The sequence below is a fragment of the Pleurodeles waltl genome, chromosome 5, assembly GCF_031143425.1.
Source record: "Pleurodeles waltl isolate 20211129_DDA chromosome 5, aPleWal1.hap1.20221129, whole genome shotgun sequence".
Classification (NCBI taxonomy): Eukaryota; Metazoa; Chordata; class Amphibia; order Caudata; family Salamandridae; genus Pleurodeles; species Pleurodeles waltl.
In genome coordinates, this window is record NC_090444.1 from 1,009,514,902 (window position 1) to 1,009,659,080 (window position 144,179).

At 44.0% G+C, this 144,179-nt stretch overlaps 1 protein-coding gene across 1 annotated transcript; it reads right to left on the reverse strand.

The window, feature by feature from the left end:
- Positions 1–11,044: 11,044 nt before the first annotated feature.
- Positions 11,045–107,884, reverse strand: LOC138296248 (pantetheinase-like). Its single transcript, XM_069235178.1, has 7 exons — positions 107,559–107,884; positions 67,551–67,681; positions 61,718–61,910; positions 58,992–59,280; positions 55,702–56,072; positions 36,823–36,993; positions 11,045–11,298 (listed from the first exon to the last, which is right to left on the reverse strand). Exons 1-7 carry the CDS (start codon positions 107,763–107,765, stop codon positions 11,191–11,193), a joined length of 1,470 nt encoding a protein of 489 aa, XP_069091279.1. The 5' UTR covers positions 107,766–107,884; the 3' UTR covers positions 11,045–11,190.
- Between the last annotated feature and the right edge of the window lie 36,295 nt (positions 107,885–144,179).

A 144,179-nucleotide genomic window follows, 5' to 3' on the forward strand; every position in this document is an offset into this window, starting at 1 on the left:
GGGCCTAAAAGAGATCTTGGAAAGCATTGAGAACCGGGTCACAAGGAACAATATCAGAAAAATTATAATTTTGCTGATAGGCGATTGGAATTACTTCAGTAGATCAAGTGCTCTTTGGTTTAACTGACTCGAACACGATTTTTGAGTTTGCGAGTCACCCTTGATGACATGAGCTTTTATGATGAAGTCTCATAATAGATTATAATTTGGCATTGTCATTGTTCATGGCTTCAAAGTCATGGTCCATGGACTGCAACATGCATGACAGGATGCTTGGAAGAGAGCAGTTGCAATTAGTTGTAGTCTTTGTTTGTTTCTAAGTTTCTTAAACTACAAGACTGTAAAGAGTTGTACTTCCATTTCACAATTGTCTGATTGCCACTTTATGACCCTATTTATGCCATCTAGAACCTGGGAAAGTGTGGAAATTGTAAGTGTTCCTTCTGGGGTGTCCTCTCGTGTGGAGTTTGAGTCTCTGTGGGGAGCTATTTGCTCGAGCAATTTATGAAGACATTTACATTGGGAGGGCAATTTATCCCAACCATTAATTGAAGGATCTTCGATGAGGACATTCTTGAGACAAACACCAGAGAGCTTTATAAATCTACCCGTTCATTAGCTGCCACTTATGGGTCTAGGAATGTTTTGTGTCTCGATGTCCAATACTTCGAGTTATTTTGGTGGTGGAGTTCTCCTGGTATGTTACCTAAACCCTGGTGTATTATGAATTTGAGCTTTTACAAGAAACAGAATTTTCATTAAATATGGCCACAAATTTGTTCCTTCGACTACTTAAAGGAGTTGTTGTTGTTAAAGCTATTGTTAGATCAGTAATCTCTGCCGCATTTGCCACTGTTGGCTAAAGAACCTTAAGAAAGGAAACAGTGGTGGCGGAAATAGGGGTATGGTAGGTGCTGAAGCACTCCCACGGAATCTGGAAAGATGTCAAGAGGATAATAGTAAATACTGGGGCTAAGTATTTGTTTTCTATTGCAGCTGTTTCTCTGAGTTTAAAGGCTGCCAAATGTCAAATAGGCACTGGTTTGATTGCAAACTGGGACCTATTCCTGTTTCATTTACATCTTTATTTATGAGTGTTGCAGTAAAGTGAACACATTTTACAGTCTGTTCTGTAGTGACAGATGCTGAGAGCAAGAAGAGGGTGAAAGCAGAAAGCACAGTTTTCCAAAACTTCCCTCATGTAAAAAAGTATTTGTTAGCATCCTTTTAACATGTTTAAAATTATTCAAAATATAGATTTCCAGTATGGGACGTACACTCTCCTAGCTGGCATAAAATATGTATCACTAACACAGGGCCAGGATTGATGGAAATAAATGTATGTGCATTTGTCAAACAAAATTTCACTCATTAATAGATAAATCAAGTTTCCAAAATCAGGATCTGAAGAATTTATGACTTTGAAATTTCCACTCAGTACATGGAAATTCAACAGTTGTGAATGATAGATAGTATGTGTTCCGACTGTCAGAGGTGCTGTTGTTGCAAAAATAGTGAATACCACCAGTCAGATGTTTGTGGATATTCACAGATATGCCTTCCTTACACGTATCAGCACTTCTGAATTGCTCCTAAATTACTCAGGAGTGAGTCATTTCGTAAGTGTGGAAAGGTACACAAAAGCATAGGGCTTCATTTATAAGGGCTTTGCACCACCATTTCGTAATTTTTTTGTATGAAACGGTGGCGTAAGCAGTGCTTTACACAGCTCCATGTATACAAACTGACACATTGGGGTCAATGCATTTGTTGGTAAAGCCTTGCACAACATTAAACCTGCGCCATGTATAATGCGTGCAAGGTAGGGGTTCCCTCGGGAAAAACCACTAGGAACTGACACAGTGAACATTTCACTGCATCATTCTGCAACTTCACTGCATCAGAATTTTAATGCCTGCTCAAAGCTGGTGTTAAACTGATGCAGGTTTTTTTTTTCTATGGGAGCCTTCCTCGCATTGCTGGAGTAGCATGATTTGTTTGGCACTAGTCCATCAGTGCATCAGTTTAGTGCCATAGATGCATCAGAATTTCTGACGCATGTGAAAACAAGCGCATCTTTAGAGTAAATACAGCACATTAATGGCGTTGTTAGGGAATCGTTGGGCAGAGCAAGAAATCTGACGCATCGGGCCGATGCATCAGATTCTTGTAAATAAGGCCCATAGTTTTTTCACAGGAAGCTTGGAGAGTGGATAGACCTTTGTGACAAATAACTTGCCCTGTAAAGAAATGTAGAACAAAAACTATAGTCTTTGATTTCTTTAATCTTCATACTCTCTAGTTTGAAATGAATTATAAATTGAAAAATAATTGTTTCTTTCTAGTACGGAACACTTTTCCACTAAAAGTCTTTCCCTCAAAATGATCCCTGTACAATGGATTGGTAGTAGGTTTTAGAAAATGTGCAAAAATGGTAAGTAATTGGCGAATTAATGATGTTGCAGTTGAACCAAATCTATTATGTCACTTTGAAATATATTTAATTCTGTGAAGTAGTTATGCTACATTTTCATGCGAGGCACCATTTATTTGAATATGGATTCAGTTTCTGGTATTCTGCTCAACTAATTTTTCCCCTGCTCATTCCCTCTACCAACCAGTGTTCCACTGCAAACCGTCTCTCCTGTTATTTCTGTGAAGCACCAAGTGAATGACGTCAAGGATTCAAAGATGAACAACTGTGTTAGGAAGTGTGTATTGTGAATGAAACTTCCATTGTACACCCAAAGTATCATATTCATGGACTTCCGATGGAAGTTCAGCTGAGGGCATGTAAAACCTATGAGCCATTGTTTAAGGAATGTTTCATTTTCTGCTGTACAACTTAAGATTGCAGTTGCGGATGGAGTAGGTGGAAATGTTCTCATACCTTAAGAAATGGTTTAGTACCAAAGATTTAAAATATACATTGTAGTTTCTGATTTGCCACTGCAACTCTAACAATGATCATATCATGCTGAATTTGCAGAATCTATTCATAAGTTGTGTTATTTGTGTATAAAAACGTTTGGGGTTTGGAAGTGTAGTGGTCATTTTCCCAGTTATTTCTAGGATCTCTGTAGCATCAGCTGCTGACCGTGAGATTTTTCGTTTTTCTTCTGAGATTAAATCCATTTGACTTAGATTTTCTTGTGCTCTGTATAGTTTAACTTAGGGTTTTGCCTAGACTTGTCTAATTGGGGCTATGTTTTATGACTGTATAACTATATTTGGGCCTTCAAGACAATACATACATTTTTTTTCTGTACCTTACTTATTAATAATTCTATAATAAATTAATTTTTGCCTTATTGTGTTGTGGAACTCAGTTATTAATGCTTGAACATTTAATTTGTTTTATTCTGCTGAAATCTATATTTTTACAAGTGTAGTCCCACAAGATCTATTAGAGATTTTGGATTTTGGACTCAAATTAGTTGTATTAAAATCAGGATGTTTGAAATATTGGAGTTCAGATGATTATTGGGGCTCGGGTCCCACAGCTACAATTTATGCACCATCTCACATTTATACTTTTGAACTAGAATTGCTTAGGTTCAGGGAGCTATGAAAAGTTGAAGACATCACCATATTTTGATTTATAACCCCTAATACTACAACTTCAAAAAGTCCTGCTTCACACTAACTGGATAGCAGGGTTTTGGTTTTAAGCTACACAATAACAACACATGAATTTGTAAATCTCCCTATGATTGTAGTGGGATGAGTCATTTCATGGCCTGATGCTCAAGCTCTTCAATTTGCCTGCCCAATATGTACGTTCAGGAGAGATCAAGTCTATGAACAGTATTTTACAGTGGCTAGAGGAGGCAGTGAGATACCTTTCTTTGCCAGCTCTCTAGTCTTATCTGAGCTGCTTCTAATCCACTTTAGGATACTGAATTTTTATTTTGGTTTGATGTTATTAAGTTGCATGCTTTTTTGATTGTTAGCTGTGAATTATTGTCTTTCTTATGACACAAGTGGTCATTAACTGATCACTAATCACCTCTGGGGAAGATTTATGAGATGATGAGCTCCAACTTCAACTGCATTAGGTGAGACAAGGGGTTGGTCAGGATCCCTTATATTTCATTTCAGGAATTTCTGGGAGGTTAGACTAGTGGCTGCTTCAGCCGTGAACTTTCATTTCAGTTCTTCTCAGTCCTTTCGTTAACCTCTAGAACCTATGACATTGGTTATAACAGACTTACCACGCTTACCTGGCCTGTGGCTTGGGGAATGGGTCTGGATATCTGTATGCTTCTACCTCGTCTCCTATCCTTCCATCTCTCCTTCATTCAGGCTCCAGGAGCATAAGGAGGGAGAAAGTAGGTGGCATGGGTACTGTGGCAAGCCACATTGAGAGCTGCCTCTTCCTCCTGGCCAGGGCCGAAGGCTGCTCTGACTCTCACTCCAGCTGACTGATGCAGTAGTAAGCCACCATGCCAAGGTGCATTTGCTGTGCTCCCTTTGGCTTCTCAGCTTTCAAATCAGCCTAGAGTGGAGATTGGTGGTCCCTAAAGCAGCCTGCAGCAATCTACGATAGACCACTGGCAACTGAGTGCAGGTGAGTCACATAGGAAGGAGCACAATGGCACGCAGATGTACATCATTATGATCCACCTAGTGTCCATTGGGAATTACTTGAACACGTATACAGAATCCTTCTGTACTCATCACATTAAAGGTATACTACAACTACATTCTTGCAGTCAATTCTCTGATTGAGTATCAGTTCCAGTACCAGTGATCGTGTCTTGTTTTCTTTGTCCTAAGAAAACAATACAGATTAATGGGTACTGGAGCTGTTACTCAGGGAATTGGCTGAAGGACTGTTGTTGTAGTATACCTTTATTGTGGCATTTTCAGATTTTCAAAAAATCTCTCGCCCCTCTCCAGAGTAGTCAAGGATGTGAGCTAGTCACTGCTGTTGTGAATCCTTCTATACTTCCAGTGATGTTCATCAACATCTGAAAACCTGATGCACTTGTTCCCATGTCCAGACACCATATGGTCTCTCGGGATATCAACCTGGTGCCAGATTGATGCAAAAGCCTTTTTGGTCCCTGGCATCTTGTGAAATATGACACCCTAGCTTATGAAACACCCCAAAATGTCAAGGTCATGTACACCTTATTGTTTGATTTGGATAGCACTAGGCTTCTGCTTTTTAAATTCCACCTATTTGTATCTTTTGGAAGGATTGATGCTGACTCATTGTCAGGTACACTTAACATTTCCAGAATGCTCATTACTACATTTCTACTACTGCAGTCCACGGGGGGGGCACTCATCATCCAGTGTCAAAGCACAATTCACCAAATCAAAGACATTTAGTGGTCACATAAGTATAATGAACTGCTGAGTGGGCTACCACAAACTTCAATTCAGTTTATTATTATTTGTTAACAGCACTTAAATGAAGGACACATATACACAATCATATATCATTGCTTTCTAATCAGTATTATGTATCATAACATGCCATGGTAGTCAATGGAGCATATTTTGCATTAAATAATTTTTTTGGGAAAAAAGAGGATTCAGTATGGGGCATCTGGGACAGATCTGATGAGGACAAACAAATATGTCATGATAGTAACTTCCACATTGAACTTTTCACATAAATACCATACTGCTCAGCAATGGCCACGTTTTGCCAAAACCTTTCTACCGCTTCTTATTGGGAGAAACCCCAGTTTAAAATTAAGATAGAAGCACCATAGTTCTCGAGCAGAAGTATTCATCCTTTAAGAACAGAGTTCTAGCAATCTTGATTTGCAGAAATGACCACCAGTTACCCCTTTCTTTCACAAGCCTCAAAAAGGGCAAAATAGCAAGTCATTCCCAATCTTTCAGGAATTAGTATTTTGGGATTATTTTTTTTAAGTAGTGCTTTCTAAATTCACACTCACTAGAAGATTTACACTATAAATCACTGCAGAAACCATAACCCTATGCAGTGATATATTTTCTTTTTGTCTTCTCTCCTCTCAAAAGTTGTCAGCTCTTCAGGATATCAGTAGTGGCTTTAAATGGTATACTAGTAATAACAGGTTTGTGTATTAAGGCTAGAAGAGAGGCTACTACACATGAAAGCAATATATTGAAAGGTTTCTTCCATGAAGTGATAACACCCATCGAGGAAGAAAGTTACTTGAAATTTGATTGCCTAGACCTACGCTGCAATTGCTGCCTATTCCTTCTCTACATTCTCAATGCTGTGAAATATACCTACAACCGAGGAATAAGAAAGAGACATATTTCTATGATGAAGTTACCTTTTTGATGACAAAGAACGTCAGATCATAGGAGTATGATAAGTTTACCTCTGTGGTGACTGAGATAACCAGATCATAGGAGTTCTACAAGGTTACCTTTATGATGATTTCGCCAAACCTAATTAGTAAGCACACTGACATTACCCTCAAATCAACTACGTAACCTTTGGCTGAAAATATATAACTATTGTCTTAATAATTACTGGGATAGTAACTGTCGAGGGTGTGCCCTTCCACAGAAAATAAGGGTGACCCCATGTGAATGTTTCTAGATGTACAAATCTCTATTACGAATGTCACATGGAAAATTTATACATCAGGTGAAAACTAGGTTAACTTTCTGAGAAAATAGTGCCAAATAAATAATTAAAATGTTCATTTTTCTGTTTTATATTTTTTATAAATTATTACAAGTATCTCCAAGCTCAAAGAGATTAACGTTTACCTTGGTTTGGCAGTACGTGCTCTACTGGCAAAAAAAAAAGGCAAAAACCCAGCATTCTCAAAACAACGTAACTTATGCATTGTGCTGATATGTTGTGGTTTAACCTTTTGCATTGCAGAGTTCAATCCTGAAAACTTATTTTTAATATGCTTACAAATACGGTTCCTTTGCAATGTATTGCTGCAGGTTTTCAGAATGTGTTAGGGTGTGGCCCCTTTCCAGGGCCTTCCAGAGAGTTTCCCTGCAACATGCCTGGGTGTGGTTCTGGGCTGGGCCAAGACTCTATAAAAGAGAGCCAGCCCAACTCCCAGTGCTCACTATTCAGAGGTCCTGGTGCAGAGCAGCAGCTTTTTCCTGAGCTCCTGTCCTGGCGGCCAATTTGGATCTTCCAGACTTCTGCCCTTCATCCTTCATTGATGATCATTGTTCCAGGCGGTAAGACGGTGGTTGGACTGTCCCGACACCGTTATTGAGAATTTTCATATTCTTGTTTTAATTCTTAAATGAGTAACAGATTACTTGCGCGCTACAATTTCTTGACATTTATATGGTAGTTCACAAATAGGCAAGACGCGCAATTTATTTCATAAAGGTTTGACTTTGTTATTCACTGCGTGCTACCATTTCTTGACATTGGCATGGTGGCTTAAGAATCGGCAAGACGCGTGATTCGTTTTATGGTGTTTAAACATTGTTGTCCATTGCGCGCTACTATTTCTTGACATTTACATTATGTTTTACGAATTGGCAAGACACACAACTCGTTTCATGAGGATTTAACTTTGTTGTTCATTGCCCGCTACCATTTCTTGACATTTACATGGTGGCTTAAGAATCGGCAAAAGAAGCGCGATTCGTTTCATTGTACTTTGATATTGTTATTTATTGTGAGCTGTTATTTTTTGACATTTACATTGTGTTTTATGAATCGGCAAGACGCGCGATTCGATTAATGATGATTTGACTTTGTTATTCATGGCATGCTACCATTTCTTGGTATTTTTGACATTGTGCCACTCGAATCGGCAAGACGCACGATTCTCTCCTCGAGTTTAATTCATGTTGTTTATTGTATGCCACTATTCTAAGATATTTATTATGTAATATTCGAGTTGACAAGTTATGTGATTTGTTTTCTAAATCCATATTGTGTTATTCATGGTGCACAATCCTTTTATGGTATTTATTATATATATATATATATATCTGCAATATGAGCAATTTGTGTTGAAACATTTTAAGAGTACACAGAAGGCCAGAGTTTCTAGATGCAATATTGTATGGTACTAGTATATATTCTCAAAACAGGATTTATATGACTGGTTTAAAATTTAGTCAGAATGTTTTTTTTGATTCTCATATAAAGGAAAGTACTTGAATAAGAAAGTTTTCATTTAATTCATATTGATTCCCCTACAGGTATCCGGCCATCTTGAAACTTAGTCATTTTAAACTTAACTCTTTGATTGTTCATGTTTTCAGAGTGACTAGGTTTAGAATCATAGTCTAGTATTGATTTCAGGAAATATAATTTTCATATTGTGTGTTCTAACCTTTTCCTTACTACAGGTCTCCTTCCCAGCTGTTCCCTTCCTAATCCCCTCTTCCCCTCTTGAACTCTCTCAGTCTCTGTGATTTATCTATCAGAGTCTTGGAGCTGCTCAGTGGTGGACGTGTTGGGAACGTGCACAGACCCCGAGGATCTGGTCACTCTGACAGAATAGTGAGCCCACAAATTATTATCCTCCTGGCTTGTGTATGTTCTCAGCATGGCCACGCTAGATGAGTTAGTCAAGGCTATCACCCAGCTCCAAGCAGAGGTGGTATCATCCAAAGAATTGACAACTAGCTTAGCAGAGAGAGTGAGTCAGTTGCAAGATAAGGTAGAGAAGAAGGAACAAAGTCCCACAGGTGTGTCTTGGCCAGGTACTTCTTCTCAGGCTTCTGGAAGTAATCCGATTTCCCTAAATGTTCCTTCTGCAATTCCTTTAGCTCCCCCAGAACGTTTCTCAGATGACCCTTTGAAAGCGCAATCTTTCCTGGTTCAAGTGGAACTACACTTCACCTGCAGACCAAATACTTTCCCCGATGCCCAGTCCAAAGTAGCTTTCTTGTTATCATAGCTGTCTGGGGATGCAGCTACTTGGGCAATTCCTCTTGTGCGTAAAAATAGTCCCTTGTTGTATAACTGGAGAAATTTTGTTCGTGAATTCGAGAGAGTTTTTGATCGTAGAACTGTAACTCAGTCAGCAGATCGTGAATTATTAGATTTACGCCAAAGAAATCAAGACCAAGTGTCGTATTTAGCCAACTTTAACCGGCTGGTTGCCGAGACATCCTGGCCTGAAGAAAAACAAGTGGTCTTATTTTACAAGGGACTCAAAGAAGAATTAAAAGATATCTTACCGCAAATCGACCCACAACCTACAGACTGTCAAGAATTAATAAATCTTGTTTTGAGACTTGATCATCGTTTAGCAGAACGTAAAGGAACACGCAAAAAGATTGAAAAATATTCATGGCGCGTTCATGATAACAGAGACTCAAGAACTCCGAAAGAAAGAATGCCGGAACCAATGGAAATTGGAACCATCAGAAGACCTTTGACCAAAGATGAAAAGGACCTACGCAGGAAAAATGGACAATGTATTTACTGTGAAGAGGTCATTTTGCCCAAAATTGTCCAATCAAACCAAAGAACAAGCAAGGTCCAGTTCAGAAGGTCGCAGTCAATACACCAGTTGAGTTGGAAAACTAAAACACCCGAGATGCAGAGAAGGGTTGCTCTTGGGTGTCACCGTGGACCCTTCACAATCGAGACATCTTAAACTGGAAATAAGAGTTCAGGTCAAGAAAAAGATCTATTTAAAAAAAGCTCTAGTCGATTCTGGGGCTACTGGGAACTTTGTTGATGTCCAATTGGTTCGTGCATGGGGGATTCCATGTATTGAAAAGAAGACCCCAGAAATCATCCAGGCTATCGATGGAAAACTTTTGACTGGAGGTCCGGTAAGTCTTCAGACTATCCCCTTGTCGATGATTTGTGAAGATAAGAATCAAAGAAAGAAACATAAAGAGAAAATCATCCTTGACGTGATCCATGCTCCCCAATATGGGATTATCCTCGGCTTGCCATGGTTAACTCATCACAATCCGGAGATCAATTGGGCAGAACAAAAAATTGTGTTCTCATCTGTGCTATGTAACAAACAATGTCTCCAAAAGATTCAAGTACCAAAAGTTTGCAACTCTTACATAGCTACTGCCGCGGAGAAAGAAATTCAGCTGCACAAACAGTATTCATCTTACAAAGATGTATTTGATGAGAAAGGAGCAGAGACTCTACCTCCTCATAGATCTTATGACTGTCAAATTGATCTAGCCCTGGTGCGATACTTCCCAACTGTCGTGTATATGCCCTGTCAGAACATGAAAATCAACATTTACGAAAATACCTAGATCAATTTTTGGAGAATGGCTTCATTCGCCCCTCTAAGTCTCCTGCAGCTTCGCCTTTGTATTTTGTTCCAAAAGCTAATGGAGAACTCCGAACTTGCATCGACTATACGGGTTTGAACAAAGTCACCATCAAGAATAAATATCCTTTATCCCTAATTCCGGTCTTATTGGAACAAGTAACCTTCCCCTTTGTGAATGATCACAAAAGTATTTTTTCAGAGCAGGCAGTGGTCCTATGGACTACTGCCTACTCTGAAAAATCCAAAACAAAAGGCTTCGGTATTTTTTCTTTAAGGAAAACGGGCTGCAGATAGAAAAAAAAAACTGCTTTATTGAAAAGCAGTCACGGACATGGTGGTCTGCTGTCTCCAGCAGGCCACCATCCCCGTGAGTGCCCAGACTCGCTATGGGGTTGCAATTTGCGACCTACCTCATTAATATTAATGAGGTGGGTCTTTGCAACCCCATAGCGAGTCGCAGAAGGTGTCTGAGACACCTTTCTGCATTGCAAATTGCGAGTTGCAATTTGCGAGTCGGAAGGGCTCGCAAATTGCAACTCGCAATTTGCCACCTACGTACATCTGGCCCCACATTTCTAATTGACTGGATTTAAGAAACGTACCAGTATAGTAAGAATGAGTTAAATAAACATGCATTTATATGCTGTGCCGGTAGTTCATTGATAACATGATCATAAATTGTTATAATTATTCTATGAAATAAAGTGATATATTTCCAACTGCTTCTCTTAATGAACATGGGTAGTTTTTTTTTATTACTGTCAACATCTGGAATACTACATTCCTGTTAATGAATGGTATCCTGATTTTAGAAAGACACAGATTGAACAACTGCTGAATGATGCTCATTTTATTGGAAAGGGTTTACTTTATTCTGAAAAGGACTATGATGTGCACAATGCATATTTGGTTGTACAGTATCCTGTTATTGAATTTATTTTCCACAATATTGTTTCGTAGTTGAAAGCTGTCATCAATAGTATCAAAGTATAGTTGGGTCCTTTTCATACCATCGGCCTAACAGTGTCGCTGTTAAAAGAGGCTTGTTAGACACTGTACTCCTGCTCACTAAGCGTCCATCTTTTAAAACCTGAATTAAAAAGAAATAGAGAATAAAGTATTAGTGAACTCGCTTATGTAATGGTCAAACCAATCTTCCTAAACATGCCTTGCATCTAGGAGGACTATGGGCCATAGGTACAAAAGCATTATTGCGGTCGGAAATGGGCCAATTCACAATTTGCAAACGCTTTTTCTTAAGTACCAAAACTAATTGTAATCCTGTAACATGTTACTGAATCTCTATTTTTGTTTAGCTATTCGGTATTTTGAACAGGGTGTGCTTAGGGCATCCTTTCCAAATACCAAATTATAGTGCTGTGTATGAATGTTTTGCAACCAAATTACGGTTGCCAAACAGTCATTTTTTACTGAAACCTCAAGTGGGTGATTCCCAGTAGACCCCTTCCCCTTTATGAATAATGAAAGAAATATTTTTTAAGAGCAGGCAGCGGTCCAAGGGACCACTGCCTACTATTAAAAAATGAAACATAACCCCATTGGTGCTGGCGTCGACCAGCGGCCGACACCAGGGAGTGAGTTAAAAAATCTTCTGGTGCAATGCACCAGAGGATTATTATTATTTTTTTTTAACACTAGGAGACGCAGAACAACTTCCCCATCTGTGATGTCGGCGCGCCGCAAGTCTCGCTGACATCACATTTTTTCCCCACTGGAGGATCAACGAGCAGGTAAGGGTCCTCTCCACACTCTGGTGGGGAAAAAAAAGGCCAAAACGGCCTCCCCAGATGCCAAGGAGGCATCGATGGAAAGGGGAAGAGTTTTTCCTTTCCATCAATGCCTTCCTGGCACCGTTTCCTAGACATGGATCGCAGCGAGATCTTGTTTGGGGGGGTTGGCCCCTGTGTAAGTGGGTCACCCCCGTGAGATACAAAAATAAGTTAGGGTTCTTCTGGGGGCGATCGCGCCCCCCTGAATATGAAATAATGTATATTTAAAAAAATACACCTAGGGGTAATTTTATCAAAATAGTTTTCCCTCGGGGAATATATAAAAAAAAAGAAAACGTTAGGGTAAACCCCCTGGGCTGACTCCCTATGGGGGCATTTTTATTTATACACATGTGTGCTTTGCCACAATCGAAGCCAGAGAAAGCACACATATATAAAAAAAAAGTGATGTAGAGAGTCAGTCTTTCTTATATATATATATAAAAATATATATATATATATAAATATATATATATTTAACAACAGACAAATCTCTATAGATATTTATGTGTGTGTGTATATATATATATATATATATATATATAAAAAAAATTTTTTTTTTTTTTTTACATGTGTTGGGAGCCAGAATCAACCCAGCCGGGAATCCACACATATAAAAGTGATATCTCTCTATATATATGTATGTATGTATGTATATAGATATATATTATTATATATATATTTATATATATATATAGAGAGAGAGAGAGAGAGAAATAGATCTGTCTTTTGTCTAGTGGCAGTTTTGATGCCATAAAGTAGCACAGATGGTGTATTTACCTGCTGCAGAGGATATACATGTATATGTATTTAGCTGAGGGGATTTGTGAAGCCAGGCATTACCTGTGCTTTAAAACAAATGAAATGGATGTGCGAAGGGGGCTATGGAGATATAAGGGGCACTTTTGCTGGGTGGTACTGAGGGAATTAGAAGAGGAGGTCATGGGAGGCGGAGCACCAAAAATGACTATCGCACTGAGTGCAACCAGCCTTGAAGGGTGCGATGATTGTTATGTGGTAAGGTGAAGTAATAGTGTGTCTTTTGTTATTTTTTTCAGTTTCTTCAGGGAATCTGCCGAATCGGAGAAGAATCAAAGGTAAGGTGATAACATTTACTATTGGACACATCACACAGACCCACGACTAATTTTGTGGCTCTACCTGCCTTCTATGTAGGCTAGTACTTTAGAGGGACAGTTTAGCCGGTAGCAGAGATGGTGTCTCATTGGAAGGCTGCTGCTCAAGCCATAACTCAGGTTATGGAGAATAGCTTTGAGGCAGCATCAGAGTCTGAGACAGCATCTGAGGGAGAGGACAATGTGGCAGAATCTGGGAGTGATTTTTCAGTCGGCGGAGTCCCATCCGACAACACCTCTTCCAGTGATTCTGAAGGTGACAACGAGGACAGATGTGCTGTCCCATCGTAAGCACAGTATGTGCAGTGTAACAACATCAGGTTAGCTGGACCCAGAGAGCAGGTGCATGCGGCCACAAGCACAGAGAGATTGTTCTCTTGGCAGCCCCCCTTTTTAGTTTAGCCCCAAATTCCACCTTCTACTGGTGATGCTGGATGTAAAGTCGATACGGCCAACATTTTGTCAGTCGACTACGTCCATCTATTTTTGGATGTTGACTAACTTCAAGAAATTCTGCAGCAAACAAATTTGTATGCAGACCAATTTCTGAGGGCGCATGGAGGCACTCTAAGGCCCCGTTCTTGGGCACGCCAGTGGACTCCCAACTTCGCTGGCGGAGTTAAAAATATTTTTGGGCCATACGTTCAAAATGGGGTTAGTGCAGAAACCCACCTTGCAGTCCTACTAGACGACTCGCATGGTTTTGGTAAACCACATCTTCGAACCATACAAGAGCAGAGATCGTTTTTGCTACTGCAGCGCATGCTGCATTTCAATGACAACTCTGCTGCATTGCCCCGGGACCATCCAGACCATGACAGGTTGTTCAAAACTCGGCCTGTTGTGGAACATTTGTCTGCCAGGTTTCCAGAGATCCATACTCCTGGAAAGAATATAGCAGTCGATGAGTCCTTGATCCTGTACAAAGGCCAGCTGCTGTTCAGACAGTACATTGCAAGCAAAAGAGCTTGCTATGGCATAAAGCTGTACATGCTGTGTGAGAGCTCCTCTGGCTATGTGTACAGCTTGAGAGTGTATACAGGGAAGGACTCTACCCTAAACCCTGTAGGTTGCCCTCCCGCTTTAGGGGTCAAAGGTAAAATTGTATGGGAACTAGTCCAGCTACTCCTTCACAAAGGTTATAACCTTTATGTGGACAACCTGTATATAGGAGCAGAGCTGTTCAGTGAGCTTTACAAAGCTGGCACTGTGGTCTGCGGTACAGTTAGTTGGAACAGCAAAGGATTCCTGCAGGAGCTTGTTTGTAAGAAGCTCCAGAAATCCCAGAGTACTGCAATGCGTTCCAACAAACTATTCTCAGTCAAGTTCTTGGATAGCCGTGATGTATACGTGCTCACTACAATTCATGATGAGAACGCTTCACCCATCACAGTTTGGGGTCAGATGGCAGAAGTCCACAAGCCCATCTGTATACTTGATTACAATAAGTACATGGGCAGAGTGGACAAGAACAACCAGATTCTTCAACCATACAATGCGCGTCGCAAGGCTTGCACTTGGTACAAGAAACTGTTTACCTACCTGATCCAGATGGCAACATACAATGCATATGTTGTTTACCACCTGACAACCACAGGAAGACTCTTGACATTCCTTGACTTCCAGTTGTCTGTAATTGAAAGCCTCACTGCTGTTTCAGAAGCAGCAGCAGCCTCCACCTCATATGTTCTGGAGGATGTGGCAAGGCTGCAGAAGCGACACTTTGCTGATGGCATTCCTAAAACACCCAAAAAGGATCGTCCATTTTGTCGCTGTAAAGTGTGTTCGAAGCATGGAAATCGGCAGGAGAGTCTGTATTACTGTCCCCATTGCCCATCTCAACCAGGCCTCTGTGTCCCTACTTGTTTATGTTGTATCATACTAAAGCAAAGTTCTGTGAAATCGACTGAGGTGGAGCTGCCGTGGGGTGATTCTTTCAGTGGCTGTGCATGGATACCGAACGTCCACAGGCCACTGCTTCATTAAGCAAGCAGCCACAGAATTTTACTTCATCTACTTCAGGAAATCATGGACTTCCTTATGGCCTGCTTAAGAGCTATACATCCACCATCAGAACATGGTAGGTGTTCTGCTCAATTAACGTGTGTTATAGTTCCCATACTGCATATACTAGTGGACAGAACATATGCTAGATTGTCACGGAGTAACCTGTTTGGCAAAAACTTAAAGGCATGACTGAATTTTGAAGTGCTTGTTAGGGAACTTATGTATGCTGTACAAGGACTACCATGCGAAAACCAGAGTAAGTGTAATAAGTCAAACAAACGTCCTGTGAGACATATTCACCAACATTTCTACTTGTTTGAAAGTGTGCAAATTCAATTTGTAGCTTCACTTTCAAAGCAAAAGTAGAAGTGTTGGTGAATGAGTCCCACAGGATATTTGTTTGACTTTTAACTTTAGAGAGTTTAGGATTTCTTTACCAGCATATCAGCCTTAGTTTCAACAGTAGATATGCTTGCTCAGTTCGAGGAAGAGGCCTCCCAAGGCATACTCCGATACCCCCAACTTGCATCCACAAACTAGTTTAGGTTCACTTGGCAATCATACAGGATTAGTCAGGACTCTGATGAGGACAGACATGAATGGGTAGGGAAAGCGTATGGTAGGTGTGCCTTCACAGGGATATTGCACAGGTAGAAGGCAGATAGTAAAGGTAGTACAGATGTACATCATCTACACCCATGGATGCAAGCCCATTGGTGCCATCCCAGTACTGAAGGACAATGGCACGTATGGGTCAGTGTCTGACCTGCTTTTCATGTTCATCCTCCATCAGAACTTAGCAGATGTTAATTTTGCTGTATGATAAGTGCAATACAGTCACAGCACTGCACATAATGTTGACTGGGACATATGCTACGTTCTCACAGACTCCCCTGTGTGCCAAACACTACCCTTTTTCATAGCCTATGACCTTCACTTTAGGGAATATCGTGAAAATTCCCAAGCATTTTTTTAATACAAATTCGGTGCAAAACTAACTCCACATTTATACTTTGGCGCTAGACCCATCTAGCGCCAACTTTATGGAGTTAAAGTCATTTTTGGGGCGTGAAACCTACTTTGCGTCAGTGAGATGCAAGTAGGCGTTCCCGTGCACAAAATGACTCTATGTATGGCCTTAGCACCATATTCATCCCCCCATTCTAAAATCACGCACTGAATGGAGGAGAGGTAAAAAAAATAGTGCAAAGCTTGCATTGCACCATTTTTTAACGCCTGGGTCAGAGCAGGCGTTAGGGGACCTGTGGGACTATTTTCAAGATGGAACACCATGGAATAAGCCCACAGGTGCCCTCCCCAGGCCCCAGGGACACTCCAACCCACACCAGAGGGACAACGGAGGATGGGGGACCCCATACCAGGTATAGGTAAGTACAGATAAGTGTTTTTTTTTAAGTACCATGGGGGCCCTGAAATGGGGCCCCCCAGATGGCACTGGGTGCAATGGCCATGCCCAGGGGACGATGGGGTGGTGGGCATGACTCATGTCTTTTCTCAGACAGGAGTCATGTGTTATGGATGGTTCTGCATCAGAAAATGACTCTAGGCAGGTTAGAGTCATTTATTTGTTTAACTCTAACCTGCCTAACATCATCTTTTACTGCAAAACCACCCTTCTTCCATACCGCCAGCCCCACCCGCCTAATGTCATTTTTTTTAATGCTAGCCTACCCTTTTCACCGGCTTGCCCCATTCCATAATATGGTGCCCGGCTGGTGTACAGACATGGTGCAAGCTGGTGCAAAACGTTTTGGTGCAAAACTGCTTTCGTGCAGTTTTGCACCAAAAAGTATAAATCAGGGCCTGAGTGCGCTAAAGGTGCATGAAAAACGTCTTCCTGAGCCACGGGTGGCTGTCATGGGAGTCATTAGTATAGGTTAGTTACGCATGCCTTCGGTAATGTTCAGGAAGGAGGCGGCAGTTACTTGACAGGTGGTAAAATGCAGTCAAACTTATTCCGTCCTGTGGCATATGAATTTGATGGGCCTTTGTCTGGCAGCGGTAAGGTAAGGTGAGCGCAATGAATGGTTGGATTGGGCCTGTGCCCGGCGGTATGAAAGAGTTGTTTGTTGTGCATGAATGGCGTGTGAATGGACTATAAAGAGGTTGGTGCCTGGACATGGCTTTATGGCCCACCTTCAGAAGGCTTGTTTTCAATATTCAGATACTCTGATAAGTATTCATGCTTTGAAACCATAATTTCTGGAGGTGCTAAAACCAACCAGTGTGCATTAACTTTACCATACTAGTTCCAGGGGAGTCCAAAGGTGCAGGACTTGTATGGCTCCCACCAGTTTTCCTTCACCCAGAATCCCCTTGAAATCACAAACTTTGCTTATAAAACACCTTTTCCTTGCGTTCCAGTGAGGGGAAGTCCTGGAATCTGCAGGCAGCTACAAATTTGCTACCACCCAGCGTTCCACTAAGTCTCCAGAGAAAAACATTGCCTCACTTAGTGGGTGGGCAATTGACCGCAACAGGAAAGTACCAAAACGCCTGGTTTTGTAAGACAGTCACCTGCGTGTTTGGTCCTGGGCTCGGCGGCCATGTAGGGAAACCTACCAAACCCAGACATTTCTGAAAACTAGACACCCCGGGGCAGTCCACAGAAGTGTGGCGTGTTTGGATTTCACAAAGTTTTCTTACCCAGAATACCCTGCTTTTTCAACACAGAAACTACAGGAATGTGCAGGGATCCACAAAATTCCTACCACCCAGTGTTTACCACTTGTCCCGATAAAAACACAACCCCACTTGTGTGCCTATGCCTAGTGCCTGCGTCAGGAATGGATCACTCCAGGGTTAACAGTAGCCCTAATGCATGACCCTTGTGTGATTCATTCCTGTCGTGGGCACTAGCCTACCCACACAAGTGAGGTACCATTTTTATTGGGCGACTTGGGGGAACGCTGGGTAGAAGGAAGTTTGTTGCTCCCCTGAGATTCCAGGACTTTCCATCACCGAAATGTGAGGAAAACGTGTTTGTTTTGCCAAATATTGGAGTTTGCAAATGAGTCTCAGTAATAGAACCTGGTGAGATCCCCACAAGTCACCCTATCCTGGATTCTCCATGGTGTCTAGTTTTGAAAAATGCACAGGTCTGGTAGGTTTCCCTAGGTACTGGCTGAGCTAGAGGCCAAAATATACAGATAGGCACTTTCCAAAAATACACGTCAGATTTCAATGTAAAAATGTGATGTGTCCATGTTTTTTTGGGGGGCATTTCTTGTCGTGGGCACTGGGCCTACCCTCACAAGTGAGTCCATTTTTATCGTGAGACATGGGGGAACAAAGAATAGAAGAACAAGTGTTACTGCCCATTGTCTTTCTGTACATTTTCTCCTTCCAAATGTGAGACAGTGTGTAATAAAGAAGTGCATTTGAAAAAAGCCCTGTAATTCACGCTAGTATGGGGACCTCCGAATTCAGAGATGTGCAAATAACCACTGCTTTTCCACACCTTCTCTTGTGCCCATTTTGGAAATTCAAATGTTTCCTTGATACCTATTTTTGACTCTTTATATTTCATCAAATGAATTGCTGTGTACCCAGTATACAATGAAAACCCATTGCAAGGTGCAGCTCATTTATTGGCTCTGGGTACCATGGGTTCTTGATGAACCTACAAGCCTTATATATCTCCGCAAATAGAAGAGTCCAGCTGAGGTAACAGTATATTGCTTTTGAAAATTTGGCATCGCAGGATAAAGCTACAGAGTAAAACGTGGAGAAAAATGGCTGTTTTTTTTCACCTCAATTTCAATATTTTTTTATTTCAGCTGTTATATTCTGTAGGAAAACCTTGTAGGATCTACACAAATGATCACTTGCTGAATTTAGAAGTTTGTCTACTTTTTTAGAAATGTTTAGCTGTGTGGGATCCAGCATTGGTTTCACTCCTATTTCTGTCACTAACTGAAAGGAGGCTAAAAGCACAAAAAAATAGTAAAAATGGGGTATGTCCCAGTAAAATGCCATAATTGTGTTAAAAAATGTGGTTTTCTGATGCAAGTCTGCCTGTTCCTTAAAGCTGAGAAGATTGTGATTGTAGCACCACAAACCCTTTGTTGATGCCATTTTCAGGGAAAAAAACACATGCTTTTTTCTGCAGCCCTTTTTCCCAATTTTTCAGAAACAAAAACAACATTTTTGCTGTATTTTGGCTAGTTTATTGGTCTCCTCCAGGAGAACCCACAAACTCTGGGTACCTTTAGAATCCCTAGGATGTTGGGAAAAAAGGATGCAAATTTGGCATGGGTAGCTTATGTAATCCAAAAGTTATGAAGGTCTAAGCATGAACTACCCCAAATAGCCAAAACAGCACCGGGTAAAGGGGGGGGGGGAGGGGTTGGGAAAGGGCCCAGAAGCTAAGAGCTTAAGCATTTCATTTTTTTTTTTTTTAAACACAACCTATTTTCCTTTAAGGAAAACGGGCTGCATTTAAAAAAATATATATATTGCTTTATTCATAGGCAATCAGATATTGTGGTCTGCTGGCCCCAGCAGGCCACCATTCCTTGGATGGCTGCATTTCCTACTGGGTACAATTTATGACCTACCTTATTAATATTCATGAGGTAGGTCAATTTGCAACCCTCGTAGAAATCGCTATCTGACGTTTAAAGTTTTCTTACATTTGGAATTGCGATTTCCTATTTGCAATTTGGTAAAAATCGCAATTAGGAAATCGCAATTCCTAGTTTTTGTACATATGGCCCTATATTTTTCTCTAAGATATCAAAGTGCTTAAAAATGTGCTTACAATCTTACAAAGTAAAAAAGATGTTTACATTCTTCTCCTCTATTTTCTATATTCTACATATTCTGCCTCTGAACTGTAGAGATTGATAGGTTCACAGTGTGAGGAGATTTGTGCATGATGAGGCATCTGAGTCAGAATGGCATTGGTTGCAACCAACACAAGGCCTCTGCTATACCAGCGTTTGACATCTGTCAGGCCTTAAGTAGGCCACTGATCTGGTGGGAGGGCGGACTACAGATATTACCTACGGTCCCTGCCTTTGCATAAACATTTCTGCGAAATGTGTGAGTTTTACTGTCCTTGCTTCTGCTATGTCCCGTAGCAACCTTCCTATGTCACTGCTCAGCGGCTGCAAGATCAAAAGCACTTTAGTATGATCATCCCAATAAATAGGCGTGAAGCCACAGATTCTGCCAAATGAATGTGGTGAATTGGTAACTGTTGTATGGTGCCTTACAGAGATGCTGGTATTTTGGGGGTTCCTAGAAAGTAACTGAAAGACACTGAAGCAATCATAAAGGCATTTTAACAACATAGAGCAACCATTCTTAAACTTTTGAATTCTATGGACCTTCACTGAATCACTACTGGAAGCCAGGAACCCGTCCTAAGTAATTTCTAGTATTTGAATCTCAAAACAATGCACAAAAATAAAGAAACAAGTATACATCAGAAAAATACAGATATTATTAATTATTTTATTAATTCACAAACAGAAAATATACACACACAAAATTTAATTTTTAAAGGGAAGGCTGGAGCTTGTCAAAGTTTGGTTTTATTTCTAAAAGATGAAGCAATATGCTATACTCCAACATTTCACTTTGTCTTAATTTGTTTCCTAATGTTACTTTTGTGTCAGCACTTGTCAGTGTCAATTGATGTCACCAATCGTTCATACCAGATGTTGTTCATTGTACTTAGACTGCTCCTATGAATCAAGCTAGGGGTATGAACTTAATTTTTAGTCTACAGTTTTAAATTCTCTCACATTTATATAGTGTTTCAAAAAGTAAAATGTTTACATTTTGCTTTTTATGCATACTTCATTAATCTGCTAATATTATTGTTTTCCTGAAAAGTCATGGGCCTCCTTGGTAGGCATTGAAAACCCCAGATTAAGAACTACTGTTCTAGATAACATGACATAATCTAAACTAGGCAAACTGAGGACAAGCATATTAAGCTGTAGGAGAAAACATCATGGCTACATTAAAAGATACTTAGTCAACGTTGATGGTGTAATATTAAATAAAAATGAAATTGCCCTATAGGTGTAAGAGGCTGGCTCTCTGTAGAGTGTACAAAAATGATGTGCACTGTGTCCAAGCAACCCCACCTTGGTATCCACAGGTAAACAGGAGACCACATAATGTTCTGTTTTTGGGGTAGTGTGAACGAACAGTTAGGCTTATCTTGGAGATGCACTAAGTATTTGCTCTACTCACAACATCAATAAATGTGGATATACACTCGGAGGAATAACTCAAGACCAATTTGCAAAAATACTTTTTATAAAATGTTAAAGACCAAGATCATCAATATACGGTAAGTACTTTTTTAGTTATGATTTTTCAAAGTTTAGAAAGTGTTGCTTTTCTGTGAGTAATTTTGCACCCTTGGGATCAATGGGGAAAACTTTAAAAATGCATATAAATCAGCCAATGCTCTCACAAATGTCACCTTATATTTTTAGGTTGAGGTCATCGAATTGCAGAATGGGACAGCCGGAGAACGTCAGGCTGTTCCCGGTTTAAGCAGGTGCAGCGGCTGAAGGTCTCGGAGCTATTGCCCAAAGGAGAACGGAACCACTTGGAAACACACTGCAAAGCTAGACTAAAGGTAAGTCTGGTGGGGTCCCTTGCTGGGTGGATGTCGCAAAGGGTTAGGAATGCAGGAGCCAGGGAGGCCGGGTGCAGCCAAATAGATCAGCTAGGAGTTGTGCATCTTGGAATCCTTGGAACCAGGAGCAGGTACTTTGAGGGTGGTTTGCAGGTCAGCATGGCCCCTCTGTGGGGTGGCTCTTGGGAGTCCTGGGCTTTTGAGAGTCCAGAGTGGACTTTCCTTCTTCGTTTCAGTCTGATGTTGGGGGTCTGGCCCCCCATCTGATAGTAGTACGCCACAGCCTTGGTGAGTCGTAGTGCCACCAGACTTGGCACAGTGGCAGATCCTGTCCTTATGGGCTGTTGTACGAAATTTGATTGGGTTGCTGAGTCCGGGTCATTGGTCAGCAGCTGGTCACTTTATTGGACTTCAGGGGTTCCTTGCCTGCTGGGCGCAGGGAGTGATACCTTCACTCAAAGGGAGGCTCTTGGCAATTTGTAGAAGGTTGGAGGTAACTAGGGGTTTTGTAGAGTCCTTCAGGTACCCAGGCGACACCTCAGCGACGATCGTCGAGTCCTTGGAGCAGCAGTTTCTTTCAGCACCAGGGCTTCAGTTTTCATGCCTTGGGTCTTCTTTGTCTTCGTCATTCTTGTGGCCGTCAAATCTAATCCCATGGTCTAGGGATGCCCTCTAAATACTACATTTAGAGGGTTCTAGGGGGGTACCCGGTAATGAGAAATGGGCCACCTACTTTAGGGTGGCTACACCAACTAAGTAACCACTTCCAGTGGGAAGGGGTCACATCCCTAACGCTAATGAACTATTTTCCTACCATCCAAGATGAGGGGTGGTGCAGGCTGGGGATGGCGCCTTCTATTCGTGCTAGGTTTCCAGCAGGTTTCCCTGCCTAAAATAGTGGCAAAACTGTTGAGTGGCCATCTGCTGCTAGCAGCAGAGTCCGGGTCAGATTTCAAAGTTGGTAAAGCCTTTAAAGCTGACCACTGGTGCTGAGTGCCTGCCTTGGGGAGGAGGTGAAACACCTCCACCCTGGATAGAGTTTGTGTTCTGGCAAAAGGCTCTCACCCCAGTTTGAAATTACATCATTTTCAGGACAAAAAGTGGGGTGCTACCATATCAAAAGAGGCCCTTTCTCACAATAGGCATTTTTATTTAAATACATATATATGATGTAAACCAGGGCTATGCAACATAGGCCCAGGGGACCAAGGTGCAAGCCAGATTTTCAGACTATTTGATGAAAGTCAAATTGTGCACGTAAGATCTCCAAGAATAATCTATTAAAGATGACAACAAGATAAGGTGAAACTAGGGACAACAGTAAGTAGAACCCCATGCTCAGCTCACTGTGACCCCAACTGGCAAAACATAGCCGTTATCAGGAATCCTGCTCATGAATGATCCTGATCGGAACCCTCGTGAACATGATTCAAACACAACACACCTCCCCCGTTTTCATCTCAACATACCTTAAACAAGTCTAAACAATATTAAAGCAATACATTCTACAAAAATAAATGAAAAGCTATGCTTTACACAAATACTGGCCCATATTTATACTTTTTGACGCAAAACTGCGCTAACGCAGTTTTGCGCCAAAAAAATTAGCGCCGGCTAACGCCATTCTGAAGCGCCATGCGGGCGCCGTATTTACTGAATGACGTTAGCCGGCGTTAGCCGCCGGCGCCGTCTGGTGTGCGTTAAAAAAAACGACATACACCAGGCAGCGCCGGCGTAGGGGAAAATGGAGCTTGGGCGTCAAGAAATGGGGCAAGTCAGGTTGAGGCAATTTTTGCGCCTCAACCCGATTTGCGCCATTTTTTTTTCACTCCCAACCCCCATAGAAATGACTCCTGTCTTAGCAAAGACAGGAGTCATGCCCCCTTGCCCAATGGCCATGCCCAGGGGACTTCTGTCCCCTGGGCATGGTCATTGGGCATAGTGGCATGTAGGGGGGCACAAATCAGGCCCCCCTATGCCACAAAAAAAAATAAAAAAAATACTTACCTGAACTTACCTTAATGTCCCTGGGATGGGTCCCTCCAGCCTTGGGTGTCCTCCTGGGGTGGGCAAGGGTGACAGGGGGGGTCCCTTAATGCCTGCCTTTTGCGGGCGCTAAAAAACGGCGCAAAAGCGGCCGTACGTCATTTTATTTGACCCGCCCACTCCCAGGCGTGATTTTTTCCCGGGAGTATAAATACGACGCACATGCCTCGGAGTCGATTTTTTAGACGGGAACGCCTACCTTGCATCTCATTAACGCAAAGTAGGTGTGCACGCAAAAAAATGACGCTAACTCCATGGACTTTGGCGCTAGACGCGTCTAACGCCAAAGTATAAATATGGAGTTCGTTTTGCGTCGAAATTGCGTCGAAAAAAACTACGCAATTCCGGCGCAAACGGAGTATAAATATGCCCCACTATACATACATAAACCTAAAACTGATGTATGAATATGCATGTTAAAGTCTCATAGGTAAAAACAAAAAAAGATACAAAATAATTGCACAGTGTGACTAGCACTAATACATCTCAAAGTTTTAACACTTAGCTGGCGCAAACTTAACTCTGCCTAGTCTACATTGGTTAGTCTAACCATCCGACATTTTGCTTGCACTTAAATAAGAATGATTGTTAACAATCTTCTGAGTGCACTCAGACTCACGATATCCAGGTTCTAACATTATCTCATCACATTCCCTGCTTACTTTCACAATTTTACCTCAATTCCACCACTGACCATTTTCCAGTTTCATAGCACTGGCATTTTTACTAACCTCCTGGACTTTATGAGGTTGACAAATCTCACTCCCCCTTTTCTCACAATGACTTTCGGTACCTTCACCTGCACCCAATCTCCTTTATTTGGAATCAAACCTAATTTTACTCTGACTACATCTGGAGATAATGGCCTATTTTTTTGATTGGTTAGTGTTGCTTTAGATCCATTTATTTGGCGCTAAAACGTTACTAACGTAACTCCATTTTTATATTTTGATGCTAGACCACTCTAGTGTCAAAATACTGGAGTTAGCGCCAGGTTTAGGATGCGCAAAACCACCTTGTGTCATTGAGATGCAAGGTAGGCGTTCCCGTCCTAACACAATGCTAACCCCCTAGCGCCATATTTATCTCCAGGCACAGAAACGACATGCAAGGAAGATCTGAATAATGGTGCTCAGCCTGCTAAGCACCATTATTTAACGCCTGGGTCAGACCAGGCGTTAGGGTGCAGGTAGACCCATTTCCACCCCAGGAACACTTACACCACAGGGACACTACAGGAGGGGGATGCCATCCCAGGTAAGTTAAGGTAAGTATAATTTTATTTTTTTTGTAAGTGCCATTGGGGGTCCCTTACATGGGGCCCCCTGCCTGGCACTGAGTATGTTGGGCTTGCCTAGGGGACACTAGTCCCCTGTGGTGGACATTGGGGTGGTGGTAATGCCTACTGTCTACACTTAGACAGGAGTCATTATTTGGCTACCTGGGCGTCATAAAATGACGCTAGGCTGGTTAGAGGCATATTTTTGTAGCTAACCAGCCTAACATCATTTCAGTCCCACTAGCGCCATTTTCCCTAACGCCATCCCTGACTGGCTAGCACCTTTTATTTTACACTAGCGATTCCTTAGCGCCATCTTGCGTCATTTAATAAATATGGTGGAAAGATGGCTCTAAGGAATGGCATTAGCCGGCATTAAGATAAATGAGGCAAAACTGTGTTAGCACAGCTTTGTGTCATTTTTTATAAATATGGGAAAATGATTTCCCAGACTCTCCTCCTCCCAGAACTGGCTGATGATAACCTGTCTTCCAAAACACCAGACCAGGATAACCACACTGGTTAGAGAAAACCGAAAGATTGCCTCCCTCTTAAAGCACAGAAGGGGTAATCTTTGTTTCCTTTTTGGGTGTGTTACGATATGCCCAAAGCACTGCCCTAATAGCACCTTCAACATCCATACCTCTCAAAGCTGCACCACAGTACACATTTTACCACTACCCTGTTCATATGTTCTACAAGACCATTTCTTTGTGGGTGGTACAGATTACAATGTTTGTGCTTAATACTAGCTCCATGCAAAAACTTCAATATTTCTTTTGAAGTTAACTGCACCTCATCGTGAAATATCAATGTGGCAGGAAAACCCTCTCTGGCAAAAATATTAGTCAAGAAAGTAAAAACACTTCTTGTGTGGGTTTCTCTTACAAATCAGACTTCCAACTATTTTGATACATGGGGGCATATATACAAGCCCCAAGCGCCACCGGGGGGGTCACTTTTTGTGATGCTCCGGTGGTGCTGTGTCTTGCACATATTTACAAGGTGGCTTAACGCCTCCTTGTAAATCTGGCCCCCCCCAAAGCAGTTTTCTGCGGCACAGAGATGTGGAATGGGTGTTGCTGTGGGCGTACCAATGCAACACCCATTGCTTTTTGACACTGCCTCAGATTTACAAGGAAACGTAAATCTGAGTCAGCGCCAAAAACTAATGCCACCCCAGGGGTGGTGTAAGCATGGCACAATGAGGAAAACTACTTTTATTTCTTCTTGTTTTTGCTTTTGCATTTTGCAGAACACTTAGAAAGAGAAAAAGGCCATTAATGATTGTTTATGTGCACAAAGTTGTCCCTTCATGCACATAAACAATCATGAAATAATTATAATTTGCTACTTCGATGTGTGTTGCATTCTGCAGCACACATAGGAGTAACAAATTGCCATTATTGATTGTTTATGTGCAGGAAGGGACACCTTTCTGGACATAAACAGTAAATCCCTGCAAGGTAGGGACTCTTGCACTATGGTGCAAGGGTGCCTGCGCCGGCGCTAGGGGAAACACAGGAGTGCGCCATATTTTTGTAAATACGGTGCATCCCTGTGTTTCTGAAGTGACGCAGCACGGCGCTGCCAATTATGGCGCTGCACCACTTCCTTGTAAATATGCCCCATAGTCTACAAAAACAAAAGCATATTGGTGTTGAGCTGGAAGATAATAAAATGGCCCCACAAAATCAATAGCCACTCTCTCCCATACATTCCTGGGTGAATGGACAGCCGTAAGACGTTGTACTCCTATTTTGAGTCCTTTGTCATTCAGCTCACAATTAACACACATGGAGACTCAACCCTCAACATCTCTGTTGATACTTGGCCATCAGTATAGAACTTTTAAACTTTTCTTATTGGAGGTCATGTCAAAAATGCCCTTGTGACTGACAGCAAATAAAGTGTCTCAACGCTGGAAAGTGGAATTAGTTTATCAGTGTGAAAAAGAAAATCTCCATCCACTGACAATTCAGCTTAAATTTTCCAAAAACTCTGTAATGCCAAAGATTAACTTTTTCTCTAGGCCAACCACGTGCCACATACGTTTTCACTTCCTTCAAACCGCTTTCTTCCTTCAAAGCATCCAACCACTCCTGTTCAGAAACACATCCTACATCTGACCAACAAATACTAGCCACCAAACATTCCACATCCTCTTCTTCCCCTTCAACCGGGTTGATCAGGAAACGGAAGACATGAAAGGCAATTTGTCTTCTTATACTTCCCTCCTGGGATATGCACAACCTCAAAATGATGTTCCAATAATTTTGAGTTGTGTTGAATCAATCTAGCAGCAGCTCTAATGGTATTAACATTGGAACCACTCAGAATGGGAATTAACTGGTTGTGATCCATTCTGATAACAAAATGAGTACCCCAGCCATAGCATTTACATTTTTCTATGGCCCAAATGCCAGGCAGCATTTCACGCTCTATGACACTGTTGGAGCGTAGCTCTTATATTCAAAATTAACATAAAAAAAGTTTGTGAGTTAATGCATATTAATGCCGCATAGAACATATTGCTGTGTTTTCCTAAACGTGTGTTTGAAATGTGCCCACGGGGAGTGGCTGCCAATATATACGGTGACTAATAAAATTGACCAATAAGAAATGATAATGTATTAATGTATGATTTTGTATTAGTATTAAGGGTTATATGTTAAGGTTTTGCTAATTAATCACTGGCCGTAGTTAGCATGAGTTGGGGCCTAACTCCCCGGTTGCATATTAAATGTGTTTTTCTAATGTGCAGTGTGCTGACTTGCTGAAGGACATGTAATCATATTTTTTTCCAGAAGCTAGAAGATGAGTGTAACTGTAGTAGATCCGTTCTCATGAAACTCGACTTGCTCGAGGAAACATTCTTGCTGAATGCAACAGTGTAGACTTGCACCAGGTACAAGGTCACCTAAACCAGTATAGACAATGGAACTACTGACTGGGGATGCGAGAGGACCACGAGAATATGAAATCATACCGGACATTCTACCCGTTGGAGACGTCAATCACAAGAACCAATGAACTACATGAGAACTGTTATGAGGTGACAATTTTGATAGGACGAGCAGTAAACTATTGGATGGAGATAGTGGTGCGCCAAACCTGCCCAATTGGAAATTAGGGTACTGTACAACAGAAAAGGGATAAAACCTTTTGACACGAGGAGCCATTAGAGATGCCATTGCGAACTATTTTTGCTGTTACCCAGCCACTTTGTCACTCTGCCTAAAGACTTTGTTGTTTGACTCTTCAACCCATCCTCACCCTTGCCTTGCCCGTTCTATACTTCTCCTCCTTATGAGGGAAGTGTCCCATCTTACCCCGTCTTGCTGAACTTTGCTGTGTTTCCTGGCTGACGGCGAATCAACTGATGTCCTGAGGACGAAGACTGACTCTGTATGCTGACCCATTACGGAGGGTAACTATATGATGATGAAATTGTAATTGTCTGTTTGCCTTTCCTTTCTAGGTACCAACTGCTTCTTTTGACAGAGACCATAGATAGATGTTTTCTAAATTCATGTTAATCAAATTGTTTAGCATGAAACCCAACATGCCAATGTTAATTCGAGGTTAGTTAAGGGGTTCATTAAACCGACGCAAATAGACAAATGACTGAATCTATGCCTTGTTGAGCAATGCGCTAATAATACTCTACTAAAGTTACTCCATGTTGACGTCGTGCTATGTTCTAATATTCATAATCTTTGCTTTGATGAAATCTTATTCGAGTTGCCATATTATGACAATGTTGATGTGCTTCTTGGTTTTGAGACTAATAAACTTGTTAGTAGAGTGTAATCAATAGGGAATAAACATCATAAACTTGCTAAAATCTGGTGTGGTTATTCATGACTGAAAGGTCATGGTGGTGTTCAAGTATTATTAATGTCATTGATTAATTTTGATTGAATTGCTAATGCGATTATTGACGGGACTATTGATTATTAATTGACATGTTGACTAGTTATTTTGTCTTAAGGAGACTTCAATCAGGGTCAAAAGATTCATCGGCCTAAAACGAGTCCCAGAGTGAATAAATTATCTAGATTGGGACGAGTTATCAACACATTCTTTGTGTCATTGTGGTTTCTATGTACGTGAAGTGAACGCAATGGTGTTCTCTTTGCCTGCACACTCCTGTGTTAATACCGCAAGCGTACTAGCACTACCATAATACAGCTCTTCCGTCCCAGTAAAAAGGGATTCCGTAAGGGAGCATTGCTAAATTTCTTCTTTATGACATCAAAAGCTACTTGCTGCTTCGCACCCCACACACATTTAACACTCACCTTCAATAACCTTAACAAAGGTTCTGCAACCGTGGCAACATTCTGAGTGAACCTGGCATAGAATTCACACATGCCCCTGAAAACACGCAGTTCATCATAATCTTTAGGTTTGGCCACATTCACAATGGCTTTGAGTAAACCGGGTCTAGGTGAAATTCCCCTGAAGGGCACAATATGTCCCAAGTATTCTACCTTCCTAACTCCGAACACACGTTTTCCTTACTTAATTTCAAACCTCTTGCTCCGATGGCTTTTAGTACCTTATTCAAGGTTATTGTGTTCACATTCATCCTTATCATGAACCAACACATCATCCTAAAAAATAGAAACTCTAGGAATGCCATCCAGTGCCTCCTCAATCACTCTCTGAAAAGTGACAGCTGCCAAACCAAATGGTACCCAGCAGAACTGGAAAACACCACCTGGAATATCAAAAGCAGTTAAATTCTTGGATTCCTCAATGAGAAGAAGCTGATGATAAGTAGAGCACATATCCAATTTGGAAAATAAGTGTACTCCAGATAGTGATACTATCAACTCAATCTTGAGAAGAGGATGCCCATTAACTCACATTGCCTTATTTAAACTCTTTAAAATCTGTGCACATATGTACTTCAACAACAGGAGACAACCATAACAAAGACTCAGTTGGTTCTAAAACACCCTCTCAACATAGATGTTTAAATAATTCAGTCAATTGCTTTCTGATGTTCAACAGAACACTATGTAACCTATTCTTGACAGGCAGTGTTCTCTCTTTTAATTTGATATAGTACTCAAAATTGCTTGCCGTACCTATTTGGGCTGTAAAATTATTTTTTTAGTGCTCTAAAATGTTATTCATACTTTTGAAAGATTCATCCACTTAATTTACACTTAGGACTTGAGGATAATATCCAGGTCTCAACTGAAGACCCAAACACCCTTGATGGTGCCACCCTAATATGTCTGGCCCTGTAACTGAAACATAATAGTTGCCCACAACTATATGATCCTTCAATTGTATAGATGATTCAAAATACCCTTCCAAATCAACCATGACTCCTTTGTAAGCTCCTAGATTAGCATCAGGGGCAAAAGATCTTGCATAAGGTCACTTTCCAACATTGTTTGCATTGAAATATTAGTAATTTTGGAGCCTGAATCAATCAACAAAGGTATTCTAATCCCATTCACCAAAAACTTTTCAACAGGGTATATCTTTTTTAGTGTACTTTTACGCACAGTGCCATATTTCTCAATTCATTACCTAAGTACTCAGATTCTTTTTCCATAGCAGAATTGACTTTAACATTTTTCAAACCTCTACATACTCGGTCATAGTGATTCATAACCTCACATTTATTACATTCTTTGCCTACCGCTGGGCACTGTTTAAAAGATGCAAGATGCATTTTTGAGCCACACCTGAAACACATGGAACCGTTAAAGACTTTAGTTGTTTTTTTGTGAACCAGTGTTAAAAGAAGCAGAAACTGAACCAGGCTTCTTATTTTTAACAACAACAACAAGAGTTGTTGATGATTTGTTAATTTCTCTCAAACATTCTTTGGAATCATGGATGGTATTGGCTATTCCAATAGTTTCCTCAAGAGATGGGTTCTTGTAAGTCAACCGGCATTCCTGAATTTTGTATTAAAGCATCTATTGACTAATTGATCTCTAATCAGCTGATCTGTGAAAATCCTAAATTCAACTTATGCCAATTGTGTGACCAAAGAAAGATGGCTACCCATCAGCGCAACATGCACAAAGAATTCATAGTGGGGTGGATCAATCAAGTAATGACGAATATTCCACTATTTTGGCATCCACTTTGCATTATGACGTGCATTCCACAACTTTGGCAGCCAATTTGCAGTGTGTTTCAGTCACGCTGACTAGTGTTCATTTTACTCCGGTCACACGCTTACCGATACACACACTATTATGGATGGCACAATATTAGTGTTTTCTACAACTTTGGCAGCAATTCCTGAGACAACAACTCAGCGAAACGCAATTCCATTAGCCACTCTATTTCTCTGTGCATTTTACAGCTTTGGTGGCCATTTTGTATTGGTTGTGGATTCAGCGATACGCACACTATTTGCGTTAACAATTATTTATTTGTGCGTTTCAGTCTATTTAGCGGTAACACGCACACCAGTCATAGAAATTAGAATTTTTGCAAAATTGAGTATTTATTTTGTGCATTTTGCAATCCACAATGGCGATACACACGCCAGAGGTAAAAGTCATCAGTTGTTTCGTCTATATGCAGTCATATTATGAAGTGAGCACAAAGTGGGTATCCCCGGCCAGGTTTTCACTCACACTGGTACGCACATCCTTACACTAATCTTCTTGACTATTTCTCGATGACATTGTGTATTTTACTGGCAGTACAGTTCTCTCTTACTAATATGTGTGTTTCTGTGTAGTAAGTGCATTCATTTTAGCGTATCATGAACCATAACTATTATCATTATGCAAGCTATTATGCCACATGTACCATTTTTACAACTGCTTGGTGAACCACTGATTAGAAGGAAAGAATGGTTCAGGGCATTTAATGCATATTCAGGGACCATAGATGGATTAAAATTCAAACCGGAAAGAAAAACATTGATTTTGGAGCATTCATTGGGGTTAGAAGGCCTTAAGTTGTGATTGATGTTTCAGAGGAAGAATTAGATGAATTCAAGAAGGCAGTTTGACGTTTGGAGACACATTTTGATAACCACTTAATGTAATTGTCAAAAACAACATTTTTTTCACAAGAACAATCTGGAGCCAAATCTATTGATATATATGTGGTATCTCTATGAGTAATAGCAGTGAAATGGCATGCGTATTGCCAATTGTGTGACCAAAGTAAGATGGCCACCCATTAGTGCAACATGCACAAAGAATTCAAAGTGGGGTGGAGCAATCAAGTAAACTCTATTCACACAGCAAGAATGTTGCCAATGTGCCCAATGTTACCCACTTCTAGGAGCAGTTGTAAGGCAACTTCTCAGATGCCTTGATGTAGAACTGAATGACAGCCAACAGCCGTGAAGGACAAGGAAAAGCAGCTCATTCTTGGATCTGCAGCACAGTTCGTCACCAGTGTTTACAGTCAAATTGCGTGGGTAAGATCTCAAAAATAATTTATTGGATATGACAACAAGATAAAGTGAAACAAGAAACAATGGTAAGTAAAACCCCCTTCTCAGCTTGCTGACACCTAACTGGCAAAACATAGCCATTATCAGGAATGCTGCTCACAAACGTCCTAAATGGAACTATCGGGAGCATGATTCCAACACAACACAATCCTCATAAATAATTGTACATAAAATTATTCCAAATGGAGATTATTCACATAGTGAGAGATTTTCCAGAAAACCTGCCATGGATCGGTCTTCGTGGACCTTGGTTGGACCCTCCACTTGTAAGTAAAACAAACATTGTCAGTTCCAGTCTTTTTGGCTTTTGTACATTGAAGGTGCAAGCTTAAGTAATACAAAGAAGAGGTATCAGCGGGGGAAGGTATTTTCTCCACATAATTACTGTTTGTGCTCTGTATGCTTTATTCCAAGCTCTACCTGTGTTGTCCGTTAACAAGCTTCAGTAAATACTTTTTCAGTAAATAAATGCAAAAATGACTGACACTATTTTGGTAGTGGAGGTAGAGTGGTCTGACAGCACTGGAGGGTTCAACAAAGCGGCACAATGTCTAAAAGGACTAGGAGGCTGGAAGAGTGCATGATACAATGTACAGAGTTTGGTAGAAAGTGGAACAGTACAAGGTCCCAGGTCAGTGCAGCACATGGTTTGGGGGTGGAGGAGGCAGGTTGGAGGAGGCAGAACTGCATATCATCAAATGTGCAGTACCAGGTCTCAGGAAGTAACATCCGGACTGGCGGTAGTGGTAGCAAATGTAAAATATTGAATATTGTCCTTCAATGTAAACTTTAAAAGGCATGTTATCTTGAAAAGCTGACACCTAATAATGATGTGCCAGATTTACAAAGAGTTCACATAGTTCAGAACAGCAAGTAAAGTTGCTACTTTACAAGAACAGGAGACCAGAACTGCATCTTCAGGCCTGGGCAACCACTAAGGGAACTATCCCATAAGAACAGGCAAGTTTCCGACCTAAACATTCGGTGATAGATAATATCACAATGGTTCAGGCATTAGTAGACAAATATGTGGTACGAAAACCTCAACTACTGTGATGTGCCTTCATCGATTTCTCAACGCAATTTGATAAAGTCGATAGGTCAACCCTCTGGAAGAAATTGAACTCAATGGCCATCCCTTCAAATCTACTGAGACTACTTATAGCACTGCATTCTTCTACATGGCGCACAGTGTTAATGGGAGGACATAAGGGCCTAACTACAAAAATAGAAATAAAGAATGACCTAAAACAAGGGTGGCTGTTGGCCCCATTACTTTTCTCTCTATATCTCACTGACCTTCCAATTCAATTTGTAAATGGGTGTAATTTTCCACCAGGTGTAGCATTTTGTAATCTGTATATTTTAATGTATGCGGATGATGTGGTCTTATTCAATCTCACTCCACTAGGCTTACAGTGTAATTTATAAGTTTTGAATGAGTAAGCAGAGAAAAAACTATTTAACAATTAACATCACATAGACCAAAATAATGGCTTTCAGAGGAAGAATGCACACCCAAGCATTTAGTGGCATATTTATAATGCCCTAGCGCCACCTTGCGCCACATTAACATAATTAATTTTTACGTTAATGTGGCCCTATGTGGCCGAAATCCCTGTGCTGAAATTACAGAGTGGCGCAATGCTTTGCGCTACATTAGGTCTGCACCAGGCGTAATGTATGCAAAAGGGGCACTCCCCCGTTAGGGGAGCTGGAAAAATGGCACAAGAAAATCAATGAGATTTCCTTGCACCATTTTTTAGGGCACTTTTAACGCCTGCTCGAGAGCAGGCATTAAAAGGAGGCTTACATTATCCTAAATGGGCCCCTATGTACTCTGCAGGAGTAGCGTCAATATTTTGGTGCTACTCCTGCAGAGTACATCAATAGCGTCATGAGAAATTATGCTCTCGCCCCCTACCAAGCGCCATGGTGTGCCATATTTTAAATATGGCGCACACATGTGGCTGTAGGGGGTGCTACGGGGTGCCGAGAAAGTGGCACTGCACTCGGTGAAGCCAAACTTTTCATACATCTGCCCCTTAGTTAGCCAATAGGGGGTACACCCTTGGAAATGGTAAAATCCTACATGTTTTTAGGAAAAGTATTTTGTGAATATTTTTACAGTAAATTACATTGTACACATGTAAGAAACAAGGCTTTAGGGCATGCAGCTGCTTTGAACCAATTTAATAAATCCATGGGAAATGGGCATTGTAAGCATTTATTAGAAATATACTCTGCAAAATTCTCACCATCTCTCAAATAGGCGCTTGAATATACACCTACAAGGCAGTGGTCATTTTTGGACCACCATGCGGAACAAATTCTCCGTAATTTGGTGTCAGTGAGTCAATCAGTTCCGGTTCAAGCTCTGCAACTTGAATTTGACCTTATAAGTGCTTTTGTTTTTGCAATGGCAAATATAATGCATTGGGCGTATAACCTATGACATGCAACAGAAGGCACTCTTTTAAAAAAATTCTGTAATGAGACTAATGGCCTGATTTACGTCTTGGTGGAGGGGAATACTCTGTTACAAACATGCCAGATTTCTCGTCCACCTTATTGCGATCCCATTATATCTTATGGAGATTGTAATAAGGCAGACAGGATATCTGTCACGTTTGTGACAGATATCTGTCACGTTTGTGATGGAGTATTCTCTGTGCTAAGATCTAAATCAAGCCTTATGTCGCATAAGGGACACTAATCACTGTACGAAGCTAAAAACTACATTTCAGCTGGCAGCTAGAGATAAAACATATACAAAAATATCTCACACTTAATCTACAACACAGTGTTAGGCGGTCTCTTAACTCAGGCTAGGGGTAGTTCTCCTCAAAGCCCATAAAAGTCACTAGTACAATTCAACAAGATTGTGTGATTTGTGTCAGGGAGAAATCCAGGTTCCAAGGCATATGTTTGTCATCTGTCCTGCAGTTTAAGTAGAGTGCCTTTGTTATATATTTCCATTATATTTCAGGTTTGGTATAACAAGTGAAGGTGAAATCTTAAGATTTATAAGTTCTCCAGCAAATGAATTTGTATGTTTCAATGTATTTAAAATTTGAAAATCTTTCTTGACATTCTATTAACTGATTTCTACCTTTAACTGATTTTGGTAATTTTTATTATTAATGTATTTTATATTGTTGATCCCTACTGGGGTCTTAGACCCTCATTTTGGACATGGCGGTGCAGACCGAACTGCCGGCGGTGGCGGTAATTACCGCCGACGGCATGGCAGTTCAAACTGCCATATCATAATGACAGTCAGTTTACTACTAGCCACCATCAGGCCAGAATCGACTGCCGGGCCGATGGTAGCCACTTTCGACCCAGCGGTGGAGGCCAGACCACCGGTGGGATAATGATAGCCATAGAGCAAGGGTACTTCTGTTGTGATCAGCATAGTTTTGTGTGGGATCCTTCCTGTACAAAAACTATGCTTCAAGCCATTTTTCTATTTGTGTGCTTCAGAATGCGCACACATGCAGAGGAAAACAAAATGAGGAGAAATTAAAACTCTTCTCTTTGTTACGTCTGCCTCAGGGAGGTGCAGCACTTTGGCGCAAATCGCAGTCTGCAGTTCTTTGTACATATGGATTTGCGTCAAAATCCTTGGATGATTGCCTGGGAATACCCATGCACCACCCCTGAAACTCCCTCTTGATGCAAAGTAACATTATGTTGGGTTTAAATCCAACACAAATCACAATTTGTGCTGGAATGTTCTCGTCTCATTGCCGAGAGAAGGTCATTTTAGCATTGAAAACGTGAATTTAAAAAACTCTTGCACTTGTAGAAACTCTGTATGTTTGTACTTTTTGAACGTTGTCGGTTCTAACTCCCATGAACTCACCCTTGCACCTGCCCTCTGAAGTAGTGATACTTTCGAACATTTAACAACGTCTAAAGTTAGTTGTAAAGGTGTGAACTGGCTGTCCCCAGGGAGCTTAAATCATTACCTCCTGGATCCCCCTGCTCAGTTGGTTCTAAAACACTGTACATAGATTTTTCAATAATTCACTCAATTCTCAGTTGTAATGCATGATTACAGACTCAAATAAATGGTCGATTCTGAGGTTTTCTTCAACAACTGATAAACCATGGATACACATGGTTTGTCCAAAAAAGATATCTGGAAGTACTGTTCACAAAATAAAATGCTGTTTAAATGCAGATGTTGAAAAAAACAGTGTTTCAGACACTCTGTCTTGTTGAAGCTGTCTCATTTTTGGGAGTGTTATAAAAGAGAAATATGCCTACCTGGAAGTCTTCAAGTCCTGGCTCAATGCCGCTAAACAGGACTTCTGGGAAAACATGCTTTGCACCAAAACTGCCCCACAGGGAGAATGATTCAAACTTTGTGGAACTTTCTTCTGCAGGTTGTCCACATGTTTTCAACTCAGTGCTTCTGCACTTCAATAAGGTGCAGATCTATAAGTAATGAAGAAAACAAATGAACTATATTACATCATATACAATAATGAAGCAGGTGAAAAAAATAATTTTGACATTTTTAACTACAATAACATTTTCACCTAGAAGTAGTCAAAAATATTTACTGAGCGTCCCATACAAGTAGGTCATAAAGTCTTTGTTTAAATAATTTTGACATCATAACCAGAATAAAGATTTCTGTTAGGGAGTCATATAAATGTAACTCCATTCTATAACAGTGTTTTCTTTAAATACTACAAATTTGGATATTGCTGTATTAATCCTGAAAACAAATTTTAGCTGGTTCTGAAGGCTATTGCTTTTTCATTTTTGTACAATATTTCGCGTTATCCAACAGTATAATAAAAATAACAACTTTACAAGCCCCCTGAATTATAATGTTTAGCACACTGTTGCAGAGTACACATCACTATATTAATGTACTCTTGGTTTTATGAAGGTTTCATTTTAAGTCTTTCAGCAATTAGCCTCCAAAGTCAACAGAAGATACTATGGCCCTCATTATGAGTTTGACGACTGCCATCTGACTGCCAGTGTGGCCAGAACACTGCAGGTCTTATTACAAGTTTCCCGCTGGGCAGGCAGGCAGACACAGCGTTTCCACCCACAAGCCCAGCAGGAAACAGGGCCTTAAGATTAACGCTCACGGCAATGTGGCGGTGCAGCGGGTGCAACAGCACCAGCTGTGCTCTTTAACTTCCCATAATTCGGGCAGTGGAAACCGCAACAGGGCTGTCCATGGAGGATCCTGCATTGCCCATGCAAGTGCATGGGCATTGCAGGGGCCCCTAGGGGGCCCCAACACCCTATCCCGCCAGCCTTTCCATATCAGTCCAACTGCCATGAAAAGGTTGGCGGATTGGGTAGTCGTTATCCCCACCGCAGTGCTGCATGCAGCGCCACCCTGGCGGATTACAACCGCCGAGACCATCAGGCTGTTGATTGGCGCCGGCGGCAGTCGGACTGTTGCGGCTCTGCCACAGTCGTAATGTGGTTGTTGGACCGCCAAGACCACAGAGGTCCAACCGCCACCACGAATCTGGTGGCCCCTAAGGCTGCCAGACTCGTAGTGAGGGCCTATATCTTGCTGTTTATTGTTCTGGTCGTTGTGTGTATTCCCATTTTGCTATTTTATTTTACTTTCTTACTTCACACATATTTTGGACACATTAGATAAGCAACCTCTTTCATATCTGTTGCCTTCTCCTATGGAACTCTCAAATTAAAACTTTAAAATGATAATGGCAGTGACATTTTGTTAACTGCAAGTAGAAATGAAAGAATGGGTTTTTGCCCAAGATTTGCGAGCTCCAAACCTAATAGGAATACAAACGTAGCCATCCTTAAAATTATATGGGATTGATCGACAGCCCATCCAAGCAATGGAAACACATAAAAACAACGTAAGGGTTAATGACTGAAGGGGTTGACCATGAAACCCACACATCTTACTTTTGGTCCGACCAGTATCCTATACTTCATGTATTTATTACAGAACTGAAGACATAAGGTCTATCAAATAATTTAAGCTGTCTGCAGTTAGACAAAAAACACTCAGGGGCCTATTTATAGGCCCCTAGCGCCACCTTGAGCCACATTAATGTAATTTATTCCAACGTTAATGTACCCAAACATGGCCAAAATCCCCGCGCCGTATTATAGGGTGGCCCAATGCATGTATTGGGCCACCCTGTAACCCTTTGCGCTACATATGCAAAGGGGGCGTTCCCCCATTAGGGGAGCCTGAAAAATGGCGTAAGAAAATCTGTGAGATGTCCTTACGCCATTTATTACGGCACTTTTAACACCTGCTCAAGAGCAGGCATTAAAGGGGGCCTTCCATTCTTTAGAATGGGGCCCTATGTACTCTGCAGGAGTAGCAACAATATTTTGACACTACTCCTGCAGAGTATATCAATAGCGTCATGAAAGATGACGGTATTGCCCCCTACCCTGCGCCATGGTGCGCAGTATTTTAATATACAAGGTGGTGGTAGGGGGGCGATAAGAGTCGCAGGGAAAGTGGCGCTGCACTCGGTGCCACTTTCCTAAGAAACCTAAACATTATTTTGTAGATGCACCTGGAATCAACTGGGGTTGTTTTTTGTTGCAGCTTAATAGATGATTAAAACTTCACATCTAGTCACCTGGAGTCATAAGAAAATACACATAAGTGGCCATCTCGATTTTGCACCAGAAAATGGGGGTACTAAGTGTGTCAAATCTCACTACATTCAGCAGTTATGAATCATGAAGTGATTTTGCTTACATGCTCCTTTAACCGGTTCTGTGCCGCAGACGTAACAGTTACGTCCTGCGGCACAGTGCTCGTGTGCCCAGGACGGAACCATTACGTCCTGGGCACAGAGCTAACGCTCCCTCTGTGTTCTTCCTCCCACCCTCCAAAGGCAGGGTTGGAAGGGGAAACCCTTCCCCTTCCACCCCAACACCCCCCCCGACTCCCTCACCCCCGTGACGTCAGCGCGTGATCGCACGCTGACCTCACAGAGGCCTCCTCCCATCGCGCTGGAAGATCATCTTCCAGCACGATCGGAAGAGAAATGCTCAGCATTTCTCTTCCGATCACGTGGAGGAGGCCTGAGAGGCTTCAAAGGGAAGGTAATGAATTTCCTTCCCTTTGAAGTCTCTCTGAGCATTTTAGCAGCCGGATTGCAAAGCGCTCCAACTGATAAAATGCCCACTAGACACCAGGGATTTATTTTTTTGTTGAAATTGGCATAAGGGGAGCGACCCCTTGGGCAAGGGTCGCTCCCCAGGTTGGCATTATTTTTTAAGGCGGGGGCAGAAACCTCTAGGCGCCAGGGATCTTTTATTTATTTATTTATTTATTATTATTATTATCATTTTTTTTTAGAGGTGGGGAGCGACCCCTTAGGCAAGGGTCGCTCCCCTAGGGGGCAAGTTATATTTAGGCCATTTCTGCCCCCCTTGGTGGCAGATTGGCCTATTTTTATGAGGCCAATCTGCCCCCAAGGGGGACAGAAACCACTAGACACCAGGGAGGTTTTTTTTAACGTGAATTTCATGCAAGGGGAGCGACCCCTTAGGCAAGGGTTGCCCCCCTGGGGGGCAAATTTATTTTAGGCCATTTCTGCCCCCCTGGGGGGCAGTTCAGCCTATTTTAATTAGGCCGATCCCACTAGGCACCTGGGATTTTGTTGTTGTTGTTGTTTTACAGATGGGGAGCGACCCCTTAGGCAAGGGTCTCTCCCCTGGAGGGGCAAATTGTATTTAGGCCATTTCTGCCCCCTTTTTGCTATGCCAATCTACCCCCAAGGGGGGCAGAAACCACTAGACACCAGGGATCTTTATTTTTTTGCATCAATTTCACGCAAGGGGAGCAACCCCTTAGCCAGAGGTCGGTCCAAGGGGGGCAGAAGCCTCTAGGCGCCAGGGATAAAAAAATAAAAGTTTTTTGGGGCATTTCCTGTCACGGGCGCTGGGCCTATCCACGCAAGTGAGGTACCATTTTTTTATCGGGAGACATGGGGGAACACAGAATAGCAAAACAAGTGTTTAGTCCTTAGGATCATGCTCGTCACTGTGAGAGGAGTCCAAGGGTACCGGTCGTCATCTTGGAAGTTGCCTGCGTGAGCAGGGGAGTAACTTCGTCACCCCACGGGAGATTTCTTCGGTCCTTCTGGTGCAGGATGAAGACAGGGAGTCCCCAGAGTGTGCACACCTTGGAAACTGTTGCATTTGCTGGCTGGAGCTGAAGTTGCAGAAGAAAAGTATCCCGTGTGGATACTTTGTTGCTGTTACAGCGGTTCCTGGAGCAGGCTGTGGTTGATCCGAGGTCAGAGGATGAAGTAGTAGTTGCAGAGGATTCCCGAAGGAAACTTGCAAGCAGAATCTGAAGAGAACCCACAGGAGAGACACTAAATAGCCCTGAGAGTGGGATTGGCTACCTTAACAGGTAAGGACCTCTCAGGCGGGGTCTCTCATGTCACCTGCTGGCACTGGCTACTCAGAGCCCTCCAGAGTGCCCCATCACCTTGCAAAGCAAGATGGCTGAAGTCTGGGACACACTGGAGGAGCTCTGGGCACCACCCCTGGGGTGGTGATGGACAGGGGATTGGTCACTCCCCTTTCCTTTGTCCAGTTTCGTGCCAGAGCAAGGGACAAGGGGTCCCTGAACCGGTGTAGACTGGTTTATGCAAGGAGGGCACCACCTGTGCCCTTCAAAGCATATCCAGAGGCTGGGGGAGGCTACCCCTCCCCAGCCTGTAACATATATTTCCAAAGGGAAGGAAATGCTTTGTTCTGCATTCCTGGGACTGAGCTGCTCAGACCCCAGGAGGGCAGAACCCTGTCTGTGAGGTGGCAGCAGCTGTAGCTGTAGTGCAAGCCTCAGAGAGCTGGTTTGGCAGTACTGGGGTCCATGCTGGAGCCCCCAGGATGCATGAAATTGGCTCCCCAATACCAGATTTGGAATGAGGGGACAATTCCATGATATTGACATGTTACTTGGCCTTATTCGGAGTTACCATTGTGAAGCTACATATAGGTATTGACCTATATGTAGTGCACATGTGTAATGGCGTCCCCACACTCACAAAGTCCCAGGAAATGGCCCTGAACTATGTGGGGGCACCTTTGCTAGTGCAAGGGTGCCCTCACACTTAGTAACTTTGCACCTAACCTTCAGCAAGTGAAGGTTAGACATATAGGTGACTTCTAAGTTACTTAAGTGCAGTGAAAATGGCTGTGAAATAGTGTGTGTGCTATTTCACGTAGGCTGCAATGGCAGGCCTGTGTAAGGGTTTGTCTGAGCTCCCTATGGGTGGCAAAAGAAATGCTGCAGCCCATATGGATCTCCTGGAACCCCTATGCCCTGAGTACCTAGGTACCATATACTAGGGACTTATAAGGGGGGTCCAGTGTGCCAATTGAAATTGGTAAATGAAGTCACTAGCCTACAGTGACAAATTTAAAAGCAGAGAGAGCATAAGCACTGAGGTTCTGATTAGCAGAGCCTCAGTGACACAGTCAAGCACTATACAGACACACACATTAGGCCATAAACTATGAGCTCTGTGGTCCTGACCAGCAGGATCCCAGTGAGACAGGCAAAAACATTCTGACATACAGGTAAAAATGGGAGTAACATGCCAATGAAGATGGTACTTTCCTACAGCAGTATTTCATTATCAGGACATGTAAAATACCCCAGTATATGTCCTACCTTTTAAATACACTGCACCCTGGTCATGGGGCTGCCATGGGCCTACCTTAGGGGTACCTTACATGTAGTAAAAGGGAAGGTTTGGGCCTGGCAAGTCGGTTCACTTGCAGGTTGAAATGGCAGTTTAAAACTGCACATAGACACTGCAGTAGCAGGTCTGAAACATATTTACAGGGCTACTCATGTGGGTGGCACAATCAGTGCTGCAGGTCCAATAGTAGCATTTGATTTAGAGGTCCTGGGCACACATGTTGCACTATACTAGGGACTTACTGGTAAAACAAATAGGCCAATCATGGATAAACCAATCATCAGGTCAATTTAGACAGAGAGCACTTGCCCTTTAGCACTGGTCAGCATTGGTAAAGTGTTCAGGGTCCGAAAGCTGGCAAAAACTGAATGTAGCACATAGTTGAAAAAATATATTTATTTTAGATAATTAATTTGTGTTCATATCATATCCTTTCAGAATATGTGATATTAATTTCAATATGTATTGTTAATTTTAAAGCAAATCAACATCGATTCAAGGCAAGCCATATTTAAACAGTGAGCATTTTAATTTACACATGGCTTGTGTTCATTTCGATATGTGCTTTATTAATTTCAAAGCATTCTATATTTATCTCATATTGTTTCCTATCCATTTTAATAAGTGTCATATTAATTTTAATGAATGTCATATTAATTTTGATATGGGTCATATCAACTTCATCAGATGTCATATTCATTTGAAAATGGTTTATATAAATCTTAACATGTGTCATATTGCTTTAAATGAATGGTATATTCGTGTCAGTGGATGTCATATTTATCTTAACACCTGACCTTATAATTTTAACATACGTCATATCCATTTCAACATAGGTCAAATTAATTTCAATATATGCAATATTCATGTCGATATGTATCATATTGATTTCAAAGCATAACATTCATTTTGACAAGTTTCATCTTAATGTCAGCATTGGTCATATTCAGTTTAAGGGAAGTTGAATTCATTTCAAAAGGGCTCATATTCATTTAATGTCATATTCATCTTAGCATGTGTCATATTCCTTTCAATAGATGTCTCATTCATATTAACGCATGATATTGATTTGAACATGATTCATACCATTTGCAACACATATCATGATCATGTCAATGTGTGTCATATTACTTTCAATGCAAACCATATTCATTTTTTTTATAAATGTAATGTTCATTGCACATTATGTTCCTTTCAGAATAATGCATTTTCATTTCAGTACCTTATATTAATTTCAAGCTGTCATATTCATTCCAGTGTGTGTCATATTCCTCTTGGCATATGTCAGTCATTTCAAGAAATGTTGCATTATTTTTGACAAATATTGTATGTGTTTCAGTGATTGCTTTATTATTTACAGTGAGGGCCATATTTATTTCAGTATGATTGATATATATTTCAGTATAGCTCTTATTCATTTCTGAGTGTGAGTTATTCATAATAATCACTAAGTAGCATATTCACTTTGCCTGGTTTCATATTTGTTTTGGTTCAAGTCAGATTCACTTTGCCAGGTATCATATTTATTTTGACACATAGTACATTCATTCTGGTGTATGTCATATTCATTTTGCAACACGCTATGCATTCCAGGAGGTGTCCTATATAGGGAGCTGTAATTTTGACATGAACGGCTTCCCATACACTACTGTACCATACAATAAACATCTGTAAGCAATTGCGGCACAACAGTACGTATCTTACATCAGTCAGCTCTGTGAGGGTGAGAAGGAAGTGTGTGTCAATATGTTGGATATAGGGGAGGGTGGGACAAGAGTCGAGGACAGTGTCTCTGAGTGTCCAATGATTCATTGTCTGTGAGCGATAATAGATAAGCACGGAGTGGCTGCTAGATATACCTCGGGCGCGAGGTAGGTGGCTGTAAAGAGGCAAATATTTCACTGGTAATGGCACAGAATACTAAGCTTCTAAGCCACATCTGTGTTGTGGGAGAACCCCTACACCCTCAGAGTAGGACTATTCCCCGTTTAGCCAATAGTAGTGCTATGGCCAGGTAATGCCGCAGAGGTTTGGACACTGACTCCACATAGTTCAGTAGAGGCATCAGAGGATACGGGGAGATCTGGATGTCAAGCATTGATGAAAGGATAGTAAAGACTTCACACCAGTATGTTGATATTCAGCCACATGTCTTTGTCATTTGTACAAAGTCACGTCATTGGCAGCACATTTCAAACATGTGGCGGGTAGCGAGGGGTTAAATTTGGCAGGGAACTTACTGGGTGTCGTACAAATTCTGCAGAGTAGCAAGCGTACCACATCTTGTTGAGTAACAGATGCCCCAGCTCTGCCTCCCATTTCTCCTGCACCCTTCCATCCCACACTGGAAGGAGAGTAACGCAACTGTGATGTAACTTAGAAACTAAGGGGCATATTTATGCTCTGTTTGCGCCGAATGTGCGTCAAAAAGTTTGACGCACATTCGGCGCAAACCTTGCCCCATATTTAAACTTTGACACCCGAGCCTGCAGACGTAAAAATTCCTCTGTGTGAGTCAATTTTTGGATGCAGGAAACTGCCTTGCGTTAATGACAAGCAAGGTAGACATTCCCACCCAAAAAATGACTTTGAGGCCTGTGCGCCTTATTTATACTCCCACGTCATTTTGACGCACAGGAGAGGGCGGGCCTTAAAACATGGCGCACAGCCTGATGTGCACCATTTTTTAACGCTTGGGTCAGAGCAGGCGTTAAGGGATCTGTGGGCTCACTTCCACGGTCTCTGACGATGGAAGGAGTCCAGAGGTGCCCTTCCCTGCCCCCATGGACACACCCTGCCACCCTAGCCCACCCCTGAGGACACCCATGGATGGGGGACCATCCCAGGTAAGTACAGGTAAGTTGAGGTAAGTATTTTTTGTAATTTTTTTAAAGTGGCATGGGGGGCCTAATTTGGGCCCCCCTACATGCCACTATGCCCAATGGCCATGCCCAGGGGACAGAAGTCATTGCCATTGGGCAAGGGGGCATGAGTCATGTCTTTGCTAAGATAGGAGCCATTTCAATGTGAGTTGTGCGTCAAAGAATGGCGCAAGTCCGGTTTGAGACACGATTTTTGCCTCAAACCTGACTTCACCATTTTTTGACGCACAACCCCCATTTTCCCCTACACCGGCGCTGCCTGGTTTGAGTCTTTTTTTTTTACTCTGACCAGTCCACAGCGCCGGCTAACGTCATTCCTTAAATAAGGCGCCCACATGGTGCGTAGGAAAGGCGTTAGCCGGCGGCGCTGGTTTACGTCAAAAAGTATAAATATGGGCCTAAGTTGTGACTAGGAAGTGATGGTCAGAGTAAGGGGTGTAAAGCCTTCTGGTAAAAGCGGGTAGGTGGGAAGCAGCGCTCGCAGTGTACTTTGCAGGTGGCTGAGAACAAAATGGTCCACGGTGGTCGTGGTGTGGAAACTGAGATCACTGGTCCGCGAGAACACATGGCCATCAGGAAAAAGATTACCCATGGTGATTAGGTTATGAGAGCAGAGGGTGGAATGCACCAATTTTTCTTGTGTGAGTGGAAGCCACGGGTTGTCCTCCAGAGGGAGGGCTGATGAGTAGAGCAAGATGCCTGCAAGCAGGCCACCAACCAGCGCCATGCCCAGCAAGCTGTGGCCAGGGGTTGAACATCTGTGGGGTCTAGTGAGACGCCAGATAGGGGCAGAGATCTCAGGTGGGTGGGAAACTCTAGGGCCCATATTTATACTTTTTTTGTGCTGCATTTGCGCTATTTTGTGACACAAAAGTGTCGGAAACGTACAAAATATTATTGTATTTTGTAAGTTTGCACTGCTTTTGGGTAAAAAAATGGCCTAAATGTGGTGCAGAAAAAGTATAAATATGGGCCTAGGTCTCTCTCCAGCATAGTGTATTGCAGGCGAGCATTGGTGTGGTACCAATATTATGTGTAACGACACTGGGCAGTTAAGTAGTATAATTGAAAATGAAGAATAACAAAACCACCACGCTCATACAGAAGTGTCAGTATGTCCCAGCAAATGTGAGGGCATTTACTGGCCCAATCAGTCACGCCAGGGAGCTCTGAAGCATTGCAAAGAAGGGAGATTGGGATGTTGACAAAAAGGTACAAAAAACAATGGAGGACTACCATTTTCATCAATGCTATGCGACCCGTCTTAGAGATGGGGAGAGGGATCCAACAATCTATCTGACTGTTTAATTTATCCAATGAGGGACCATAATTGAGATGTATTATTTGTTCACGATCCCTGTGGATGTGTATACCCAGGTACTTGACCTGTTCTGTACACCATGAGAGCGGGAACTCACATGTAACGGGGACAGATGTGTCAGTAGGGGGAAACAGCTCAGATGTGTTTCAGTTTATCTGGAGCCCCGAAAACCTTCCAAATCTGGAAATCTCCCGGAGCACTGTGTCAAGACTGGTGGCAGGGTGGTGAAGGAACAAAAGTATGTCATCTACATAGCAGGAGATCAATAAAGGGCCAGTCTTGAACTGCAACCCCCTTTGTAGATGTCTGTCTTTTACATGGCGGATGAGAGGGTCCATTGCTATTATGAAGAGAAGGGGGGAGAGGTAGCAGCCTTGTCTTGTTCGTCTAGTAATGGAAAATTGCAGAGTCAGTGTACCGTTGATGCGAAGATGCACGGTCCGGGAGGAGTACAACAGCATTATTAAGAAGGCGAAGCAGCGGGGCACGCCCAGCTTGCAAACAGTGGCCGCTAGCAAAGGCCACTCCGAAAAATCAAAGGCCTTTTCCGCATCAAGTAGGGAAATTGCTGAAGGGGTACTGGGTGAATCTCTGTGAAGAGTAGCAAAGACTGGACGAAGACTGATGGATGCTGATTTGTGGGGCACAAAACCCGATTGTGCTGGTGATATATTCTCACCCTGATGCAGACAACCGGTTAGCAAGAAGCTTTGCCAGAATTTTGTGATCAAAATTTAGTAGGGACAAGGGTCGATGTGAGACACAAAGTGTGGGATCCTTACCCGGTTTCAATAGCAGTGAGATCACCGCTTGCCAGAGCGTTGGTGGTAGCACTCCGAGGTCCATGGGCTCTTGATAAATTTCAAGGAGGCAAAGGACCTGGAGGCTTTTGTAAGTTTTATAGACGATTCTGGTGAACCCAGCTGAACATGGCGCCTTGGAGCCGTCCAAGGCATCAATAGCGAGTAGGACCTTCTCTTCAGTAAAGGGTTCACTAAGGTATTGCTGCTGCGCTGAACTCAAGCACACCATGGCCACCTCCTCAAGGTATTGTAAGAGCTCAGGAGTGCAAAAAAAGACCCGAGCAGTATAGAGTTGACTGTAGTATTCCAGAAGATGTGCCTGCATGTCAGAGGCACTGAGGCCATAGTGCCATCAGGCAACTGCAGTTCAGGAACGTATGAGAGCGGGGAGTCAGAGAAGGCACGCCAATGTGCGGCCAATCTCTCACCCTCACCATACTTAGGCGCCCCAGCATATTTGCCCAAAAATTTGGTTTCTCATTCCGCAACGTCCCAGAACTCGTCCATGAGCTGGGATTACATGAGCGAGGACACTCTCCCAACCTGCGTGGCATCCCCATGATCCAGGTCGACCAGTGCCACCTCCAGTCGGGCAATGTCCCCCCTAATGGTGCACAAAATCCCCTATTGTTTAGATATGAATATCCCTCTCATTTAGGCCTTAAAGGCCACCGACAGCACTGCTTTATAGGGCGCCAGGGTCATGTTAGTAATGAAGTATTCCATAACAGCGGTGCAAATGTCTGATCAAAAGGCCTCATCATGGAGGGCCATGGCAGGGAAGCGACAGAGGGCGCTCCATGTAGTCCAGGCAGGGTATGCATAGCGCAAGTCGAACAGGGGAGTGGTCAGTTAGAGTGCGTGGAAGGTGTGTGATACAATTGATCTAGGGCAATATTGATGGCGATAAAATCCAAAAATCGATCTGCAACCAGGTGCTGTGTGGGGCAGAGTAGAATCTGTATTGTTGTGTTGTTGCGGGGGATAGGCGCCAGGGATCGTGCAGTGAGTGTACCTCACAAATATTTTGGAGTATTAGTTGGGAATTTATTTTGATGGGTGGTTGTGTGGATGTAGTATCCAGGCCCGCTTCCTGAAGTAAATTGAAGTCCCCCCAATATGATCAGCTGGTTCTCTGTCAATGTGGGATTGGATTGTGCAAAAGAATTCAGGGGTGTCGATGTTAGTGGCGTATATATTGATTAATGCAACCTGGCAGCCCGCCAAGATACCCCTCACAAGTAGAAATCTGCCTTCTGGGACTGTGGTAGTGTGCTGGTGGTGGAAGAGTAGATTCCTATGGATGAGAGTGCAAACCCTGCAGGAATAAGGGCCATATGTATGAAAACTGGGGTCTGAGAATCGCAAAATGCGAGTATTAAGAAATCGCTATTTCCGAGTCGCAAATGGCTATGTAACAAAATTGCCATTCGGAATTAGCGATTTCTTAAAAATCGCTATTTGTGGTTTGTGAGGCCAATTTACAGAATCGCAATTTGCATTCTCGCAATTTGCGATTTTTTTGCGATTCGTTAAAAATTCGCAAAATGCGAGAAAGTTCGAGAATGCACACCTGGAGGAGCCTGATGACATCACCAGCAGGAAATGAGTCATCCCAGGCAGTTTCAGGTGCCACACCCAAACCAGCATCCTGAGAGAGAGAGCAGCCCAGCCACATAGAGCAGCACTCAGCAGGAGCAGCAACACCTGAGCCAGAATGGAGCCCCAAGGTACATCACAGGAGAAGCAGGAGAGGAAGCGCAAACTCAAGTTCAGTGAACAGGAGCTGGAGGTACTGACAGAAGAGGTTGTGAGGAGCCATGACCGCCTGTTTGGTAAATCATTACTCCAGGTTCCTGAGAGCGAGAAAAGAAGGCTATGGCTTGACATCCAGGGAAAAATCTGCGCCATTGGAGTGGCACAGCGCTCCATTGAGGAGATTAAGAAAAGGTGGTACGACCTGTGGTCCCGGGCAAAGGAGAGGGTGGCAAGGAGACTTGCAGAGGCCAGGGGCACAGGTGGCGGACCACCAACCGAACCACCTGCCACACCACTGGAGGACCTGGTGGAATCCACACTCCTCCCTGAAGCTGTGACAGGGGTCACAGATATCGACACCTCCGCTCAACCGAGTACCAGCCAAGGTAAGTGCAATGTTGTTGTGTGAACCCAATATGTGCATGCATAAAAGCCCCTTAGGAATTAGCATGTAATGTGAAGTCGTCCAGTCCACATCTGAGAAGCAGCACAACAATGCATTATGGGCGTTGCGGTCCACAAACTAGTACAGACAGTAGCATGACAATGTAAGGAAGCATAGTGACACCCAAGGTAACACAACACACACAACACCATGTAGAGCAGTACCTGTACCTTTATTGCCATTTTCGGACAGATAATGTAACATACAGAACTGACATGCTGCATATTGTTGTTGCAGGTGGGCCTGGCCCAGCAGCCACACACAGTCCTTGTGTAGGGGAGACGGACACCCAGCAGCCCTCTGACACCAACACCAGTGGGTCCCTCCACATCTCCACTGTGCGCCGCAGACCCAGGGCACTACCACTGCCAGACCTCAGTGGCGACTCGGATGTGCAGCAGGAGGGACCAAGCACACCGTCTGCACCAGACAGGCGCAGCCAGATACCGGAGGACAGGGGTCATGCAGCACAATGCAGGAGTGCCACAGTGTCCCAGCAGCTACCGCATGAGGCAGGTGAGGGCCCATCCTTGTTCGGGGGACTTGAGGCTGTTATGTTGCAGCAACAGCGCCTGCAAAACAAGCGAATATTGAGTTTGGACCGGAACCTGAGAGTCCACAATAGACATATGATGGGCCTGCATCGGCAACTTGACACACTGAACAGCAACATCACCCAGCTGCGTGAGGGACAGGTGCAGGCATCTGAGGACACTAGAGACGTTACTAGTGCAGTGCGTGACCTCTGTGAGGAGCTGTGCCACGAAAGGGTGAGCCGACGCAGACATGAACACCGCTTCAGGACAATGTTTGCAAACAGGATGGCAAACTCCACAGCACTCATCGCCCATCGCGCTGTGTCGGCCCAAGTGGAGGCTGCACACACCAGCAGGGACGTGGTCCAGGGCCTTGTACAAATCACTAATGTGATTGAACTTGTCATGGGACAGAGATCTGCCACTCCCAGTGAGGTAGCCTTGGGGGACACTGAGGACAGTTCGAGCCTCAGTAGTGTGGCAGTACCTGCAGCAGTCACCAGACGGCGCAGTGCCAGGCGCAGCACTGCCACTGAGGGTGACATTCAGGGTGCCAGTGAGTTAACTGGGCACCCGAGTGGTGTGCGTGGGAGGAGGAAGTGACTCTTGCCGCATTGACACTGGTGTTCCCACTATGATGTAATAGTGCGGGACTCAGTTCTTTTGTTAATTTTAGTTTTTGCCATCACCAGTTTACTTAATTTTTCACCATTCATTACCTGCCGTAAGGTAATATATTTCTATCACTACAGGTACAGTTGTCAGTGGAGTTCTGTCATTCATACTCACGTCTGAAATGGTTGTGTGTGATGTCAGCAAGCCTTTGCCTTCCCTCTGCTGCACTGGTCCTGTCTGCTGGCTGTAGAGGTGGTATGGGATCGTCATCCTTATCTGATTCAGTGTCACTGATTTCTATAGGTATGCCCCTGGTTGTAGCTATATTGTGCAAGATTGCACAAGTAGCCACTATTCTACATGTGGTTTCTGGACTATACTGTAGTGCCCCTCCACTCTTGTGGAGGCAACGGAAGCGACTCTTCAGGATGCCAAATGTGCGCTCCACCACGTTGCGGGTTGCCCTGTGTGCTGCATTGTTTCTCCGTTCTGCTGGTGTTGTGGGATTGAGGTAGGGCGTCATCATGTAGGTGCGCACTGCGTAGGCACTGTCTCCTGGAAGGGACAGGTGTGATGAGTAACTCAGCCATCTGACATGGGTTTGTTATCTATGCGCCAGTGTACAGAGTGACATTACCTAGCAGATATCCTGGCCACGAGATCAGTTATGATATAGGAGGCATTGCATATCACCTGTACATTCATGGAATGTTGGTGTTTACGGTTTCGGTACACATACTCTGTGACTGATGGTGGACATATTGCCACATGTGTGCCATCTATGGCACCTAGGACGTGGGGGAACTGTGCTATCTGATAAAACTCAATTTTTGTCTGCTGTATTTCCTGTGGGGTGTGGGGGAATCGGATGTACTGTTGGAGTTTGCTTAGCATGGCGTTGATAAATGCATTGAAAAATCTGGAGAGGGTGCTCTTTGACACCCCCCAGCCACTGCTATGACCTCTTGATAGCTCCCTGAGGCGAGTAGGTGTAAGGAGCATAATACCTGCATATGGGTGGGGATACTATGGAGGTCATTCTGACCCTGGCGGTAAAAACCGCCAGGGTCAACGACCGCGGGAGCACCGCCAACAGGCTGGCGGTGCTCCCATGGGCATTCTGACCGCGGCGGTACAGCCGCGGTCAGAAACGGAAAACCGGCGGTGTACCGCCAGTTTTCTGCTGCCCTGGGGAATCCTCCATCTGCGCCGCCATCGGGATTCCGACCCCCATTACCGCCATCCTGTTCCTGGTGGTCGTGGCCGCCAGGAACAGGATGGCGGTAAGCGGTGTCGTGGGGCCCCTGGCGGCCCCTGCAGTGCCCATGCCAATGGCATGGGCACTGCAGGGGCCCCCTTAACAGGGCCCCACCATGATTTTCAGTGTCTGCCCTGCAGACACTGAAAATCGCAACGGGTGCAACTGCACCCGTCGCACCCCTTCCACTCCGCCAGCTCCATTCGGAGCCGGCATCCTCATGGAAGGGTGTTTCCCGCTGGGCTGGCGGGCGGCCTTCTGGCGGTCGCCCGCCAGCCCAGCGGGAAACACAGAATACCCGCGGCGGTCTTTTGACCGCGCAGCGGTATTCTGGCGGTCCCAGCCAGGCCGGCGGCTTCCGCCGCCGGCCGGGGTCAGAATGACCCCCTATGTGTCCTTAGTGTTCTGCACTGCAGTAGAGGTTGTAGCTCAGCTATCAAGTCAAGTATCATGGCTGAGTTCAACCTATACCTCTCATATATTTCCTCCTCTGTCAGGTCAAAAAGTGTAATGCGCACTCTGAAAATGCGCTCCTGTCTCCTCCTCCCTCTCCTCAAACCTGCCAGGATCCTCATTCTCCTCGCCATGACGTAGAGTGCAGCCATTGTGGAACAGAGTCTGAGGCATTCTGGGCCTCTTTATATAGGTTGCACCTGGTTACCACCTGGTTTCACTTAGTGGTATTTTGCATGTGCAAAATGCCATTCTGCGAAAAATCGCTATTTGCGATTTTATGATGCATCTATTTGCGATTTGGATTTTGCGATTCGCATTTTGCACCTCGCAATTTCCTACTGGAGATACCGAATCGCAAAATGCGACTCGCAAAACCAGGTCGCACCGCAAAAATTCGCAAATTTTTCGATTTCTTATTTTTGGTCTGCAAATGCCTTTTATGCATCGCAGACCACGTTTTTGCACTCGCAAACGGACGAATTTACCGATTCGCACCGTTTGCGAGTGCAAAAATATTTCATACATCTGGCCCTATAAGCTTTAATTAGAGAACAGCGGTGAGGCCTCCAGTTTTTAGCAAATGTTCAGTTGGAAGTGTGAAGTATATGCGTCTCCTGCAAAAAAACGAGCTGTGCATTCTGTCTAATCAGATATTGTGAAACTTGTTTCCCCTTACATGGGTTATTGAGGCCTCTGATGTTCCAGGATAGGAGTGTAACATCCAGGGTCGGTCGCGGTTTCAGCTATGTGTCAGACATGTGGACGATGAAGGGTAGTGCAAAGGGGTCATGTGCGTGGGCATGTATGAACAATGAAAAAACGAACAAACATTAAGAGAACTATCGATATACAAATAATCCCACACACCCTCCCACATGTGGTAAAAAAGAGTCAGGTGAAACCCAGAATGCAACGAAACAGAATAAACCCCAAACATCATGTACTGTGCTATAAGCCATAGAGGGGTGATAACTCTACAGTGGATGGATCCCAAGTCTGATACATGTACACAAACGTAGGGTGTACTTGCGTAACCCAAGTAGGGCATTAAGTCTGATTGTGCAAACAATGTTCACTGAGCGACAGCAGGAAAATATGTACCCAGTGGCAGGCCCTCCACTGGAGGGAGGACAGACCACCGGACCCTCATGTGCTGCGTCTCTGAGTCACGTTCATGGCATGGAAAAGAGCTCCTGGCTAGATGCACCGAGGACGTGTGCCGGAGAGCAGTCCGGCACTGGCAGGTCTGGTGTTGGGGATGACCTGGATTATTTCTTGCAGAAGTCTAACATGTCAGCAGGTTTTTAGAAAAAAACGCATTTTGCCCTGGACATCAATGTGCAGCTTAGCAAGGTATATCATATCATAGTGGAGTCCATGTTTCCTGAGCGCAGCATTAGGGTCCTGGAATTTCCACCTGGTTTCCTGCTCCGCTATCGTGTAGTCGAGGTAGATGGAAAGCGAGGCTTCCTGATACTGTAGAGGGGCCCATTCACGGGCCAGGCAGAATACTGTTTTGCGATCTCTGAAATTTAGAAGGCAAACAATAATTGGGAAGGGGGGGCTCCAGGCACCGGTCATGCCATGAGTGACCGGTGGGCTCACTCCACCATGAATGTGGATGTGAAGTTGGATCGCTTAAATAGGGCAGTAAGCAGGTGTTCAACTAAATGGTCCATACACCCCGTATTTATTGATTCCGGAACCCCAAGGATGTGGATGTTTTTGTGCCGGCTGTGTGATTCAAGGTCCTCGTTTTTAATTTCAACTGTGCGCAGATGGGATTTCATGACCTTCACTCAGTGGGTAAGGGCTGTGGCGGTATCTTCAGTTCTAGATATCCGGTCTTCTGGCTGTTCTTTCCACATATCCTGTTTGTTAAGGTGTTCACCCATGCAGTCAAAGCTAGCTATGGTGTCAAACCTGGCGTCTTATCACCTTATAGCCACCATGAAGTTTTAGCATTATTGTGGTAGCACTAATGGACAGATCAGCGCCCCTCCCCCCGTGGGCCTCGGTTTTCATGACTACAGATTAACCCTGCTGCAGTGATTGCCTCTACTGTTCAAAAGTGAGTTTTCACTGTTTGGAATCCCCTCTTCCCATTATTTATATGTTATTGGTGTAGGTCATACCCAGGACCTGCGTTTGCACGTCGCAGCTAGTGGTAGGGGTGCCTAGGCTAACATGATGTTTCACAGTGGTCCCTGCGAGTCGCCACAATCACAGGCCCACCAAGGGTTACAGCGCCAGGCCCAGTAGGGCGCAGCCAACAGCCAATCAGGTCCCCCTGTTTCAGTAATTTTTCAGGCCATGATCTCTATTGGATTTGTGCACCTGGTATCGGCAGGGTAGATCAGCCATGCATACCCATCAGAAGCAGGGTGTATTCAAGGAAGGTGTGCACCAAAGTAAGTACCCCATATGGGCCGATATGCCAGCACCCAAGACGCTCCCGGGAGGGCAGCGCTTTTACTGCAGACCTGATGACAGCCCCCCCTCCCACAAGAAGGTTTAAGTGAAGAGTCCTTACCTGGCCCCAGGGAGGTCTGTACGGGAGGCTCCAACTGTCCTAAAAGGCAGGAATTGTGCCGGGTCACTGAGTGGGCATTATCAGGTGGGATCACAGGGCTCCGTCAAGATTAGGATCAGATCCAACGGGAGCTCTAAGGCCAAGTGGCCATGTTAGTCGCCGGAGTAGCCACAACCCCCTTGAGGTGATTTCAAAGAGCAATGTCTTGAGGGTTTTCTTGAGGAAGAAGGTGTCAATATAGAGAAAAGGTTTGACTGTAAGGAGTTACACATTTTGCTACCATTTTACAAAAAACAGTAGCAATTTGCAAATAAAGAAATTCAACTGAAAAGATCCACAACAATTTTGGGATTTTTAATAGGACCATGACCAGAATTGGCATGGGGTTTGTGACCTGCCTATTGATTGTATTAAGCTTGAGTTGAGAATGGAATGAAGAGTTGGAATGTAGAAGGTTGGGGGTGGAATGCAGGGTTTTGAAACTGGAGAGTTGCCACCCTGTGTCCACCCTGTTGGTTATGTGATACTGAGGATTAAAGAATTTATAACGGAAACACGATTTATACGAAGTACCTTCTTTCTTCACTACTGTTTGTTATTAAACACTCGTAGAGTAGTTCCTTACATAAGGATTATAAATGTCCCTTCCTATTTTAAATTTCATTTACTTGAATAATAAAAAGCATCATTTAGACCAACTGGAAAATTGCTTAGGTCGTAGGACCTTGAAGTACTAATTATCCAAATAACGGTATTGCTTTCTGTCAATGAAAAGATGAAATAAGCATTGGAGGTCGAGCAGCGTGCAATATCAAACATACTACACATAATAAAATGTACCTGCAGATAAAATGGATTTGTCGCTGTATGCATCGCATCAAATGCACCCAGGGCATACACTTCATCATTTCTTTTGCCCACCATGTTGTAACTCAAATGACAGCACAGCTCATTATGGCATACAGTGTAATTCCCTTGTGCCTTTGTTAGCTCAGTGAAGGTGAAGTTGTCATAGATAACCATTGCGTTGAACTCATTCTCGCCTGCTGGGAATCTTGGCATGTTTATTGCATAATGGCTCCAGTTCACAGTAGAATGCATTGGCGGACTTCGAGGTTGATGAGTTACTTGCGCTACCACTAGGTGACCCTCCTCATCTTCGCTGTTGTAATAATATTCTGCTTTCCCATGAACAGGGAATACACCACTGCCTGCAGAGGAAACACAAAAGGAGATCACACACTAACAAAAGTAGTGGGTTCTTTACAAAATTTGTTTTAATTTGAAAGCATTAAGGCCCATATTTATATTCTGTCTGCGCCACATTTGCGTCATTTAAAAAAAATGCAAATTCAGTGCAAACTTAATTCCATATTTATACTTTGGCGCTAGACCCGTCTAGCACCAAAGTTATGGAGTATGAGTCATTTTTTTGTAAGTGAAAACCTACCTTGCCCTATTAACATGCAAGGTAGGCGTTCCTGTGCAAAAAATGACTCTAAGGCATCTGCGCCTTATTTATCCTCTGGCGTCAAAATGATGCACAGGAGAAAGCAGCCCTTAAAACATGGCGCCCACCGAGATTTGCACCGTTTTTTAATGCCTGGGTCAGGGCAGGCGTTAAGGGTCCTGTGGGCTCATTTCCATGGTGGGAGACCATGGAAGCAGTCCACAGGTGCCCTTCCCTGCACCCAGGGCACCCTCGCCCACCCCTGGAGGATACTAATGGATGTGGGGACCCATCCATGGTGAGTGCAGGTAAGTATATATATATATATATTTTTTTTAAGTGGCATAGGGGGGCCTAACTTGGGCCCCCTACATGCCACTGGGCCCAATAAGTCCCCTGGGCATGGCCATTGGGCAGGGGGGCATGACTACTGTCTTTGCTAAGACAGAAGTCATTTCCATGGGGGTTGTGTGTCAAAAAATGGCGCAAGTCAGGTTAGAGCCAATATTTTTGACTCTAACGTGACTTGCGCCATTCTTTGGCGCACAACCCCCAGTCTTCTCTTCGCCTCGGTTGCCCGGTTACCGTCATTTATTTTTACGCTAACCAGGCCGCAGCGCCGGCTAACGTCATTCCATAAGTAAGGCGCCCGGCTGGTGCGTTGGAATGGCGTTAGCTGGCGGTAATCTTTTTGACGCAAATCTGCCAAAGCACTGATTTACGTCAAAAAGTATAAATATGGGCCTAAGTATCTATTTCTTTTTTGGTTTATTGTCTATTAGTTAAACATCGGTATTCTCTCTTCATCCACAGTTCAGAGTACAAACCTAGGGAACTGTGAGCAAAGGGTGTGTCAGGGAATGGAGGAACCATATGGGAGAGTGGGAAGTAGGAACTGAACAGAGTGAGTGTGGAGACAAGGAAAGGTTCAGGTGGGTGGTTGTAAAACAGAAGATACTGTCTTGAGAACAGGAGTGCAGATTACAGTTCTAGGTTGCTAGTGCATAAAGGAGCAACCAAATTTACTGAATGCAAAAATAAGAACCAGCATCTACATTTGGTGTCACAGCATAATGGGAGTTTAGACAGCAGTCTTGCTAAGATTTGCTTTACGGACTCAAGACAGATATCGGGAATGACTTAAAGATATGTTTTCTGTGGTGCTCCTCCACTACTGAGATTTTTCGGAATCAGCTATGAATCTAACAAACACTACATCAATATGATGTGTGGTGTGTTGCATTCCATGTATATGATGTGTTTTCATACTTACTAATTCTCATTTAAATATTCTTGAACCAAAAACCGTGTATGCTTGTCATTCCCATATGATCTCTTATCAATCTCATAAACTATGGAGCCATTCTCTATACTTTTTCTGGGGAAGTCAGAGGGGAGCAATGGAGCCCGATGTAGCATGTATTTAGTGGTTGCAAACAGGGGTTAGGGTGGAGGACCGTCACCTCCCTGTCAGCAGCGCAGCTGCAAAACCTTTAAAAGAAAAAGATAATAAACTTAGTTTATTATCTTTTGCTTTTAAAGGGCCGGGGCCACAGCACTCCCCCTCAGAGCGCATGTGTGTTTGGCTAGCCGTCTCGGGCTGGCCAAACACACATGCGCAATAGGCTCTCCCAAGCCCAGCAACTCTGTTGCTGGGCTTGAGAGAGCCTGCACAGCCTCCCGGTCTGCCTGGAAGCACCCTCACTGGGCGCTTCCAGACAATCTTAATGCTGCTTCAAGCCGGGTCAGGATTGGCGGCAGGGCAGGCTGGGAGCCTGTGCCTGCAGCCAGCTGATGCAGAGGAGACAGAGGAGCAGCGCGGCCTGCGTGCAGGTAAGTTTATTTTCCATTCTTTTAATTTTATTAATATTTCCCCCATAATGACCCACTTGCTCCCCCTGCGTGCGCCATTCCGCCCCCATTAACACCGGTGAGCCGCAACTGTTTAATATTTTTTGTGACTCTTTGTAAATGATAATTAGGAGGAATTATTTTGGCTGCTGTCAGGGAGAGCAGGGAGTGGTCCAGATTGCCCCTCCCTACTCACCTGATATCTTTTGGAAACATTTTTTTTCCCTAAAACAGCACTTTTGCACAAGTTTCTTTAAAGCAAAAAAGTTTACAATGTGTGAATGGAGAGTTAAAGAATACAAAAAGATTGTGAGTATTGTGAAAAATTCCACTGACCTCTTTTCAATATATAAATATTTTGATTTTCAACAGGGCATGTACAAATAACCTTTACTGTATTTGTTTATTGACCGTGATTTCCCTGGTTACAAATGTGATAGAGACATAAGTAGTTCATGTAGTAAATAAGAATTCAAGACACTATAAGTAATTATTTTTTGCAGGAAATTTCTATGAATTAAACCTAAAACAAAAAGCACACCACTGCCATTTTCTCAAACAAATGAGGTTTCTGTTATGCAGATAGTAATCGGAATGCCTGTAGGAAAGCTGAGAGTCAAGCACTTGCCACAGACATCTTGTGATCTGCGGATGAAGAGTTGGATTTCTGACAAAGCCAACTCCGCCTTCCCTGCAACTGAGTTCAGAAAATGGACAGGGGTAATGGTATCATCTGTTATTTTCAGCGCTTAGGTATGGTAGCATAGTGCTATAAAGCGCTACAAATACGTTGTTCTAATTATTATTCTGTTCATGTTCTGGAACTTACCTGTCCAATTCAGACTCTTATTGTTGATATTAGCAGAGAGAAGGTTGACGCCCATGGCCTTTGCCCATGCGGTGTGGATCTCGATTGCACTAAAGTGTGGCAAAACATTCATCCATGCTGTTGGAAGCACCACACTGTCAATAAGCTGCTCATCAACCAGTGCTACTGCTGGATCACAGAAGAGTATATCAAAGCAGGTGAATAAGCCAAAGCTTCCAAATGGTGTGTTGAACGCCACACGCTGTGGTTTCTCTGGTCTATTGAAGTACTCTTCGAAAAAAAGATGGTACTGGAAACAAATACATATTGGGTAATTTCAATAAGAATTCACGAGTACACTTTTTACTTTCCCATAACCCTGTTTATGATAGTTTTGTAAAACATCTAAGCCAGCTTTGAATGATGTTCCCAGCTGATGATGAATGCTATTGAGAAGATGGTGCAAATACATTCATAAAATCCTTTTCCCTGCCTCGTAAATGAATTAGGTTGCACTTGGGAATATTGTTGTTGCAAAAAGTGTGAGAAAAAAGTTACATTTTCGTTAGCTTGTATGGGACATTACAATTACTGTGATAGACTTGTGATGGTTGTCTTTTCATTGATGCATGTTTGCATTGTGAGAAGATGGGCATACTTATGAACCCCAGGTATCCTTCCACCCAGCCGGCTGACGTAACCCACTTCATTTCCATATTAAAGACCCAACATATGTAAGGGGTTAGAAAGTTTACAACTTGTTTCACCTTCAAATACATATGAGGTGTGTAAAGGCATTCAATAATTACCCATTCCCAGTTTGGTGAAAAGTTGAGTTTTAAAGGTTTATTTAGATTACAAAATCCAGAGTAATTCATTTTTTATATATTTGTAATAAGATTATTAAGTCATTAGTTCAGCTAACAGGTGTTTTGCGACACACCTCATTACTTTGTCAAGGCCTTGAAGAGTCAGTCGGAAACTTGAAAACAATGATTATTCACAATGGAGCAGATATTCCCCCTATGATTTGGACAAATGCAAATACACTGTGTTTCACAGTATGAAGTTACTAAATGAGTAAAGTAAATTATGCGTTTAGCTTCTGAATTGTTTTTTGGATATCTTTCCAAGTATTTTATTTTAGCCAAATATTGTACCAAGAGTAAGAGTGTATGTATGAGCGCATCTTATGACAAGCAACAGGCCCCAGTTCCATCTCAATGAGATTATACGCCCTTTTTAACATTCAAATAACTTTAATATTTATAGGATTAATTACATCAAAGCAGCTCGGTGATTCAAAAGATGATGTGGGGAGGAAGGTAGCTCTCTAACAGCATTAATACATTCTTAGATGGTGTTGCTTTACCCACCCCAGAAGGCTCCTGCACTGCATTTAGAGCTATTAAATTCCTTCCATCTACATAAACCTCCCACATATACCGTCAGCCACCTCTCCTCCCATTCACATGAGGAAAATCCTCTGTGTCAGGGTAACACTGGTGATTGTGCTCACAAGAATATCAGTCGATGTTACATAGTGAGTGTCTGATACCATCTAGGAATCATTGGTTGCAACAACATAGTTGTGTGATGCCTTCCACTTTTCTGTGGTTAGGAGGTGAGTTTTAGAGCATGTTTTGCCAACAGAAAAGACCAGGCATATGGTCTCCCCACACAGTTCTACTGCTTAATGAGGCCTACCCGTGTTATGCTTCTACAGAGAATAGTATTCACTAGTGGAACCATTTTAAAACAGACAGCTGGGGAGAGTGAGGCAGATCATTCATCTGCCCACATTCCAACCTACATCACCTGGCTTGGCCATGATGCAGTGGGTTGTGTTACAAATTCCATACTCATTGGAATACATAGACGAATTACAGAGTTGAAAATATGTATTAGTTGTAAGTTTTCAGTGCTGGTTGTGCCTACATTTTGATGGACAAAAACAGTATAAAGCCAACAGATGTTGCATTTGATGTAGCTATTATATGTGTCTCATAAGAACAGAACACAATTTCCCATACAGACCCAGAGTGCAAACTATAAGATCAGTTCTCCAAAAATTCGAAAATCTAGGACAAAAGTAGGAGCACGCTCACAATTTGCAAGCATTTCTGCATTTTTTTATTGCTTCGGGTATTCTCAGTGGCAAGCTTCCCCTGCATACCCCTGTCAATGCATACATCTGCACCTATACCTTTTTATCTTCATTTTAACAGGCAGAGAAATCGCTTTCCTACAACCAAATGTGAATTTTTGAGGAATCTTTTCCATCGTTATTGCAGTATTCACAACTATAGGCAGTATACATACTTTTGTGCAGCTGGAAATGCATTTTCCCAAACTCTTTGCAAGGTTGGTGACCTCCAGGAAAGTCATAATTTTGTGGACCTTTCCCACATTGGCCTGGCCACCCTTTCACGTCAATCCAATAGGAGCTTCCAGTTTCCTGACTTCCAGGCCCTCTAAGTAATATGATTACATAAAAACCTGTCAGGTAATGTACTTTACATTGGAAATGAGTATCTCAAATCTACATGCTCAGATGCTAAATTTAGAGCATCTGTATTTCACGTAGGTGTGCAGAATGTTTTTAGTATTGGAACCTTTGTACCTTAAAAATGTCTGACTAATATAGGTATTTTTCACGTCATCTTAATTTTCAGGAATGTATCTGCCCTGGTCAAAACAAAATTTGATTTACTAAAGTAATTATATTCAAGTCACATGATCATCACCTTGTGGTATCGTGCCACGAGTTTTCCTCTGGAATCAAAAGCAACAAGAGTGTTGTAGAAGAATTGGCCATCCTCAGGACATGAATTATTACTGAGATTGCAAGGCTTTTTGTCTCCAACATTCGCAACCACATATATATTATTTGTCTTTGCCATGCAGCTAAGCCTTTCCTGAACAGGAGCCGGACCAAACCTTATCCATGAAGAGGGAAAAAAGAGAAAAGTGTAAGCAAACTGATAATCAACTATTTTTGAGGCATAAAATAGAATAATCACACATTAGGCAATGTCTACCAAAGCAAAATGGGCAGTATTAAAAATAAGTTCTTCAAAGACAGTTCTTTCAAATGGAATACCAGATGCAGGATAAGAGCCGACAGGGACTCCAATAGAGGATAGATGTTCTCTGCCCCAGACAACTATTTAACATTATAACATCCCACATTTCTGGTGTTGCAAGTATTGGAGCTAACTTTATTTGCAAACAAATATGCTTCTATTAAAATTATGTAAAAGTCTATGTTGAAACAGCACATATCCTAAATGCAAATTTTGTAGTATGTAATCATACTTCAATGTTATACGCCTGCAAGTGAAGGAAATAAGTGCTGATTTAAGTTAACTTAACTGTCGATGCCATGTTAAATAAAAATAGTGAATTAATATTGAAAGGCCTGTTTTCCATGTTGAACCATTATTTTGCACAAGATATTTACCTCGCTTCGCAGATGAAGCTGTAACTTCCCAGAAGCCTTCTATTAGTTAGTGAATAGGCTTTTGTTTTGTATTAGACAACTGATAGTGAGGTTGTAACTGGGAGGAGAGAAGGCAACAGGAACGACAACTCAGAAGAAGAACTGTGTCGACTGCAAAAATGTGGATGATGAATCTATTAAAGGTCTAACGTCTATAGACCATTGTACTGTCATGAGCAAACAGGGAGTTTGCTTATTCCCAGGAGCTTACTGAAATTCTATTCGACGATGCAGGAAATGAAAGAAAGCATTTCACCACCAAGAACACTGTGGCCCTCATTACAACCCTGGCGGTCGGTGGAGAAATGGCGGAAATTCTGCCACAGGCTGGCAGAAAAAAAAGGGCATTACAAGCATGGCGGTGACCGCCATTCTAAACCGCCACTTCTCCACTCCGACTGCCAGGCTGGTAACGACCACTGGGCTGGAGACTTCGGTCTCCAGACCAGCGGCTGTCACTACACCGCCAGCGGTATCACGACCCCGCATACCGCCATGGATTTCGTGGGGTTCTGTACTGCCACGAAATCCATGGCGGTAGGCACTATCAGTGCCAGGGAATCCCTTCCCTGGCACTGATAGGGGTTTCCCCCACCCCCCTCCCACCCTCATGTCCTCCCCCCACACCCTGACCCCCCTACCACCCTCCAAAGGTGGCAGGACCCCTCTCCTCACCCCCCCAACATTGACACACCCCCCCTACACGCACACACACATACACTACAACTACACATACCCGCACACATACAAACAGACATTCCAGCAGAAATACACACAGACATACATGCATACATGTTCACAGACATACATGCACACATACACACAGACATACAAACAGACACGCACACATTTTCCAAACACACCATACCCCCTTGCATGCATACACGCACTCACACCCCCTCTACACACTCACACGCACACCCCCATGCACGCACACAACACACACACCCCCGACCCCCTCCCCTAACGGACGATCACCTTACCTGGTCCGGTGATCCCCTTGGAGGGAACGGGATCCATGGGGGCTGCTCCGCCGCCAGCTTCCCGTCACCAGAACACCGCCACACCGAATCATGGAACGTGATTCGGTGGGCGGTGTTCTGATGACGTGGCGGTGGAGGTAAAGCAGCCTCCACTTCCCCACCGACCGCCAGTATGACTGTTGGCGGCTCTCCGTCCGAAAAAGGGCTGTCAGCAGTCATAATACGCTGTGTGGAAAACCGCCTTCACTGGCAGTCTTCAGCACGCCTGTGTGTTTATATTAGTGTGTGTTCCTAGAGCAGGACAGGACGTTTCCTGTGAGGGCTTTCCCTTGGGGCTTGTCCCCTTTGAAGTTTTCTCACTCATCGATGGGGGACTCATCTTTGAGTTTCTGTACACTTCTCTTCACAGGAGGTTGCTTAGTTTATTTCTTTGATGTCTGCTGTTTTATAGGTGAGAGTACTTTTCAGCTTGACATACAAAAGGATACATGCTTATTATGCATTGATTCTCTCATCAGAACTCTTTATTGAATATCTGAACTGACACCTTACTCTAATTTAATTTAGATTAGGGAACTTCCTTTATGGAACATGCTTGCTGTATTATAATATAGTATCGGTAATTCTAACCAACATTATATTTTTCCTTATATTTAAATATTGATTAATGGATTATATTAACTTTTAATGTTGACACTTAAAAGACATATACTTATTGATTAAACAATGAAATACTAAGAGAGTAGAAACTAAAACCCTTTAAATAACACAAATCGTCTTTATTGACTACAAAAAAGGCATTAATGATTTATCAAGTCAATGGATTGATGTAGATGTGCGCTGCTTTTAATTTTTTCTTGTCGGTAAACAAATGTCCATACGACCAGTATCAGGGTTTATTTAATGATTACTCCCAAAGATAAGATACACAAAACCTGTCTGTGTCACCTATAGTGAGTTAAAGAATGGCCAATTCTGCATCTGAGGTGAACTCACTATCTCACAGTCTGATACAAACCAAGACAAGCACAACAAGACTTCAAGTTATACCAGTTGTATATTATTTATCTTATAATTTCAATTCTCAGTGAGTGCCATAGGAAATAAGATGCCTAAATCAATATATGTACATTCTACAATGTATCAAATGTATTGCATGCATGGTGTCCTGGACACTTACCACTTTAATTCTATTAACTGTGGTACGAAATGTGCACATGGTCTATATCTGATACTTCTGATCAAAACCATCTTGCTAGGGGTTTGGCTCTCTGACATTACTCATTAACAAACAGTATAGAACTCTAGAGAGATGGATTATGACAAATTCTATCAACAATAATACCTGAATTATTATTGGATTTGTAACAATTATTTCAAAAAACTTTGAATATATAAACTCCAGTCTAACCTAATCAAAAAACAAAGTCAACACATCATGTTTCACCACAGCATTTAAGCCAAAGTTAGAAAAGATACACAATCCAACCAATAACACATTCATAGCACATGAAAACATATTGATGAAAGCACACTAGTCCTTATCCAGACATTATTCAAAAATAAAGTCTCACAAAACACAGTCTTAATGGGTCTGTTCAGTCAGGTAATCTTCCTCCGGAGGAAGACCTGGAAGCCTACAAACCTATTCCTTGTAACACTTTGTTTGGATAGCGGCTAACAGGCTTCCTCTTATTCATGTATTTTTATCCTATGATGACGACTCCTTCTGATAAAAATGTTGACACGCTTCTGCCCAAAGATTTCAGGCCTCTACAGGGCCATATATAAGGTTTGTGTGCATTCAAAATAGCGCAATCCCTTAGAAAATGATTTCAAATTATACTTTTCTTAGTGTTCATGCCAGGTGGTTGACATGTTCCAACTTTATGTGGAGAAGAAAAAATGGAAGAACAGCATGTATGCTTATTATATGCACACATAAGATAATCTGCTTACAATACAATATATGGAGTAAACACCAGCATGTAAGGTAAACAAGAACGTTTATCATATGTAACATTCCCCAGCATATAAAAGAACTAGCCATGAATACTTTGTCAGAATTTAGGTTCTCGTGGTGCTCCAAGATCAGTTCAAATACAAAGTCAGTAAGCAGAGCGCAGTTTATAACAGGAAAGGCGCAATCACACACACAATTAAATTACCCCACCACAGTACAACTTCACGGTGAGATGTAACCCATTCAAGTGCTTTTATGACAGAAGGTCCGATCTTCAAATTCAAACAAAAGTTACCTAAAGTACATTGTGGGGCGTTTACACTTCACTTTTTCAGTGAATGATACACAACATCTCATCCTTAGTTCTATATCCAGCTGTGGTTGATAGGGGAAGTATTATGGAATGCACCATTATCATTCAATGCATGAGTATAACAGGTCTACTGCTCACCTGTCTGCACCAAAGTTACTTTGTGAAGTAATTCCAGAAAGAGGTTCCACCACAATAATACCTATTCTTCAATAAAAGGCAGCTCTATTCCTCTCATTATCACTCATCCGTTCAGGATTTTCTTACATATATTCTGTTCACTTTGTAGGAAGGGTGGAAGAGCAGAGAGGGATCCCAGAGTTACAATTACAATGTTTTACCACAAAAGTAATACACTGTGTTAACAATATGTGTGTGTAACAATTATGGAGATAACATTCCGCAAGTGGAGAAGATAAAATATATATTGGTACCCTGTACAATGTTAAAACATCTAGAGCTTCACAAATGAAATATGTGAACACAATGCTCTAGTGTCTAGATGCTACATTTTATGAGGAAATATGAACCAGAAAATGCAATACTTTGAAGGCTTAGGACTTTCTATCTCACAAAAAGTGGGGATGACAACTGAACACACAGGAAGAGAGTAAAGAAAAGCAAAGAAAGAGAAACACAAGGGCATAGGAATTAGATCATGGTTTACAAAGGAAATGTTAAGTTGTAGGCAACAAGCATGGCATGGCAGCATTTTTATTTTCCCTAGAGGGCATTTCTGAACAAGACGTAGCAAGGCCAATCCATTGCTAGTGGCTTTACCAATTCTTGTACAGCACATGTTTTAGCTTTACCAATGCCATCAAATTGTATCTTTGAATTCAATTTTTAATATTGTTTATTAAATTTACTCCATTTTAAGTTGGCTGCCACATTGTGCCTGAATACCACTTTGTGACAGATTATATGTAGACATCTGAACCAAGACTATGGTGGCCTCTTTGGAATTCTGTTTTTTTAATTGCTTATTAAAGAATTCCAAGATGGCTGCCATGTTGTGTGCAGCCACTTTGTGATGCTATATATTGACCACTTTGAATTGTATTTTTCTTTTTTTTTATTTATTGTGGTTATACCTTTCCAAGATGTCTACTGCATTGTATCTAGACCCACCAAGTTGCAACACAGCAGCCATATTGGACTGGTATAACTATAATAAAACAAATAAGAACACAGAACTAAAAGACCACAACCACAATATAGGCTTTGTTAATCTTGCAGTTCAACTGTACAAAGATTCGCTAAGAGGAGGCGACTGTGCCCAAAGGTTAAATGGGTGGGTGAACCACAGCCATACACTTCCTTTGAGAGCTAAAAGTCAAATGCTATAGAAAATGAAAAAGGAAATCTATTTCTGTGACCTCAGCAGTGGAAGAACACACACTGTCAATCAAAAAGCAGAGTGAAACATAAATATTTCACATGTCGTCTAACTGCAAGAATGGGGGAAAACACATTTAATCAGGAGCAGTGACTTGAATGGACAAGGAAGCCATCCAATCATGAGCAATAGGCAGATCCAAATTTCACCTAAGTAAATGTTAAAGTATGGGATACAATGTTCTCTGAGCTGTCTAAAGCACAAACACAGAAATGACAAGCAAGCTGAAATTCTTCAAATCACAATGCAGTAGCCTTAGAATGAATAGACATTTACAGCCATGCATTTTGCACATATGTTGGAGCAGGTATGGACCACTGAGGACAATGATACATGGTTAGGCATATGCTGTGCTACTCCATTACACACAAGGAGGTGGTTATGATAAAACATTTAACAATTTGAAACTGTGCAAAGACATACCTGTTGGGATCAGTGCAAGGAATCCAGTTCACATTTGGATCCGGAACATTTTCAAGATATGGAAAAATCGTCTGTCTCGTGAAACCCCATCCATATATAGCAAGCTCGGGGGTCACAATTATCTGTGCATTCTGTCAAAACAAAAATGGTAATTTAACTAAAATTCAGCAAAAAGGAGAAGGTCAGTGCTCTAAACAGACCTGCTGGTGTGTACTTAGGAAGTCAACTTAAGTTATAGATGGGATTTTATTTATCACTAGCATTTGCTAGTCATTCCTGTGATGAGGATGCCTTTGCAAGCACAGTTTAATTTTACAGAATGTTTATAAGTAGCTTATATTTTATGCATATTATTCATACATGACCACATGTGCATAATACAACTTTGCATTAATTAGGCATCATATCAGCTTTGGTAGTAAGGCAAGTATCATTAGAAGTATAAAAACAATATTATTAAAAGGGTATTTCATTTTTTTGTGGAGTGTGAAATATGTGTATTTGTGTGTAGGAAGGAGATGTATACATTCATACATGAGCTCAATACAGAAATTGCACCTTGAACCTCCCAGGACAGTGGATTGCAGGACTTCTTTGTGTGGCTCATTAACCCTCCTCCCAAAAAAACAACCTAAAAGTTTGGTTGTGACAGGTACCAGAGGTCCCACGCCACACAATTCCCCTTCAATCTTCAATTATAAACATCATTGTAGTATTTATATGTACGTTCACCCTGCTCTGTCTGACAAATTGGACAAACCTTTGCTTCATAAACGGAATGTCTGTATATCTTTATTTCTCCTTGTTGCCTCTTTCTATGTGTGCTGCACTTTGCAGCACACAAAGAAAAAAGTAAAAGGTCTATACGGATTGGTTTTCTGCGAGAAGGTGCCCATTCCTGCACAAAAATAATCCTGCCTGCAACTGCGTAAGAGTGCCTACATTGATGCTATGCAGAGAACTGTGCACCACTGCAGAAATAGAGCAAGAAACCCCATGTTAGAGATGGGGTTTCTGGTTGGCTAGGATATGTACCTAAGCCAGGCAGAACCCACCCACTCTAGTCAGGGCGAGCGAGTTACCCACCCAAGATAACCCCTGCTCACCCCCTTGGTAGCTTGGCACGAGCAGTCAGGCCTATCCCAGCGGCAATGTGTAAACCGTTTTCACAACACACACAACACACGTGATGCACTATCCCCACCACAAAGAAAACACAACACCAAGTTATATAAAAATAAACTGTATTGTACACAACATCATAAGACCAAACACAACATGTCAGTAATACCCTGCTACCCAAGCAGTTGCCAGAACTTTAGACAGTACTATCACTCTGTGTGTGCCAGCAGTAGTCACATAAAAGACACAGGTTACTGATTATACAGCAACATAAGCAGTAGTCAGGAAAACATTACTAAAATAATGCGTGTCATAAAATCATCATAAATGCCCACAAAAGGAACATTAGAAAACACATGGCAAGTCATGAAAACATATTATCTTAAATGCATGGGTCATATTAAAACACATATTCCACATGCCCAACCATTATCACTGCATGGAAAATCCCCATCTGGTAGATCATCATAATCCCCAAAAATGCCCATATTATCATAACCCTGAGAAGGTGTCAACATAAAAGCCTGAAATGTCACGTTACCCGAAAACAGCATAGGCAAAACAGGGACGTCAGTGTTCTAACCGTGGAGCTCCTCTGCTCCGGTTTCTGCCCTGTGACAATGTGGGGTAATTCTGGCAGGGACGGGGGCCTCTGTTGAGGGTCACCACCCCGGCCTGCCTACGTGTCCTTAGTACCCTTTTGGGGGGCCAGCAGGGACAGGGGACCTCTGGAGAGGTCACTACCACGTCTGCGATCCAAAAACAGGAGGAGGGGCCCAGTGATGCGGGGGGCCTCTGATGAGGTTTCCGCCCCACCCACGATGCACACTGCCTGAAGGGGGGCCCGGTGAGCGGGGGGCCTCCAATGAGGCTTCCTCCCCACCCGTATTCCTCACAGCAACTGCAGGCCCCAACAGTAAAGGGGTGCCCTGTGAACACTAAAGGGGTCAAGCGGCATGGAGGACCTAAGATGATGCTTCCACCTCACCTGCAATACACGCCCACTGGATTGGGCCTGGTGGAGCGGGGGGCCTCCTATGAGGCTTCCTCCCTGCCCATGAAGCACTGGCACCCAACGTGGTGTGCAAGCCTCGCTGCAGTCCACCTGGGGTGCAGCGGTGAATGTAGACCAAAGGAAGGGCCCGCTGGTGCCCCGATGGCACTCTTTTCCACACACCTCGCCCTGGGGGCACCTCTAGGAGTGCGCTCCGATTCTATGCTTCGATTCCTCGTGCCCCGGGGGTACAAAACACAGAACGTTTCTAATGCACTCGGAAATACGAGCTGCCCAGGTCCTGGCAGTGGTTTTCTTCAGCAGCAAACACTATGAAAAGCGCTCTCCAGGCACTTTAGTAAATAAACAAGGATGCTCTCAAGGGGCTCTAAAGAACTAAAGAGAAGTGCAACCCAGGCAAAGCGCTACTTTGTGCTGAGAAACAAGTAGATGTAGGGGGCAGCACCCAGTCCCTGGAGGACACAAGTGGAGCACAGTGAGGTAAGGCCCAAGAAGCAGACAAGCACAAGAGATATGTAGTCAGTGGCAGTTTCTGCTAGTGACCCAGCATGTCACAGGTCAGCACAGCAGCAGCAGTCCAAAGAGGTTCCTGGTGAGACCCTTTAACACCATTCTGTATCCATTTCCTTAAGATGTTTCTTGTGCGTTTTTCATGGGGAAAATCCCCTGTACTTATACTCAGTTTTGCAAAGCATTTTCAAAGAGGGGGAGAAGAGGTTCCAGCCAGTTACAACTGGTTCTATGAGTGTCCCCTCTCTCCTCTAGCAGAGGCTCCAGACATCAGTTGGGGGTAAACGAGCCCTTTGTGTGAGGCCATGGCACAGACTTTACAAATGCAAGTGTTCCCCGTTTTCCCTTCTCTCAGCCCAGGAAGACCATTCAATAGGCAGATGCACCTTTGTGACACCTCTACCCTCCCTGTGTACAGGCTGCCTGAAAAGTATGCACAAAGCCTAGCTGCCACTCTGCCCCAGGCGTGGATTGAAGTCAAGTTGCAAAACACAGCACAGAGAAATGCTCACTTTCTATAATGGTAATAAAAATTCCACCTATACCAGTAAGAAAAAAGTTTGGGGATGACCCTGCAAAAACAGCCAGGTCCAACACGCCATACATTGATAAATAGGGCACATTCCTGCCAATGCTTTATTTGTAAATAAAAACATGCTGGTGCCCATAGCTCTCCTCTGAAACACGTAGCTGCTGCAATTAAATGTGCAAGCACAGAATGCTGAGGCAATGTCAAAAGTGCTGGGGCCCGCACCAGAAAGCACCAGTTCAAATTAAGCACAGATTCTTGCCCTCTCCCTTGCACACAGCGCATCAAGTTGTATTGTTGCAATGCTTACAATGTTGATAAATTTGGCCCCAAATGGACAATGACACACTCGTTCCAATTAATGAAGCTCCAATACCCCCTGCTTTGTGGTTCAGATTATCTTTATGTGGGGAGGGGGCTCATATGTAGCTCAAACCAAGCTACAATGCAACAGGGTTCTGTACATTGGAGGGAGTGCCATAATCTGGGGGAAGATAATGGAACCAGAGGGGTAGGGCAGTAGGAATCATGAGGGGTAGGGCAGTAGGAATCATGATGCCGATCACTGATCACCTGACTACAGAGGATGTATAAATGGTGGTCTCTAATAAAATACAATTATCTTCGAAAAATGTTAATGTGGATGAAGAATGCTTAGTTACATTCAACTACCACCTTTCTTGCATAACTGTCATCTTTCTCATGCAACCTGGCAGTCATATTTCGACAGGAATCGTCCTACTGCATATATGAGTTGACTGTGTGTTAACAAAAAGAGGAATTGCCATAAAACCTGTACCATCCATGAAAACCTTCCAAAGAAATTAGAAACACAGCATTTGATACATTCTGGTGCATTTCTGATACCCAAGCTACTATCTTGATTAAGCGATTTCTTTTTCTAATCGCCTTACAGCCTTCAATCTTAGAAAGAGTTCCAATACTTTTTTAGGTGCATGTATCACCCTATAAAACAACAACAATTTCTCATAACAGAGCAAGGTTATTTTTCTGGAAGTTCTATTCAAGAATCTCATGACTTCCACTCTTCAGTCATGCCTATCCAAATACAGAAGTTAGAATAAAATTACCAATTTCATCTACTGGTGATGGTTTATTAGTTGTTAATCATTGTCATGTCATTTGTCATTGTTAGCTTTATTTCGGTAAAACACAAATACCATAAAAGCACATCATAAAAATCACAATTTTGCAAAAAATAGACTGTGGATAAGAGTCCTTGCACGTAAAACATTTTCCCTTTAAAATCATGCCATATAAAATCGTCATAAAAAAATATTAAATTTTCCATAATAAATATCATAGCACAAATATAATCCTAGTTAAAAACGACAGATAGGGTAAAATATAAAGTTGTTAATCAACTAAATGTAAATCCTCTTCCTCACACTATAGGCTGAATTCTTCTGAAACATTGATTTATTTGCCCCTTGTTGCAGATTGCTGTTGTGGTGGCTTTTTCATTCAGCCTTGTGGTCTGTCTAAAAACTTGTCCAGAAGTGCATCCCTTTTAGTTATGATATACTATGATTTATTTTAAATAAGTTCACATGCACAGAGATTCATGGCACTGGAGAATCAATAATTCACTAAAACATTAGGCTAACTCATTCACAAAAGAAAGAGGTAAATCTTAAAATCAAAGTATATAATGGGAGATGGAACCAATTGGGAGGGCTATTAACAATACATAAAAAGCTCCTTAACGGATAAATGTTTGTACACTAGACATTACATATTAGCTGTAATGCTTACCAGCCAGTGGTATGACTGGAGGTTAGCACAACTAGACTGCTCAACAACACATGTAAGAGTGCTGATCTTCCCTTCCCTTTAATACAAGCATGTTGTGTATTGGGCTGGAGGAAGAGAGTCGGAGCAAGTAAAATCAAGGGCTGAATACTGTCTCTGAAGTGCTGCTTTCAGCATCCTAATCCTAGGAGAAGCAAGATGGACCGGCAGGTCAAGTACAATGCAGGCCTATTCTTGAGTCCCTTAGGATGATACATACTCTGTCAGAAGGAATTTAAAAAGGGTTTGCCAATGTCTTCCCTGCTCCTCTCATCCTACTGTGATTTGAGTCTCTCCTCTAAAGCTGTTCTCCCTTTTCAGTCTTCTCTGTGGCCTGCCAGTGCCAGGTACTTTCAGACATGCTGCCTACAGATTGGGGTACTGAGAAGTAGCACAGACAGCCGTTTTTGGACAGGAGGTGCTTGGCAATGGCATGCATCATTTTGCAGGTGAGGTATTGCGTAACATGATATTAAAGCCCTGTGAGAGATCACCTGTCCACCCATGGTCCAAATCCTCCTGGTTTTAAATCTGTATCACAACATGGAGTGCAGTGAGGGACATTAAAGGAGCAGCACAGTTGTGTGGCGACAGTCACACTTGAACTCAGTGCAAAGGAACACTGCTGCACAGGCCCAGAATAGAAAGATGGCAAAGTAACAGCTTCACCATACAAAAACACTGTGCTTTTATTCTGATATATTGTTATAGGAGAGTTTACTGACAATAAGAATAGTCAATCAATGTAAAGCTGGTCTTGGGTTGCCTATGCTTCAAATCAAAGGGTACTGGCATGGCAGCTCAGGCTGAAATGTTCATACTGGAGCAGGACCAAGAGCTGGTTCGCATATAGCTGGGCCTAATCTGCGGTGGCATGGTGAGCAAAATAATGACAGGCCTGGATGCGGGCTGAGTAAATTACCAGTGGCTAAAATTAATTCAAGCATTCCTCCCATCACTGTTTTGTTTGCTTCACTGAGAACTGTACTGCATTGTCACAGGTGTATGTGCATTTCAGTACTGTTCTAGCAGGATGTGTTGCTGGTGAGAATCTGTTAGACCTGACAGCCTTAGGGTGGTCTTCCCCCCACTTTTTGCCTACCTCCCTCCATTTTGCTGATCTTATTTTTGCTGGTTTTAGGACTCTGCACACTTTACCACTACTGACCATTGCTAAAGTGCTTGTGCTCTCTCCCCTAAACATGGTAAAATTGGATCATACCCAAATGGCAAATTTAATTTACCTAGATGTCCCCAGTAAAGTGCACTAGATGTGCCAAGGACCTGTAAATTAATGATACCAGAGGGTCTGCAGCACTGATTGTGCCACCCACATAAGTTGCCCCTTAACCATGTGTCAGGTCTGCCATTGCAATGCCTCTGTGTGCAGTTTCACTGCCACTTCAACTAGGCATTTAAAACTACTTGCCAAGCCTTAAATCTTTCCTTTCTTACGTATATGTCACCCTCTATGGTGGGACCTAGGTAACCCATAGGGCAGGTTGCTATGGAAGTAAAAGACAGGGCATGTACTTATATGTTTCACATGTCCTGGTAGTGAAAACTCCACCCAAAGTCGTTTTTCACTACTGTGAAGCCTTCTCCTCTCGTAGGCCAGCATTAGAAATTCCCTTGTATGCTTTTAAGTGGTAATTTGTTGTCATGAACTAACCTGTTTGTCCCACGGAGACACAATGTTGACCAAGTTGCTTATTCCCTCTTCCTCCTAGACGTTGGCTGCCTCCCACTTAAATGCACAAGATTGTAGGAAAGTACCCTCTTTTTGCCATGGTTACCCCCATTTTCTGCTTGATGTCAGTGTGCTTGACTGTGTTCACTGGGACCCTGCTAACCTCTCCCTAAATGTGGATGTTGTGTACTGGTAATCCAGTATTTCACCCACAATTGGCATACTGGTGCCCCCTCATAAGCCCTAGTAAATGGTACCTAGGTATCTAGGGCATTGGGGTTCCAGGGGATCCCTATGGGATGCAGCATATCGTTTGCTACCCATAGGGAGCACATGCAAAGTCTTCTGCAGGACTGCCATTGCAGCCTGCTTGAAAAGGTACATGCACCCTTTCACCGTCATTTACACTGCACCAGGCCACTTATAAGTCACCCCTATAGCAGGCCCTCCAACCCTGAGGGCAGGGTGCAAAGTACCTGTGTGTGAGGGCACCCGTGCACTAGCAGAGGTGCCCCCACGACCTCCAGGACCATTTTCCGGGACTTCGTGAGTGCGGGGATGCCATTTTACGCATGTACTGGACATAGGTCACTATCTATGTCCAGCTACAGAATGGTAACTCCTAACATAGGCATGTTTGGTATCAAACATGTTGGAATCATACCCTAAGGCTTTTACAAACATTGGTTGTATGATTCCATGCACTCTGGGGGCTTCTTAGAGGACTCCCAGTATTGCCATTCCAGCCTCACAGACATTTCCCAGAAAGCCCCAGCTGCTGCAACCTCTAAGACAGGTTTCTGCCCTCCTGTTGCTTCAGCAGCTCAAGTCCAGGAAGGCAGACAAAGAAGTTTCTTTGGGAGAAGGGTGTTACACCCTTTCCCTTTGGAAATAGGTGTTACAGGCTTGGGTGGGATAGCCTCCCCAAGCCACTGGGAATGCTTTGAAGGGCACATTTGGTGCCCTCCTTACATAATCCAGTCTACATCGGTTCAGGGACCCCCAGTCCCTGCTCTGGTGCGAAACTGGACAAAGGAAAGGGGAGTGACCACTCCCTTGCCCATCACCACCCCAGGGGTGGTGCTCAGAGCTCCTCCAGAGGGTCCCTGTTTTTTGTCATCTTGGATTCCAAGTTGGCAGGGAACTCTGGGAGCATCTGAGTGGCCAGTGCCAGCAGGTGACATCAGCGCCCTCCCCTGATAGGTGCTTACCTGTTTAGCTGCCCAATCCCCCTTTTGGGACTATTTACGGTCTCTCTTTTGGGTGGTTCTTCAGATTTGGATTGCAAGACTCCAGCAGAAATCCTCTGCATCCTCGACTTCACCTTCTCACCGAAGAAACTGCATCTTGACCCTCCAGGAACTCTACAAACTACAACAAAGAAGCAAAGACGACTTCTGCAACATTGTGTCTTCAGCTACTGCCAGCAACTGCAACTGTTTCCAGGATGTGCATCCTCAGAGGACAGCCTGAATTCAGCATGCACCAGAAGAGCAAAGGAATCTCCCTTAGAGTGAAGGAGTCACTCCCCCACTTCAGCAGGCTTCTCACTACATCAACAACCAGCGTCGTGGGTCCCCTCTTCTGAGGAGGTGTGTCGATCCTGCATCATGGGTTGTGGACTGAAGTGGTCCCGACAGTCCTGATGTCCTACTGTCCAACTTTGGTGGAGGTAAGAGCTTGCCTCCCCACGCAAGACAGTACTCCTTTGCACCACATTTTCTGCAGTTGTCAAGGCTTGTTGGCATCCTTCCACGAAGTTCTTCATGCACCGTGTAGCTCCGGCCCCCAGAACTCTATCCTGTGACGCACATCTTCCTGAGTGGTTCTCCGGCGGCCTGGGGGCCTTTGTCATAGTGCTGCGTGTGCCTCCTTTTGCACACCCTTTGTCCCTGTGCTGTGGGACTCATATGCACGCTGCCTGGTCTTCTGTGGGTCCTCTGAGTTGCTGAGAGCCCCCTCTGGCTCACCCTCCTGGGTAGAGTCCACCAGGTCCCTCCTGGACCTGGGCAGCACCCATTTTCCGCTAACTGCCAGCTTTGCGGTTGCGAAGGCTTGTTGACGGACTCCAGCGATGCAAACCAGACTGCAATCTTCCATCCGGCGTGGGGCATCATCTGCACCAACCATGAACCCAAATCAGTCATCTTGGGTGCAGTACTGACTGTTCTTCTTCACCGGTATTTCTTCTTTTGCACCTTCATCCGGGTTAGCAGGGGCCTCCTGTTCTCCCTGGACTCTTCTGTGCTTCTTGGACTTGGTCCCCTTCTTCCACAGGTCTTTCCTGATCTCTGGGGTGGGTTCTAGTACTTACCTTTGGTGTTTTCTAGTACTCCCAGCGCCCCTCTGCACTCTGTACTTGCCTAGGTGGGAAACCGACATTCGCATTCCACTTTCTTAGTATATGGTTTGTGTTTCCCCAGGGTCATTTCTAACTATTGTGATTTTCACTAGTTGCACTGTTTTCTAACTGATTTTACACTTTTTTTTTGCATACTAGTGTATATAATTGGTGTATTACTTACTTCCTATGGTATTTTTGGCATTTGTGTCACCAAAATAAAGCACCTTTATTTTTGTAACACTAGGTATTTTCTTTCATGTGTGTGACTACAGTGGTATTGCATGAGCTTTGCATGTCTCCTAGATAAGTCTTGGATACTCAGCTACCTCTAGAGAGCCTGTTGTCTAAACACTGCCTACATTTCACTAATAAGGGCTAACTGGGCCTGGTATAAGGTGTAAGTACCTTAGGTACCCACTACAAACTAGGCCAGCCTCCTACATTGGTGGTGCAGCGGTGGTATACGTACTTGCAATTGCCTTATCACTCTGTCACCTGGTGCTTTCCACAGGAATGACTACTCTATACCTAGAGCTATATAAATATACCTATTATAAGGGTCTAGTCTCTTACCTTCCTTTCCAAGAGACTAGAGGTTAGGTAGGTTAGGTTCTCCCTACACCACCGTAACACACACATCATGTCTACTGCTGGTCCTAGCTCTTAGGTCAAGGGAACTCCCAATGATGGCATGACCTTCAAGGAATTGAAGGGGCTTTGTACAGACAGGAAACTAGATATGGGGAAGAACCCCAACAAGAATTTCCTTTTGAGCCTCCTTCTCTAGGATGACCAGGAGCGTGCCTGTGGGCAGGAGGAGGATAAGGTGGGGGAGATTCTGATCCCATAGAATCAGAGAATCATCCTTCAGGTTCAGGAGAGGGCTCTTCCAAAGATCTTACACCTAGCAGACCCACTAGTGTAGCTTGTAGAGGGAGGGGTAGTCACTTAGGTAGGGCTCCCGTCACACCCAGAGGTCAGGTCACTAGGGTCACAAAAGTTAGGGAAAGATCCACATCTGCCCATTCCCATATCACCTCATTGTCTGAGGGATCCAATTGCACAACTACAGGAGATGACTCCATGGATAGGGAGCTCAGGAAACTGAGCCTGGAGGAGGTGAGGCTGAGGCTGCAGCAGGAGCAGCTAACCTTAAATAGGGAGGCCTTGGGAGTGGAAGGGGAAAGGCAGGGGTTAGGGTTAGTACCCCATGGTGGCAGCAGCAGCAGCTTCAGGGATTATAGAGTCAGGGAGAACACCATTGATTCCAGGAACCTGTACAAAATTGTTTCCCCATACAAGGTGGGGAAGACATCTATAAGTGGTTTGCTGAACTTGAGTGGGCCTGTAAAGTTCAGAGGGCCCCTCGAAGGCAGTGGGCTGCTATTCTATGGTTTTCCTTCTATGACAAGGGGAGGGATAGACTTCTCAGTCAGAGAATAAGATTCAGATAATTACAGTGTTCTTAAGACAGCACTCTAAGATGGTTTTGGTCTTACCACTGAACAATAGAGGATCAAGTGCAGGGAGACTAGAAAAGAGGCCTCACGGGATTGGGTTGACTTTGTGGACTATTCTGTTAAAGCTTTAGAAGGCTGGTTACATGGCAGCAAAGTGTCTGACTATGAGGGCTTGTATAATCTTATTTTGAGAGAGCATATTTTGAATAACTGTGTGTCTGACTTGTTGCACCAGTACTTGGTAGAATGAGATCAGACCTCTCCCCAAGAATTGGGAAAGAAGGCAGACACATGGGTCAGAACAAGAGTGAGCAGAAAAGCTCATACAGGGGGTGACAAGAAAAATAAAAATTATGTTAAGTCTCATGACAAGGGTGGGGACAAAGATAAAAGCAAAGAGTCTTCATCAGGCCCACAAAACACTTCTGGGGTGGGTCCTCTTTACACAACCATCAGAATAAAAAGCCTTGGTGTTATATATATGTAGGAATAAAGGCCATAGGGCAGGAGACAGTACATGCCCTAAGTAAAGCACCAAGCCTCCCACCACCACAACCCCCACTGCTTCAACTAGTGCCCCTAGCAATAGCAGTGGTGGGAAAAATAACACTACCAATAGTAAATCCAAGGATGTAGCAGGGCTCACTCTGGGAAGTGTAGTGCGGGTTGGTTTAGTTAGGGAAACCACTGAAGCTGTTTTAGTCTCTGATGGTGGTATTGACCTTGCCACCCTTCTTGCTTGTCCCCTGAATATGGATAAGTACAAGCAACAACCCCTAATAAATGGTGTTCAGGTTGAGGCCTACAGGGACATGGGTGTCAGTGTCACAATGGTGACTGAAAAACTGGTGGCCCCTGTGGAACACCTACTTGGTCATCAGTACCAAGTGACTGACCCCATAGCAACACTGTAAGCCACCCATGGCTGTTGTGGATCTCAACTGAGGGGGGAGGAGTGGGGGGGGGAGGGTTTACTGGTCCTACAAACGCTGTGGTATCGACAGGCCTACCTGTAGAGTGTCTACTAGGGAACGACTAGGAGACTTCAGTTTGGGCTGCAATGGAGTTGGAGGCCTATGCAGCCATGCTGGACATTCCTGGGCATATCTTTGCTTTGACAAGGGCTCAGCCCAAGAAGCAAAGAGAACAGGGAAACTTGGATCCTGAAACTATGGACTGAGGGCTTCCCAAAGGTAGGGGTGGAAAGGGTAAAAAGTTATTCACTGTCCCTCCCTCCACTGATGATTCCCCCTTTGAGGAGGAGGAGTCAACTCCCTGGACAGAACCTACATCTGAGGAGCTTCAGGCTGACACAGTGGAACTCTTAGGTGCAGTGGGGCCTACCAGGGAGGAGTTACGTGTGGCACAGCAAACCTGCCCTACCCTTGAGGGTTTAAGACAGCAAACAGTCAAAGAAGAGGCAGGGAATTTGAGTGGCACCCATAGGGTGTATCGGGAAAACAATTTCTTGTATTCTGAGGTAAGGGTCCCAAAACCTGGTGCCACCAGGAGACTGGCAATTCCCTTTTAATACAGAGAATTTGTGTTGACCTTAGCTCATGATATTCCCCTTGCTGGACATCTGGGGCAAAGTAAGACCAGGGACAGACTGGTCCCTCACTTTCACTGGCCTCACACATCTGAAGACACCAAGAAGTTTTGTTGCTCCTGTGTCACTTGTCAAGCCAGTGGCAAGACAGGTGGCACCCCAAAGGCCTCCTTAATCCCAATGCCAGTGGTTGGGGTGCCCTTTGAAAGGGTAGGGGTTGATATTGTTGGCACCCTTGACCCTCCCACAGCTTCTGGAAACAGATTCATTCTGGTGGTGGTGGACCAATGCACTAGATAGCCAGAAGCTATACCTTTTAGGACCACTACAGCACCTGCAGTGGCAAAAGCTCTTCTGGGAATCTTTTCCAGGGTGGATTTCCCAAAAGAGGTGGAGTCAGACAGAGGTAGTAACTTCATGTCTGCATACCTAAAAGCAATGTGGAAAGAGTGTGGTGTAACTTATAAATTCACCACACCTTACCATCCCCAGACAAATAATTTGGTTGAGCGTTTTAATAAAACACTCAAATGCATGATTATAGGGCTCTCTGAAAAACTCAGGATAAGATGGGGTGTTCTGTTACCATGCCTGCTTTTTGCCTACAGTGTGGTACCCCAAAAAGGAGTGGGCTAGAGCCCCTTTGAACTCCTCTTTGGCCTCCCTGTTGGGGGCCCATTAGCTCTTGTGAAAGAGGGGTGGGAGCAATCCCTGAAGCCCCCTAAACAAGATATAGTGGATTATGAGCTTGGCCTAAGATCTAGAATGGCTGAGTACATGATTAAGGCCACTAAGAACCTTCAGGCAAGCCAAGAATTGCAGAACCAATGGCATGAACAGAAGGCTGTCCTGACAGTGTACCAACCAGGGCAGAAAGTGAGGGTCCTTGAGCATGTGGCACCCAGAGCACTGCAAGATTAATGGAGTGGACCACACATTATAGTGGAGAAGAAGGGTAAGGTCACTTATTTAGTTGACCTGGGCACTCCTAGCAGTCCTCTTAGAGTACTACATGTAAACCGCCTAAAGCCCTACTATGACAGGGATGACTTAACCCTGCTCATGGCCACTGATGAAGGACAGGAGGAAGAGAGTGACCCTCTCCCTGGCCTCCAATACTGCAGCTGATGGCTTAGTAGATAAGAGTTGTCCTAGCAGACTGCGTTACTGAATCTCAGAAGGACTGCAGGAATTCCTTAGGCCAGTTTTCTGAACTTTTTTCTCTGACACCTGGTCCGACTACATGGTGTGAACACACCATTGATACAGGGGACAGTTTGCCTGTTAAAAGTAAGATTTATAGGCAACCTGATCATGTTAGAGACTGCATTAAGGCAGAAGTTCAGAAAATGCTTGACCTAGGAGTGATTGCACACTCAGACAGCCCCTGGGCTAGACCAGTGGTTCTGGTACCTAAACCTCACTCCCAGAATGGAAAAGGGGAGATGAGGTTCCGTGTAGATTACAGAGGGATCAACACAGTCACCAAGACTGATGCTCACCCTATACCCAGGGCAGATGAGCTGATAGATACACTGGCATCTGCCAAGTATCTAATCACTTTTGATTTGACTGCAGGGTATTGGCAGATCAAACTATTAGAAGATGCTAAACCAAAGACTGCTTTCTCAACCATTGGTTTGAAGAAAGCACCTGCCATTTCTCAGACGCTGGTGAATACAGTCTTCCAAGGTTTGGAAACTTTTATTGCAGCATATCTAGATGTTATTGCTGTCTTTAGCTCCACCTGGGATGACCACCTGGTCCAACTTTGGAAAGTTTTGGAGGCCCTGCAAAAGGCAGGCCTCACTATCAAGGCCTCAAAGTGCCAGATAGGGCAGGGGAAGTTGGTTTATCTCAGAAACCTGGTAGGTCGAGAACAGATTGAACCACTACAGGGGAAGATCCAGACCGTTTTAGACTGGGCTCCCCCTACAATACAGACCCTGGTCAGAGCCTTTCTTGGTTTCACTGGGTATTGCAGGAGATTCATTAAGAACTATGGCTCAATTGTTGCCCCTCTTAATGACCTCACCTCAAAGAAGATGCTACAAAAGGTAAAATGGACAGCTAGCTGTCAGAATGCTTTTGAGGAGCTAAAGCAGGCCATGTGCTCCGCACCTGTCTTAAAAAGCGCAAACTACTCCAAGAAGTTCACAGTTCAGACTGATGCTTCAGAGGTAGGGGATGGGGCAGTTTTATCACAACTCAATACAGAGGGCCAGGATCAACCAGTAGCTTTTATCAGAAGAAGGTTGACGCCTAGAGAAAAGCGTTGGTCAGCCATAGAGAGGGAGGCCTTTGCTGTGGTCTGGGCCTTGAAGAAGATGAGACCATACCTTTTTGGGGCTCACTTCATTGTTCAGATAGACCACAAACCTCTCTTATGGCTAAAGCAAATGAAAGGAGAAAACCCTAACTTGTTGAGGTGGTCCATTTCCCAAAAACAGTGGAACATAGACCTAGAAGTAACCACTCCATTGTAGATGGACTCTACAGATATTTCCACTTAGACAATGAAGACTCATCTGGGTCACGTTAGCCTTATTGTCCCTCGTTTGGGAGTGGGGGTGTGTGTGTGTATGAAAGCACACTCTTTCTGCCATGGTTACCCCCATTTTAGCTGACCAATCCTCCTTTGAGGGCTATTTAGGGTCTCTCTTTTGGGTGGTTTTTCAGATTCGGATTGCAAGATTCCAGTAGAAATCCTCTGCATCCTCAACTTCACTTTCTCACTGAAGAAACTGCATTTGACCCCCCAGGAACTCTTCAAACTGCAACAAAGAAGCAAAGACGACTTCTGCAACATTGTGTCTTCAGCTCCTGTCAGCAACTGCAACTGTTTCCCGGTCCTTGCATCGTCAGAGGACAGCCTGTCTTCAGCCTGCACCAGAAGACCGAAGGAATCTCCCTTGGAGTGAAGGAGTCAGTCCCCTGCTTAAGCAGGCACTTAACTGCATCTACGACTGGCGGTGTGGGTCCCCTCTCCTGATGAGTTGCTGAAGTGGTCCTGATGTCCTACTGTCCAACTTTGGTAGAGTTTAGAGTTTGCTGCCCCACGCACAACAGTACCCCCATGCACTGCGTGTTTTGCAGTTGCCAAGGCTTGTTGGCATCCTTCCACAAAGTTCTTCGGGCACAGTGCAGCTCCATCCCCCAGCACTCTATCCTGAGTGGTTCTCCGACAACGTTGAAGCCTTTGTCGTAGTTCTTCATGGGCCTCCTTTTGCACCTTCTTTGTTCCTGTGCTGTGGGACTCTTGTGCGCACTGCCTGGTCTTCCGTGGGCCATGTGAGTTGCTGAGAGTCCCCTCTGACTCCCTCTCCTGGGTAGAGTCCACCAGATCCCTCCTGGTCCCAGGCGGCGCCATTCCCCGCTAATCACCAGCTTTGCGTGTGCCAAGGCTTATTGGAGGACTCCAATGACACAAACCAGACTTCAATCTTCCATCTAGTATAGGACATCATCTGCAACAACCAGGAACCCAAACCCATCTTCCGGGTACAGAACTGACTGTTCTTCTTCACCGGTGGTTCTTCTTTTGCACCTTCATCTGGGCTAGCAGGGGCTCCTGTTCTCCCTGGACTGTTCTATGCTTCTTGGACTTGGTCCCTTCTTCCACAGGTCTTCATGTCCAGGAACCCACTGTCAGTGTCTCGCAGTCTCTTCTGGTTCTTGCATAATATTCTTTCTTGTGTTCCTGTATGTTCTAGGAAAGTTACTGTGTTTTACTCCTCCTTTCCTGGGCTCTGGGGTGGCTTTTAGTATTTACCTTTGGTGTTTTCTTGTGCCCCCAGTGCCCTTCTACACACTACATTTGCCTAACTATTGTGATTTTCACTGTTTTCACTGTTTTCTAATTGTTTTTAGACCTGTTTTTGCATACTAGTGTACATAATTGGTGTATTACTTACCTCCTAAGGAAGTATAGTCTCTATGGTATTTTTGGCATTTGTGTCACCAAAATAAAGTACCTTTATTTTTGTAAGACTGAGTATTTTCTTTCATGTGTGTGAGTACTGTGTGACTACAGTGGTATTGCATGAGCTTTGCATGTCTCCTAGATAAGCCTTGGCTGCTCAGCTACAGCTACCTCTAGAGAGCCTGTCTTATAGACACTGCCTACATTTCACTAATAAGGGATAAATCAACCTAGTAAAAGGTGTAAGTACATTAAGTACCCACTACAAACCAGGCCAGCCTCTTACAATGATTGGCATCAGAACGCCCCGGGGGAAATGGGATGGATGAAAGAGAGAGACACTGGAGCCACAGGTCCGGATCTGAATGACTGGTGATGGTCCTTAAAGAACCTCAATTTCCTACGATAAATTACATATTAGTCAAACAGCTCATAACTCGTAATCATGTACATGCTAGTGTCTGACTACTACATGCACGCTAGGTGTACCTGTTAGGTTCTCCTTTCCTACTTCAGATGGCTCTCTCTCTCTCTCCAGGAATTTTTGGGGAAACAATGTGGATTACCTGTAATAAAATAAGAACCTTGAACTTCCTATAATATCTATGACTACTCCCACTGTGACCCCAGATTGATCCCACGTCACCTTAATTACTGCCTACCTAAATGTATTTGAAGTTCCGTGGATATCTTGTTTGATGACCTTGCTGAGATTTCCTAAGATGCTGACTCACTTGAATCCATAGACATTCAAAGAGGTAACAAATAATGACAACAACGTCTCAGGTAAATAGGTTTGCAGACATTCATGGGTTAATTTACGCACTGTACTTAGAATTCCAAGGAACACATATTCAGTGTCTTTTGATCACAATGAAAACATAAGGTTAATATCAAAAGATTACGGTACAAATTTGCATCACGCTGGTAACATAGGGTTAAGACCAAAGGATCACAGTGCAATATTTGCACCACTCTGGGAACACAGGGTTAATATCAAAAGATCACATTACAATATTTGTAACACTCTTGGAAAATAAGGTTAATATCAAAAGATCACAGTGCAATATTTCTAACACCCTGGCAACATAGGGTCAATATCAATAACATAAGCGATCGGTTTTATCACTGTTACATCACAATGTAAGTTGAGCTTAGCAACAAAACTTTCAGGCCGTTAACAAAATGTTTTGTATCACTAGCACCAATTATGCATATGTCATATTAAACTTAGCAATAACATACGTATTCACAATACATTGTTTTTATGATAATTGCATGAAAGAATTTCCTTTCTGCGATATATAGCAAGCAACAACAATAAACGTTATTACGCGACTAGCGGTGAGCATCCCAGTGACCTTAAACGCCAATGATATGCCTTCTTAGGCCCATCGTGCTCCAAAACATCCGTCTTTCCAATATCAAGTCAGCAAGTGTCAAGTTTTCACAAATAAATGCTTTTCAAGTTCGTGCAGCATGTTATCGCCTTTTCAGTAGGCAATTCTTTCGATCTCTTCAACTCCCCAGAAGCGGCATCCAGGATGCAGGACTGAACATGAAAATCAAACATGGAGAAGCAGAGACTCCTTCTCTGCAGTCGGTGACCTTTCTAGCAAGCAATTCACTCAGGCCAGGCGTGGTTTAAATACCTGCTGTATCCAGCCACACCCAGTTTGAGTCATAGGGAGCCACAACCAGTCTGAGTCATAGGAATGCTGGAGGCTTAAGCAACACATGTCCTAAACAAGCATTGTTTCCAACAAGCATTGGTCTTTGTAAATAAGCATTGGTATCTGTAAAACTTTCTTATGGGATTACAACGAACATTGGTCCCTGCAAAGGCAGATGATTGGCTTAGGAGTTTTTTACTGGCGCACATCCAGGTTTGCAGGCCCGACATTTCTGATCTGAGAGGAATAGACTTGTCAAGTTTGGTATGGTAGGAATGGTAGTGTGAAATCCTACTTACTGTGAAGTTGGATTCTACATTATTATTTCAGAAATGCCACTTTTAGAAAGTAGGCATTTCTCTGCACTTACTGCTCGCTGTGCCGTACAGCCTGTCTCATCTTTGTCTGGTCTATGCAGGTTGACAGCTCCCCTTGTGCATTCCACCCAGGCAGCCATAAACACACGACACTCAGCTGTCTCTGCATTCATCTGCATACTGATGGGTCTTCCTGGGCAGGAAGGGTGGAAGGGTGGAGGGGCACTCACTTGTACTTCAAAGGCCAGTGACCGTCCTCATACAAAGGACTGATAACCCCCTGCAGGGCTCCTGGCAGACAGGGCTGGGTTGAAAGGGGAACTTTCACACTTCAGAGCCACTCTTTGAAGTTTCCTCCAATCCAAAGGCACTTTTGGGTGTTTATATACTGGGCATGTAAACCCACCAAAGCAGACACTTCTGGACCTACAACAGGAATCTATCAGAGGGACTGCCTGGCTGCCCAAATGACTCATCTGGATTGCTTTCTAGGAAAGTCTCCTGGCCTGGTTGTTACACTGCACCCTGCTGAGCCCTGACTCTGCTGGAAGGACTCTGCTTTTCTATACAAGGCTCATCAATGGCTTGGATTGAGCTTGCCTCCTGTTCTGAGGTCTCAGGGCTATCAAAGACTTCACCACAGAGAAGAAAATACAGCGTCTCAGGAAAACCCATGCAACGCCTACAAAATTCAACACACCACCTACAAAATTTAACACAAAGCCTGCCTCGCGGCTGAAAAATCACAGCTTCACATACCAAATTGACGCAACACCTGTTGCCTTTTCTAAACGTGTTCTGGAGTTTCCACGCATTGTCCCTGGGTGTCAAAATATTCCTGCATCGAAGTAAGCACAGGAAATGTTGGTTGTGTTGTGACTTACCCTGACTATGACTGGGGTCCCTACTTGGACAGGGTGCATACATCTGCAAACTAGAGACCCAGTTTCTAACACTGTTGCTCAGCGGTGAGGTTTGGATTTGTGTTTGTGCAGTGCCATACAATAACTACGTATACACTATCTACCCACATTTAAGGACAATTTTGATTTTTTTTCTTTTCCTGCAATTTGTCCCGGCTTCACATTTCTAACACATCCTATACATCATATCTCTGGCTGGTTCTACAAGTGGAGCCACTGTGTTTGAGATGGCTAAGCTGGAGGATTACACAGCCAGTGGAAAAGCTTCTGCAAAGGGATGGGGTACCTGCCTGAGGAGCCACCAAGAAGGTGGAGTTTCAAATGGAGCTGAGGGAGTGGGCAGAGTCCCACACTCGAGGGAATGATTAGTTGGGGGAGCCTGTCAATGGCTCTTCCGTGAAGCAACATGCAATAGTTGAGGGTGACACCTCTGGATTTGTGCTACCTGGGAGGGCAGGGAGCAATGACTCAAGTCACAGTCTGACTACAGAGGAAAGGAGAGAGAATTATAGCTGTAGTTGGCAACATTAACAATAGAGGCTGAAAGTGAAGCCAAGCAAGCTGAAAGATCTTTAGCAGAAAAGAATCTACTTCTGGCTCATGAACTCAGTCTGAAAGAGCTGGAACTCAAGGCCAGGCAGGTGGATTCCAGCTGTGATGGTGGCAGCATACATATAGTACCTGATGGAGACACGAAGGTCCACATACCCAAGGATTTGGTGCCCAGACCAAGTATACTTCCATGAAAGCCATTTTGCTTACCAAATTTGGACTGCCCCCATAGAAGTATTACCAAAGATTCAAGGACAGTAACAAGCTCCCCAACCAATCCTGGGTGGATTTAATTGATTACTCCAGTAAGGCACTGGATGGCTTGGTGTGTGGTAGCAAAGTCAATGATTATTTTGGGTTGTACAGGTTTATCCTGAGAGAACAGATGCTCAGTACTTCTTTTACAATAAGCTGACTGTCTAGCACCTGTGTGCCAAAAAAAGGTATCTGGGGTGGACATCCACAAAGGTAGTCATGGTTCCAACCAGAAGAAAGAGGGGAGAGAAAAACTTAAAATTAAGGAGTTCTCTAAAGCCCCCCAAATAATTGCCAAGGGAGTATTGGTAACCAGACCCAGTCTGATCTTAAAAAGAAAGGGTTCTTTGATCAGACAGGAAGATGTGTACCCTAATGTATAGAGTGCTCCAAATGTGGTCACTCTAAAGATGACTCCAAATGTCCCAGGAGGGCACAGCCCCCTACTGGTGGGCAAACACCTGGGTTGGCTAGTGTAGCATTCGGGGAGGAGATACTCCAGATAATTCTGGGAAACACTGAGGTAACCCTGGTGTCCCTGGAGGATGCAGACAGGGTGGCAAAAGCCCACATACCTGCCAGTACTTCCAAGTATAGGCAGTGGGTCATCATTAATTGGCAACTGGAAGAGGCACTGTGTGACACAGGAGCTAGCATTGCAACTGGCAAGTGTCAGATGGAGTCAGCAGAGCAGGTCCTACAGAACACATTCCACTAAGTCATGGTACGCTGACAATCGTGAGAACCATCTACTGGTTGCCTTGGTTCCCTCTGAGTGGTGGGGTGGTCTCTGGTACTCTGAAAATTGCTGTGTGCCCTGCCATGCCTGTAGATTGTCTGTTAAGCAATGACCTTGGGCACACTACCGGGAAGGAGGTAGAGCTCAGTCTCACTTGGAGATGATAGGATTGCCTGGGTAGGATTGTATGACCACATGGTCCATGGCTGCCCAGGATGGGATTCAAGGGCGTCTGGAGCCTGGAACAGTGGCCCACACAGCTGCAATGGAGCCGGGCAAAGGGCACAGAAAAATGGTCCCTTAAGTTCCCACTCTGGAGATTGGCTGGGTCCCTGAGTAGGAGGCCCCTGAGCCAAACAGGGAGGACATCGCCAGCCTAGGTGATCAATTTGAGCTTACTGGCTGGCAAGTTAAGGGTGGACCCACCAGGTAGGAATTCTGCAAAGCATAGAAAGAGTATCCCACTCTTGAGCGCTTGAGGCATCAGGTCTCATTCCACACAGCAGGTGAAAACTCTAGGGGTCACCTAGTCAACTGGGAGAACGATCTCCTATAGCCTGAGGCTCCTGGTGCTGGGGCAGCACATGTGCTGGTGGTCCTCCAGTGTTACTGAGCCTTCCTACTGGGTTTGGCACAGGACAGCCCTAGGCTACAGGCTCTTCTCAACGTGTTCTGGATTTCACACGCATGGTCCCTGGGTGTCAAAATACTGATGCATCCTAGTGAGGAACCAAGGCTGCGCTCCCGGAAACCGACGCATCGCCTTGCTGTGTGGACAGAAAAGATGCATCGCCTTTGGTGTGCCGGAAAAGTTGGGGCACCAATTTACTTCTTGAGACATCTACATTCCTCTGCAGTCCTTTGCGTTGTTATTTTTGACGCATCCCATGTACGGTGTATTAAATGGATACAACCACTGATTCATAGGGATAAAGGCTCAAATAAACCTTTAAAGAGTGATATCTTGACTTGTGCATATTGGATGTTTGTTGTTTTGGTCTTATTTTATTCAGATATTATCTATTTTCCTAAACTGGTGTGGAGTTATTTTTGTGGTGTTTTCACTGTGTTACGTTATGAGTTATTGCACAAATACTTTACATATTGGCTTCTGAGTTAAGCCTGCTTGCTCTGTGCCAAGTTATCTGAGGGTGAACACAGGATTATTTAGGTTTTTGTGACTTACCCTGACTAGGAATGTAGTCCCTAATTGGACCAGGTGCATGCCTCTGCCAACTAGAGACCCAATTTCTAACAGTATCGAAGTGTACTGGCAGAGTTGTTTGCAAACCCAGCAAAGTACTTCCAGGAGGTACTGGAGGTCCAGATTGTTGTGCCCTTACATGACCATGTGTTTGCGTTCTGTTGCTGGTATGCCAAAGGGCACTAGAGTTCTAAATTGAGGTGCACCACTGTGTAGGTCTGTGTAGTGAACAGTAAAAGGCAAACAGTGCACCAATTCAGTGTACGAACAGAGCCCTCTGAATGTTACTACACTGACAGTGCAAAGAATAATGATTTGTAGGCAAACATAAAAGAAGGTACCCAGCACCAGAATACCAGAAGGTGCTGCAAGTGACTATTAATGAAACACCATGGGTTACAAATTAGCCCCTATGTATCATCTCTGTTTGAGGTGCCAGTAACTTAACAGAAAGGTGTGTTGCAGGTCAGGATTTAGATTCATGTGTTGAGGTGTCTGTGAACACTAGCACTGGTATAAGAGGGATATATAAAACAAGGCTGATGTCTACTGACAGAGACATGTGAGTGATCACAATGAGGAAATGGCGCTGTAGGTAAGGCTTGAGCCCATTCATGTTGAAACTACAATTCTTTGTTTGGATTTTCCAAAGTTCAGTGGAAAATTATTTTTTGGCATCCACAGTCTCACAGAGGTCATTGCGGAAAAACCTAAGTGGAAAATGCCTTCTCAATGGTTAAGCACTTACTCTACCCTTTCTAACCCCGGATCCCTCCTTTAAAAACAAGACCACAGACCAAAAGGAACAAAGACGTTACAAGGCCTGCTAGTCACTGCTTGTACTCAATCACCTGCAGATCAGGATCCAAGGAGTGTGGTAAAGATGTACGGGTGAATTACAGTAGTTGATGAAAAGAAAATGAATACTTCCCTAGAAGTGCAATTTAACCCCCAGCTATGTACAATATCTCCTGCCTTTATCCAGGGCTCACTCTCTTTTAACTCCAGGGCCTGTATTATGTATCAGGTGCACTGTTAATGTTTGTGTCATGGTGCACCTTTAAACCGGTGCAGCGGGCGCAAACATAAACAATACCCGATTACAATGAATGAGCTACCGTCAGAGCAGCCTCAAGAGTGGGACTGCCTTGGGAGCAGTGCGCGCTGTCAAATCTGGAGAGGTAGCCTTACTCAGCTGCTCTGTGTTTCACTGTGCAGGCGGCATTCGCCTGCACTTAGGCAGGGGACAAGGATCCCCTGCTGGAGGGTGCAGTGAGAATATGCACCTGCTTGCTGGTGGATGTCTGGGGAGTCCATGGGACCCTCCTTACACCCTCCAGAGTGCTGTCCTCGGGGCGCAATGACCTTCTGGTGGCTTCTTTTCCTTTGTGCCCACGTACATAATCTGGTGCAAAAGCAGGGGTAAAGAGATTCCCTCATTTCCATGAGATCACGTCCCCATGCGAATGAGCAAATGCCCTCTTGAGATAGCGGTGACACTACATGTGCGCCAGCGCCATTAGTAATATAGAAGTGGCGGCACAAGCGTGTGCAGCCCCTGCTGTAATACCAAGGTGCAATGGGAACACACAAAGCGGGTGCACATTCAAGTTACACCCCAGGGCTCTTAGTGTAATACAGACCCATTAGAGAATAGCAAGGCCATTTCCATATGTTAATAGAATTAACCTAAAAATCATAATGCATAATTGACTGCATCAAGGCAGGAAAACATACAAAATAGTAAATTCTCATAAATTCTCACATAGCTCATTGTGATATAGATCATTCTGTCTCCAAAAAAATCTCTAATTTTACTGAGACTAACAAACTTCTGCCTAGTTTCCATCGGGGTCACTATCAGCAGTGGCCCTGTATTTTAGTGGCTCAATGTTATTAATATACCTGTACGTTCAATTGTTTAGGGTCTTCATTTATTGAGAACCTATATGCTTCAGACTAATAGCAAGTGATGAGTATTCTCTGTGGTTTGATAATTGTTTTGTACTGTGAGTTACTTGATATTATCTGTAGCTCGGTACCATCAGTAGTACAATGAAACCTTCTGCTCCTGTTTTACTGTGCCTTCCCCTTACTGTAGATGTTATGCTGTTCTGTCAAGAAATTACATATCTAATGAAGGAAACACCTTTAAGAGAACAAGAAAATTAGGAATTGTAGAAACTTTATAACAAGTACTTTTGATATGAGAGAGCGGGAGCAGGAATGCAATTCTGATTATTGTACATGACCTGCCACAGTACTTAAACCTGATGGTCTGCACAGAATTTGTGTTTTATTCATGTTTTAAAAATTTGGCGTGAAGATTACCATGCACTCAGTACTTGTGGTACATGCATTTGTTTCATTTAGCAGAGCTATTTTTGTCAGGAATAATTTGCAAATACCCCTTCAGAACTGTCTCTAAAATAATACATCTCGTTACCCAATATGTTAAAAATGTATGCAATAATCTTGTGCTGAAGTCCATTTTGGGAATTTTCTTGGGGGTGCTATCTACGATATGCTTCAGAAAGGGTTGAATGAGGCGTAACAAAGGCTCCCACGGCCCCCGCAGTGCGGGGTGGCCCCCAACCTCCAGTGGGCCCCTCTGCATAGTACCCTGACCTTCAAGCTCCTGAGTGAGCTCAGAAGGGGGCCTTGCAATTGTTAACACTGAATTCACTAATGTTTATTCATGTATTTTGAGTGTTGAATTTACATAGAAAATATATTAACTTAGAGAGAAATTAATGCACGCATTTGGAAGTGCGCCCTCCAGAGTGGCCATCATTGTTAACAAAGTGTACTAATCATTAGCTTATTAATGTAAAATGTTGAGCTTATGTTTGATTAATGTAGTAATATGTCATATTAAGGGTTATGTTTTATGTATTAGCTTTGTTAATTGTAGGCTTCAACCTAGCGAGGTCTTGGCCTGGTTGCACGGCCTCATGTCAAGCTGCGTTTCTTAATCGACTTTTAAAATGGCTGTCTAAAAGAATTAAATTGTGATTTTCCACTGTGCTGACTAAGTGCTCGTAGCTAAAAGTCTTTCTCATGAGAACTGCTTGCTAGAAGATTATGTACTTGCTCGTGAAACAATGTTTAATGTAATGTGTGTAAGAATGACCTTCCCAGGAGAAGACAAGGGATCTGACTGGAGTATAAGCTGCAACAATATTGATACCTGACAAGCCAAACTATGGGAACAGGAGACGAGGAGCCAATCATCGACATGTGAACCATATATTGGTAAAAGTGTAGATTTAGGATTTTGTGTTCATTGGACTAAATGCAAACATGCAATTCTTGAACCAATAGGGACATGGGAAGTAGTTTTAGGCAATCTAACTGCACTGGGAGGAAACACCTCATTTTCCCATTTTTCCCAAGAAGAGAAGTGCTTATCTTTATTGCTTTATTGCTTAAAGATTTTGCTTTTCTGAACTTTGATGCTGAATCCTGATGCCGTGCTGACCAGACTGATGTCCTGATGATGAAGACTGTCATAGCTTGCTGATCCAAACTGAGGAGAGGTATACTGAAAATGTTATTTTATGCTATCTCTATTTGCTTTTGTTTCTAGGTCCCAATCGCTATTTTGATAGAGCCATAGTATGATGTTTTTCCAAATTTGTGTTCACTAAATGGTTTTGCATGAAGTCCAAACATGCTATTCTTATCTGGTGTTAGTTAGGGTCCTCACTGATGATGTTTGCTACATGCAATAACAGTTGATGTCTTTTCTTTGCTGAAATCTAAATGTATGTTATATTGTTTGCGCAGTTATTCTTACTATTAATTTGTACTGTAACCTTAGAATGTCTAGTGGCTCAAGCTTTGATTAGATTGCGATTCTTTTGCTGCTTTGATCAGCCAGTGTTGTTTCTGTATGTTTATCATTTGATTTTGAGACTAAGGGGATCATTCTGACCCTGGCGGTAGCCTACCGCCAGGCCAACGACCGCAGATGCACCGCCAACAGGCTGGCGGTGCATCCATGGGCATTCTCAGAAACGGAAAACCGGCGGTGTCCCGCCGGTTTCCCGCTGCCCTGGGGAATCCTCCATGGCGGCGCTGCAGGCAGCGCCGCCATAGGGATTCCGACCCCCTTACCGCCAGCCTGGCTCTGGCGGTTTTGACCGCCAGAACCTGGCTGGCGGTAATGGGTGTCGCGGGGCCCCTGGGGGCCCCTGCAGTGCCCATGCCCCTGGCATGGGCACTGCAGGGCCCCCCTAACAGGGCCCCACCAAGATTTTCAGTGTCTGCCAAGCAAACACTGAAAATCGCGACGGGTGCAACTGCACCCGTCGCACCCCTTCCACTCCGCCGGCTCCATTCGGAGCCGGCATCCTCATGGAAGGGGGTTTCCCGCTGGGCTGGCGGGCGGCCTTCTGGCGGTCGCCCGCCAGCCCAGCGGGAAACTCAGAATTACCGCGGCGGTCTTTTGACCGCGCAGCGGCATTCTGACGGCGGTACTTTGGCGGGCGGCCTCCGCCGCCCGCCAAAGTCAGTATGAGGCCCTAAGTTACATGACATTAGCATTGTTAATATAGGGAAATAAATATTCTAACTTTTACATAAAGGTGTGGTTACTCATGGCCGCAAGGTCCTGGTGTGTGGAAATTACTCACTCCTATTGATTATTGATGTCACTGATTGTTATTGCTATTGATTTGTATTGGTACAGGGTTCATAATGGGAAAAATTCAAAGCGCAGTCAAAAGGTCCACCGGCCTATATGCTTCTCCCTTGTAAGTTTACCTATTAAGGTCTGACGCGCTAACAGAGATAGTAGCAGAGGATGGGTTGTCTCCTTAAGAGCCCATCATAGAGTCCAAGTACAAGGCTTGTCTCCTTAAAGCAGTCCATAGATAGGTGGTAGAGTATTTGGTCCCAGAGATTTGGGATTTTTCTGATTAAATGATACAAATTGGACAGAAAATGTGCCCCTAAGTGCTTAAAATGACTTTCCCTGAATCTTGGAGCTTGCCAATGGTTGTTTGAGGATGTTCTAGGCGTTCTAGTGACAGTGTGAATGAAGCAGGTTTCGCGTTTGCACAGCTTATGCAAATTGCAGGTGAACTATGATGTTTGTGAGGGTTAGGGAGTTTGGGTACTCCAAATGAAGTTGTAAAAGGAGTGTGCATACTCCGTAGTGTGAGAGCAGGGAAGTCATAGAACTTCACATGTGTGTGGTGCTTTGTGCTCAAAAATTGTCCATGTGGTTGTTGGTCTACAGGCCCTGAGTGGTCTAAGACTCCGGAGTATATTGAGAAGTGTATGAGACACTTGGTTTTTGTTGTAATTTGTCTGGTTTAATAGGTCGATCGGGCATGGTCGACAAGTCAGAGTGTGCGCCAAAGTGAGAGAAATAATTTTGCGACTGAGATCTGGCAAGTCCTATGTGCACTGGACAGAACCACTGATCAGTTGAGAGTGAAATTTGTGGGTCGAATTTTGCTTGCAAATCAGGGAAACTGAGAAAGAAGGAGTAGCTGTGAGAGCAAAACGCTGTCAGTGAAAAATCCGTAAAGTTTCTGAAGCAAATTTGTTACCTTATCTGTAGTAAACGGACAAATCGGGTTTTGATTTTGTTTAGTGCTCGCAATAAATTGCATTAGTTTAGTATGAAGTAGCCAGCCGCAAGACTTTCTCAGCCGCAGTACGTGTGACTGTGACGTCATTGGAGCCACGTGGGATAGGTTGGTTAGTGAGAAGGGTCGTGCACGGATTGGCAGCCGCCCGTGAAGCGCAATTGGTTGAGAAGGTGGGGGAACAGAATTCTGGGAATAAAAGTCACTTCCTGATTTGATTTAGAATAAAATAAAGGTTGCAAAAATGAAATTTTTCAAAACTTTAAAGAGTGCTGTGAGGGGAGATACGTACATTACAATGGGTATAGGGGATACTTAACCGCCAGAAGGTACACCAGCATACATTGTAATCAAAGAAAATGGTGCTGCGCCATGTCTTTGGCTAAAGCAATGGTGCAAAGTGACAGAGAAAGATGGGAGTTTAGCATTTCCTGCCCAAGAAACATTTCATTTGAGGAGCTTAGACAATCTTAGGAGGGTGCTGTATGATCTGAAACCCCCTCCGAGATCAGCACAGTTTGAGGCACTAGCAATCTGGGAGTTAGTAGCCAGACAGCAACAGCAACACACATTTGAAAGGAGGATGAGAAAGGCAGAAAAGACACTAGCGGAAACTAGATGGGACAGTGATCAAAGGTTTTGGAGAACCAAGACTTTACAGGGGATTGAGTTGTTTCCAGCGATTACACAGGACAGCAAGAGAGAAGGAAGGAAAGCTACTAGAAAGACTAACAGAAGCCCTTCCGAGAGTGGGGCGGCTAGAAGATCACTGACATTGGAGGAAGAGTCAGACGATGATGAGTTTATCTTGCAGTTACTGAGAAATCATCCTCCCCCATATGCAGCGCAAGAGAGTGGTCCAAGCACTAGCGTAAATCCTTCAGCTCCGACACAAGTTAACGGGACGAGTCCAGTGCAGATTAATCCTAGCATGACACAGAGTCCAATGCAGAGCAGTCTTAATGCACCTACTACTCCAGTAGCACAAAATCAGGTGCCATAGTTGAATGTCTTGAGAATTTACCCTGATGTACCTATTGTGGAAACTGCCACAAACCTAATAGTGCCAACAGGACAAGTTTTCCCAAAGCTGATATTGGTTCAGACAGAACCAACTCCACTTTTACTGCCCAAGTGCAGTCACAAGCAATGCCAAAGTACACTCCAATAGTAGGGACACAGTGAGATATGCAGGCATTGATGAGCCACAATACGGGAATTATGCACCCACAGAACTTGAGTTTTAGAAGAAGCCCAGATGCTGTATCTGTACCTGTCACCATTGGTCCAATTGTACCTTTGTTTTCACAAGAGAATACCAGTGCACGTGGAGAGAGAGTCTTGAGTCAGAATGCAATGAGGGGAGGACTCAATGTGAATACTCGAGTAGTCTCTCCTGTGGGACAGACCTTTGACGGATCGAGATCTTTGCTAGACCTTAGCCCATTCGGAGTTCCTCCAGATACTGTCATAGAGTTGAATGTTAGCCAGGGCCTGAAATTATTGACACCGCAGACCCCAAATACAGTTGTGCAACAGATACAACATGCCCAGGCCAGCAACATTTCATTGCAGGGTTTGACTGCCCAGCAACTGCCTGAATGGTTAGACAAGCTGAATACCCCGCAGAGTTCTCCTAAAGGAGAGGAGTACTTGAACTACACAAGACTAGGAATGGAAGCGAGTGAGCTCATTGAAGGAACTATGGGTGTGAACAGATTAGAGTCCTACACAGAGGCAGAGTTGAGATATCTGTGCCCAAACATTACGAGGGAAGTGAGCAATCTACATCAAAAGCCAGCAGACCTGGCAGAGAAGTACAGCATTGAAATAGGGAAAACACAACATTTGAAAAGGAGTTACAGATTAGATTTTGATTTAAAAGACTTTGAGCACATGAGATCTGCCGGAATGAAGGCACACATTAGGGATTTACTTCAGAATGCTCAGACCTGGGGAGCATTAGACAGATGGGAAGGCAGATGGGTAAAGAAAAGAGATAAAAGAAAGAGGGATTCAGTGGAGCTTACTGCAAATGTGCAGCAAGGTAAGGATTCTGTGAAAATGTTACCAATGAGAGAGATTCGAGGAGGGAATGTTGTCCTTGTCCTTGGAGCAAAGGTGACATTCTGTCCTTTACAAATTACTATTATAGGTTGAGAGAGAAACAAGTAGAATGGTACCAGCAGACAGACAGGTTTGTGAAACTTGCAAAATGCCTGTGGGAGGACTTGACCACTCTATCAGAGATAGTAGTTCCAGCTGCTTTGTGGATGGAGTGCAAGAGGAGCATAGATTGGCCAACAAAAGAACCAGAGAGAGATCGGATTACAGGTGCGCTGTCTCCTGAGGTAACGAAATAGTATTACAAAGTGATTGAATTTTTGAAAACGAGAATTTCGCCCAAAAACATTGACTGGCAGAAAATAGACAGGACAGCTCAGGAAGCAAAGGAGTCAATACATGCATATTATGAGAGACTGTTGGAGGCGTTCAAGCATTACAGTGGTACAGAGAAAAGTGAGCCAAAAGACATGATTAATTTTGTGTTCAGATTTGTGGAAGGATTGAGACCTGAAATTAGCCAGATGCTTAAGAGTCATTTGATTCGCTGGCATGCAAAGCCGATTGATGAGGTGTTGCAGTATGCAAAGTACTGTAGTGCCAAGTTTGAGTTGAAGCAGAGAAAGCTGAAAGAAAAGGCGATGGTGATGCAGATTAAAGCGGCACAAACAGGGGCGCAGGGAAATTTTCCACAATAGCTACCACAGCAGCAGCAGGGAAATGTGGTATTTCAGAATCAGAAGAGAGGTAGAGGTCGCAGAGGAAATGTAAACCATGGTCCCGACTTGGGTACTGTAGTGGTTAAGAATGATGTGCAGGGAATCAAGAAATTGTTGCCTTGTCATGCTAGCGGAGTGGTCAGACATTGGAAGCAGGAGTGTCCGATGATGGTGCAGGAAGGTGTTGTTCAGCAAACGAGTGACATCAATTCATTCCAAAACATGAGAGGACTGAGAATGAGAGGTCATAATCCAAATTTTCATAAGAATATGAATCAAATGCAAAGTTTTCAGCCCATGGAGCAGGTGCAAATGCCATTAGTACAAGTGACACAGTTGCAGCTGATGCAACAGCAGGTTCAAATGGTACCTAGACAGCAAATTCAAATATCTCAAGCCCCAATGGCACAGCAACAGGTGATGCTTCCTCAACAGGTCACAGGTCAGAAGTTTAACCAACTTAATAACACTGAACACCAATTTCCGTTACACATTGAGAATGGAATAAACGATAACTGGGTGAGCGAGAGTTCGGATGAAGAGGAATTTGTGCTTGCAGCTTCGTTAGAAGTAGATCAGAAAAGCCCCTGTGTAAAGGGAAAAGTCATGGGTCACAGAGTTTCATTTATGTTGACACAGGAGCTACACGGTATACAGTGAGAACTGCAGAAGTTCCGAATTTGCCCCTTTCAGGAAAGGCAGTCCAGATTGTAGGAGTAGCAAATCAGTATTTGACCAACCCAATTACAGAACCAGTTCAGGTTAAAATTGGCAAATTTCAAGGATTGCACAAATTTGTAGTCTGTGATTCAAGTCCAGTAACCCTATTGGGAAGAGACTTGCTATGTAAAACCAGGTGCTCGATTACTTGCTCAAATGACAGAATAGAGATACAGAAGAAATGTGATGATGAGGATGACCCAGAGACAGAGTGTGAGACAATAAATGAGGAGTACCCTGTGATTAATTTCTTCCCAGTATTCACAGTGAAGGAGCAAGCTTCCCCATGAATTACAGGGAACAGTTGAAGAAAAGGTGTGGGGTCTCACAGGGAAAGAGTGGACTAATAAAGGGAGTTGAGCCAAGTAAAGTTCCTGCAAAGCTGAATGCAATTTTTCCCCAGATTCCTCAGTATCACATGCCACAGGATATTCTTATAAAGGCTGCTCAAATAATTGCAGAATGTGTAAAACAAGGGGTCTTGAATGAAGTGTTGAGCAGCCCATGTAATTCACCGATAATGGTATTGAAAAAGCCCTGTGGGAAGGTTTGAGTTGTCCAGGATCTGAGAAAAATAAATGAAATTGTGATCAAATGTTGCCCCGTGGTGCCAAATTCAGCTGTGATAATGTTTCAGATTCCATGTGATGCTGAATGGTTCACTGTCATAGACTAGTCACAAGCCTTATTTTCTGAGCCTCTTCATGAGGATAGACAGTTTCACTTTTATTTCAAATTTGTGAACCTAGTTTACCCGTTGGTGTTGAATTCCTCAGGGGTTTTCAGAGTCACCTTCCATATTCAATCAGATCTTGAAAAATAATCTGGAGTCATTGGAATTGCCTTTCCAATCGACATTGGTACAGTACACTGACGACTTATTGATTTCATCCAAAACAAAGGATAAGTGCAAGTATGACTAGATTGCCTTACTGAACCATTTGGGAAAGAATGGTCATAAAGTGTCACCACTTAAAATGCAGTACTGTCAGAAAGAGGTGAAGTACTTGGGTCACCAGATTGAGAAGGGATTGAGAAAAATATCCAGAGAAAGGATCACAGCCATATTGCAGATGAGTCCCCCAGCCACACAGAGAGATGTCAGGATGTTTTTAGGAATGGTAGGCTACTGTCGACAATGGATTCCCAATTTTTCAGTAATTTCCAAACCCTTGCAGAAGCTGACCCACAAGGAGGTCACCGATCCCCTAGTGTTAGACCAGGCTTGCATGAAAGCGTTTTCTGATTTGAGAGAGAATCTGTGCAAAGCTCCGGCTTTGGGTACGCCTGACTACAAGAAGTCTTTCACATTGTTTTGTCATGAGGGTGATGCATGTTCTTTGTCTGTCTTGACGCAGGTCCATGGAGGTGTAAACCGCCCAGTAGCATATTTTTCAGCTACTCTGGACCAAGTTGCAGCAGCTTTACCAGACTGTCTGCGTGCAGTTGTAGCGGCTTGACAGAGCCTCACATAGTGTGAAGGCATTGTGATGGGACACCCCTTAACTATCATGGTCCCTCACTCCATTGAGATCCTGCTTACAAAAACGAAAACACAGTACTTAACAGGTGCCAGATTGACTCGCTATGATACGAGTATTTTAGGGTCACCAAATGTGTCATTGAAAAGATGTGCAGTGCTTAACCTGACAACCTTACTTCCAAATGAAAATGCTGAAATTGAAAAAGTGGAAGACATTGAGCAAGACTGTCTTGAAGTAACTGATTTGTGCACAAAACTGAAACCTGATATTAGAACACCCGATTGGAAGAAAATGACCAAATTATCTTTGTTGATGATTCCTGTTTAAGGGGCAATACAGGAGTACTGAGAGCAGGACATACTTTGTGCACAATGTCTGGTATACTGGAAGAGTTTTGGCTTTGAGAAATATACTCTGCACAAGTAGTGGAACTGGTAGCCCTTACTAGAGCATGCCGTGTCTCTGCTCAGCTTAAAGTTACCATCTACAAGGATAGGCAGTATGGATTTGGAATAGTACATGACTTTTGCCAGTTGTGGTCACAGAGAGATTTCATGATCTCTTCTTGTTCACCAGTGAGAAATGGTGAGTGAATTAAAGAACTGTTGCACGCTATCCAAATGCCTGAAAAGATTGCTGTGGTGAAATGTAGTGCACATCTGAAATCGCAAGATGTGTCAATGAGAAACAGATATGCAGCTCGAGTTGCAAGGTTTTGCGCACTGAACTGTATATCATTCAAGGATAAGTGGGAATTGTTACCTGAAGAAGATGAAATATGTCTACGTTTTGCATTGCATGTAATAGATAAATTGGAAGAATTGAAAACACTGCAGAATAATGCTGACAGGGAGGAAAAACGATCATGGAGGAAAATTAAATGTGTACAGTGACAGGATGAATTCTGGGTTTCTGGAGAGGGTCAACTGGTTCTGCCAAACAGTCTATTGTCTCAAAAGGGTAGGTTTTATCATGGTCACACACATGTTGGGAGGGATGCCATGATTCGTCTTTTTAAGCATAATTGGTTCAAACCAAGGTTTAGACAAGTTGTTGAAGCAGTTTGCCATTGTTGCATCATTTGTCAGCAAATGAATGCAGGAAAAGGGACAGTGGTTAATTTAAGCCACATTGGAAGAGCAGAAGGTCCATTCAGCAGAATGCAAATTGATTTTATTGAGATGCCTGTGTGTGGAGGTTTGAGATAAGTGTTGGTGATTGTCTCCACCTTTAGTCATTGGATTGAAGCTTACCCTATACAAAGAAATGACAGCCTTACAGTAGCGAAACTACTGTTAGGGAACTGATACCACGTTATGGGTTTCCGATCTCTTTAAAATCAGATAGGGGAAGTCACTTCAACAATGAAGTAATTAAATTACTATGTGCAGCATTGAACATTAAGCAGAAGTTGGATTGTAGTTACTGCCCTGAAGCATCAGGACTAGTGGAACAGATAAATGGTACCCTGAAATCAAGAATGGCGAAAATGTGTGCGTCAACGAATCTGACATGGCCTTTAGTTTTGATGACAATGAGAAACACACCGACAGGAAAACAGGATTGTCACTGCACAAAATCCTCAAGGGCAGAGCAATGAGGTGGGCAGAGCAATGAGGTTGCCAGCGGTCCCTGCAAATGCTCTTGTGAAGATAACGGATGATATGGTGTTGGACTACTGCAAAGGTCTGACTGATGTGGTTTGCTCTTTCTCTCAGCAGGTGGAAGCCACCACACTGCACCGATCCAAGATCAAGGACACAGCCTGAGAGAGGGTGACTGGGTATGTGGTCAGGAAACAAGTGAGGAAGGCGTGTTTGGAGCCTCGGTGGAAAGGCCCGTACCACGTAGTTCTGATACCTACCACGGCTGTGAAGTGCTCTGGAGTTCCGACCTGGATCCACACCAGCTACATGAAAAAGGTGGCATGCCCTTTAGACGATGAAGAGGAGTTGTTGAGAATACTAACAACAACCAAACAAGCCTCGGAACCGGAAGGAGGAGAAAGAGGAACTGAGGCCAGATCTGAGCAAGTTGAGGACGGTTCAGTCACTCCTGTGAGAGACGAAGGAGAAGACCTTCAGGAGGGTGACAGTGAGTCAATCTCAATTGAAGCAACAGGACATTCTCGTCAGAGGAGGGCTCTTCCAGAAGTAGACGATTTTGAGAGACAAACAGAGCAACTCCCAGACCCCGAGGGGATAGGAGTTGAGGCGGATCACAGCCAATGTGCTCCGACTCCTCCTGAACCAGTTGCAGGTCTGTCAAGAGAAAATCCTGCATAGCAAGAAGAAGTTTCAAGTTCAACACTGAAAAGAGGATTGACCAAGGGTCCACTGGAAGGAGATAAGTGGCCAGAGTCACAAGCAAAGAGACAGAAATCAGTTGTTGTGACAGCAATCGGAGAAGAAGTAGATAAGACAAGAGAAGATCTGAGTGAAGGAGAAGTGAATGGCAATCAAAAGTTGAAAAGAAAGAGAATAGCAAGTCAAAGATACGCATGTCCTGAATGGGGGTATACAACAGCAAGTGAATGGCAGAAGGAGTTTTTGTCTTTTTGTTTTGATTGAGACATTCCAGGTCAATATTTTGACACTTGAAGGAAATCAATGAACCAAACTCAGACAACTGATTGAGACAAATTTGAGAAAAAGTGCAAAGAAAAAGAGACTGTTGAAAGTAACTGGAAAATACTTTTGAGGTCTGATTTTGACAAAGATAACCTGATTTGACAAGCTGCTAAATCGATATTTGACAACGGATCCTGGAAGTGAGACTGAATGCTGTAAATAGCTGCTGAAATAATATTTTTGTTTTCTTTTTGATTTTTGTTGCATAGTTTCTAAATTTTCTCTTCTACTTTCCGATTCTTTACAGATCATGAGTAACGTTAGCCAGCAGGGTAGGGAGAACTGGTGCTGTAAATACATGAGTATTGGTTTGGCAATTGTGTGTATGATATTGTTTGTGATATTGATTGTGGGTATGAAGGCTCTTGACAAGAATAAAGCCAACCATACTTCAGCTTTAGAGACAACTACTGCACTAACAGCGATAGAGAAGTTTAGGTTAGATGAGAAGTATTTGCACATAGGTAACACACAAGGGGAACTTTCTTCTAATGTTTTCTATTGCTTATTGAGTGAGTATGTTGAAACGATGGATGCAAAGAATTGTTTCGTGTGTACACAAATTTATTCATCAGTCAAAGGAGTTACTTATCATAGTTTGCCTCTTACTTATGGGATAAGTTGTAGTCTGTAGCTAACAAAATTCTATAACCAGGAGTACATTCATTACTTCTCCTCCAACCACGATGTGGTGTTTTAGTTTGTCGCCATAATTAGATGCCTGAGTAGAGTAGCTAAGGACAATGACATAGTATTAGTGAGAGGTTTCTTTGAGCCTACATTAACTTTTGGGACTGCCATTCTCACAGGAATAACCTGACATGCTTGCTTACACCATTAGAAAAGAGCTTCTTAGATCACACAGATGACAGGAGAAAGGCATTAAAGGAGTAGTTAGAAAAGGTTTTAGAGAAAAGGGCTTTTAGAAATGATTATGCTTTTAGTGAAATAAAGACACAAGGGAAATTAGCTTTAGATGCGCAACACGTAGGGAAGCTTTGTGTATACAGACCTAAATCTCGCACTGACACTTTATTTGGTGGAATGAGTGAATGTAGACGTGTTTTTGTTTCAAAGTAAATGGACATTTATGTTGAATGGACTGGATCCAGCGATTCCTGGCATATATTATATTTATGAACTTAATGCTTATTACCGTCTTCCACGAGGATAGAATGGTACATGTTATTTGGGGATTGTTTTCCCAAAGGTATTTCAACTTGATGACTTCAAGAAAGTCCCGAAAGTGACTGAATTACATCAGAGAAAGGAGAGCGTCTCCCTCTGGTATAGTGGGAGATATATTTGGAGCAATGATTCCTTCAGTAGGAGTTATTCTGAATTCAAAAAAGATTCTAAAGTTGTCTACTGTTGTGGATAACATGCTGACAAATTTTTCAGGAGCTATGATCCTGATAGATACTGAATTGGTCGCGGAAAGATCTATGACTTTTCAGAAGCGCCTTGCATTAGACATTCTTTTAACAAAAGATGGAAGAGTTTGCAAAATGCTTAATTCTAGGCATTGCTGCTCATTTATTCCTGACAATAGTAAAGAAATTAAAAACTTACTTACTAATCTGAGTAATGAAAGTGCTGATTTGAAAGAATTGAAAGATCCACGTGTTTAGGAGAAAGTTGGCAAAGGATTTGCTTCAGTGGGAAATTGGCCCGCCAACACTGGGAAAGGGATACTATTGAAAATAATGCAAGGGATCTTGATTATTGTGGTTTGCATAACTGGAGCATGGGGAATATGTAAATTGTGTAAAAGGGTCAAATTGAAGAAAACTAAAAATAATCAGAGGAGGGAAGAAATGAAAAGGGAAAATTTGTTTAGAAGAAATTTGAGAAGGGAACAAAGATTCGAGGGGTTAGAGATGACAGAATTTTAGCTGATGCAAACATTAGTGTGGGAAAATTTAATGTGATGACACATTTAGTCATCAGTTGAGGGATTGTTAACGCTGAATTCACTAATGATTATTCATGTATTCTTAGTGTTGAATTTGGATAGAAAATGTATTGACTTAGAGAAAAATTGATGAACGCATTTGAAGGTGCGCCCACCAGAGTGGCCCTCATTGTTCACGAAGTGTACTTATCATTAGCTTATTAATGTAAAATGTTGAGCTTATGTTTGATTAATGTAGTAATCTGTCATATTAAGGGCTATGTTTTATGTATTAGCTTTATTAATTGTAGGCTTTAACTTAGCGAGGTCTTGGCCTGGTTGCACGGCCTCATGTCAAGCTGCGTTTCTTAATCGACTTTTAAAATGGTTGTCTAAAATAATTAAATTGTGATTTCCACTGTGCTGATCAAGTGCTCGTAGCTAAAAGTCTTTCTCATGAAAACTGCTTGCTAGAAGATGATGTGCTTGCTATTGAAACAATGTTTAATGTAATGTGTGTAAGACTGACCTTCCCAAAAGAAGACAATGGATCCACTGCCTGGAGTATAAACTGCAACAACATTGATACCTAACAAGCCAAAATATGGGAACAGTAGACGAGAAGCCAATCATTGACCTGTGAACCATGTATTAGTAAAAGTGTAGATTTAGGATTTTATTTTAATTGGACTAAATACATACATGTGATTCTTGAACCAATAGGTACATGGGAAGTAGTTTTAGGAAATCTAACTTAGCCGGACTGCACTGGGATTAGACACCTCACTTGCCCATTTTTCTCGATTAGAGACGTCCTTATCTATATTGCTTAAATACTTTGCTTTTCTGAACTTAAAGACTTTGCTTTTCTGAACTTTGATGCTAAATCCTGATGCCGTGCTGACCAGACTGATGTCCTGATGATGAAGACTGTCATAGCTTGCTGATACAAACTGAGGAGAGGTATTCTGATAACGTTATTGAATGCTATGTCTATTTGGTTTTGTTTCAAGGAACCAATCGCTATTTTGATAGAGCCATAGTTAGATGTTTTTCGAAATTTGTGTTGACAAAATTGTTTTGCATGAAGTCCAAACTTGTTTTTCTAATCTAGTGTTAGTTAGGGTCCTAACTGATGATGTTCGCTACATGCAATAACAATTGATGTCTTGTCTTTGCTGAAATCTAAATGTTTATTATATCGTTTGCGGTGTTATTCTTGCTATTAATTTGTACTGTAAACTTAGAATGTGTAGTGGCTCAAGCTTTGATTAGATTGCGATTCTTTCGCCGCTTTGGTCAGCCATTGTTGTTTCTGTATATCATTTGATTTTGAGACTAAGTTACGTGACATTAGCATTGTTAATATAGGGAAATAAATATTCTAACTTTTACATTAAAGTGTGGTTATTCATGGTCACAAGGTCATAGTGTGTGGAAATGACTGACTCCTATTAAGTGTTGATGCCATTGATTGTTATTGCTATTGATTTCTATTGGTACAGGGTTCGTGGTGGGAAAATCTCAAAGCGCAGTCAAAAGGTCCATCGGCCTATATGCGTCTCCCTTATAAGTTTACTTATTAAGGGCTGATGTGCTAACACATGTAATACATGTACTTTGCAGGGGAGCCCTCTCAATTTTTATTATGCCACTGCCGCAGCCCTCGCGGTGCAGGGGGTCGAGTTCTGGGGGGGGAGGGCCTAAGCACACTACCCTGGCCTGTGAGCTCCTGAGTTTGGAAGGGGTCCCTGTTGTGTGGGCCACGGTAAGAAAACACGTGAAGCCGTCCATGGGTCCATTCACTTTTAGTACAATCACTCTGACCTCGTCTGTCTACGTCACGGGGGGCCTGTGTTTCCCCCTGCATGGGACCCCCATATAGCGTTGCCCAAATCAGGCAACACTGCAGGCCCCTTCTTATATTTTGAAGGGGGAGGGCCCTTATGTTTCGTCACGCCACTGGTTGACTCTCGTACTGTTTGCCATCAGTGACATGGGGAATTATTGCAACCTACTGTAATTTTGGTGAGTAGGTCCTATTTGTAGAGTAATAATGTTCCTGACAACTTGCACTGCTGTTCTGGAATTTCTCGTCGACGTACGTAACATAAAATGATGGCACCCCTTTGTAAATGTGGCGAGTTCCACCTGCTGGGTAACTGTCCTAAATTCTACTCTTTAGAGCTCGGTAAGGCCACTTTCACAGATGTGCGAAGACCTTCGTGAGAAGGGCGTGAGAGCGGGAAACTTCCTGCAGAGTAGGAGACTTCCTGCCGTGAAGGAGTTGGAGAGGTGCATGATAACGTGGATTCCGCTTCCCGCCAAACTTCTTCCACTCTCTGGGTGACTTGTATGCAGAAAGTCTGGCCAATGCAGAGTGAAGGAATGAATAGGTCAATTGTAAGGGGTGACAGCTACCCAAAAAGGGCACCCCGGCCCTACAAAAAGTAGGAAGAGGCACAATGCATGCGACCAAGCGTGGGTTAAGCAGATTTAAAGACCCAGGATCTATCTCACCAGGAAAAAAGACAAAGTATCATCGACAACCAGTGGCTCACAGCTCTAATTTGCTTCTGAAGCAGCAACAAGATTTCACACCAGTTTAACATTGGTCTTTTTAGACGACAGGATTTGCCTGCCGTGAAAATGTTTGAGGATTAGTCGACTTGTTTTAGTGCTGCTGATAAATGTCAAACCAAAACAAAGAAAACAATGTATTTCACATTGCGCTGAATTCATTCAAACAATATACACGCATACTAACTATATTAACGCGGCTTCAAAGTTAAGAACATCATCAGTACTTGGTAAAAAGTCAAACAAATAAAAGCAATATTAGGATTATTTTAAGCAAAAATACAAGAAGTGGCGATTTAAAACTGGATAAAACATGTTGCAGCACTGAGGGATTTTAATACAATGCATCCAGTCGCACAGACAACCGTTGCACAACACTAGTGAGCTCGACATCATGATTAATATAGGAAACACCCTGTTCTGAATTTCAGTAGCTCTAAAATGTCGTAATCTTTTTTGGTGTGTTGTTATGCGCCCATGTCCGTTCAAAAATTTACATTTCTGAGAATGCTAACGAAGGCGCAAAACAGAGCCACACGTGATTGTGACAACATTTCATCAGTCTCTGTAGTACAGGGCTGAACCTACCTCAACCTTAGATATACTGCTTTCCACCAAACATCAAAAGTAAACAAATCTCCACGATTTCACGTCTATCATGAAAACTGTCACTACTTGTAACCTCGTTTCTACAGTAGTACCTGTTTTGCTGCGCTTCTGATCGCTGTTTCTAAAATATCCATATTTTTATTCATCAGCTCCAGGGCCTCCGCGGCAGTCACGGAAGTATTAGTGTCATTTTGGACAAAGGCCACGTGTTCATAAACTGCTGCAAGAAAACCGTCAAAAGCAGAGACCCCGCAGACAGAGAGAATGAGAACGCAGATTTCTGAAAGCAGGGCGAACATGGCTGGAGCTGTTGGTCTTCACTTACTGAACCACGCTCCAATGAGTGACTATTCCCTAACCTTGGAAGCAGCGCTGCACTAGGTCTTTCCCACATTACATAACGTCACAGGTCGAAAGCGCGTTCCCGGTAGAGGTGTTGCAGGTTTTGGCACAAAATCAATCAGGGCAACTTTTCTGGTTTTAGTAAAGGTTATGTAAACTAATCTGTGACTAACCTGCGTCACCTGTTTGCCATGAAGATGTTGCAAGAGAATTGCATAATTTCGGTTGAATGCGAAATTTCCTAGCTATGGTGAAGGAAAGTTTCAATTCTATTAAGGACAGGGAGGCGAGGATTATGCATATCTTTCTTCACTTTTTATTCAAACAGCAAGTTCAAAGTTAAACAAAAGAAACAAAAAACGGCAATGAGCTCCACGAGACTGCCACCATGGAAACCGTCATCCAATGAGGGTCCAGTGTTGCCGGTAGTATATATATCCACGAGCCTGTCAATCTTCCTCGACTTCGCTGCGAAAGGAATTGTAGATGTCTCAAGAGGCCGTTGTCTCTGGTCCTATGGGTAGATATGAGAGATTAAGTAGACTGATCTGTGCTGATAACAGTAAGCAACCAAAAACCCATATGTCTATAAGATCTTAGGCATTGCAGAAAGAAACGAGTCATGAGTTAATGCAGACAAATCCAACAATTAAACTCGTTAAGAGCGCATACAATTAAGTATATATGTGCCCAATATAAATATATATATATAAATATATACTACCTCAGTACGAGGAGACGTGAAGTTCGGGTGGGAAAACACGTGTCCCGTGTTGGGTGGGATAATCCTCGCCTCCGTGTCCTTAATAGAATTGAAACTTTCCTTCACGATAGCTAGGAAATTTCGCATTCTATGTCAGGACCGGAGGCGAGGATTATGCAAGTTCAAAGCTTACTTACCACTAGAGAGGCTGCCTCATGTATTGGTTTGAAATAAAACTTTTAAAAAGTAGATTCTGGAGACCAATCCCCAGCACTCATAATGTCTTCCAGTCGACATCCAACTTGGATGGCTTTTGAGGCCATGGCACCCCGAGTGGAGTGTGTGCCGAACACTTGTACATTGACACCAGCTTCCGCTAAAATCCACCTAACCCATCTGGCGATGGAGGGGGATGAGACTGCCTTAAAAGGTTTCTTTAGTGAAATTAAAAGTTGATTCTCCCCCGGAGGTCTGAGTCCCATTGTTACGTTCTCATAGGTTTTGAGGCAACGTAATACACATAACTTAGGAGCGCTAGGGAAAGCGGGGTAAGATACCGACCTTGTAATATTTTTTGTTCTCCTAGAGATCGTAAAATTTACTCCTTCTAGAGAAAAAATTCTAGCAGAGATATCCAACGCCCGTATATCCGATACCTGTTTACACGAAATAAGGCATAAAAGAATGGCCAATTTTGCTGACAACTCCTTTCTAGACAGGAATTGATTATCCTGCCACGAGGATAATAAATTAAGAACTAGGTTGACATCCCATAGCTCCGAATATCTAGGTTGTGGAGGTCTGGAAAGTCGAATACCTTTAAGGAGTTTACATATCCAAGGATGTTCCCCGATCGGGTGATCATCAAGAGGAGGATGACCTGCTGAGATGGCTGATCTAAAAGAGTTTATCGTGCGGTAAGCCAAACCTGACTCCGCCAGTTCTGCAAGAAAATTTATGATGTCGGTAACGCGGGCCCCCATGGGATTGAAATGTTTGTCCATACACCAGCGAGACCACCTACTCCATGCGGACCTGTATCGTTTACCTGTCCCAGGTGCCCAAGCTTGTGAAATGAACTTCCTAGCTTCCTGTGAAAGTCGGCAATCTTGCCAGTGATACCTGAAATCTTCCATGCCACCAGATATAAGTGGCCTTGGAGAACTAGGGGATGGAATACACCTGTTGGATCTCGTAGAATTGAGGGGAAGACCGGAAGGCGAATTGGAGCTTCGTATGAGAGCTCCAGAAGAGTTGGAAACCACGCTTGGGATCTCCAAAGCGGGGTTATCAGAACCACTGTCGCTCTCTGGCGACGAACCTGAGCCGAAACCCTCGGGATAAGGAGAAACGGGGGAAAAGCGTATCCCAGATGCGGTTCCCAGTTTTGGAGAAATGCATCCACTGCTGCGGCTTCCGGATCTGGGCGCCAGCTGAAGTACAGAGGCAAGTGGGCGTTCCATCTGGATGCGAACAAGTCCACTGAGCAGGGACCCCATCGATTCATTATTGATTGAAAAATCATGTGGTCTAATTGCCAATCGCTGGAGTCCGTTAGGTAACGGGAACTCCAATCCGCCACAACGTTCTGATCCCCCGGGAGATACTCTGCTGTGACAGATATCTGATGTTGAAGGCAAAAGTGCCAAAAATCCTTCGCTAGATCCGCTAGAGCCTTTGAACGTGTCCCCACCAGGCGGTTGATGTATTGCACCGCTGAGACATTGTCCATGCGTAGGAGAACCACACAGGAAATTCTGTCCTGTGTTAGGGACTTGATCGCAAAAGAGCCTGCAAGAAGTTCCAGACAATTGATGTGCATATCGAGCTCCTGAGGGGTCCAGCGTCCCCCGAACGAGATGTTCCCGCAACGCGCTCCCCAACCGTGGCGACTGGCATCCGACTCAATCACTAGGTCTGGGGAGGTTCCGAAGATGGCCCTGCCATTCCATGCCTCCATGTGGTCCAGCCACCAATGTAACTCCGTCTTTGCCTCCATAGAGAGGGAGATTAACTCGGAGTATGTGACCCCGCGTCGAAGATGATAGGCCTTGAGACGTTGAAGGGCCCTGTAGTGGAGGGGTCCCGGAAAGATGGCCTGAATCGACGATGAAAGCAGACCCACTATCCTGGCCAACTGGCGCAACGAAATCCTGTCGCGTCTTAGGACCTTCTTTAATTCCTTCCTGATCTTGGAGATCTTCGGGCTGGGGAGACTGAGAGATGCTGACCGGGAGTCTATAAGGAAACCCAGAAAAATTATGGTTTGGGAAGGGAGGAGGTCTGACTTCTGTTGGTTGATCACAAAACCTAGATTCTGCAGAAGCACAATAGTTGTGTTCATTTTGGAGATAAGCTGAGACCTGGCTTGATCCATAAGAAGGATGTCGTCCAGATAAATGATAAGACGAATTCCCTGCGACCGGAGAACCTCCACTACCGGTTTGAGGATTTTTGGTAAAGCACCATGGTGCCGATGACAGACCGAATGGGAGAGAGGTGAACTCGAACACCTGGTCCCTCCACTGAAATTGTAGGAACCTGCGGTGAGGCGGAAAAATCGGGACTGTGAGATAAGCATCTTTGAGGTCCAGGCGGACCATCCAGTCCCCTTTCAATAGGAGATCTCGGAGTAAATGAATGCCCTCCATTTTGAAATTACTGTATGTTACCCATTCGTTGAAGGACCGGAGATTGATGACCGGGCGAAAACCTTTGTCCTTTTTCTCCACAAGGAAGATGTTGCTTAAGAAGCCCCTGGGATGCAAGGACGTGACACAAATGGCTTCTTTTTGGAGGAGATCCTGAACCTCCGTATCTATGAGATTGGATTCTGCCCTTGAAAAAACTAAAGGAATGGGTAGAGAGTCCTGGATTGGGGTTCCCCAAAACTCTATTTGAAAACTGGAGACTGTTTGAAGTACCCAAGGATCTGAGGTGATACGTTCCCAAGCGGTTCTGAATAAACGTAACCTCCCTCCAAATTTTTGAGGGGAAAAAGGGATAAGCCTTACCCGAGGGTCCTCCTGGGGCATTACTTGCTCCCCGGGCGAGTCTATGCGCTCTGCCTTTTCCTCTGCCTCTGTTGGGGTAAAAGGTTCCCTGGCGACCGTCACGCCAACCGTTGTTTCTGTATGCAGCGGGGCCTTGTTAGAAATGGCGGCCGGAAGAGCGACCCCTACCTCGCCCGGCCCCTCCAAAAACCTTATTTGGAAAAATCTTCTTTATAGACGTTTGTGCCTTGTCAAGTGCCGAAAAGGTGGCAACAAATTTTCCCAATTCCTTCACAAAAGGATCACCAAATAAGTTGCCTTGGGCAATAGCCCCTGCCTCCGAATTAGAAAGTTCCCCCAACTTAGGGTCAATTTTTATAAGTAAAGATCTGCGCCTTTCAGCAGAGAGGGCACAGTTGGCGTTGCCCAGGAGACATACCGCTCTCTGGGCCCACCCCGCCACCACGTCAGTTGGAAGGGGTGAGTTTGACTGTTTGGCACGTTCTGCCAGTTGAATTATTTGAGTAAGGGGCCCTAACACATCCAGGAGTTTGTCCTGGCACTTCCTCCAGGACCTATCTATACCCTTCTTAGGGTCCTTCATGTACTTGGAAAAAAAGGTACACAACTTCGGATCGATATCCGGCGTGGCAGCTACCTTGTCCATTAGTGTTGGACGAGGGCATTCCGCTTTCAATCGGGAGCGCACCTCTTTATCAAGAGGTTGTCTAATTTTTGCTGCCACGTACTCAGCCACCTTGTGGTCTGGTATCCATTCCTTCTGGTTCAAACATGTCTGATCCAGAGTCCTCTGAACCTAAGGTTTCCTGCAAAGAAGCTCCCGGGCGCCAAGGGCGACCGGCCTCATCGTCTTCCACTGAGGAGGAGTCCCCATATGAGTCACCAGTGATGCCTATCTGAGACCCAACATCAAGGTCCGATTTGTGGTGAAGCTTTTCACCCATTACGCCGGGTAAGTAGCCCTCCCGGGAGGGTATGCGCTTGTGCGCGCGCGCACTCTTACTGAAGGCGCCAGATAACAGCAAAACGTCTTCAAGGTGCCCCGCGTCGCGCTTGCGCGTTTTCTTGGGAACTGAAGAGGATATACCTTCCATCCCCGTCGCGCCAAACATGCCTGTCCCTTTGGAAACTTGTTCCGTGAGTTGCGCTACACTATCTCTAAGGGGAGCGAGGGCTTGAGAAATGGCCTGAGAAAACAATATATCCATTCCTGGGGGAAGGGAACGGTGAGAAGGGCCTTCACCTGGGGCCATATTGGCGATAGATTCATTGTCCTGAGTGGACTGCATCCTGTGACTCATATGAAATGACAGAAAAAACACCCAGAAAAATGTATAAAGGGTAAAAACCCCCTTTATCCAGTTCTGCCAGGAGCCAAAGGCTTTAAAGTTATGTAAATGACTAGTCTTCCCAATTGGGGTAACAACCACCGTAAAAAAAAAAAACGGGGTCTGCTAGATGGGGAAAAAAACCTAGGTTTAAATGTGCTCTCAAACTGTTACAAAACGCATGTTGAGCGTCGAGAAAACCCGAGCGCTGAACACGCGAGTAGGAAAAAATGTTAGGAATGTGAAGCGCGCGCCCTCTAGAGGGCCCGACGCGTCTCCTGAGAGGAAATAACAGCGCTCGGGCAGAAACCTGCTGCGCTGAGGAGACGCGCCGCAATAACACTGTACACAGGGAAAAATTCAAATGAAAGAACGTGCGCAAGCAGTAAGTCGTGAAAAACAAAGCGCGTAATCCAAACAACGCTCAGAGGCAGAAAGGCACTTATCTGTGTCCTGAGCAGTGAAGAAAGAGGAAGATTGACAGGCTCGTGGATATATATACTGCCGGCAACACTGGACCCTCATTGGATGACGGTTTCCATGGTGGCAGTCTTGTGGAGCTCATTGCCGTTTTTTGTTTCTTTTGTTTAACTTTGAACTTGCTGTTTGAATAAAAAGTGAAGAAAGATATGCATAATCCTCGCCTCCGGTCCTGACATAGAATTCAAGTTATATAACCACAACCACAATTCATGAGCTTCATACTAAAGGAAAGGAACAATTCATCTAGTGCAAAACATCTAAAATAACTCATAGCTGCCTAGATCTCATTACACTTAGGTGTGATATTTCAAGGTTTTCAATCTTTTTATGCGTGACAATTAAGGCATTATGGGGCTCATTTACAAGCCCCTTGCGCCACCGTAGAGTTATTTTTTTTAGCCCTACGGTGGTGCAGAGCAGTCCCGTACCCCACACCATATTTACAAACTTGGGCAATGGTACCATTGCGCTAGTTTGTAAATCCTTGCAGCCACATTATACCTGCGACAGGTATAATTTATACAAGGAAGGCATTCCACCGCTAGGGGGCCAGCAGGAATGGCGCAGTGTAATAAACAAGATTTCACAGCGTCATTCTAGCGTCATTTTTTAACACCTCAAAGACAGGTGTTAAAAGTGACGCAAGGCTGTTCTAAATGGGCCTCCCGAGCTTTGCTGAACTAGCATCAGCATTTTTGATGCTAGTCCATCAAACTGCCACAACTACGACAGAAATTCTGACGCAGCTGTGCTAACGAGCGCCATATTGTAAACACAGCACTACCATGGTGTCAGTCAGTCAAAAACATATGTTTATTTGGGCCCTAGCCTTTAAAACACTGATACTACACTTTATCACATACAAATTGCAGTATGCACATTTAAATACTGTACCATAAAATACAATAAAACATATCCCAACCAGGTAAAACCACAATATGCAAAACCCTGTTATATAAAATATTTTTTCTCCATCAACTTGGTGAATAAATCACATTATTATCTCTTAAAGTTGTAGCAACGGAAATTAAAAATCAACCCATTGCACACATCACATCTAAGAATCTCATGTCCATCAGCAGGTCAATAGCTTGTTGCCTATCTCTGATACCATATTTAAAAAAAAAATAGGCTTTAGGCACTTCACCCGTTGGGGTAAAAACCACAAACAGTCGACCAGGATATGGAGAGAATTCATTTTTTCATTAAGATCACATTGGCATACTTTCTCTTCATTCTGCAGAACCTACTGATTCCCTGACATAAAGACTAAGTTTATTCCACACCGAAACCTTAATATACTTTGGCCCATCTTAATGTTTGGTATCTTTCCCAAATAGAAGAAAATTTCACCTTTCTTCCAGGAATTTAGCAAATGGTAGACTGAACATTTATTACTCAGGTACAAAAGAACCTTTTTCCTGGAGACCTGTTATAATAGTCTAAACTCTGCATTACTTACTTCCACCTCATTAAAACCCCTTGTTACCTGTATTTTTCATGCCCTGGCGTAAACCTGAATTCTTCCTCTTACTCCCCGTGCCCAAGATAGTTTGCTTTGTAGTATCTCCTTTTTACATAACGGAGATTTTCAATATTCCCTCACTATCAATTCTTGTCTAAAATTTTAATATTTCTAAACAAGAGATCTGTGTCTTCCCTACTAGACCTATCTCTACTCTAACCGCCTGCACCATGGTAGAGGATGGGAGGCAGAGTAACTATTTCAAGCACATTGCTTCTTCTAGGTCCCAGCTCTTTTTACTCCCTATAGCCATCACCTCCACCCCATACATGAACTGCGGACTTACCATGGCAAGATAAGCCCGCAGTACCTCTCGAAGAGAAGGCCCCCTATATCGTTTGTCACCCGTGGCCCCGCAATTGATACCAGTGCCTTGTCTTGTGAAGAGGTAAACCTAAATTGTGCAAAAACCATACCCCTAGGTATTTATATGTATCCACTCTCTCTATTTTAGCTTTATTAATTAACCAACTCTTACTCTTCCCATGGTTCCCATCTGGAGCACTTTGGTTTTTTCCATATTTATTTTCATTGTTTTCTTAATGCAGTAATCCTCGAATGTATTCAATTTTCGTTGTAGTCCTATTCCTGTCCGATCAAAAATCACTAAGTCGTCCACATATAAGAGACAACTAATATGTCTGCCATTCATTTTGGGACTTAAAGCATTTGGCAGGCTTAAAACTTTGGGGAGATTGGTGAGAAACAGGGAAAACAATGTTGGGGCCATTACACACCCTTGCCGAAGGCCATTTCTTAAGCTATTTTTTCTCGAGAGTGAGCCCCCACTTTCCAGCTCCAGTTGTCCCCGTGAAGTTCCTGCAGAATTAAAAGCAGGTCTTTTGGGATCTCAATCCCTTTAATACCTCCCACAGCAATACCCAATCAACTGAGTCAAAAGCAGAGCTAAAATCAACAAAACAACAGTAAAGTGCCCGCCATGCTAAAGGGGTTTCTTTGCAATGGTCCACAACTAAAACAGTGATCGATCGTCGAGTGATTCTCCTTGAAACCACCCTGCTCCTGGGGTATGATAGAGTTTACATCCGCCCACTCCTTAATCATCTCCCATAGTATACTGGAAAAACTTTTAACACCTAAGTCCAACAAATTCATTTGCCTATAATTTCCTGGGAGGATATAGTCACCTTTTTTATAGATTGGTTTATTCACTGCTCCCTTCCAACTATACATAAATCTTCCCGTTGCCAGGATTTACTGGAAGAGGGTGTAGAATAGCCTGGACCACCATACAATGTTAGTTGTTATTACCACTACCGGCATGTTATCTGGGTCGGCAGCCCTTGTAAGCTTTATCTTCTGAAAAGTTAATTAATTATTAGTTCCAAGAATCCCATCTTTGTTTCTTTATCAATACTGAGGGTGGCAGGGCTCTGTTCTGTCGGGACACCATGATTATAGGCCTCCTCTATAATTTTTACCCAACGTCCTTTCCGACCTTTCCCAGGGACCACTTTTGTGAGAAACCTGCCCCACACTGCACCAACCTCCAAAATGTACTAACATGGTTAGACTCTATAGTTTTTAGCGTCACATACCAACATTTTGTATTTGATTTGGTTTCTTTCAAGCTATCAAAATTCTGAGTTCCCTTTTTAAACTAAGGAGCTGACACCCGCTATCTGCATTTCGTGAGCGCCTTTGGTACCTTTCCAATTTCCTAATATTACTTTTTAATAGCCTACATTCTTTATCGAATGAATTATTTATTTCATGCTTCCCAGCTTTATTTTGAATTTGTCTAGGATTAAAAATCTTAACTTCAGTTTTAAAGCACGCAACCACCTTCTTAATTACATTCACATACCCGGCTAAGGGATCTGCCTAAGGGAATCACCCCACAATCTAGGTCACTGTAATTATACTGCAATTCCTTTTATAAGCATAGGTGCTTTTCTGAGAGCCTCGTTCGTAAACGCTTTGAGCACTCAATATTCAGCATTAAATCCGTCATCTGTCTAGGGGCACTATATATTTTAATGATAGTTCTTAGCGGACGATGATCACTCCCCTCCACCAGCAGGACCTCAAAGTTCATAACCAGCTCAAATGCCCATAACGGTACAAACACATAATCGATTGGGCACATCTGATTGCCTTGTATAAACGTTTTTCTACCCTGATTATCTGTTGGCACACAACCATTTAAATTCACTAGTCCACTTGACAAAAGGGAATCTAATAGAGCAATATCCTTCCCAGATGCCACGCTAAGCGGCATACAGACAGGTTGTATATTAAAAGCAGCTAAGCACTCCCCATACTTTTCGTCCACAAACTCAGAGAGCAATTTGTGATTAAAATCTCCCATAATGGTCAGGGCTTGGTGGTACTAAACACCTATGGCAATAACGTCATCCTTACACAGTTCAATCTGTCCGGTATAATCGGAGGTACCACACACCTTCATATATACATTTAAAGTGATTATATTTTTCCTTCTCCTACCTAAATCCAACAATTGTATTCCACAGGCCTATATCCAGTTACATGAGATTCAATCTGCCATACCGTAGAGGCAATTTGGGTAGAAACCAGAATTAACAATCCCCCTGAGGGCCAACCAGCATTATTTTATACGGCCACTTGATAGATCCCCAGGAAACCATCTAACAGTGGTGGTTCTCTCCACAGCCATGTCTCCTGGAAACATAAAATATAATTCTGCCTTATAATTCCATCAACCACATGCCATTTCCTTGTGGTACTAAACCCATGTGTATTCCAAGAGAACAAACTAATGCTGTGCAGAGAGGCCTCCCCTAATCAATCTCACTTAAATCGTGGGCCACCTCCTCCAAACAGTCATACCTAGTCGGTTCGGAGGGAATTCCCCTGAATTCATATGTATCCTCTAAAGGGAAAGTGACTTTAATCCTACCTACTCTATTTTCCATAATTAATCTGTTACTGAAAGAGCATTCCTGCGGCCCTCATTTTACTTGGTTTACCTTTATGCCACCATGATGATTCAAAAAGCCGAGATTGTGAATTGATGGACTATTTGCCCAGCCAATTCCTCAGATATTTTCACGCCATGGGTCTGTAACTCGCTTTCTGAATTGAGAATGCTATCTCTCACCAATCCTGAATACAACAGGAGCTTTGTGACATCTCTACCATCTCTATTTTGTAGGAAGCCTGCCTGTTTTAGGTCGGTTGTTGAGACTGCCTTTAAATTGGGGCACAGGGAAAATACTTCAGTGAGCCATGTCCAATTTAAGGGATATAACTTCCTTTACCTTTCCCATCGACATCTGTTAGGAGTTGGCTCCAAATAAACCCATAAAGAGTTTACCCCCTTCTCTTTACCTTCAAATCTACTCGGGGGTGGACCACCTTCTTTGGGTTGCCCACTAAAATGTTGCTTCTGTAAATATATACTTCTTGTCTCACTGGTGTGTATTTTTCTACACCCCTTCGCCTGATCCCACATTTCACTTTCATCACTGGGTGCCTCCCACTGCCCATCTTTACACACTAATTGCCCTTTCTGGTGTCTACCTCTCGAGTCTCCTTGCGATATCCCTAAAGTACAATTCTTTATCTTATGTGTACAAGCACGTTCCTTAACCTTAGCCTTAACCTTAGTCTGGGCCAGAGTGGTTGATCCTCTTTTAACTGATGTACTACCTTTACCCTTTGCGCTGTCACTCACTAGGTCACCTCCTGTAGATTTGGGCTAGTGCCCAGCTCATTGGGCTTTCCTTATTCCCTCTCTGCCTGATCTCCATTTCCCTCTTTTATTTGTTCTTTTACTCGTCCCTCGGGACCCCAGGTAGGAAAGGATTCCATTTCAATACTGGTTTCCTCGTCTTTTTTTTAAATTGGGCATTTAGAGATATACACAGAGGGCTTCTCCTCAAATGGTGGGGCTTGATCTCTTGGTCTAACCGATACACTCTCCTCACGCATGGAGCCTCCAACTTCACCCTCTTCATCCTGACCTGCAGGCCTCCTCCGCACCCCAACAGGTCTCACCAGGTTAGGCATACACTTATTTATTTGCTTTAACTCCGAGGCTATGCACTGTAAGTAAACCTTATGTGACTTCAGCGTATCTGAGTTTAATACCACAGTTTCAAGAATACTCTGTCATGTTTTTTGCATCAGAACCATCACTTCTAACATTGATGCCAAGGAGCAGGGGCCAACTACAAAGTCAGATGGAAACAAGGAATGAGATTTTCACCCTGAGGGAATTGGACTAGGAGGCAATTCCCCAGCTTCCCAATTGTACTGTGGCCAGTGTCCTGAATTTTGGGTGGGGCTCCACTTACAGCAGATTCTTCCATATCCAATATTTCTTGGCCCCACAATTATTGCAGATCCTTGTGAGAATGAACACTCCGAGAGCCCCTCAGTTGAAGACAGGGTGATAAGGATAATCTTGGTTCCCAGCGGTGCGTACCCTCTTCCATTGCGGCCTGGGAAGTGGAGCCCCCTACTTTTCCTTATCTAACGACCGGGAGGTAATACTGTGGGGGCATAAGAGACATTATTTCTGACCCCTTATTAAATGGCACACCTTTAAAATGTTTCCCCACAAACTCCCTGATTGATCTCACCATCAGAGATGCCCCTTTTTTTTTCAGCATTGTCTTCCTCCAATATAGCCCCAGGCTCTAATTGACCATCCAGTTTAATAACTTCCTCACTGTCCTTTTTACTTATAGCACTTGGGGAGTTTACCTGAGCACTAAGGCCCTAATTTATACTTTTTTTGCGCCGCATTACCTTAATTTATTGACGCAAAAGTGGTGCAAACTAACAAAATACAATGGGGCATATTTATACTCTGTTTGCACCGAATTAGTGTCATTTGTTCTTACTCTAATTCGGTGCAAAACTAACTCCATATTTATACTTTGGTGCTAGACCCCTCTAGCACCAAATTTATGGAGTTAAAGTCATTTTTTGAAAGTGGAGACCTACTTTGCCTTAATGAGATGCAAGGTAGGCGTTCCCGTGCAAAAAATGACTCTATGGCCTTAACGCCATATTTAGGGGCATATTTATACTCTGCGGCATATTTACACTCTGTTTGCACCAAATTAGTGTCTTTTTTTTTACTCTAATTCGGTGCAAAACTAACTCCATATTTATACTTTGGTGCTAGACCCATCTAGCACCAAGGCCCTGATTTAAACTTTTTTTGCACCGCATTAACGTCATTTTATGACACAAAAGTGACGCAAACTTACCAAATATTGGCCCTTATTTATACTTTTTGCTGCAAAACTGCACTAACTCAGTTTTGCACCAAAAAGTTTAGCACCGGCTTGCACCATTTCTGTGCACCAGCCGGGCACCATATTTATGGAATGGTGCAAGCCGGTGCAAAGGGTAGGCTAGAGTTTTAAAAAATGACTTTAGTCGGGTGGGGCTGGCAGTATGGAAGAAGAGGGTTTAGCACCAAACAATGGCTTTAGGCAGGTTAGAGTAAAAAAAAATGACTCTAACCAGATTAGCGTCATTTTATGGTGCTAAACCTACCATGCCACATGACTCCTGCCTTAGAAAAGGCAGGAGTCATGCCCACCACCCCAGTGGCCAGCACAGAGGACAGGGTTCCCCTGGGCATGGCCATTGCACCCGGTGCCATGTATGGGGGCCCATTTCAGGGCCCCCTATGGCACTTTCAAAAATAAAATGCACTTACCTGTACTTACCTGGGATGGGGTCCCCCATCCTCGCAGTCCCTCTAGTGTGGGTGGGGGTGCCCCTAGGGCCTAGGGAGGGCACCTCTGGGCTTATCCATGGTGTTCCACCATGGAAATAGGGCCACAGGCCCCCTAACACCTGCCCTGACCCAGGTCTTAAAAAATGGGGCAAAGCAAGCTTTGCCCCATTTTTTGACCCCTCCTCCCTCCCTTGCACCATTTTTACATGGGAGTATAAATATGGTGTTAAGGCCATAGAGTCATTGTTTTGCACGGGAACGCCTACCTTGCATCTCATTAAGCCAAGGTAGGTTTCCACTTCCAAAAAATGACTTTAACTCCATAAATTTGGTGCTAGACGGGTCTAGCACCAAAGTATAAATATGGAGTTAGTTTTGCACTGAATTAGAGTAAAAAAAATGACGCTAATTCAGTGCAAACAGAGTATAAATATGCCCCTGAGCATCAAAAAATGATGTTAATCTGGTCAGAATCATTTATTTTGACTCAAAACTGCCTAACGTCATTTTTTTTTAAGCTAGCCTACCCTTTGCACCGGCTTGAACCATTCCATAAATATGGTGCCCAGCTGGTGCTAAAAAATGGTGCAAGCCGGTGCAAAACTTTTTGGGGCAAAACTGCCTTAGTGCAGTTTTGCACCAAAAAGTATAAATAAGGCCCAATATTTCATAAGTTTGCACTGCTCATGCGTCAATAAATGACGGTAATACTGCGCAAAAAAAGTATAAATCAGGGCCTTAGTTTCCTCCCCTACCTTGCTCCTGTGGTCCTTAGGGCCTTACCAAGTGCCATTGTGTAAGAGTATATGTTCATGACTCCACCAAAAAAGCAGATTGAAAAGCAGATTGCACTTACCTGACTGCCACCTCCACCCCGTAAGTCACCACCATATCCAAAAAGACCAAGAGCCATTCACTCTACTGTTAGCTGTATTAATTATCAACATACACTGTTTGCTGTAGGGTAGGTAAAGTTTTTTCCCAGTCTTTTCAAGAATCTCACAGCCAAGCAAATGTGGTTTAAACGCTCAAAAGAAGGCTCCAGATATGAATCCCACTCTTGCTGAATGAATGCACTGATAAAAAACAGTTCCTCACACTAATGAGATTACACACAGTGCCAAAGAGCCACAACAACAGCCACAGCCTGCAAAACCAGGCCAAACAAGGGGGGTCTGGTCGTACTGCTGTACGTCGCACACTGCCTCGGCTCCCCGATGCAAGCCAATGCGGTCACAACACCCTCTTCCCTGCTCACCTGGATGTGATGTGGCAAGGTGGATGGCAAAGTAAAAGGCCTGCTGCCACCAGCTACACACTAGCTGTGGTAAAAACAGGACAGCATTATGTGGCTGGGGGCAATAAAAATGTGCTACCAACCAAAGTGCTCAACGGCAAAGCTCCCAAATCACAGCTCCAATCTCTGTTTCTTCTCGAATGGTCAAGTGTCTACGCGAGACGGGTGACCTCCAACATCTGACAATTGTCTTGGCGTTCTCACATTCTGTCATTCAAGCGTTAAAGCGTGCTTCAAGATCGGGGTGGGCACTTCAAGATTGGGGGTGGGTACGAGCACAGTAGGTAGCCTCACAATCCCAGGTCCAGTTCATCCTTCTCTAAAGACACTTCTAAGGATGGAAGCCTATGTGTGCATCCAGAATTTTCCCCTTGCTTATTTATGAACTGATTTTGTAACATGTTCCCTCACATGCTCATCCATACAAGTGATATACGCCTTATTTCTTCCCTCAAGGCACAGGGCCTCATTTACAACAAACTGGAACATCAATCACAATGCGCCAGTTTGCTTGTGCTGCCCTGCGCCCCCCTAACAACACCATGGTAGTGCTGAACATACTATGGCTGCATTTGCACCATGGCGCTCATTAGCACAGCTGCATCAGAATTTCAGACGCAGTTGTGGTGCTTTGCTTGACTTGCGTAAAACTTTTTAACGCTAGCCCAGCAAAGCTCGGGGAGGCCCATTTACAACAGCCTAGCGCCCCTTTAACGTCTGCTCTTGAGCAGGCATTAAAAAATGACGCTAGAATGACAGCGTGAAATCTTGTGGGACCTCCCTTCCATATATTATATCTGGTGCAGGTTTAATGTGGCGCAAGGGTTTACAAACTGGCGCAATGGTACCATTGCGCCAGTTTGTAGATACGGCTCAGAGTGGGGGACAGTTCTGTGCCGCAGTAGTTTAAAAAAATTATGCTACGGTGACGCAAGGGGCTTGTAAATGAGTCCCTCAGTGACAACTTGTCCTGAGAAAAGGCAAACTATTAAGTTCACTTAATGTGGTAAATGTACAAAGTGCTCCCTTTTGTCCACTTTAATGTCTAGAAATGACCCTAACTCCTCAACAGGACTCCAGAAGCGTTTACACAAGTTCACTACTATACTTCCTGAATGCAAAGTGCTCATGACTAAAAAGCCTGGCCTCCCTGTAGGTGTCAGTCAGTACTTAATTTATAAAAATAAATAAATAAATCAGTGCCTACCCCAAAGATTTTCTCAGAAGCCTGCTAAATTTCAGGGTTGCTGAATGCCAAAGCTGTCTAGTCTCAATACCACTGCATGCCCCTTTCACCAATCAGCCTACACTCCTTATCTATCTCTCTTTTGCAAGCTATTTTCCCTTCCCTGACTTCTCCCTTTTCACACTGTTTTCCAGTTTTTTTTCTTTCCTTTACCCTTTGCCCTTCTCTCGCTTGATCTCACTCAAAGTCTGGTCATAAAAAATTAGTTCTGGTGCCCAGAAACGAGTACCAATGTGTCCCACTTGTAACCAAATGACGCCCGTACTGCTGATTTGGCTGTGGTTGTGCTGACATTTCTCCTCCTTTGTGGTGTTTCTCCCAGCATTCAGCTGTTACAGAGGAAGGGCCAAGGACCTGAGGCCCTTGATAAACGCGAGTGACTCCCCACAGCGCGGAACGCCCGTATTACTGATTTGGCTGTGGTTGTGCTGACATTTCTCCACCTGTGTGGCCCAGCTGGAGTGGGACTATATCCCCCAGCATTCACCCATCACTGAGGAGGGCCAAAGTCCTGAGGTGCTTGATAAGCGTGAGTGACTCCCCACAGTGCGGGACACGCCCGGGCACATGCCCGTGCCAAGACTGGGCCAAAACAGGCCTATCTTAGGTGGTCATAGCCCGATAGAGACCGGGCCGGGCCTGCTCTGTTTCCAGGTGGTTTCAAGGATTGTTTGTACGAGAAACCAAATTTTGTTGGGAGGCTCACAGGTACTGTGTCTTTTTCAAATCTATTTATTCCTCTCTGGGGTCTTTTGGCTTGTTGAGTTTGCCCTTTCAAAATGGGCAAAAGGAAGGGAATGGCCGGGTCCTCTGCGAGCACGGTCTCTCATTCTCGCTCCACCTTGGATGGCTTCTTGACTCTGGTAGTTATACTTGTGTCAAATGAGATTAAAATGGCCAAGTGTCTCCTCTCCCTCACTGTGGAAAACGGTGACTATGTAATGACGACACCTATGTAGTACTTGCCCACCGTAAGTCTGAGTGAAACTTCCCTCCCTTGGTGCCTCAGACAACAGAAGCGATTTCGGCCTTGGAGTGTGAAAAAGTACATGGTCCAGGTGGCAACACTAGCGGGGGTGAGCCAATTGTAGGACTTGGTGCATCTGATAGTCCCACCGTTTTAAATTTGGGTCCAATACGAAAACGAAATGGCGGCAGATGCTTCCTACATGCAGAATCAGCGGCCGTTGGGTAACCCAGGTGCTATTATCAGAACATCGCCACTGGTGATGGATGCAAATCACACAGCTATTAACGTCTGCGTGGAGCAAGAGGTCACCGAGGCCAGTAAGCCTTTTTCCCTTTACTACAGGTGGAGCTTTGCAAATGCAAGCGCGAAGTGCTGTCCTGTATTTGCTCTCTATTGCTAATACTCAGCAGGAAGAAACAAATCGACCCAGACCTTGTGTATTACCGGTGATCGATCTCCCCAGCCACTGCATGCCCTTATGTTATTGTGCTAGCAAATGTACCTTGCCTTCAAGGGGCCTTTATGGAATCTACAGGAGCCTTGAAGAACAAAGTGACTCACTGTCAGAATCATAATGTAAAGTGCCAATGGCACCATCATCGTGAGATTTTGTTAGTTTGACAGGTGGGGGGTCTAGGTCACATGGGCAAGCAATTTAAAGATGATCTTGTAATTTTTAGTGTCGGACACCCCTTTTACCACCCACTAATAGGATGGCATCCAAGATTTACCTTGAGGGTTGACAGACATTCATTAAGGGCTATGATATAGAATTCCTGCAGGAGATGGTCTGTGAAGGAATTTTTCTTTGATGGGTTTACCTGTTTTTACCTTCCTGCTGTTCCTTCTGTGGCAGGTCACTCTAAAGGGGGACTTGCGGCCTGGTTTAAAGTTGGCTTTGGATATAAAATTACTCCCTTAGCATCTGATAAAGAGGGGTTACAGGCCTTTATGCTGAGGTGGGGCAACAAGTTTAGATTGCATGTTGTGAATTTTTATAATTTTTTTATAATAATGAGTTCACTGTTACATGTAATTTGAATTTGGAGGGGTTGTTTACAATGGTGGGCTCTAAGCGTGAGGGGGAGCTACATGCTGGTACACAGTACAATCTAGTCTTTGTTGGAGATTTTAATGTGAAATTGGGCTCTTCGCCCTGTGCTTTGCCATAGGCTTTTGATCCCCGACATAGGGAGGCAGGACCTAATGTCATGGACGCTAGGGGATGGGTATTGTATACGCATCTGAAGACTTGTGATATTGTAAATGTAGTCCCTTCTAGTGTCTCTCTAATTACTCCTACTTTCATTTGGTGGGGGCCAGCGACAACAATTGACTATGTTTTTGTAACACATAGTTTAGAATGTTTAGTTAAGGGGAGGGGTGTTTGCACCACTGAGTGAAGCAATATAATCCCATTGTTTTCCAACTTAAGATCCCTGTGTTAAATAAACAGATAATCATTGATAGTAGTCAGGTGTTAACTACCAAAGACGGAGGCCTTAGATTGGTGAGGCGGCATGTAGATATGAAGGTAGTTATGAGGAGTATTATGGGCAGCTGTATGGATTTAATGTCCCTTTGTTCAACTGACTCTTTTGAGCCTGAAGAGGTTATAAGCAGTTTTAAGATTCTTACGTCTCGTATTATAGGGACATTGTCTAGACCTAGTGGTAGGTCCCCTCAACATAGTAATTCTTAGTTTGACAATGAGTGTAGAATGGCAAATGATAACCTACATAAGGCTATCAAGCAGTCACACTTCTAATACTAACCTGCCGAATTGCGATTTTCTGCGATCCACACATATTTCCCTCAGTGACCCAATACTGAGGTGCAAATCTACTTCCAAACTGATATGGAGACCCATGAGCAGCTCTCTTAGCTCACCCAAATCCTTACGTGCGTCAATTTACTATTTAAATAATGAATCCTATACATAGGAATTCATCCCAGACCTATCCTGCAGGCTGCATTACTGTTTCAGTACTAGGATCCTCACACAGCTATGATGGTGCACCTCAATACTGAGCTGTGGCCTTCCCTATTGTACCTTGTTCATGTCCTGTAAACCCTGCTGCACATCCATTGCTGGCCTACTCTTTGGCTACGAAAAGGAGGAAGTTGGTCCTGAAAGATGAAAAATGGGAGGCCATCATGGTTGTCTGCCAGAATAAAGACCCACAGATGTTTTATAAGGCGATGGAGGCACGCATGTCATTGTCCGTTTCCATGGATAAAGTGACTGTTCATATCTCCTCAGATACTTGTCTGGAACATTTTGCAGCCTTATATTCCCAGGATAACCCAAGTATTGATGAAGGACCTAGTAAGGGGGATTCTTACGTAGAAATGCTATTTGAAGAGGACGGAGTTCTTAAAGCCATCTGGGATAGCTAGTGTAACAAGGCTGCGGTCCAGACAGTGTCCCTATGGACTTGTTTAAAGAGGACCCTAGGTTTTGGGCCCCAATTCTTACTTGTGTCTATAATTCAGCTTGCCGAAAGGGAATCTCACCATCCTGGTGCCTTTCAATTGTGCTACCTATCTTTAAAAAGGGTAATGCTCATGATCTAAAGTGTTATCGCCCAATATCCCTGCTCGTTCCCACCATAAAATTAATCAGAAAGGTGGTGTTAGAACAGGTCCTTGCTTGGGTAAGTGATCAGAACGTAATATTGCAGACCCAGTAAGGCTTAAGGTAGGGCCTAGGGACCGTTCAGCAGTGTTTACATTTACATCTCATTGTGGCTAAATATAAGGTGGTAAAGAGAACTGCAATCCTTCTGGCATTTATGGATCTGTCAAGCGCTTTTGATCGTGTAAACAGGTCGAAATTATGGGCGATTCTTGTCTCTGTGGGAATTAAGGGGGATTTGTTATCCTTTTTAAGAGTTCTTCACCGGGATGTGTCTTTCCCAATAAGATATTGGGAGAATGGAGAGTACACCTTGCCATTTAAGGTTAACCGTGGGGTTCGCCAAGGTTGCTTACTCACCCCCCCATCCTCTTCCTACTTTATATAAATGGATTAGAAACTTCATTTGTGGGTGCTGGGGCAGATGTTCAGATGGTTGAGAAAAAGGCCGTACCTGCATTGCTATATGCGGATGATGAGGTGTTGCTTGCCAGAATGGCTAATGGTTTGAAGACCCTGATTAGTAATTTTGTGGGTTTTATGAAGGGCCTTGATTTGGAGACAAACGTTTCTAAAACATTTGTCATGGTGGGCGGTCCAAAGAATACTAGAACATTAACCCTTTTGATCAAAGCGAAATACTTAGTCAGGATACCATCATTTCCATATCTTGTTTTAGATTTTGATGAGGCATGTTCTTGGTCCACATGCATCAGAAAAAGATTGTCCCTCTTTACACGTGTCATCTGTTCCATCTTTTCGCTCACTAATTGTATTGGTAGGAAACCTGTGGGTCCCATTTTTTAGATTTTTAAAAGGAAATGTATCCTGACTTTGACATATGGCATGGGGAAATGGGAATACAAAAATGTTGGGGTGATGCAATTGGAAGAAAGCAGGGTTTGTCATCAATTGCTGGGTCTCCCCCCATCGACTCCTCATTTTGTTCTGCACCAGGAATTAGGCCTTGAGTATGTGCAGGACAGTATCGGGCAGCGCCGTTGATGCTAAAGCTGGGCAAATAAGGAAGCAGATCTTAATAGGGCCATCATTCGTGATTGTCTTGCTTGTGATCATGGCTTAAATATTCCCTGGCTTAAATACATTAGAAATACTACCCTTGCCTTGGGCTGTGCATCTTTGTTTCAGTCCCCGGGTACTATTACAAAAAAACAAAAAATAAACCTGGGCTTTGGAATGTTTTCTTATGCACAGCCAGGCCAATAGGGAAGGGATGGAGGTGGTGAAGCCAACTGTTAAAGAGTATTGCCTGGTCCAGATGTCGGGTGGGATTGCACCTTATTTACTTTTTGTTCAGAATGTGTACAAATATAATCCCCTGAAAAAATTAAGAACAGGGACTATACAGTGGTTGTTGTGCTTCCCACTTGGGAAATATTCTTCAAATGATATTTGTGTATGTCTGTGTGAGTGAATCCTCAAGTCAGTCCCTATTGCACTTTGTATTTTTCTGTAATTTTTACCTTGCATGGACCAGGAGATTTTTATTACCACTTTTGCGTAGACATAAATGTACTAAATACAAGGCCACATTATTGATCCTTCAGCAACTAAAGAATCAAGATACCTGTTATTCTCGTAGCTGTTCTTTAAGGAGTATTTTAGGTTGTGAGGAAGGCTAGGTATTTTAATATTTATGTGGAACAACAACCCTTTTTCCATATGTCATTTTAGCTCCCTTGTTCACCTGTATACATGTTATGTAAATCTTATTATGTATAGATTTGCCATCATTTTCATCAGTGTTTTACGTATTGTAATGATGTTGTTAGACATATTTTATCATTATTCTTTTTAGCTTTTTATTAATGGATTTTGTTTTTATGTTTGTCTTTTATGACCATCCTACAAATCAAGTTTATTGAAGTTCAGGTTTATTTATTTATGATAGGGAACTCTTAATGAGGTCCACATAAAAGTAAAGAGAAAAAAGATTAAATAAATACACAAACAAGCGGATTAATCACCTAACAAACATTACCCTCAACAAATAAGGTACATCATATTTAAAATCCATATGCTAAATATAGATTTAAAAACACTTAAAAGGGTTAGTATTTCTGAATAAGAGCAATTAATTAAAAAGGTCATATAAGAATTGGGAGAACTCCGAAACAAATGACATATTCCTGACACTCCAAACTCCTGAGTCACCCATCACCCCACAAACATTACACTCAGCATATGAGATACAACATCTTTAAATTCCATATACTTAATATAAATGTAAAAAACACTTAAAAAAGTTAAAAATTCTAAAACAAAACAGTTCATTAGGAGGCTCATGCAAGGAATGAAGAAACTCCGGTATGGACAGAATAGAGAGCTGGAGACAAATGGGTCCGCTAAGGTCAGAAAGCTGCTCTTTTTCTTTATCTGTTCGAAAACTTAAATTAAAGATCACTTGGCCTGTTTCAAACAGTTTTGAAGAGGTGAGAGCCAGGACCTGATTATGGTCTAACTCCAGCATTTCTAAAGCATAGGAACAATTTCTACAAATAGTAGACCTACAATTATTATTCACCAGACGTTCTTTCCTCAGCAAGGACATTAATATATTATCTTCACTCCTTGCAGGGCAGGAAACCCAACTTACGACCCCTGCTAAACCCTGAGCAAGCACACTTCTTAGCCCCATCTCCAAACTTAAGGCCGCCACAGAGGTTAACGGAAGTGAGTTTTCTTAGAATTTTTCCTTCCATCAAATTCAAAACCCCCATTTGGAAATATCAATCAATTCTGAACCATAAAGGAGGGATGCTGGAATATAGCACGATAGACCACTAAAAGGTGTACAAACTGCCTCCTCCCAGTAGCCCTATACAAGGCCCCTAAACCTTTTGCTTGGCAGCCAGCTTTACATTCATAGTTTTCTATTTGAGCCTTAGCACTGAAATTCCCACACATTATCTTCCCCAAGAAAGTATATGGGTTCACAATTTCAAGCTTTTGAGCCCCAAGGGACCAGTGTAAATTAGGGAACTTCATTTTTTTGTGTTTCCATGGAAGCACATACTTTTGATTTTAAAATCATTAACCTTTAAAAAGTGGGCATCAATGTACTGTGACAAAAACTGGGGACAATTATGTAAGCCTTTATAATTATAATATCATCAGCGTATTAGCAGACTACAGATTTACCACTCATTCGCACGGCAAAGCCCTCATGCTGAGAGATGTAAGAAGGGAGATCTGAAATATATAAAGAGAAGAGCAGAGGTGCCAATAAATACCCTAGTTTTAATTAATTCAAGCTGGGCATCTCTTGGGGCAGACCTTTATCCCCCCTAATAATATTCTACACCAAGTAGACGAGTGAAACGTGATCACTAGTTCAAGTAAGATGTTTGGCATAACCAAATTAGCAAGCTCTCCCCACAGCAACCCTTTGTCCACTTTGTCAAAAGCCGTAGAAAAATCAATAAATGCAGCATAAACCGCTCCACCTCTTACTTTCCCATATTTTTCAGTGATTACTTGAAGCGCTGCAATATAGTCCATAGTGCTAGTTTTTTTGTTGTTTTAATTTTAAACAAAATTTTATTAACATTTTTATTCAAAATATTTCAGAAACAGCTGCAGACATGCGTTATACAGTATTCGTTTGCATTTTACAGTATTATAGTGTGCTTAAGGAAACGCCTGCAACTCTCCTGATGAACACAGAATTTTTAACATTTACAACTTACACACCATGTTACATCTGCCACTCCTTTGTTAAATGAGACCGCCCTAGATATCTATCTCCGTCTTTGTCATAGCTTACTCTGATGTATTATGTCTTATGTGGTCCCTTCTCTTTCAACGTCCTCATTTGGCGCAGGGTACATGGAGCCATAAGGAGTGGGCAACTCCGGTACCCTCAAACAGTCAACCAGCTGATCCCAACCCCTGGCTACATCAGGATTATAAAGCCCTTTTGCCGCTTCCATATATAAAACTCACCCCTCTGTTTCAGCCTATGTCAATAATGTTTTCTGTCAGCGGTCTACGCATGGGCCCCTTGTATACTTCCAATGCATTTTTTTGTCTCTTTTAGCCGGAATGAGCACGAAGTCTATTAATTTTGTATTTAGCTTTAAGGAGCGTGGGAATCCCCCCAGTAGGCCATTCATAGGAATGGTCGCAATCTGCCTCTCTGCACCTCGTTTAGACATTGGAATACTCCTTCCCAAAAGTCCTTCTACTACGGACAGGCCCACATTGTGTGTAAAACAATAAGCTTTTGGTTCAGAGCAGCAAGGGCAACAAGTATTCCCAGTGTTGAACATTCGTGCTATTCTACGCCGACACAGCAAAGTTACAAGTCATACGACGCTGCTGGCTGCGTGGTCTGCAGTACACTCACCAAAAATCCCCCTACACACCTGACCTCCCATTGCAGTGCTTCGTAACGCTGCCATGTGGACAGAATCTGAGAGGGGATACAGGATGGGAAGAGCATGGTATTACCACACTGGGGGACCTATACTGAGATGGACAGTTTATGCCCTTTGAAGACCTGACAGAAAAATATGGATTACCACAAGGACAGTTCCTTCTACACAGAATGATAGCCATTAAGATTACTCACCACTGGGGAACAGGAACTGTAGAGGCCCAACGTCACATGGGCTGCCAGACAAGCAGCACCATAAGCTGCAAGTTTAGAGCAGTTAAACAATTACACAATGCATTCAGGGTAGATACACTAACCCTACTGGATCCCTTACGCCTGAAATGGGAGGGTGACCTCGACCTCAAAATACAAGAAATGAAATGGTCCTCCATCTTAGCACATAGAAATACCATATCTAGTCCATAGTGCTTTGTATACTCCTAACCCCCGTTTCCTCCAGAGGAATGATATTGTTTTCATCAGCCAATATCGTTAGTCTGGATAGCAGACATTTAGCAAATGTTTTTTCCCACCGCATCCAGAAGAGGGATCTGCAGGTAGTTGGCAGGGCAATTTCGATCGCCCTTCTTAAATAAAGGCATGATAATACTTCCTGTCCAAGAAGGGGGAATAATTCTGTTTAAGAAGCAACTTCTAAGAACAACAAATAGAATCTTACTCCAAGAGTGAATATCTTGCTTTAGTACACAGATGGGGATTCATCTGGATCCATTGTGGCAGAGAGGCACATAGCTTGAATGGCCAGCTCTATCTCCTTTTCTGAGGGGAAATAATAAGAGTGAGAAATCTCACTAACGGGGGGCGGGTTAGTCTCTACCCCATTTAATGCATAAAGGGTGGAAATAAATTCAATCCAACAAGCCTTAGCTATGGTTGCAGGGGATGACCCACAGTCCTCACTAACCAAAGACGAAAACCTGCCTTTTACTGCGGCTTCCCTCAGGTGAATCCACAGCCTATCCCAAGAGCCCCTTGTGAGACAGGCCTTCAGGTGCCTCCTTCTCCTTTTGAAAAGGGACAACCTTGAGTTCCTTTCGGGAGAATACACTAAGTACTGAATCCTAACCAAGGAATTTATTTTATTGTTCAAGGCGAGTAATGGACGAGGAATGACCTTAGATCTACTTTTTGAGGATCTTATGGAAGATCTGAATAAGAACTGCTTCATAAACTTAGCAAAGTGTTCCACTTCATTACCGTCCCAGATATCCAGCTTCACAAGAGCAGATTCTATTACCTCTAACACATCTGAAGTCCTTCTATGATCCCACTGGGTCCTCCCTGTCTTTTTATCAAAATTGGAGAATAGCCTGTCCAACTCCCAGGACCCTGTTGTTAACATGTTCAGATCCAATGAGAATACAAGCAGGCTATGGTCACTGACAGTAGTATTCATGATCTTTAAAATAACTTAACAAAGAAAATGAGGTATAACTTATCACCAGATAATCTAAGATTGCATTTCCCAATGGAGAAACATGCATATGTGAAGCTGGCGAATCTGAGAGAGGCCTCCCATTTGTTATGATTTAATCGTATTTCCTAAGAAGATCAAGTAGGAGTTTCCTCTCTTATTTGTTCTTACCGAAAGGGGAAAAAAACTAGGCGGGATTCGCAGGGGTTCCTCTCTCCCTACCTCGCAAACTTGAAGCAAGGTGTGATTAGAAATGCTGCAGTTTAAATCTCCTATTAGAACTACATAGGGGGTTGCTCGCTATCAAGAGCGTTATTTATGTAAGTGAAAATCCTCTTCAAAAGAGCGTCATAGACTGCCTCGGGGAGATATAAGCATTGACAAATAACAAGGGGGTAGAACCCCGGATCTCAGCATGAAAGGTTAAATTACTTGGATCTTTGTAACAATCATACTTCCACTTAAGTTTAGTTAATAATAGACAGGCAACTACCTCTTAGCTTGCCCCCTTCTAGAAGTGTGACCTTACAATCTATAACATAGTAATCATCCCACATCAGATCCCTGTCACACCATGTCTCCTCGAGGCAGATCAAATCAGGACTTAGAGAACTGAGAGGATGTAACTTCTCCCCACTATACTTTACACCTGCCGCATTTCACAAGACAACTTTTAGTCCAATGCTAGTTGTGGGGTCGCAACAGGAACCTAGACCCCCATGCCTGATTTAAGACACTCAGTAGCCAGCCCCACCCATCCAAACCACTATTTCATTTTTGATCGGAAGCAATTGATGCTTCCAGCAGTGACACCTGCCGACCATTCCCTCCCAAGAAAAATTTCACATCCTGCAAATTTATCGAGGACATACGCTCATACTGGTCATTAAAATTGAGAGATTCATGGAATCTATAACATCCCTTTCCACTAGCGCCCCTCCGCTAGCCCCATTTCTTTTCATACCCAGGTAGGGAACAACATCAATACTGCAACGCTGCAAATAATCAGCATTTTGTAGGGCCGTGTTAGCCAAACACTTAAAACAAAAGCTAATCCTTGACCTAAAACCCACTTTAGAATACGAAAAAGAAACCAAGTCCATGTTGCAGCTTTGAATTGACCACAAAGGGCCAGACTCCAAAAAACTGTTTAACACCGTAGATCTATTCAAGATTAAATCTATGTTAAAGTTTGGGATAGAATTTACTATACATGAATCCACATTGCAACCAGGTAAAGTGATTCCTTCCAGGGGAGCAAGGCCATTAAAATATCCCTTCAAACTAGGGAATGTAAATGATGGGGCCTTCGGGTTCACTGCAAGTAGCGACCCAGAAGAATGTCCATTGGAGGACTCAGTCACTGACCCCCTCCCTAACTCCCTGGCAGCTACTCCTGTAGGCCCGGATTCGATCCCTTCCACTGAGGGAGAAGGGGTAACCATGCAAGAAGCTTCCTTGCATCTTTGCGGGGGATCTATCACTTCTGAAAATTGGACTTTACTTCTGCCTTCCTTAGGAATCTTTTGAATTGGTCTTTTCATCCCTCTTGATTTTTTTCCTTTTGTTTTTCTTTCCTACTATCAGCGGAGGAACAGGAGATGCCATAGAACTATTCTTCTGACTAGACAATGCTCTGAATATTCGGAATATGTCCCGTGCAGTGGAAATAGTCTTTACCAACTGCTTACTCTTAACCGAGGAAGAGACAAAACTAAAACATATAGGCCCTCATTATGACATTGGCAGTAAATCCCGCTTACCGCTACGCTGACGGCTGCCAACTTACCGTCGCAGTGCCGAATATCCGTTCACCATATTATGACACACACACACCAATCCGACAGAATACAGCCACATACACAAATCTGCCAGCCCAAACGTCAGTGGTAAAGTGGCGGTACCAAAACCCATACCGTTACGCCAACAAAACAACACCCACCACATTATGACCCATGAATCACCACGGCGGACATTCAACGGCGGTAAACCATTGGTGGTACATACCGCCGCACTCAGAATGGACACCCACAAACAAAACAACACAACACAACATTGGCCCATACCAAATACACACACCTGACACCCATACACACACCAACCCCACACCACTATAAAACACACACCCAAATTACCCACAACCCTTTCTGAACACCACTTGCCACCAGGAGACTGAGAAGTAGAGCACAGAGACAACTAGACACACATACTACTTACACCCATACACCCCTCATGCACTCCACATCACACACCGACCACATTACCCAACACACCCTCACCAACACACATCACACAACACCCATGGCACCACAAAGGCACCCCTGATTCACTGAGGAGGAGTTAAGGGTCATGGTGGAGGAAATTGTCAGGGTAGAGCCACAGCTCTTTGGAGCACAGGTACAGCAGATTTCCATTGCAAGGAAGATGGAGCTATGGCGGAGAATCGTGGACAGGGTCAACGCCATGGGAGAGCACCCAAGAACAATGAACAACATCAGGAAGAGGTGGAACGACCTACGGGGGAAGGTATGTTCCATAGCAGCAAGACACCAACTCGCCATACAGAGGACTGCCGGTGGACCCCCACCTCCTCCCCCACAGCTCACTGCATGGGAGGAGCAGGTACTGGCAATACCGCATCCTGAGGGACTCGCTGGAGTTGCCAGAGGACTGGACACTGATAAGTCAACATTTAATACTTATCACCCCCAATACCTGCATGCCATCTCACACCCACAGCTCCACTCCCATCACGCCACTCCATCACACACACTTCACCCACACATCTCACTAATCCCAAAGCCAAGCCCTGCATGCCATACCAATGAATGGACACCCCTTCCAATCCTGCATGGACACCCATCACTAAAGCATGCACAGCATAGGGAAACTAACAATCCCACAATACATCACCATACATAAGCAAAAGCTGGCAGGGTACCACCAACTATAGAACGGAAACTACGGAAGTACAAATGTCATACACTTGAAGCATAATACATAATTTACATCCCCACAGGTACCCCAGCCAATGTCAGTGGAGAGGAGGTGCCACCACTATCCAGTCCCCCAACAGAAGAGGCCCCCAGTGATGACAGTAACTCTGGACAGTCTGTCACCCAAGGGCACTCATAGACCACCACAGAGCCTCCCCCATCAGGAACCAACACCACAGCACCCACCCCGAGTACCCACACCTCTGTCCCGAGGATATATCAATCAGCAGGGTGCCCACCTGTACAGGGACCCCAGGCCACATCTCACAGCCAAGACAATCAGGGACCTCGGGTCAGTGGCAGTGGGCACATGGTTCAGGGGACAGAGGCACAGGCCAACAGGGACACTGGGAGGACTGCTGTGTGCTGGGGGAGGACAGGACCAGGGAACCGACTCTCCAGGAGGCACTCTCCGAGATCCTAGGAGCCTACCAACATTCCCAGGAAATGATAGGCCAGATCCTTGACAACGTGCAGGAGAACAGGCGGCTGCAGGAGGGACAGTATCAGGGGATCAGGGAGGACTTGCAGGCCATCAATACCACCTGATCTCCATAACAGGGTTGCTGGCAGACATGGCCAACATCATGAGGGAGGCTACAGCACACCAGCGGGCCCCTACCACTAGCCAGTCCATCGACCAGCCCTCCAGTTATGCTGCCACTAGTGGGCAGGGGGCCCTGCCACAGGACCCACAGGCCACCAGCATCCCTCCCCCTGCAGAAGGTGAACTACCCCGCAAACATTCCCTGCGACCGAGACAGAAGCCAGAGACAATTGCCAAGACCACCTCCAGGAAATGAGACTCTTCTGATTGTCCCCCTTGTGTCCCACTCTGTCACCTTGTCCACCTTGAACTGCCATTGCTCTCCTTCCTATGTCCCCCTTGGACACTGCACCTGTGCTACAAACTGACTGGAACAATACCCTGGACTTTCCTCCATCATCACCACATTTCATTGCACCTTCCACTCAATATCTTAGTACTACAATAAACACCCTTGGACAAACTTTGACTACTAGTATTTTATGTATTGCAGATTTGTATTGACTGAAACAGTTACAACCATTGTAAATGAACTGTACATTGTGAAGTATAGAATGAATGACCTGTTGCTGGCTGTTGTGATCACATCAAGACATTGTTTTCATATCACCAACATCTGTAAAATGACAGACCATAGGTAACAGTAAGTAAGGGAAACAAGTGGGTAATGCCAGCATGCCAATGCCACACAGAATACAACAATAGTCATAGATGTGTGAAGTTGCACTGTCTCACTTGTGTGTCAATGGAAGCACTGAAGGATCACTAATGTTCTGTTGTCCATATCCTCCTCCTCACTGTCCTCAGGGTCCACTGCTGCCACAGGGGCATCTCCAGTCTCCTCCTCCTGCAGAAAAGGTACATGGCGTCTGAGGGCCAGGTTGTGCAACATGCAGCATGCCACTACTATCTGGCAGACCTTCTTGGGTGAGTAGCACAGGGATCCATCTGTCAGATGGAGGCAACTGAACCTGGCCTTCAGGAGGCCGAAGGTTCTCTCAATTATCCTTCTGGTTCACCCATGTGTATCATTATAACGTTCTTCTGCCCTTGCCCTGGCATTCCTCACAGGGGTCAGCAGCCACGATAGGTATGGGTAACCAGAGTCACCTGCAAATATTGAGGAACAACATTTAGACACACACTATCCTATTTGGCCACAGCATAGGCATACACCAACATACACTGGGTGGGGACCAAGGCTCATTTATAAGCCACACCCTGTGCCTCTGTAGTTGGGACATCACATTTGGGATGCTGCTATTCTTCAGGACAAAGGCCTCATGCACCGACCCAGGATACTTAATATTGACGTGGGAGATCTACTGGTTCGCCAGGCACACCATCTGCACATTCATTCAGTGGAAACTCTTACGATTCCTCTACACCTGTTCATTTTGCCAGGGGGGGGGGGACAAATGCAATATGTGTACGTCAATCGCCCCAATTATATTGGGGATATGTCCCATTCCATAAAACCCGGCCTTCACAGTGGCCAAATCTTCCACCTGGGGGAAAGCAATGTAGCTGCATTTGTGTTTTATCAGGGCAGACAAGACTCTTGCCAGCACTATTGAGAACATTGGCTGTGACATTCCTGCTGCCAAGCCCACTGTCCCTTGGAAAGAACCAGTTGCCAGGAAATGGAGCACTGATAGAACCTGCACAAGAGAGGGATCCTAGTGGGATGATGGATAGCTGATAACAGGTCAGGCTCCAACTGGGCACACACCTCTGTGATTGTGGCCCTGTCCAGTCTATAGGTGCCTGTCCTCCAGTGTAGCTAAGTCAACCAGGGGTCTTACACGGGGGTATGTCTTCATCTCCTATTCATCAACAGCGATAGGTATCTAAGGGACACAAGAGTGAGTAGGCTGTCACAATTTGAACAACCATACCAACAACAGCACTCCACATAGTGCAATCATGTTTTGAGACAGTGTAATTTAAAAGTATGTGCTTTTTATCCTGTGACACAGCAATTATCGATAGGCCTGTTCACCCCCCAAAATTGCGACCATCTGTCCTGTGTGGAGGGACAGGTGGAAGTGAGGTAATTCCGCCGATGTTGTGCACTGTGGCAGTAGGCGGTCGTGAACCTCCGTGCGATTCTTCATTCGATAATATTGGGCCCTATAGGGTAAAGTGGCCAATTGGGATGTACGCTGGCGGTGACAGTATACACTGCCGCGGACGTGACCACCATTTTATTTCTCTATCATCACTTGTTTCCTGACCTTCCACAGGAGAAGATCTACACTGCAAGTGCTGCTGTGACCGGTGTCTGGAACCTACCATGGCCTGTGTGAATGGGAAAAGCACCCCAGCCTTCACTTCGGAGGAGTTGGAGCGACTGGTGAATGGGGTCCTACCCCAGTACGGACTGTTGTATGGGCCTCCATACCAACAGGTGAGTACACTGTGGGCACGATGAATGTGGCATGAATGCATGGAGTTGTGTGTGAAAGTATCGTGTAAGGGTGGGTGGGGGTTCAGTGGATTTCCTCTTGGCGGTGTACATGTTGTGAGCTGGCCTATGTGTTATGCAATGTTGATGGGATCGGGTATGGTGGGCCATGTGTGTGACAGGCTGGACGATTCGTTTAATGGAGGTCTCCTGTATGTATTACCTCTGAAGGTCTGCGCCCATCAAAAGAAAGGATTATGGCATGCTATGGCCAAGGAGGTGCGGACCCTGGGGGTCTATGGCAGGTGGAGCACCCACTGGAAACGGTGGGATGACCTGAGACACTGGGCATGGAAGACTGCGGAGTCCCAGCTGGGGATGGCCTCCCAACGAGGAAGGGGTGCCCGATGGACCCTGACCCCCCTGATGGCCCACATACTGGTGGTGGTCTACCCTGAGATGGATGGGCGTTTGAGGCCATCACAGCAGCCACAAGGGGGTGAGTACAGTGGATATCATTACAACTTATGGCTGGTGGGGTGGGATCCGGGTGGTGGTTGTGTGTTAGTGGGTGCCCCTAAGGCCAGGCCAGACATAGCAGCGTAGGTCCTCTGAAGGGTAAGGGTTGCATGGCAAATACAGGTAACTTAGCTTGTTAGTATTCACTTCTAGGCAGGGCTGCGTCGGTCCCATGTGTGCTGCATTGGCGGTGTGTGCTCCACCTCATGCCTTGGTGACTTGCCATATCACTGGTAGTGCACTGCATAGTGCATAGGCCTGTTCCCTGTGTGTGAGGGTGCTGTGTACGCCAACGGTGGTGTTGGTGCAGTCACTGACCCAGTGTATCCTTTGTCTCTCTCCCCCCCTTTCTTGTTTTGTCATCCTCTCCCTATGTGCATTAGCATCATCTGGCAGAGGAGCAGAGGCACTGGTGACAGAGGGAGCTGCATCCCACAGAACCCTGGAGGCAGAGTCCACCGGCACCGAGGGAACCAGTGGGATGAAGGGTGAGGGAAGCACCATGGCGGAGACTGAAGGGGACAACACAGACTCTGATACCTCCTCCAATGGGAACTCCCTGGTGGTGGCAGACACCTCTGTGACCACCCCAGCTGCAGGTACATCCGCCACCCCCGTACCAGCACCGCCCTCCCAGTAGTATACAGCCCATGCACCCAAATCCAGCAGACATATACCTCCAACAACCACTCCCTCATCATCCACTCCCATTATTCTTCCCTCCTCCTGCCCCAACGTCCCTAAAAAGCTTTTCCTTTCCCAAATTGACCTCTTCCCTACTCCTCCCTCCCGTCCTGCATGTATGGGCAGGGTACCAAGGACACAGCCCAGCATCTCAGCCAAACAGTCCATGGGGACAGTGGTAGCACCGCCTACTCGTGGTGGAAAGGATATAAAACCTACAACACTGAAAGGGGAGGAGCCAGCACCACCAGGGATGAAAGGGAAGAGTCCTGCACCAGCTGTGAGGAAGGGGGAGGAGCCTACACCAGCTGTGAAGAAGGGGAAGGAGCCTATACCAGCTGTGAGGAAGGGGAAGGAGCCTACACCAGCTGTGAGGAAGGGGTAGGAGACTGCACCACCAGGCAGAGAGGGGAAGAGCTCATCCACCCCTGCCAGGAAGGGTAAGGGATTCCGACCCATGAACAGGAAGACAAGAGGCACTCTACGCCAGCTAACCACCACCACCAGCTGCCATGGGGCCCCCACTGCCAGCCATGGATGTGCAGCCATCAGTGAGTACAGGGGCTGCCCAGGAGCCTCTAACAACCACCACTACCATGCAGCCATCAGTGAGTGCAGGGGCTGCCCAGGAACCTCCGCCAACCACCACCACCATGCAGCCATCAGTGAGTGTAGGGGCTGCCCAGGAGCCTCCCCCAACTACCACCACCATGTAGACATTACCGCCGGCGGACGCTATGTAGTCCACCCTCCAGGGGCTACTGTGCGGGCCTCCCCCTCCAGAACCAGTGGGCAAGACACCCCCTTGAGAGACTGTGTCCTTGCACTCCCCAGCACAAAGCAATGGGCATTTTGCCCCCTCCAAAACCAGTGGGCAAAACACTCACTTTAGAGACTGTGGCCTTGCAATACCCAGAACAAAGCAATGGGCATGTTGCCCTCTCCAGAACCAGTGGGAAAGACACCCACTCGAGAGACTGTCCTTGCAATCCCCAGGACAAAGCACTGGGCATGTTGCCCCCTCCAGAACCAGTGGGAAAGACACCCACTCCATAGACTGTGGCCTTGCACTCCCCAGGACAAAGCAAAGGGCATGTTGCCGCCTCCAGAACCAGTGGGCTTGTTGCCGCATCCAGCTGAGGTACTCTCCTCCCCCTGAGGTGCCTGCCTATGTGCAAACTGATGCCCCTGGAGTGTTCTATCAGGATGTGCTCAGGATTCGAGTTGGGCCTTAGACTGTTCCCTGTGGCCATGTGGGCCCTTTGAACTTTGGACTGGGCAGTGTCCCTTTTTTGTACATGGGTACATATCTGTTTCATTTCCAAATCGACTTATTAGTTTTGATATTGATCTGATTACAATCACTTTAGTCAATTCCTGTTGTCCTTGCATTATTCTGCTGTATTTCGGGGACAAATTGTTTTTGTAGTGCAGCTTGTTGTGTATATGGTGTGTGTGTGGGGTGTTTGTTGTGCGTGTGTGTGTCACTGTCGTTTTCTTCCCACCCTCCCTTGTGTGCTAGGTGGCTGTACTCACCGCCGTCGTCTTCGTCAGCGTTGGTGTTCCAGGTGGAGCATAACGTAGAAGATAATCAGGAAAACTTGCAGTTTGGGTTCCATGGCGGCATGGTTCTTCCCTGTGTCTCCAATGGTGAGTCCTTTCACTTCTGAGCTCTGTTTCCACCAGGCTTTTGTTGGGTTTGGTACCGCCCCGGAAAAGATGGCGGTTTCCTGTGTGAAAATATGGTGGGCGATACTTGTCTTCCGCCTGCTTGTTGGCGGCTACCGCTGTGGTGGGTGTTGTTTCCATCCTGGCAGTTGGGGTGGTACATTGGCTGTCTATGGGAGATATCACCACCATGGTCATAATTTGGCAGTAATTACCGCCAGCCTGTTGGCATTATTGCCGCCACTTTATCACCCACTGCCAGGGTTGTAATGAGGGCCATAGAGTCCACTGGGCTTTCAGCCGGAAACCCTTTAGCAATAATCTCTTTAGACTGGGGTTTTCCTGCCTGAGTGCTAAAGTCCACATATGAGCGCACAATTATGTTCTCTGATCCTCGATGACAACGGGGGGACATTTGATGACACTAAATCAAGGATATAATCAGACCCTCCTACAAATTTCTCCAAAAGTTTTAGAATCGAAGAAAGCACATTTTCTAGGCTAACCAGGGAAGTGGAAAATCTAACCTCCTGGTCTGAAGGTTGACTATGCAAGTTACAGCTTACGTCCAAGGCTGGAGTCACAGACAGGTGAGAGTACACAGATTCATGAGTGGAAAGAGTGCCACTAAACAGATGCAAACCTGTCGGTGGAAGCATAAACATAGGGCCCCCAGAGGACAGGAGCTGATCCTTATTCTGTTACCAATACCTCCTACAGAGATCTAGATCCAAATCGGGGAAGGTAAAGTCTCGTAGCCCAATATCCGGAGTCCCCCAAGCCCTCAATTGGGGAGAAATCATCTGAAGAACTTCGGAAGGTTTAACCGTTCCTCCTTGGACCACTGGGGACGGGGAAGGGCTGACAGGTAAGTGGGGAGAGAAGGAGGATGAGGGACTTAGAGGCACCCAAGGCAAGTCCTGGATTATCTGCAAAAGGGCCTCCTGGGGGTCTGTACCCTCTGCACCCCCCATTCTACTATCATCAGAACAATACTCCCTTGATCAACAGGATTTCTTTTGGCCCCATTCCAGATATCATGCCTGATGATGTGTCACGATTCTGTGCCTTATTCCGTAGGGGATTAGATTTAGTTTTTATACATGTCCTTCCTGGGAGCAAGCGCCCTGAGTGCAGTCTCTTTAAAGTCATAGTCTTAGGAGTAAAGAAAGGAGAAAACAAATTATCTAAGACAGCTATCACACTTCGTTAGGTGATTCCCCACAATCCAGATTCACAACGAAAGGGGGTGGGACCACATTGTCCTTAACCACTGCACCTGTAGCAAGACTATAGTAGCACCAGCAAAATTGCAGGAGTACAGGTTTACAACTGCGTAAACCAGCAAATTCTTTAAGAAAAAAATTATATTTTCACAGTTTTTACTAGTTTTAGGGTCACACAAAACCTCATAAGACCCTCCTGAGTCGTATGCTCATTCTTGAGGTTCAAGCAGCTGTTTCCTGCCTTATGTTGTCCTTTACCCTCCAGGCTGCACAACACAATGCACAAAATCACTAATAGGGTGAAGGGACAGCTAATATCTTGTAATGCTGCGTTACTGCAATACTGCAGCTGACGGTGTACACTGCACCGATCCCAGAACTGCCCCGGTCAGCTCCTCTCTCGCACAATATTCGGCACGATTTTCAGCCTGGCCAATGCTGCCGCCACTGTGGCTGGCTGCCTGGCTGCCTCCTCCCTCTTTCTCCTTCTCCTTCTCAGCGCAGCTCGTGGCATGTGGTGCGTGGTACGACCTTTCCTCCGATCCACCAGATCCAAGTCAAGTCTAAAGGTGCCAAAGTATTCTCTCACCTTGCTCTATGGTTGTGGCAGTAGCCTGTGGAGCCTATGGAGCCTGTAGAACTGGGGGGAGCCTGCCACTCTAGAGTACTGTCGCTTGCCACACTGTAGTGCATCCCATAATTGTAGTCTGCTGCAATCCACGGCGCCCCCTCGCTCAACACAGCCCTCTAGGTGCTGGGACAGCACTGTGAAAGCGGGGATGGGTGGTTCGTCCAGGGGGGTGGGGCAATCAATAACAGAGCCATACCGCAGCCTTCTCTGCCTGTTAGTTTGAGTGGAGAAGCTGGGAATCTGCTGGGCGGTCAGCAGATGGCCGTGCTTAATCGCACTTGGCCGTGCTTGCCGCTCGGCGCTTGGCTAGAGCTCCGCGTTTTGTGGTTCCTCCTCTCCTTTCCGGTCTGGTCTGAGTTCCCTGTGCAGCAGAACGAACCACTTCCGGAGCACTTCTGAAGCACTCAGCGACCTCTTTTCTGTGGACAATTAAAGGCAAGTGGAGCACAACAGCTATGCGTTTCAAGCCACATTGGCCGAATGCCAGCTGCTTCTGCTCATAGCAAACTGCCTGCAGCCTATTGCTTCCCGCTCACTCCAGGCACTCCAGTGGCCGCTGCTCTCACCCGATGCTCTCACTGGGGGAAATTTTCTGGCCCTTTTTCAGCCCCCGCCTGGTGCCCGCTCCTGGGACACTTCTGGGAGCTGGGCAGGACACTGGTTGCAGAGCGCTGTGGGCTAAGAGCCACCATCTCCACGGGTCCACGAACCCCCCTCTCTACTCCCCTCCCCTGTGCCACCACATGTGAGGTGGGTGGGGTGGCTTGATCAGAAGGCTTGATCAGAAGGACCGGTCCAGTCCAAAACCAATTGCAGCGGCTACAGCAGTGGCAGCAGTTACGGGTGGTGGCAGCCAGCAGCGAACACAACTTGGCCGATGCTCCTCCTTCCTTCCTCCTCTACCTGGTATCCTACAAATGATTGACTAAAGATTGAATTGAATTACATTGA

What these genes read in the sequence shown, in the direction of transcription:
- LOC138296248 (XM_069235178.1), bottom strand. Translation starts at nt 107,765, where the DNA reads ATGTTCGCCCTGCTTTCAGAAATCTGCGTTCTCATTCTCTCTGTCTGC. An exon ending in TCGTGGCACGATACCACAAG is followed by an intron (nt 59,281 to 61,717) that starts GTGATGATCATG and finishes ATTTGTTTCCAG; the next exon opens with TACCATCTTTTTTTCGAAGA. An exon ending in CAAATCCATTTTATCTGCAG is followed by an intron (nt 36,994 to 55,701) that starts GTACATTTTATT and finishes CATTACTTATAG; the next exon opens with ATCTGCACCTTATTGAAGTG.